This window comes from Triturus cristatus, chromosome 4_1 (genome assembly GCF_964204655.1).
Source record: "Triturus cristatus chromosome 4_1, aTriCri1.1, whole genome shotgun sequence".
NCBI lineage: Eukaryota > Metazoa > Chordata > Amphibia > Caudata > Salamandridae > Triturus > Triturus cristatus.
In genome coordinates this window covers 512203330-512347508 of record NC_140585.1, presented here as the reverse complement: position 1 = coordinate 512347508, position 144179 = coordinate 512203330, and positions in this window count along the sequence as shown.

The window sequence follows — 144179 nt, the reverse complement described above, 5'->3', positions numbered from 1 at the left end:
GTTAGTTTCCGTCGAGCATCTAAAGCACTTGCCATGATGTAATAATAACTTGTTGCATTCGACTAGTGCGTGTAACAGGACGACAAGATTTGTGGCCCCAACACGCTCCTTAGCCCCTCAGTCTGTGCTGTTACGGTGAAAAGCAATGTTCATCCAGAAAGGAAAAGCCGCTGTGATCGCAAGGAGTACGTCGTCCTGCTCCCAGTACGCGCTCCTTACCACACTCCGCGGAGTCAAATCCAGATGGTAACAGTATATTCACCGTTTTGTGCACTTCGTAGCTCTCCCCGTGCCGTCTTGCCTCCTATATTCCTTTGGCAGTTGATCACCAAAGTTTCGCACGGAGTGGGAGCTCGTCGAGGGGGTCAGACCATCTCCATTAATCAAGTAATCCACCAATTCCGGTAAAAAGATAGCGGTCTGTCGCCGGCGGTCCGAGTTTGGAAACTGGATTTCCAAAGTTATTCACTCCAAACAATCTCACGTATCTTTGAGAAATACTCGGACTCCCAAGTTGAATGCAAAGGATTTATTTACAAGTGCAGAACGACGCGTTTCGCCATTACGGCTTGTTCACGCTCGAACTCACAGTAAAACACATCAAATTTAAATTACATAAATTAGAAGATGGACAAGTCACAACAACGTGAAAATTTCATGTTACTCTCGCGGCCATCTTTGAACTTTGGTGATCAACTGCCGAAGGAATATAGGAGGCAAGACGGCACAGCGAGAGCTACGAAGTGCACAAAACGGTGAATATACTGTTACCATCTGGATTTGACTCCGCGGAGTGTGGTAAGGAGCGCGTACTGGGAGCAGGACGACGTACTCCTTGCGATCACAGCGGCTTTTCCTTTCTGGATGAACATTGCTTTTCACCGTAACAGCACAGACTGAGGGGCTAAGGAGCGTGTTGGGGCCACAAATCTTGTCGTCCTGTTACACGCACTAGTCGAATGCAACAAGTTATTATTACATCATGGCAAGTGCTTTAGATGCTCGACGGAAACTAACTGCTGACAAGCTATTTTTTACTCAGACCGGGTCAGGAGACAATATCTCTAACCGTTCTACGAACATTGCAGAAGAAATGAATTTACAAACATTATTGAACACCTTGGAGAAGTTACATAGAAAAGAGTTGGCTAAGTGGTGGGAGGCAGAATCCCTGCAACGGTACATTGATGTCAAACGAGTACCTAGGGGTCTTAGAATTTTTACAATCCCTACCTACGAAGATCCGGATATTGAGATGCTAGAGGAATGGTCTAGTAACTCGACAGACTGCTCCATGACCATGATGCGTATCCTGGTCAAATATGCATTCAAGGATCGCGCCAAATTATTACAGGAAATTGAGAAATTACTATTGGAGATCAGTCAACTTATGCCTAAGGAAGCATTGGAAGCACACATGAATAATTTATCGAAGAAAATGGATAAATTAGAGGAAGAAATCACGGCAAAGAAACAGAGGAAGTTCCTCCGAGACTATAAGGATTACCAATCAGGAAGAACATTGACTTTTCACAAAAAGTACGACCATCTTTTTGAAAAGAAGACAGGAATCATGATAATTCCGTCCGAGAATGCCGGTACTACGGGGGAGATAAGTGAAAGTGATGTTTCTGATGGAAACCTCTCGGATGCATCCACATCTGGCTTGAATCAAGAAATAATGAATGACACCCAAAAAAGAGCAAGTAATTTTTTGTTACAGTTTCAACTACTAAACCAAAACAGGACAGAATACCAACAGGAGAGTGGGGTCCAAAGAGGACGTGGACGCGGAAACAGAGGAAGAACAAGAGGAACCAACAAGCCAAGAAGAGGAGCAAGCAACGTAGACAAAATCCTAGTGGGAATGGAGACAAGGGGAAAAAGACAACAGAAAATATGACGGTTGTGAATTTATCCCAACGTCCTCTTTCAACTGAAGAGATTGAGACCCTCTCCCTTGGACTTACCTTCTGCCCGTCATCCAATATGAATTTTGCGCAAACACGCATTGATTTATTCCTGTTTTCGAGGAAATTGAAACTGAAGAAATGGTTTAATACCAAACCATCATATCAAGACAAAGTAAGTGTTAAGCCGAAAGAAAGTAATTTAACTTTGACGGACATTGAAATGTTACATGCTCTGCACAGTAGTACAGATAATGTTGATACTAGTCAGTCTGTACCTGAATGGGAAATGTGGGGTGAAGAGGTGGATGTTAACCCCGGGAGTAAGTTTAAACCCAAATCCGTGTTCCTCCCAAATGTTCAATGTGAAGCTATTGAAATTTTCGAAAAAGGTGTCTTATATGATTTACAGAAAATGAGACACAAGAAGATATCTTGTGATAGAAAGAATCTTACAGTGAAACAAATTATGGCCATTGATAATTTAAAAGCAGACCAGAACATCGTCATACGCCAATCAGACAAAGGCAGAAATGTGGTCGTTCTAGATAAACAAAAATATCTGTTAGAAGGTCTAAGACAGCTTAGTGACCAGGAGTGCTATGTGAAGACAGATATGGCGGAGGTATCTAACTCTAAAATCATGTATAGAGAAAGACTAGTAGGGTGGAAAGACAAAGGATTGCTTGAACAAGAAGAATTTAACTATCTATACTGTGCACACCCTAGATTACCGATTTTGTATCTGCTTCCAAAGCTACACAAAGACATGCAGAATCCACCGGGACGAACAATAGTATCAACGATAGGGTCATTGTATGAGAATACATCTAGATTCATAGATTACTTTCTTAGGCCCTATGTTGTGGCCTTACCCTCATATCTGAGAGACACCACCCACTTTCTAACCATCATCGATGGCATACATTGGGAAGCTAATTATGTTCTAGTCTCCCTGGACGTAAGCAGCTTATATACCAGCATCCAACATGACTTGGGTCTCCAAAGTGTTTTACACTTCTTCAAGAGTAGATCTATCTCACTCTTACACCATTCTCAAATGATTTTTGAGATGATTGAGATCTGCCTCAAGAACAATTTTTTTATTTTCAATGACATCATATACCGACAGTCACAGGGAACTGCTATGGGAACCTGCTTCGCCCCCAGCTACGCGAACTTGTACATGGGCTGGTGGGAGGAGCAGGTGGTCGCCAACATGTCTGAATTTACCAACGTTGCCCTGTGGCTGAGGTATATTGATGATATTTTTTTCATTTGGTGTGGCAATGAAGAATCAGCAAGAATCTTCATTGATAAACTGAACATTAACACATACAATTTACAGTTTACAGAGAAAATAAGCAAAAATACAATCGACTTTTTGGATGTTCGTGTGGAAGTCAAGAATAACCAACTGACTTCCAAACTATTCCGCAAGGAAACTGCGGGTAACAGCATCCTAAACGCCAATAGTAGTCATCCACGGAATTTAGTGCGCAGCATCCCGTATGGTGAGCTGCTGCGCGCTAAAAGGAACTGTAGCACAGTAGAGGCGTACAGAAGTGAGGAGTTAACTATGTGTGAGAGGTTTAAAGAGAGAGACTATAGTGCTAAAATTGTGAAGGAAGCCAAGTCTAGAGTTGAGATCAAATCCCGCAACGACCTGATTTATCCCAAACCCAAAGAAATCAAAGAAGAAAACATCAGATTCATTACCACCTTTTCAGAACAAGCTCAGGAGGTACGAAAAATATTCAAAAAACACTGGCATGTGTTACTTACCGATGAGCATCTCAATAATGCTCTCGGTAAGAATCCCCAAATTACATTCAGAAAAGGGCGCTCCCTGAAGGATGAACTGAGCCACAACTACATCTCAGAGATGGGTCTAAACATCAATTCTGGCAATGGGGGGTATAGGTGTTGTCGAAGATGTAAAGCCTGTAGATACAGCACAGATTGTGATAAGCTGCAAGTACCCAATTCGAAAAGAGAATTTACCATAAGAAAACAACTTACTTGTAATACCACATACTGTGTGTATGTTCTTATCTGCCCCTGTGCAAAATGGTACATAGGCAGTACCAAACACACAGCAAAGAAAAGGGTGCTTGAGCATCTACGGGCCATTAAGAATAACAACAGGACATACCCCATTGCTAGACATTTCTTTGATCAACATCTCCAAGATGAAACTAAGGCTCGAATGGTGGTGATTGACTCAGTTGACTTGGGACTAAGAGGGGGTAATAGAGAACTATCCCTGAGAAAATTAGAATCCCGATACATAGTGGACTTTGAAAGCATGGTCCCTAAAGGGTTAAATATGAGCGAGGAACTTGCAGTACACCTGCAATGAACATGTAAATATAGCTTTTCAGCAGTGTTGTTTAACCCCTTCGATGCTCATGACGGAACGGTTCCGTCATGAGCATCGGTTGGGCTGTGCTCATGACGGAACCGTTCCGTCATGAGGACAGCCCCCGGGGGAAGCGCTGGCGCTCCCCCCCTTGTGCAGCGATCTTGCCCCCCTTTACGGGGGTGGCAGCGGAAGAGCTTCCGCTGCCACCCCCGAGCCCCCCCGAGCCCCCCCACGCTTTCTGATGACGTCAGCGCGCACAGCGCGCGCCGGCGTCATCAGGAAGCGTTGGACGCGCTGGAATCCATTTCTTCCAGCGCGTCCAAGGGGGAAGAGGTAGGTTTTCTTGTCCGGTGGGGGCCGCGGCGGTGAAATTTGTAGTATTGAGGCATCGGGGGAGAGGAAAGAGTATTTCCTCTCCCCGATGTCTCAACACAGGGCATTCCTGCTCCACGATCGCGCACAGCGTCGCGATCGTGGAGTAGGGATGCCCCACTAGACACCAGGGATTTGTTTTTTCGAATTTGGGAAGCGACCCCTTAGGCAAGGGTCGCTTCCTTGGGGGAAAAATTTGTCGAAGTCTTTTCTGCCCCCCCTGGGGGCAGATCGGTCCGCTTTCTGCGCGTTTCTGCCCCCAGGGGGGGGCAGAAAAGCCCACTAGACACCAGGGATGTTGTTTATGCTATGTAGGAAGCGACCCCTTAGGCAAGGGTCGCTTCCTTGGGGGCAACATGTTTGGAAGTCTTTTCTGCCCCCCCTGGGGGCAGATCGGTCCGCTTTCTGCGCGTTTCTGCCCCCAGGGGGGGCAGAAAAGCCCACTAGACACCAGGGATGTCGTTTATGCTATGTAGGAAGCGACCCCTTAGGCAAGGGTCGCTTCCTTGGGGGGCCCAATAATTTGAAGACTTTTCTGCCCCCCCTGGGGGCAGATCGGTCTTCTTTCTGCCCGTTTCTGCCCCCAGGGGGGGCAGAAAAGCCCACTAGACACCAGGGATGTCTTTTATGTTATGTAGGAAGTGACCCCTTGGGCAAGGGTCACTTCCTAGGGTGGTAAAATAATTAGAAGACTTTTCTGCCCCCCCTGGGGGCAGATCGGTCGTCTTTCTGCCCGTTTCTGCCCCCAGGGGGGGCAGAAAAGCCCACTAGACACCAGGGATGTCTTTTTCTTTATGTAGGAAGCGACCCCTTGGGCAAGGGTCGCTTCCTTTGCGGCCTAATTATTTAGAATACTTTTCTGCCCCCCCTGGGGGCAGATTGGTCGTCTTTCTGTCCGTTTCTGCTCCTAGGGGGGGGGCAGAAAAGCCCACTAGACACCAGGGATATAAATATTATTGTAGGAAGCGACCCCTTGGGCAAGGGTCGCTTCCTTGGGCCCCTAAATTTTTTGAAGACTTTTCTGCCCCCTCTGGGGGCAGATCGGTTTTATTTGTTTGCCGTTTCTGCTCCCATTGGGGGCAGAAAAGCCCACTAGACACCAGGGAATTAGTTCAATTAGAAATAGAAGTGACCCCTCGCTTCCAGGGTGCAATTTGTTATATGTATTTGGCTCACCCACCCCGGGACTGAGTAGCCTTTTTTTTCCTGCTGTTTTCTGCCCCACCTGGCACACAAACCGATTGACCATTTGGGTAGTGACATGGCATGTTATAATGTTTATTGTTATATTTTTTGTGATTTCCAATTGTAATGTTTTTTTTGTTTACTTTTTTGTTCTAGGTGAAGGCTTTTCTTCTGTTCACGTTGACGTTGTGGTACTGGTGGTTCTGCTGTTTGTGTAGTTTGGTAAGAGACTGTTTTTTTGTACAATGCAAATGTGTTTGATTTCTCTGCCTGTTTTTTTTTGCAAATGGTGTAATAATAGCAGTATGTTTGGTTTTTGAGTGTCAAAAACTTTTTGCATTGGTGCTCGATGTGTATTTTGTTGTCTTGTGAGTAATTTGTTTTTTTTTCTTCTTTCTAGTTTGATATCGTTGGTCTTTGCTGTGTCACTGCAGAGTTTGTTTCTGGTGAGTGCAGCTGTCTCTTGTAATTGGATTGTATAGTTTTTGAGTACATTGATCTTTGTGATAAAAGGTACACATTTTTTTTACTTACTTGGTTTGCACATTGTTGGTTGTTGTTGACTTGTTTGTGCAGTCTTCTATCTTAGTAAGTATAATGGCTAGCCGCAGGATGACTGCTCAGCAGGTTGTTGGTTTGCTGTTTGAGTCTTCCTCTGATATTGGGTCAGAGACTGACTCTGCTTCTGAGGGAGAGGAGGCAGGGGACGATTCTGGCAGTGAGTTTTCTCTCCGTATGGGGTCATCGGATGATGAAGATACTCTTAGTGCGGATGAAGTGCCTGTGTTAGAGGAGGAGACTGATGTGCCGATAGTGCGGCAAGAGGCATCTGGGCTGCAGGCTGGGACTGCAAGGCTTCCCGTTGGTGTAGTGCGGCAAGAGGCATCTGGGCTGCAGGCTGGGCCTGCAAGCCTTTCCGTTGGTGTAGTGCGGCAAGAGACATCTGGGCTGCAGGCTGGGGCTGCAAGGCTTCCCGTTGGTGTAGTGCGGCAAGAGGCATCTGGGCTGCAGGCTGGGGCTGCAAGCCTTTCCGTTGGTGTAGTGCGGCAAGAGACATCTGGGCTGCAGGCTGGGGCTGCAAGTCTTCCCGTTGAAAGTGATGACCTCTGGGTTGCCCCTGGCATGGTGCAGCCGGAATTTCCAGAGTTTACTGGTGTTCCAGGGTCTAGAGTGAATACTGAGAACTTTTTGCCTGTAAATTTTTTTCAGTTGTTTATGGACGATGTGTTTTTGGCAGAGATTGTTGAGCAGACTAATTTGTATGCCGAACAGTTTTTGAGGGACAACAGTGCCAGTCTTAAGCCACACTCTAGAGCTACCCGGTGGACTCCCACAAATGTTGAAGAGATGAAGAAGTTCTTGGGTTTAACTTTTTTGATGGGCTTGCTAAGGAAGCCATCATTGGCTTCATATTGGTCTAGCAGTCCCTTGATGGCAACGTCTATTTTTCCGGCAGTCATGACTCGTGACAGGTATTTGCTTCTGCTTCGGATGATGCACTTTGTTGATAATGGTTTAGCGTTGCCACGAGATCACCCTGATTGTGACCGTCTTTTTAAGATTAGGCCTGTCCTTGATCACTTTGTTGATAGATTTTCTGAGATTTATGCCCCTGGTAGAGAAATTGCAGTGGATGAGTCTTTGGTGTTGTTCAAGGGCCGCTTAGTTTTTAGGCAATACATTCCTAGTAAGAGGGCACGCTATGGAATAAAGCTGTATATGCTGTGTGACAGTAGGACTGGATATGTCTCTAATTTCAGGGTGTACACCGGTAAGGAATCTAGGTTTAACCTCCCTGGTTGTCCGTCCACTTTTGGAGTGACTGAGAAAATTGTTTGGGAACTTGGTAGAGGATTTTTTAACAAAGGCCACCATTTATATGTAGATAACTTCTACACTGGTGTGCGGTTGTTCAGGGAATTGGCCAAAGTGGACACTTTTGCTTGTGGCACAATCCGCTGTAACCGTAAAGGTTTTCCAAAAGAACTTGTTTGTCAAAAGCTTGTGCGGGGACAGTGCAGTGCGTTGCGTTGCCAGGAGCTTCTTGCTGTGAAGTTTACAGACAGGAGAGATGTCTACATGCTGACTTCCATCCATGATGAAAGCACTGCACCTGTGACTGTTTGGGGTCAGGTCGCTGAAGTGCGCAAACCTGTGTGCGTTTTAAACTATAATAGGCACATGGGTGGTGTTGACAGAGTAGATCAGAGGTTGGAACCTTACGCTGCTCTTCGTAAGGCTTACATTTGGTACAAGAAGTTGGCTATCCATCTTTTCCACTTGGCAATGTTTAATGCTTTTGTTGTGTTCCAGGATTCTTGCCCTGAGTCAAAGATGACTTTTGCTAAGTTTCAGGAGTCTGTAATAGGCAGCCTTGTTGTAGTGGAACAGGCAAGTGTTCCTAGAGTTGGACTGGTGGAGGATGTTGCTAGATTGAAAGAACGCCACTTTCCAGATCACATTCCTCCCACACCCGCAAAAGATTTTCCCAGTAGGAGATGTAGAGTCTGTTGGCGAAGAGGTTTGCGGAAGGAGAGTCGTATGTACTGCCCCGATTGTCCCTCTCATCCTGCACTGTGTCTCCCTGCTTGTTTCAGAGCGTACCACACGCGAAAAAACTTTTGGGAACATTCATGAGTGGTAAAGTGAACTGGCTGGTCTGTATTCTTTGGAAAATATGATTCTGTTTCAAGGTTGGTGTTAGTGCAATGTATTTAGTTGCTGATTTTCTGTTAGAAGATTTGTATCTATTTGCAATTTGTTTGTGTTTTTATTTTTTTCTAAAAAAATCCAAAATGTGATGGCGGTGTGTGTAGGCTTGTGCTTGGCTGTTGGTGTGTGTGGACTGGCACTTAGTTGGTGGTGTGCGTGGAATGGTGCTTGGCTGACGGTGTGCGTGGACTGGCGGTGTGCATGGACTGGCGGTGTGCGTGGACTGGTGCGTGGCTGGTGGTGTGCGTGGAATGGTGCTTGGCTGGCGGTGTGCGTGGAATGGTGCTTGGCTGGCGGTGTGCGTGGAATGGTGCTTGGCTGGCGGTGTGCGTGGACTGGTACTTGGCTGGCGGTGTGTGTGGACTGGTGGTGTGTGCGGACTGGTGTTTGGCTGGTGGTGTCCGTGGACTGGAGCTTGGCTGGTGGTGTCCGTGGACTGGAGCTTGTCTGGTGGTGTGTGTGGACTGGAGCTTGGCTGGCGGTGTGCGTGGAATGGTGCTTGGCTGGCGGTGTGCGTGGACTGGTACTTGGCTGGCGGTGTGCGTGGACTGGTGGTGTGTGCGGACTGGTGCTTGTCTGGTGGTGTCCGTGGACTGGAGCTTGGCTGGCGGTGTAGGTGGATTGGCGATTGGCTGCCGGTGTGCCTGGACTGGCGATTGGATGGCGGTGTGCCTGGACTGGCGCTTGGCTAGCGGTGTGCGTGGACTGGCGTTTGGCTAGCGGTGTGTGTCGACTGGTGCTTGGCTGGCTGTGTGTGAGTAGTGACTTTCTGCTGGTCACTACACACACTGCTAGCTGAGTGCCACTCCACGCAATCCTTCAGCCTGTGTAGTTGCTGTGTCTGGATTGTGGGCATGTGAAAGTGATGGGCCCTTGAATGGCGCTGTGTGCTGGTGTGAGTTTTGTTATGTGATGGGCCCGCGGCTGGCGGTGTGAATGGTTTTGTATGTCTCACACGTATGAAAGGTGTATGAATGGCCTGTAAAGAGGTTGGTTCCTTGTCGTGGCTTTACAGCTCACGAGCTGTGAGTCAATGGTTCAGTTTCTTGCCCTTTCAATTATTACCAGTGCATTTCATGTTTTGTGAAATCACTTGGTAATACAATTTTATCTACTGAACCATCACTCACCCTCGTGCCAAATCCAACCAGTATGTGTGTGTGCTTGCGGGTTAGATGGCTGTGCAGTAATATTTGTCTTTCTGAAGCAGGGTGTACCTTGTCCCTTTTTGGTGATTTTTGTACTGTGTTGCTTTTGTACCTGGTGGTGCGAATGGTCTTGTTTGTATCACGTATGAAAGGTGTGTGAATGGCCTGTAAAGTGGTTGGTGCCTTGACGTGGCTTTACAGCTCACGAGCTGCAAGTCATTGGTTTGGTTTTTTGTGAATTTAATTATTGACAGTGCATTTCATTTTTGTGAAATCTCTTGTTAATAAAATTTAATACACTGAACCATGACTCGCCCTCGTGCCAAATCCAACCAGTATGTGTGTGTGTTTGAGGAATAGATGGTTGTGCAGGAATCTTTGTCTTTAGTTTCTCTGCCAAGGTACACTTTCCATGTAAGAATAACCCACCAACTGTAGATATTGTCGAAAACCCGTGGGAGTTCATGGTGATGTCTCTCTAGTGATTTGAAAAATATTTTTTATCCCCATTGTCCTGTAAACCTCAAACTGTCTGCCACATTTTCTTTGCAGTATTATTCCTAAATTCTCACGCTGTAGTAACAATAGTTAATCTGGTTTTGCAAGGGGGGTTACTTTGGTTTTTTGCCCAGGGCTCGGCGGCCATCTAGGGAAACCTTTCAAACCCACGCATTTCTGAAAACTAGACACCCGGCGGCTTCCAGGGAGGTATGGCTTGCGTGGATCCCCCAACGTTTCCTTACCCAGAATCCCCTGCAAACCTAAATTTTTGCCCAAAAAATCACTTTTTTCACACATTTTGGGGTGGGAAAGTAGTGGCATCACCGGGCTCACACAAATTTACCACCACCCAGCGTTCCCCCAGGTCTCCCGGTAAAAATGGTGCCTCACTTGTGTGGGAGGCCCAAGTACCCGCGGCAGGCAAGGGCCTAAAACGCAGTGAGGCGACATCAAGATGGCCTATCGCCAAACCACCTGGTTTTTCAAGGGGGGTCTCTTTGGTTTTTGGCCTGGTGCGCGGCGGCCATCTAGGGAAACTTACTAAACCCAGGCATTTCTGAAAACTAGACACCCGGCGGCTTCCAGGGAGGTATGGCTTGCGTGGATCCCCCAACGTTTCCTTACCCAGAATCCCCTGCAAACCTCATTTTTTGCTAAAAAAATCACTTTTTTCACACATTTTGGGGTCGGAAAGTAGTGGCTTCACCGGGCTCACACAAATTTACCACCACCCAGCGTTCCCCCAGGTCTCCCGGTAAAAATGGTGCCTCACTTGTGTGGGAGGCCCAAGTACCCGCGGCAGGCAAGGGCCCCAAACGTAGTGAGGCGACATCAAAATGGCCTATCGCCAAACCACCTGGTTTTGCAAGGGGGGTCACTTTGGTTTTTGGCCCGGTGCGCGGCGGCCATCTAGGGAAACCTACCAAACCCAGGCATTTTTGAAAACTAGACACCTGGCGGCTTCCAGGGAGGTATGGCTTGCGTGGATCCCCCAACGTTTCCTTACCCAGAATCCCCTGCAAACCTCATTTTTTGCTCAAAAAATCACTTTTTTCACACATTTTGGGGTGGGAAAGTAGTGGCATCAACGTGCTCACACAAATTTACCACCACCCAGCGTTCCCCCAGGTCTCCCGGTAAAAATGGTGCCTCACTTGTGTGGGAGGCCCAAGTACCCGCGGCAGGCAAGGGCCCCAAACGTAGTGAGGCGACATCAAAATGGCCTATCGCCAAACCACCTGGTTTTGCAAGGGGGGTCACTTTGGTTTTTGGCCCGGTGCGCGGCGGCCATCTAGGGAAACCTACCAAACCCAGGCATTTCTGAAAACTAGACACCCGGCGGCTTCCAGAGAGGTATGGCTTGCGTGGATCCCCCAACGTTTCCTTACCCAGAATCCCCTGCAAACCTCATTTTTTGCTCAAAAAATCACTTTTTTCACACATTTTGGGGTGGAAAAGTAGTGGCATCACCAGGCTCACACAAATTTACCACCACCCAGCGTTCCCCCAGGTCTCCCGGTAAAAATGGTGCCTCACTTGTGTGGGAGGCCCAAGTACCCGCGGCAGGCAAGGGCCCCAAACGTAGTGAGGCGACATCAAAATGGCCTATCGCCAAACCACCTGGTTTTGCAAGGGGGGTCACTTTGGTTTTTGGCCCGGTGCGCGGCGGCCATCTAGGGAAACCTACCAAACCCAGGCATTTTTGAAAACTAGACACCCGGCGGCTTCCAGGGAGGTATGGCTTGCGTGGATCCCCCAACGTTTCCTTACCCAGAATCCCCTGCAAACCTCATTTTTTGCTCAAAAAATCACTTTTTTCACACATTTTGGGGTGGGAAAGTAGTGGCATCACCGGGCTCACACAAATTTAGCACCACCCAGCGTTCCCCCAGGTCTCCCGGTAAAAATGGTGCCTCACTTGTGTGGGAGGCCCAAAAGTGATTTTTTGAGCAAAAAATGAGGTTTGCAGGGGATTCTGGGTAAGGAAACGTTGGGGGATCCACGCAAGCCATACCTCCCTGGAAGCCGCCGGGTGTCTAGTTTTCAAAAATGCCTGGGTTTGGTAGGTTTCCCTAGATGGCCGCCGCGCACCAGGCCAAAAACCAAAGTGACCCCCCTTGCAAAACCAGGTGGTTTGGCGATAGGCCATTTTGATGTCGCCTCACTACGTTTGGGGCCCTTGCCTGCCGCGGGTACTTGGGCCTCCCACACAAGTGAGGCACCATTTTTACCGGGAGACCTGGGGGAACGCTGGGTGGTGGTAAATTTGTGTGAGCCCGGTGATGCCACTACTTTCCCACCCCAAAATGTGTGAAAAAAGTGATTTTTTGAGCAAAAAATGAGGTTTGCAGGGGATTCTGGGTAACGAAACGTTGGGGGATCCACGCAAGCCATACCTCCCTGGAAGCCGCTGGGTGTCTAGTTTTCAAAAATGCCTGGGTTTGGTAGGTTTCCCTAGATGGCCGCCGCGCACCGGGCCAAAAACCAAAGTGACCCCCCTTGCAAAACCAGGTGGTTTGGCGATAGGCCATTTTGATGTCGCCTCACTACGTTTGGGGCCCTTGCCTGCCGCGGGTACTTGGGCCTCCCACACAAGTGAGGCACCATTTTTACCGGGAGACCTGGGGGAACGCTGGGTGGTGGTAAATTTGTGTGAGCCCGGTGAAGCCACTACTTTCCCACCCCAAAATGTGTGAAAAAAGTGATTTTTTGAGCAAAAAATGAGGTTTGCAGGGGATTCTGGGTAAGGAAACGTTGGGGGATCCACGCAAGCCATACCTCCCTGGAAGCCGCCGGGTGTCTAGTTTTCAAAAATGCCTGGGTTTGGTAGGTTTCCCTAGATGGCCGCCGCGCACCGGGCCAAAAACCAAAGTGACCCCCCTTGCAAAACCAGGTGGTTTGGCGATAGGCCATTTTGATGTCGCCTCACTAGGTTTGGGGCCCTTGCCTGCCGCGGGTACTTGGGCCTCCCACACAAGTGAGGCACCATTTTTACCGGGAGACCTGGGGGAACGCTGGGTGGTGGTAAATTTGTGTGAGCCCGGTGATGCCACTACTTTCCCACCCCAAAATGTGTGAAAAAAGGGATTTTTTGAGCAAAAAATGAGGTTTGCAGGGGATTCTGGGTAAGGAAACGTTGGGGGATCCACGCAAGCCATACCTCCCTGGAAGCCGCCGGGTGTCTAGTTTTCAAAAATGCCTGGGTTTGGTAGGTTTCCCTAGATGGCTGCCGCGCACCGGGCCAAAAACCAAAGTGACCCCCCTTGCAAAACCAGGTGGTTTGGCGATAGGCCATTTTGATGTCGCCTCACTACGTTTGGGGCCCTTGCCTGCCGCGGGTACTTGGGCCTCCCACACAAGTGAGGCACCATTTTTACCGGGAGACCTGGGGGAATGCTGGGTGGTGGTAAATTTGTGTGAGCCCGGTGATGCCACTACTTTCCCACCCCAAAATGTGTGAAAAAAGTGATTTTTTGAGCAAAAAATGAGGTTTGCAGGGGATTCTGGGTAAGGAAACGTTGGGGGATCCACGCAAGCCATACCTCCCTGGAAGCCGCCGGGTGTCTAGTTTTCAAAAATGCCTGGGTTTGGTAGGTTTCCCTAGATGGCCGCCGCGCACCGGGCCAAAAACCAAAGTGACCCCCCTTGCAAAACCAGGTGGTTTGGCGATAGGCCATTTTGATGTCGCCTCACTACGTTTGGGGCCCTTGCCTGCCGCGGGTACTTGGGCCTCCCACACAAGTGAGGCACCATTTTTACCGGGAGACCTGGGGGAACGCTGGGTGGTGGTAAATTTGTGTGAGCCCGGTGATGCCACTACTTTCCCACCCCAAAATGTGTGAAAAAAGTGATTTTTTGAGCAAAAAATGAGGTTTGCAGGGGATTCTGGGTAAGGAAACGTTGGGGGATCCACGCAAGCCATACCTCCCTGGAAGCCGCCGGGTGTCTAGTTTTAAAAAATGCCTGGGTTTGGTAGGTTTCCCTAGATGGCCGCCGCGCACCGGGCCAAAAACCAAAGTGACCCCCCTTGCAAAACCAGGTGGTTTGGCGATAGGCCATTTTGATGTCGCCTCACTACGTTTGGGGCCCTTGCCTGCCGCGGGTACTTGGGCCTCCCACACAAGTGAGGCACCATTTTTACCGGGAGACCTGGGGGAATGCTGGGTGGTGGTAAATTTGTGTGAGCCCGGTGATGCCACTACTTTCCCACCCCAAAATGTGTGAAAAAAGTGATTTTTTGAGCAAACATTGAGGTTTGCAGGGGATTCTGGGTAAGGAAACGTTGGGGGATCCACGCAAGCCATACCTCCCTGGAAGCCGCCGGGTGTCTAGTTTTCAGAAATGCGTGGGTTTGCTAGGTTTCCCTAGGTGCCGGCAGGGCTAGGGTTCAAAATCTACAGCTAGTCACTTTGCCAAAAAAAGGGTCATTTTTCGCTACAAAATCACGTTGGGTTTTGCGCCGTTTCCTGTCGCGGGCACTAGGCCGACCCGCACAAGTGAGGTACCATTTTTCTCGTAGGACTTTGGGGAACGCGGGGTGCGTGGAAATTTGTGGATCCACGCAGATTCCAGAACTTTCCATCACAGAAATGTGGGGAAAATGTGGTTTTTTTGTCAATTTTTTACGTTTGCAAGGGATTCTGGGTAACAGACCATGGTGAGAGGCAGTCAAGTCACCCCATCCTGGATTCCCCTGGGTGTCTAGTTTTCAAAAATGTATAGGTTTGCTAGGTTTCCCTAGGTGCCGGCAGGGCTAGGGTACAAAATCTACAGCTAGTCACTTTGCCAAAAAAAGGGTCATTTTTCACTGCAAAACCACGTTGTGTTTTGCGCCGTTTCCTGTCGCGGGCACTAGGCCAACCCGCACAAGTGAGGTACCATTTTTCTCGTAGGACTTTGGGGAACGCGGGGTGGGTGGAAATTTGTGGATCCACGCAGATTCCAGAACTTTCCATCACAGAAATGTGGGGAAAATGTGTTTTTTTTGTCAATTTTTTACGTTTGCAAGGGATTCTGGGTAACAGACCATGGTGGGAGGCAGTCAAGCCACCCCATCCTGGATTCCCCTGGGTGTCTAGTTTTGAAAAATGTATAGGTTTGCTAGGTTTCCCTAGGTGCCTGCAGGGCTAGGGTACAAAATCTACAGCTAGTCACTTTGCCAAAAAAAGGGTCAATTTTCACTGCAAAACCACGTTGCGTTTTGCGCCGTTTCCTGTCGCGGGCACTAGGCCGACCCGCACAAGTGAGGTACCATTTTTCTCGTAGGACTTTGGGGAACGCGGGGTGGGTGGAAATTTGTGGATCCACGCAGATTCCAGAACTTTCCATCACAGAAATGTGGGGAAAATGTGTTTTTTTTGTCAATTTTTTACGTTTGCAAGGGATTCTGGGTAACAGACCATGGTGGGAGGCAGTCAAGTCACCCCATCCTGGATTCCCCTGGGTGTCTAGTTTTCAAAACAGTATAGGTTTGCTAGGTTTCCCTAGGTGCCGGCAGGGCTAGGGTACAAAATCTACAGCTAGTCACTTTGCCAAAAAAAGGGTCATTTTTCACTGCAAAACCACGTTGCGTTTTGCGCCGTTTCCTGTCGCGGGCACTAGGCCGACCCGCACAAGTGAGGTACCATTTTTCTCGTAGGACTTTGGGGAACGCGGGGTGGGTGGAAGTTTGTGGATCCACGCAGATTCCAGAACTTTCCATCACAGAAATGTGGGGAAAATGTGTTTTTTTTGTCAATTTTATACGTTTGCAAGGGATTCTGGGTAACAGACCATGGTGGGAGGCAGTCAAGCCACCCCATCCTGGATTCCCCTGGGTGTCTAGTTTTCAAAAATGTATAGGTTTGCTAGGTTTCCCTAGGTGCCGGCAGGGCTAGGGTTCAAAATCTACAGCTAGTCACTTTGCCAAAAAAAGGGTCATTTTGCACTGCAAAACCACGTTGCGTTTTGCACCGTTTCCTGTGGCGGGCACTATGCCGACCCGCACAAGTGAGGTACCATTTTTCTCGTAGGACTTTGGGGAACGCGGGGTGGGTGGAAATTTGTGGATCGACGCAGATTCCAGAACTTTCCATCACAGAAATGTGGTGAAAATGTGTTTTTTTTGTCAATTTTTTACGTTTGCAAGGGATTCTGGGTAACAGACCATGGTGGGAGGCAGTCAAGTCACCCCATCCTGGATTCCCCTGGGTGTCTAGTTTTCAAAAATGTATAGGTTTGCTAGGTTTCCCTAGGTGCCGGCAGGGCTAGGGTACAAAATCTACAGCTAGTCACTTTGCCAAAAAAAGGGTAATTTTTCACTGCAAAACCACGTTGCGTTTTGTGCCATTTCCTGTCGCGGGCACTAGGCCGACCCGCACAAGTGAGGTACCATTTTTCTCGTAGGACTTTGGGGAACGCGGGGTGGGTGGAAATTTGTGGATCCACACAGATTCCAGAACTTTCCATCACAGAAATGTGGGGAAAATGTGTTTTTTTTGTCAATTTTTTACGTTTGCAAGGGATTCTGGGTAACAGACGATGGTGGGAGGCAGTCAAGTCACCCCATCCTGGATTCCCCTGGGTGTCTAGTTTTGAAAAATGTATAGGTTTGCTAGGTTTCCCTAGGTGCCGGCAGGGCTAGGGTACAAAATCTACAGCTAGTCACTTTGCCAAAAAAAGGGTCATTTTTCACTGCAAAACCACGTTGCGTTTTGCGCCGTTTCCTGTCGCGGGCACTAGGCCGACCCGCACAAGTGAAGTACCATTTTTCTCGTAGGACTTTGGGGAACGCGAGGTGGGTGGAAATTTGTGGATCCACGCAGATTCCAGAACTTTCCATCACAGAAATGTGGGGAAAATGTGTTTTTTTTGTCAATTTTTTACGTTTGCAAGGGATTCTGGGTAACAGACCATGGTGGGAGGCAGTCAAGCCACCCCATCCTGGATTCCCCTGGGTGTCTAGTTTTGAAAAATGTATAGGTTTGCTAGGTTTCCCTAGGTGCCTGCAGGGCTAGGGTACAAAATCTACAGCTAGTCACTTTGCCAAAAAAAGGGTCAATTTTCACTGCAAAACCACGTTGTGTTTTGCGCCGTTTCCTGTCGCGGGCACTAGGCCGACCCGCACAAGTGAGGTACCATTTTTCTCGTAGGACTTTGGGGAACGCGGGGTGGGTGGAAATTTGTGGATCCACGCAGATTCCAGAACTTTCCATCACAGAAATGTGGGGAAAATGTGTTTTTTTTGTCAATTTTTTACGTTTGCAAGGGATTCTGGGTAACAGACCATGGTGGGAGGCAGTCAAGTCACCCCATCCTGGATTCCCCTGGGTGTCTAGTTTTCAAAACAGTATAGGTTTGCTAGGTTTCCCTAGGTGCCGGCAGGGCTAGGGTTCAAAATCTACAGCTAGTCACTTTGCCAAAAAAAGGGTCATTTTGCACTGCAAAACCACGTTGCGTTTTGCACCGTTTCCTGTCGCGGGCACTATGCCGACCCGCACAAGTGAGGTACCATTTTTCTCGTAGGACTTTGGGGAACGCGAGGTGGGTGGAAATTTGTGGATCCACGCAGATTCCAGAACTTTCCATCACAGAAATGTGGGGAAAATGTGTTTTTTTTGTCAATTTTTTACGTTTGCAAGGGATTCTGGGTAACAGACCATGGTGGGAGGCAGTCAAGCCACCCCATCCTGGATTCCCATGGGTGTCTAGTTTTCAAAAATGTATAGGTTTGCTAGGTTTCCCTAGGTGCCGGCAGGGCTAGGGTTCAAAATCTACAGCTAGTCACTTTGCCAAAAAAAGGGTCATTTTGCACTGCAAAACCACGTTGCGTTTTGCACCGTTTCCTGTCGCGGGCACTATGCCGACCCGCACAAGTGAGGTACCATTTTTCTCGTAGGACTTTGGGGAACGCGGGGTGGGTGGAAATTTGTGGATCCACGTAGATTCCAGAACTTTCCATCACAGAAATGTGGGGAAAATGTGTTTTTTTGTCAATTTTTTACGTTTGCAAGGGATTCTGGGTAACAGACCATGGTGGGAGGCAGTCAAGTCACCCCATCCTGGATTCCCCTGGGTGTCTAGTTTTCAAAAATGTATAGGTTTGCTAGTTTTCCCTAGGTGCTTGCAGGGCTAGGGTTCAAAATCTACAGCTAGTCACTTTGCCAAAAAAAGGGTCATTTTTCACTGCAAAACCACGTTGCGTTTTGCGCCGTTTCCTGTCGCGGGCACTAGGCCGACCCGCACAAGTGAGGTACCATTTTTCTCGTAGGACTTTGGGGAACGCGGGGTGGGTGGAAATTTGTGGATCCACGCAGATTCCAGAACTTTCCATCACAGAAATGTGGGGAAAATGTGTTTTTTTTGTCAATTTTTTACGTTTGCAAGGGATTCTGGGTAACAGACCATGGTGGGAGGCAGTCAAGCCACCCCATCCTGGATTCCCCTGGGTGTCTAGTTTTCAAAAATGTATAGGTTTGCTAGCTTTCCCTAGGTGCCGGCAGGGCTAGGGTTCAAAATCTACAGCTAGTCACTTTGCCTAAAAAAGGGTCATTTTGCACTGCAAAACCACGTTGCATTTTGCACCGTTTCCTGTCGCGGGCACTATGCCGACCCGCACAAGTGAGGTACCATTTTTCTCGTAGGACTTTGGGGAACGCGGGGTGGGTGGAAATTTGTGAATCCACGCAGATTCCAGAACTTTCCATCACAGAAATGTGGGGAAAATGTGTTTTTTTTGTCAATTTTTTACGTTTGCAAGGGATTCTGGGTAACAGACCATGGTGGGAGGCAGTCAAGTCACCCCATCCTGGATTCCCCTGGGTGTCTAGTTTTCAAAAATGTATAGGTTTGCTAGTTTTCCCTAGGTGCTCACAGGGCTAGGGTTCAAAATCTACAGCTAGTCACTTTGCCAAAAAAAGGGTCATTTTTCACTGCAAAACCACGTTGCGTTTTGCGCCGTTTCCTGTTGCGGGCACTAGGCCGACCCGCACAAGTGAGGTACCATTTTTCTCGTAGGACTTTGGGGAACGCGGGGTGGGTGGAAATTTGTGGATCCACGCAGATTCCAGAACTTTCCATCACAGAAATGTGGGGAAAATGTGTTTTTTTTGTCAATTTTTTACGTTTGCAAGGGATTCTGGGTAACATACCATGGTGGGAGGCAGTCAAGCCACCCCATCCTGGATTCCCCTGGGTGTCTAGTTTTCAAAAATGTATAGGTTTGCTAGGTTTCCCTAGGTGCCGGCAGGGCTAGGGTTCAAAATCTACAGCTAGTCACTTTGCCAAAAAAAGGGTCATTTTGCACTGCAAAACCACGTTGCGTTTTGCACCGTTTCCTGTCGCGGGCACTATGCCGACCCGCACAAGTGAGGTACCATTTTTCTCGTAGGACTTTGGGGAACGCGGGGTGGGTGGAAATTTGTGGATCCACGCAGATTCCAGAACTTTCCATCACAGAAATGTGGGGAAAATGTGTTTTTTTTGTCAATTTTTTACGTTTGCAAGGGATTCTGGGTAACAGACCATGGTGGGAGGCAGTCAAGTCACCCCATCCTGGATTCCCCTGGGTGTCTAGTTTTCAAAAATGTATAGGTTTGCTAGTTTTCCCTAGGTGCTTTCAGGGCTAGGGTTCAAAATCTACAGCTAGTCACTTTGCCAAAAAAAGGGTCATTTTTCACTGCAAAACCACGTTGCGTTTTGCGCCGTTTCCTGTCGCAGGCACTAGGCCGACCCGCACAAGTGAGGTACCATTTTTCTCGTAGGACTTTGGGGAACGCGGGGTGGGTGGAAATTTGTGGATCCACGCAGATTCCAGAACTTTCCATCACAGAAATGTGGGGAAAATGTGTTTTTTTTGTCAATTTTTTACGTTTGCAAGGGATTCTGGGTAACAGACCATGGTAGGAGGCAGTCAAGTCACCCCATCCTGGATTCCCCTGGGTGTCTAGTTTTCAAAAATGTATAGGTTTGCTAGGTTTCCCTAGGTGCCGGCAGGGCTAGGGTTCAAAAACTACAGCTAGACTCTTTGCAAAAAAAGTGTAAATTTTCAGTGTGAAAATGTGGTGTGTTCACCTTAGGTTTTGAGCCACTTCCTGTCGTGGGCACTATGCCTACCCACACAAGTGAGGTACCATTTTTATCGGGAGACTTAGGGTAGTTCAAATTTGTAAAGCAACTGTTATTACCTATTGATTTTTGATGCATTTCTCCCTTCCAAATGAAAGACATTGTGTAAAAAAAAAGTCATTTTGAAAAATGACCAATAATTGTCATGCAAATATGAGTATTCCCAATTTCGAAAATGTGTAAATATGCACTGTTTCTGAACTCTGTAATTTGTTCCCATTTCAGAAATACATAGGTGACTTTCATACCGATTTTTCCATGTATACATTTTCCCACAATAATTGCTATATACCCGGACCAAAAAAAAAAAACATTACAAAATGCTGCTCATTTTTCTACTCTGGGTTCGTTGGGCTCTAGGTGAACCTACAAGTCCTATATGTCCCCACAACCAGGAAGGTCTACCGGATGTAACGGTACATTGCTTTCAAAGAGATGTCATAATTCGAAGAAGTTACAGGTAAAAACGTTGACTCAAAAGGCTGCTTTTTTCAACAAATTTTTAATTTTTCCTATATTTGCCTGTAAGTTTCTACAAAGAAACCTTGATGGATCTACACAAATGACCCCTTGCTGAATTCAGAATTTTGTCTACTTTTCAAAAATGTATAGCTTTCCAGGATCCATTATTGTTTTTGTACCCATTTCTACCGTTAACTGGAAGGAGGTTGAAAGCACAAAAAATAGCAAAAATAGGGTATGTCCCAGAAAAATGCCAAAACTGTGTAAAAAATGTTGGTTTCTGTCATTCCCTAAAAGCTGGAGAAATTGTGATTTCAGCCCCACAAACCCTTTTTTGATACCATTTGCAGAGAAAAACCCAGAAGCTTTCATTTGCAGCCCGTTTTTCACATTTTTCACAAAAAAAAAAAAATTGCTGTATTTTGACTAATTTCTGGGAACCCTCTAGGAGAATCCACAAACCCTGGGTACCTTTAGAATCTCCAAGATGTTGGAAGAAAAGGACGCAAATTTGGCGTGGATACCTAATGTGGTCAAAAAGTTACAGGGGCCTAAGCGCGCACTACCTCAAATAGCCCAAAAAAGGCTTAGCACAGGAGGGGAAAAGGCCTAGCAGCGAAGGGGTTAAGTAGTTTCATATTTTAAAATTTGTATTTATTCCAGATGGAGTCACAACTTGTACAACAAGAATATTATCTATGAAGGAAGATGTTACTGATCATTGAAGCAACGTTACACTGCTACTATTAAACCTGGTGTTAGCAAATGTGTTTTGACTAGTTGTCGACAACAACGCCTTGATTTATCGCAATAACCAATGGGACTTTGGGGCTATTTTAGCCGACTTATTTGTACACACAAGGTTATTTATTGGCCTTTATACCTATGCAGAATATGTTTACCGATACGGTCTAGAATTCAAATATTTATGGTACGACTCATGATGTGTTGCAACATACCTTTTATCTTAGGATCTGTGATGGATTAATGCCCACTTGGGCTACATTGAAGTCGGTAACTTTATTGAATTTTGTATAAACACGATACGACTCACGATGTGTTGCAACATACCTTCTATTTCAGGATATGTGTTGGATTAATGCCCACTTGGGCTACATTAAAGTCGGTAACTTTATTGAATTTCACACAAACACTATTCGACATGAGGTTTTGCAGTTTTTACATATATGACAATGTATATTGCATATTCTGCTTTACTACAACAATATATGTATACATTCTATATGGTATTACAGTGTGTAATATATGACGACTTAATTTTGAGTCAATACCTCATTTGTTGTTGAGATCGATACACCGTTCAAAGATGGCCGCGAGAGTAACATGAAATTTTCACGTTGTTGTGACTTGTCCATCTTCTAATTTATGTAATTTAAATTTGATGTGTTTTACTGTGAGTTCGAGCGTGAACAAGCCGTAATGGCGAAACGCGTCGTTCTGCACTTGTAAATAAATCCTTTGCATTCAACTTGGGAGTCCGAGTATTTCTCAAAGATACGTGAGATTGTTTGGAGTGAATATATACATATATATATATATTTCTTTTTTAACATATTTATGTTTTTTAATTGTTTACTATGTTTTTGAAAATATTTTATTATGTTGAAGTGTATTAGTTTGTTTCCAATGTTGCTCTGACTGGAGTGGGAATAGTAAATTTTGCACTTTGCAATCCAACACTTTTCCTACTATTGCACCTAGTAGAGTAGGAATAGTAAATATTACCCCTCCACAATTTAAGAATTACCCTACTGTTACGCTCAATGGAGTGGGAATAGTACATTTTACCACTGTGTTATGTAACAGTTTTCCTACATTTGCGATGTGTGAAGTGGGAGTAGTAGATTTTATCCCTCCTCAGTCCAACAATTTGCTTACTTTTGTATAAATTATAGTGGGAATAATATATGTATAAATGAAAAATGTTATAGTTTATTTTATATTGTTACAATTTAAATTATTATGTTTTGTTAATTTAAAATTATATTATTTATAATCATTGTTTTTAATTTGTTAAATATTTGTAGTAAGTGTAATTTTTTATGTTGTTTACTTTTTTATTTGTAATTAAAATAGCTTGTTTTATACATTATTTATATTATTGAGTATATATATATATACATACACACACATATATATTTATATATATAGTTCTATATATATATATATATATACATAGATAGATCGATAGATATAGATATATATATCATATTATTAAAATAATTATGACATTATCATAGAAATTAAAATTATCAGTCTAATAATACTTTTTAAACTAGATATATGTAAATATATATAGATATATAAATATATATTTTTCTTATTTGTGATTTTATCCTTTGTTCCGGCTTTCTGTTGAACCTGCAATGCACAAATTTGGTATTGTGAAAATGTAAATTTAATTTAATTTACTCTCAGCAGCAAGGAACATATAAGTTTACTCAAAGTCTGTCTTCCAACTCTGGGAATAGATTTCTTTTCTATTTTCTATGTTCATTGCATTTCGTTGTCATGACGATTTTTCTAAAGACACAGAGCATATAATGGTTGCTATTGGTGTTACCTGTGATATTGACAAAGGCGGCTTGCCCGTCGAAACGCGTCAAGGTCTCTTGGTGAAATAAACTTCTCCTTGCTTTATCCTCACGGAGTCTACGCCTGTTTTGAAATTTTGTAGCAGGATTGGTTGCATAAATATATATGTGTATAACTTTTTAAATTTAGTATAATTGTTACATTTGTTTAAATACATATTAAGGGGCCGATTCCAATCCTTGGAAAAGGCTGTACCAATCGTTGTACGGAGCGTTTTCCCCGTACGACTCGTACCCGGTAAACTTTCTGTACAACCTAGGAATCGTACAGAAAGCCTATTTCCGTACGTTTCGTACAAAAGCCCGTACGGGTAAAAAAAAACTACGATTCTGATCCGGAACAGCTTGTACGCGACGTCCGGACGTATTCAGGCAGCGGTTTCCGGCCAAGCATGTACGATTCGTACCTACGTCACTCCGTGCATCTATTTTTTTACGGGACCCAAACACAGCCGGAAAAGCAGAGTCCGAGGCGAACCTCTACGCAACGGAGCCCCGGTACGCGACGTACATGCCATGAACCCCGTCGTACGTGTCATCCCGGTCCTCTTGGCCTACGACCTGGTGCACCGCACCCGACGCACACGCCGCAGAAGGTGAGAACAACACCCAGGGACCAGGGTGGGGGTGAGGGGCAGGAAACATACCCCATACTCAAAGCCAAACCTATAATATGGAGGCCATACATTACCACCAGAGTCTGGTCACTTGGGGGGCGTGTCCAGCAACCCCTGCGTACCGCAACAACGGAAGTGGACGTGTATGGTGCACGTACCCCTACGGCACAGTCCAACAGTGATACGGACCGTACACACGCAATGAATGTGTGGGTACGGTGCGTACCACACGTACCCCTATAGCACAGTCCAACAGTGATACGGACCGTACACACGCAATGAATGCGTGGGTACGGTGCGTACCACACGTACCCCTACGGCACAGTCCAACAGTGATATGGACCGTACACACGAAATGAATGCGTGGGTACGGTGCGTACCACACGTACCCCTACGGCACAGTCCAACAGTGATACGGACAGTACACACGCAATGAATGCGTGGGTACGGTGTGTTTCACACGTACCCCGTTACGGCACCAGTACATTTTGGATACGAGGCGTACACACGCCAGGAATGTGGGCTTAGAGGACTGGCCCAGCATGTTACCTTCCGATTGGTGTGTGTGTAGGTCCAGGTCAGCAGTGTTATGCTCCAAGGGGGTGCGTGGGTGGGTGCAGAGGACTCCCAGCATTGTCCAGACATATGAGGGGTGGGTGCATAGGACTCCCAGTAGTGCCCCGACATATGAGGGGTGGGTGCATATGACTCCCAGCAGTGGACAGAGACATGGGGGTGGGTGCATATGACTCCCAGCAGTGGACAGAGATATGAGGGGTGGGTGCATATGACTCCCAGCAGTGGACAGAGATATGGGGGTGGGTGCAGAGGACTCCCAGCAGTGGACTGAGATATGAGGGGTGGGTGCATATGACTACCAGCAGTGGACTGAGATATGGGGGTGGGTGCAGAGGACTCCCAGCAGTGCCCAGACATATGAGGGGTGGGTGCATATGACTCCCAGCAGTGGACAGAGATATGAGGGGTGGGTGCATATGACTCCCAGCAGTGGACAGAGATATGGGGGTGGGTGCAGAGGACTCCCAGCAGTGCCCCGACATAAGAGGGGTGGGTGCATATGACTCCCAGCAGTGGACAGAGACATGAGGGGTGGGTGCATATGACTCCCAGCAGTGGACAGATATATGAGGGCTGGGTGCATATGACTCCCAGCAGTGGACAGAGATATGGGGTGGGTGCAGAGGACTCCCAGCAGTGGACTGAGATATGAGGGGTGGGTGCATATGACTACCAGCAGTGGACTGAGATATGAGGGGTGGGTGCAGAGGACTCCCAGCAGTGGAAAGAGACATGAGGGGTGGGTGCATATGACTCCCAGCAGTGGACAGAGATATGAGGGGTGGGTGCATATGACTCCCAACAGTGGACAGAGATATGGGGGTGGGTGCAGAGGACTCCCAGCAGTGGACAGAGACATGAGGGCTGGGTGCATATGACTCCCAGCAGTTGACAGAGATATGAGGGGTGGGTGCATATGACTCCCAGCAGTGGACAGAGATATGGGTGTGGGTGCAGAGGACTCCCAGCGGTGGACAGAGATATGCGGGGTGGGTTCATATGACTCCCAGCAGTGGACTGAGATATGGGGGTGGGTGCAGAGGACTCCCAGCAGTGCCCAGACATATGAGGGGTGGGTGCAGAGGACTCCCAGCAGTGGACAGAGATATGAGGGGTGGGTGCAGAGGACTCCCAGCAGTGGACAGAGATATGAGGGGTGGATGCATATGACTCCCAGCAGTGGACAGAGATATGAGGGGTGGGTGCAGAGGACTCCCAGCAGTGGACAGAGACATGAGGGGTGGGTGCATATGACTCCCAGCAGTGGACAGAGATATGAGGGGTGGGTGCATATGACTACCAGCAGTGGACAGAGATATGGGGGTGGGTGCAGAGGACTCCCAGCAGTGGACAGAGATATGAGGGGTGGGTGCATATGACTACCAGCAGTGGACTGAGATATGGGGGTGGGTGCAGAGGACTCCCAGCAGTGCCCAGCCATATGAGGGGTGGGTGCATATGACTCCCAGCAGTGGACAGAGATATGGGGGTGGGTGCAGAGAACTCCCAGCAGTGCCCCGACATATGAGGGGTGGGTGCATATGACTCCCAGCAGTGGACAGAGATATGGGGGTGGGTGCATATGACTCCCAGCAGTGGACTGAGATATGGGGGTGGGTGCAGAGGACTCCCAGCAGTGCCCAGACATATAAGGGGTGGGTGCAGAGGACTCCCAGCAGTGGACAGAGATATGAGGGGTGGGTGCAGAGGACTCCCAGCAGTGGACAGAGATATGAGGGGTGGATGCATATGACTCCCAGCAGTGGACAGAGATATGAGGGGTGGGTGCAGAGGACTCCCAGCAGTGGACAGAGACATGAGGGGTGGGTGCATATGACTCCCAGCAGTGGACAGAGATATGAGGGGTGGGTGCATATGACTACCAGCAGTGGACAGAGATATGGGGGTGGGTGCAGAGGACTCCCAGCAGTGGACAGAGATATGAGGGGTGGGTGCATATGACTACCAGCAGTGGACTGAGATATGGGGGTGGGTGCAGAGGACTCCCAGCAGTGCCCAGCCATATGAGGGGTGGGTGCATATGACTCCCAGCAGTGGACAGAGATATGGGGGTGGGTGCAGAGGACTCCCAGCAGTGCCCCGACATATGAGGGGTGGGTGCATATGACTCCCAGCAGTGGACAGAGACATGAGGGGTGGGTGCATATGACTCCCAGCAGTGGACAGAGATATGGGGTGGGTGCAGAGGACTCCCAGCAGTGGACTGAGATATGAGGGGTGGGTGCATATGACTACCAGCAGTGGACTGAGATATGAGGGGTGGGTGCAGAGGACTCCCAGCAGTGGAAAGAGACATGAGGGGTGGGTGCATATGACTCCCAGCAGTGGACAGAGATATGAGGGGTGGGTGCATATGACTCCCAGCAGTGGACAGAGATATGGGGGTGGGTGCAGAGGACTCCCAGCAGTGGACTGAGATATGAGGGGTGGGTGCATATGACTACCAGCTGTGGACTGAGATATGGGGGTGGGTGCAGACTAGAGGACTCCCAGCATTGCCCAGACATATGGGGGGTGGGTGCATATGACTCCCAGCAGTGGACAGAGATATGACGGGTGGGTGCAGATGACTCCCAGCAGTGTACAGAGATATGAGGGGTGGGTGCATATGACTACCAGCAGTGGACTGAGATATGGGGGGTGTACATCATTATCAGATGACCACACCTACATGGTGGTATGGACGCATCCCTAACTTTTGATTATGATTTTAGTGCTATTACAATACATCACTGACAGCAGTGTCCCCCTCCCAGGAGGATGGATGTCTTTCACACACTGCATGACACACCACATGTGGGTGTGAGGACATATAACTCATGCATACCCACCCTTGACAGATGCAGCACAATACACACCCTGAATTCATGCCACAAGACTGTATAGTCATGTAACTGCATACAAAACTATGATAGCCAAAGGGAACACACACTGTCACGCACATCCCAGGAGTGATAGGAATGTTCATGTGCTGGTCCAGCCACCAAGATGTTGTCTCTCATGGAAGGAATAGGGTTCAATTCCACCAGAGACAATGCCCACATTTGTGAGTCAGGTGCCCAAATACCCTGCATAACAAGTACCATTTGTGTGGTAGGCCGTGATTACACACATGCATAGTGCTGAAAAGGGCCAATTTGTCCCTGAAGGCATTCCTAAATACCTAAAACACAAGTACAGTGACTAGCAAGGATGGCACAGGTGATTCAGCAGGAGACATCAGTGAGCAGGCAGGGCCATTGTAGAAGGGATCCCTCACCAACAAAGGAAATGTTGACAAGGTCAGCACAACAATAGTGCAACTGTTTGCAGGGAAGATGTGAGGTGCCACAGAGGAAGGAACACTCCTTGGGACAATGTCTCAAAAACAAATGAACACACACTACCAATGATTCATTGCTGAGACACTGTGATGGCACACAGATCCCATGGTCCACCTCATGACCATTATACAAAAACATTTCTCAGAACCCTAACACATTACCAGAACACCAACTCCAGGAGCCTCATCACCAACATCAAGTACCTGAAATGCAATAGTGTTGAAAGCTAAAGAAAATGCTTTATTCAGCACCAAAAAGAAATTATTTAAAGATCGACTATGTACAAAGGCCAATGGCCAGTCCATATTTTCAAGTCCAAGGGTGGACGTAGGGGACCGCGGTGGAGGTGAGCATGGCACAGCACACTTCTGCTAGGGCCGCCATCTTAACCCCTGCACCTGAAGATACCCCAGGGCCAACGGAGGGTGTGGTGGCCGTGGGATGGGGTGCAGCGCTCTTGGGGGAGGGGGTGGACATGGTGGGGGACTCAACTCCTGTGCCCGGGGACACCCACGCCCGCTTGTGGGGTGGTGGCTCAGTTGGGGCGAGGCCCCAGTCACCCATATAGATGTCCTTGGGTGAGAGTTTGGCAGGGGAGCTAAGGGGAGTGGTCTTGGAGGAACAGGGTTGTGAGGACTGCGGACTGCGACTGTGGCTGTGTATCTGTCATCTGCCCCCAGACCCTGTGGGTGTGCCTACATCCACCTGAGTGTGCGTGCCAGGAGGTGTGCGCTGCGCCTTACTTGGGGGTGTGCTGGATGGGTCTGTTGGGGTGCGTGCCCGTGAGTGTCTGGGTGTGCGTTGGGCAGGCATGGGAGAGGGCAGTGTGGATAGGTCCGGGGTGGGGGGGGACGGAGCGCTGCAGGAAAGAAACTGCTGCCGTCAGGGAAGAGTCCATGGACAGCAGAATCCTGCGTTGCTCAGACATCGTTGATGACATGCCCTCCACGAACGACACCGACTGTGTGAGCAGTTTAGTGTGGCCGTGGAGGACAGTCAGCACCGATGCCTGACCAACCTGCAACTGCCACTGTATGTCCACAGACTCTTCACTGAGGGCAGCAGGGGTGACAGGGGCAGGGGGTGCGGTGCCTGGGACGAAGGAGACATGGTGGGACTCTGCACGGACAGAAGGGATGGGAGCAACTGGGAGGGCGGAGATGGCAATGGAGGAGGCGGGTACAGATGGTGGGATGCTGCCAGTTGTTGTTGCAGCCTCCGCCTCCTCAAGGATGTCAGCCTCGGACCCGTCGGCATCGTAGATGCTCTCGCCTCCAGACAGGTCCTCCGACTGACTCCCCTCGCCCTCCGTGCCACTGGCTCCTTATGCCTCCACAGCACTGGTGGCACTGTCGCTGGGTCCCTCCTCCTGGTCCATGCAGGTGTCTCCCTCGCTTGCGGATGATGATGCTGTTGGCAAGGAGAAGAAACCAAAATGCATCAGTCACCTGTATACACCTGACACATGAGCACAAGAACAATTGGTCACAGTGCATATCAGGCAATGCATCATGAGTAACAGCTAGATTACTCCGCACATATGTAAGCCCTGTACTGCCCAGTTGGTAGCCCCACTATGCCACTTGGACACCAGGAAAAAAAATACACAAAAAGGCCACAAATTGAATGAGAAATACACTGAGAAGCGAGTGTCTGTGAACCGGTGAGCACAGCAATACAATGAAGTCATGCCACCTCTTGTTTACCCTGAAAGAAACAGTAGTGGTGCACCCAAGGTAAACTAACACACCTCAATACTCAAGGTGTCACCACACTCAGAGACCTGTAAGTACTTTGGAACACAAAATGAAAAAAATTGCTATCTTGGGACTCACAATACTTTACACAATCAACATGTTTTGAATGTGCCAATTGGCCATTTCGTGAAAAGAACACTCATGTGCCTGTATGCAATATGTCACACAAGGCAGTGCACACAAAAGTACATTTACACTGTCATTGAAGAGGCTGGCACCTTTTCTAAGAAGCCACTGTTAGAAACAAATGGTGTTGCAGAAAGTACATATACATGGGCCCACGGAGGTCTTGATGTCTTGAGACTCGTTATTTTGTATCACCAACAACAAAGGAGTCTCACAAAATCAAGACCACTGTGGGAACATGTATATGGAGAATCTGCAACCCCATGTAATTCTAACAGTGGCTTCTTTGAAATGGTGCCAGCGTGTTCCCTGAACGTGGAAATGCCGTTTTGTGTGCACTTCCTTGGGAGACGTTTTTCATGCAGGCACATCAGTGTCCTTAACACAAATCTTCAAATTTACACATTTAAAACATGAACCAAGGTACCAAGGTACAATTTTTTGGTAGTAACAACTTGAATTATGTCAGTTGTCACATGTCCATCCGTCACCTGATTACACAGTTGGCTACACATATGACCTACTGCCTGTCATCTGGAGTGGCACACATGTCCACACCCAGGACAATACATAAGTTAATGGTCCTGAAATTGGGTTGAAAAAAAGCATAACTGTACTGTAGGGACACCCTCATGGCCAGCCAGAATGTACAGACAGATGTCAGCACACAAAGTCCAAACTGCGTTGCCTCTCAACCACACATGGGTGCCAAGAATGTATGAGCAGGATTCATGTTTTAAAAAAACGGACACAGGCTGCAAAGCACGAACATCAGGCACTGGCCAGCATCACAGGGGCACTGCACGGTGATTCTCTGTACAGCCAAGTCTCACACACAATTCAGACCTGGCAATGAAAAATCAGGGTTGCACATGTATGCCACTCCCGCACCCCCCCCCCCATACCTGAGTCAAAGTGATTGATACAGATCAAGAATTGATACCTCTTATTCAGGGTTACAATAACTGTGCAGGAAAAATTGCTTCATTTACACAACATCACCTCATGGGGCTGCCAACACATATTTGTGACAAACAACCATCAACAGATTGTTGTGAATAGCCACACAGGCACTGCCCAGTGTGAGTATGCACAAGCTAAATGGTGTATCCCTGTCCAGTGGACACATGTAGCACACATTTGAAAAATACAAACTAGGCCAGGGAACAATGGAACAGAGGCAGACCTATGCTGAACCCACAGAGAATGTGCACAGTGTTGGATGCCACACATGATTAGGAGGTCAGGGTGTCTCAGGGGACTGTAGTGGGCACACTGCTCCGTGGTCCTGGAATGAGCTGACTGTACCATGTTCAACCGTCATGGCACTATGCATATCTCCCACTTATGCACATCATGTTTGTGGCCACAACATTGGTCATGCATGCTGCAAGGGTATTCATTTGAAAGCTCACACTCCTATGTTAAGAATCATCATCAGTGACAACAAATATGGACCCCCAACATAGTGAACAGGTCATGGCACAGGCAAGGTACCAAAACAAGTCACAGACCACCCTCCCACATGATGCAGAAAGCAATGTGCACTTAGATTTGATAGCACCCTAGATGACCATGTGTAAATGTGATTACACACAGACCAGGGGACACATATCAAGGAGGGGAAGGGATGAAAAAGAGCACCAGGTGACATTGGGGAAGCGAAAATGCACTGCACATATAAACTCTGGGAGTGTATCCAGGCTACAGAGCACTTCAAAAAGCTGGCGACACATGACACGACAAACAGCCATGTACCTACCCCCTCCTTGCTGCAGTCTCACCTGTAACTGCCTATCGAGCTCAGGGAATACCTCTGCCAGGACACGTCTCATGTGGGGGTCATGCGTCGGCGGCCGCCGTGGGGGCGTGGAAGCTCGAGCGATCCGCCGGGTCCAGCACCGGATGTCCTGCCACCTCTTGCGGATCTGTGGCAGCTGCTGACTACACTCCCCCTCAGATCTCACGGCCCTGACGATGTCTTTCCAGATCACCCCCTTCTCGTAGGCAGTTACCTGTCAGGATGACAAAGTGACACAACATCAATACACCTGCTCCATGTCCCAGAGACACACATTTGAACATCTTTGAAATGTTGAACAGGGCATAGGATGCAGACAGGAATTACATCATACTCAATAAGAAATTGGCCTGTGTGCAAGCCCCAATGCACTACATGGCATTAAAAGTCAACAGGTTGGCATGAGGGGTGCGACACACTCACTGATCATGCCACACACTGTGCAGAACATGCAACAGCAGGCTGATGGCCAGCACGTGCCAAGCAGTCACATGTACCACTCCACTGACGCACCCTCAGCATACTAGACAGACACACCCAAGCACAGATCACTCGCCTGTCATTGACAACAGTGGATACAACCCTCACTCTGCACATGTGCCACTTGCCAGTGGGGTGTCACAGGTGTCATGCTAGCTCTGCAAGTCGGACACACAGCACAGCTTAATTGTCACATCAGATGGGTAGATCTGTTGCCACCTCCATGCAGCTGTGGTGCAACACTTCACATAGACACTCACACACATGACAAGGAACATTCACACACATCAATGTCCATGAGGTCGTACACATCATTTGGACACTCTCACCACAGGTCCACTCAACTCATACACATCTGTGGGTACAGTCACCTGTCACACCAGGGGGACAACTGAATCACCTCAAGACAATAGGAAAAAAAGCCACCAAGGATTTGCCAGGCTTAATGTGTCATGCACTATGCAGTAAAAGTCACAGTAAGCACAATGCAAGTGAGGAGTGCACACAGGAACTACATCATGCTCTGCATGAGAGACATCAGCATGTCCCCCCCGCTGGGACCCACTCTAAACAACATTGCATGTCTGTCCCACCTGGACACAATATTCACAGTCACACAACAGGTGCATAGGCAAAGGTAGTGGAGTCAGTACTCACCTGCTCCCCTGGTCTCCCATACAGCTTGGTGTACTGTGGGAGGAGGACGTCCCGCAAGGCCTGATTCTCCTCCTGGGTGAATGGCTGGGCCCTCTCCACAGTACGTGACATGGTCCAGAGAAAGCAGAGACAGCAGCAATGTGGTCGACTGTAAAGTTGTGCAGGCAAGTGCCCTCCCATGGCTTCTGGCTGCCTTATATCTGTCTTGCTGAGGGGCATTCATTTTGAGGAGTACATAGTGATTGGTCAGACTCATTAGCATCGTACGTTTACTCCAATCCCTTTAAACCTACACCAATGACTTTAAACATACACCAATGACAGCATTCGCATCGTTCAAATTTGAACATCATGTCAAGTCAACAACCACTTTGCAACATTGGGGCATATTTATAATAACTGACGCATCCCTGCATATCAGCAGGAATGCGCCAGTTATTTTGCGCCCCAGCTCCACCATCATGGATGCGCCGCATTTATAATGGAGCAAAAACGGCACAGATGCGTCACGCATTTGTGCCGTAAAAGTGGCGCATTGCTGGAGTTGCGTCGCAAGTGCGACGCAGCTCCAGCAAGGCTCTGGGGTGCCCTATCTGCACAATGCTGCGTCAATCCTTACGCCTGCTTCAAGCAGGCGCAGGGTTTTGACGCAGCATGGGCTCAAAAGTGACTGAGTGAAATCTTGTAGATTTCACTAAGGCACGTTTAGGAGGCGTTCCTGCGCCGGAACGCCCCCACCTGCCCTGGAACGCCTACATGTGGCGCAGGGCTTTACAACGTGATGCATCTCCCAGATGCATCACGTTGTAAATACCCCGCACCATGGCGCAGGATTTGCGCCGCTGCTGCGTCACAAAAGTGACGCAACGGCGGCGTAAATGAGGCGCAAATCAAACATAAATCTGCCCCATTGTATTTTGTGGCCAACTGACTGTTCCAGGACACCTGATCAACACTTTTCAACTGAAAACTCTGTCTCCATGAGAACCAGCATGCATTTAGGGCCTAATACTTGTCCCATATGTGTCCCCTATGTAATTTTGAAATCCACACACAGGTACGGTCCGTTTCACACGTACCCCTACGGCACCAGTACAATGGTGAAACGAAGCGTACACATGCAATGATTGCGGGTGTACAGTGCGTTTCACACTTACCCCTACGGCACCAGTTGTAGAGTGCGTTTGACACGTATGTGTACTCCTAGTGTGTACACGTACGTGTACTACCTTAGTACACGTACGGGTACGCACTAGGAGTACAGTGCGTACACGTACGTGTACTCCTAGTGCGTAAACGTACGTGTACTACCTTAGCACACGTACGGGTACGCACTAGTAGTACCCATATGTGTACTACTAGTAGTACCCGTACGGGTACGCATTTCACACGCTTACAATGGTAATACAGGCGTACACATGCCAGGAATGGAGGGCTAGGAGTCACACAAGGATGTCCATCAAGTACTTGTCATTGCATACTGTCATGTGCAGGCCCTAGGTGTGGCAGCCAGTGATATTGAACAGCTCATCTCATCTAGTTGCACAATTGATGTGTGATGACCTGTGGGCACTATGTGACACACATCACCTTGACACTTGCCACATGTGTGTCTGTAGTCCAACTGTGTCATGCACAGCAGCAGTGGGATGGCACAGTCATCAACACCCGCACCTGTCTCCTGATGCCAGGGACAGGACACTCTATCAACTGACATGTCACGATCAACGTGCCCCTTTGTGACTATGTCAGGTGTGTGTCATGTGTTCCCATGAGCTTGATGTCAGTGTCACGTCAACTGCATCTGCTGTTGGTGCATCCAACAGGGGTCTGTGTGGAGATGGCCATGGAACACATCTATGCACACCATGTCACATGTGGATTCCCACGGCTGTAGGGTCTGTGTGCATCGGACATCATATTTTCCCAGTCATACATGTGTGCATTGTCTCAATGGCTGTGTCTTTGTGTTGTCACATGTACCCCTTCATCACACTGTGTTTGATATGTACATTTGACATTCCATGTGACCTGTGCTTGAGCCTTGCAGTCAGCTGTCTGGATGAGATGACATCCTTCCAATGCAGCTATGTGGTTGTGTGTCACTCCGGCTCATTTCAGGGCATGTCATGTATACTTGACAAACAACAGGTGTATCTTGCTTTTTGTAGGAGTGCCAGCAAGCTGGCATATGTGTCCTGTATGTATTGCACACACCCGACTCCATAGTTACCTGATGTGTATTAGCAGAGTAGCATGTGCTATGTTCATTGACATTGATATTGGCAGACTCTCTATCTTCATTCTTACAAACAAACTCTTGCAGGGCACAGCCTGTCCCAAGAACAATGCCAGACTTGGGTGGTATGAGGGAACGTGCCTGCATCCGCCGTTACAGATTCACTCGCAAGTTGATTGTGGACTTGACAGACAAGCTGGCACCACACCTCCAACCGCGACACAGGTATCCTACTGCGCTGACCCCCAAGATGAAGGTGATGGCAGCCCTATATTTTTTTGCCACAGGTACGTTTCAATTCACCATAGCTGATGTGGTTGGGATGTCACAGACAATGTTCAGCCGTGTCTTGCGTGATGTTTTAGCAGCCATGTTGGAGCACCTTGATGAATTCATCAAATTTCCTACTCCTGAGGAGTTGACAGAGGCCAAGGGTGATTTCTATGCCCTGGGAGGGTTGCCCCATGTAATTGGGTCCATTGCTGGGACACATGTGGCTATGGTACCACCACCGGCACAGGAACAAGCCTATCGCAATAGAAAACATTACCACTCGATAAATGCCCTTGTGGTGTGTCTTGCTAACAGGCTGATTTCCCATGTCTGTGCACGTTTTCCAGGATCAGCACACAATGCCTACATCATGAGGCAGGGTGCCACAAATGATGCTGCGGCTGCACAACGAACGAGCATGTCTTGTTGGTGGGTATACTCTGTTTGTCCTGTGTGTTGCGGTATCTTTGGCTCTTACGGCATCTCCTGACCCACTTATTTACATTATATTTCCATGTAGGGGACTCTGGATATCCCAACATGCCATGGCTAATGAAACCTCTCCGCAACCCAAGAACAGCTGCAGATCACCGGTACAACAATGCAAACGGGCAGACCAGGCGAGTGATTGAGAGGACGTTTGGACTCCTGAAGAGCCGATTCCGGTGCCTGGACAAGACAGGAGAGTCCCACCCTTATGCCTGCCAAATTTTCATCGTATGCTGCATGCTGCACAACATGGCCGTTGAGAAGGCAGTGCCACTCATCCTTGATCCTTATGAGCAGGAACATCCACCCGTGGAGGATCCAGGGCTTGGGTGGCTTCGTCACGAGGCAAGTGATGAGGAGGGGGATGATGATATCCGGAGTCAGCTCATACGCAACTTCTTCTCATAATGGTGAGTCACTGGGTAGGAGTGTGCAAGCTTGTAGCATTGAGTGGCATGTGTTGCAATGTGTGTGTCCAGCTGACTGAATGCAAAGTGACTTTGATGTGTGTTCTGATGTGTCACTCGAGTGATGATGTCATGCCATACAGTTTTGCGTAGAGACATTCTTCGAAATTTACATGTCTACAACATTGTTCATGTTTCGTAACTGACCATGTGTGCGGCGAGAATTGTTTTAGGTGACTTCTTGTGTGTCTGTCATTCCCAGGTTTTTGTGCCTGTTGTCTGCTCGTGTCATCGTTGTCCTCCTGCTATTCCTCATGAGGATTGCAACGTGTGCTGAATCAGCGTTCCATGCACGGACATGTGGAAATGACAGTTTGGGTAAGGATTGCAGCAAGGCTTTTTGGTGTTGGTACAGGTTGGGAATGTGTGGGCCTGTTTCTGTGCATGTTGTGGTAACATGCATGCATGTCTTCTCACCATGGAGCATATAACATGTAGCATCACTCCCATGACATGATAGTCACCCTTCTTGACAGTCATCTGTAGTGGAGTGTGGCGTCTGATGAAGGCATCAATGTGTGTAAACCTTGCCTCTGAAACATTGCGGATGCTACGGTTGGACATAGTGTGGGAAGTAACTAAGCCTGGGCAAAGCACTACGCTACGCTCGCGTAGTTTGCGAAGTTCACGCTACTTCGCACTACGCGAATTGCACGTAGCACAGTGCGAACACGCGTAGCGTAGTGTTGCGTAGTGCTGCGGTCATTTTTTGCTTGCTCGCGGTCCTCTACATCATGTTGGCGACCCCGAGCAAGCAAAATGACATCCCGGCGAGACTTTTTCCTTGTTCGCGATCAGCAACATCAAGTTGGCGATCGCGAGCATGGAAAATAAACCTCCCGGCGAGATTCCCAACGTGAGGAGGTCAGGAATCAGGATTCTCATTGCGAGTGGTCGCGTATGCTCGCGACCGCTCGCGATGAGAAACTACCAGTTCACGTTGAGAAAGCTGCCGCTCGAGTAAAAATCTACCCGAGCAGCAGAAAACTACAGCTCGCGCTGTGCAAGATGCCATTTTCAATTATTGCACAGTGCCGGTTGCTTGTCCGCACTGTACAATCATTGAAAACGACATCTGGCACAGTGCGAACAAGGTACTACGCAGTTCGCGAAGTGCTACGCATAGCTCGCGTAGTGCGAACTGCACTTTGCGTAGCTTCGTCAAGTGCTACTTCGCGAACTACGCCCAGGGTTAGACGTAACACCAACAGGCTCTATGGGGAATTGCAGCCTCTCCGTGTGCAGCAGAATGTGTTTGGCTCATCCCCTTAACTTGTGTGCCAGTTCATTTGGATTTACATCATCCGTGTTGTGAAGGGGGGGTCCAGTGTATGTCCCACATGTTCTGTCAACTGACCTGTGAGTCTGTTCATATGGAAGCATTTCCCTTTGTGTGTGTATGTGGAATAAAGGTGTTCAGCACAATCCAAAGTGCCTCATCTCTGTCACTGCATATCTCTTGCCACTTTGCATGCGTCATCTATGGCATAATTGGCAAAGAATGAGCATATGTGTGTATGTGTACCTCGGCAACATGCATGCAGTTCTTCATGTCTAATAATATCTATTGTGCATGGAGTACCTGGTTGTGTATGTATTTGTACAGCTTGCTCCTCACAACAGGACGTGAACGCATGCTGATGGTGTTTCTCCTGTGCACAGCTCCGCTTTTTGTTGCCTGATCCTGTGGCCATCATTTTTGGTGATTGTTCATACATTTTCACGGAGTGACCCATGAGTAACCTGACACTCCTTCCTTTACATACACCTGTAGCACTGTGCCTTTCTGACCTCCTTGTCTTTGTGGGCTACTTTTGGACTAATTTCTCACTCCTTCCACCTGCTGCTGCCTCACCTGCGGCACCGCCCCACCGAGTGCCCTGATTCTGCAACCCACACGCCTACAAAATGCTCAGCCCTTCCCCCTCCACCCATTCTAAATGCAGCCATCAGCTTTTATGTGCCACTTTTGCGACAATGCCGTGCCAAAGGCAGGACCGTCTGCGCCTGCAACGTGCACAGTGCACGACCCTCTAGTCTTTGCATGACCCATTACACACAACAGGCTCATGCTGCAGCCAAACTCCAAGCAATGTCCTCCAGATAATCATCCGGCTGCTATCAGGCAACCCCTAAGCGCACACATGACACCTTCGCATGCTGAATGTGCAACTCCAACTGCCTACACAGAGCTGCCCAGCCTACCAGACCCTGTCCGAACAACCAGGTCATGTGCCTCCTACTCCACACCCGCTCCGTCCACCAGCATGCCATTGGACTCTGTTACCTCCTCAACACAACAGCCCCTCACATCACCTTCATGACAGTAACCTGGACAAAAGCATCCTCAGCCCACGACTTCTTAATTGCCATCTCAGACGGATCCAAGATCACCCGCAGGGACGGCAACAACAATCCCGGAGGATGAATTGCAATTTATTCACAAGTACACCCTCAGAGTCACTAATCCGGTTTGGCAGCAAATCCCTGGCAACCCTCAGAGTAACACTCATCTAGAGATCTTCAGACCTACATCCACAATTCCAATAAGCCATCAACACGTACATCTGCACGCACGCCCTCACATCCACAGGCTACATGTGGCAGGGGGCCAGTAACTTCTTGATGGAGGAGAACCACACCACCATCCATCATTGGTCCATCAACATTTGAATCCACGTCTCCGACAAGCAACACACTGCCCCACACCCAACTACCGATACCCCAAAGATGCTTGATGTAAGTCACCACAGACAAGCTGTGTGGGACACTCGAAACAACACCACCGCAACACCCTGCAACCACACCCACTGGATCAGCAACGGATCCAACAATCTTGCCACATTGACGGACTGTCCTGTGAAGCACAACAACAGTTAAGGCACCTGGGACAAGACCTACTGGACTCCTACAGACCTAGCCGGACTCTTGTGCAAACCTTGCAACACAAAGAGCCATCATTTACCTTACAGCCCTGGAAAACACCACACACAGCCATCACCATATCATCAGCAAGGACAAGTGGAGATCCTTCAGATAGTGCCGAGACACCTAGACACACGACATCAAGGAGCTCATCAGCATTGTGGGTGAACTGACAGCAGATCTCCATCCAAGACACCCCACCCTTGCAAGGCAGATCACATCCCTTGCAACTTTGTACCACTGCAAGCTCATGGCCATACACGGCATCCTTGACACACAGAGGCAGACAGCACTATGATCCGCAGGGCAAACACCCCTCAGGTTCTGGACTCCCGTCAGCAGCAAGTACACAACCTGGGTCATGTGCACCATCCACTCTGGCTCTCCATCAGGCCCCTTCCCACACAACATCTCAACCACATCATTCCCCATCCTTGAAGCCCACGTCCAGCGCGTCATGAATGTCTCCTTTGAGTTTGCCACATTCCATGGGTGTTGGAGGCATGCAGAGACACAGGGCCTTCTTAAACAACAGACGGCAGTAACGCAGGATCTCCTGGAACATCACTCTGCTTCCCTACACAGCAAATGTCATCACGAAGACACTCAACAAGCAAATGACAAATTTCCTCCACGCAAACTGCAACAGGCAACCGGCACCAGACCATCTTCCACAGTAATCACCACTGCAACCGTCATCATTGCCACCACCGATGACAACTTTGCCCTGCTCAACAATGGTGAGGCCACCCCCCTTGACCTCTCAACGGCATTCTACACCATGTGCTACCAAACTGTCAGCTCACACATCTCCAACACTGGTATCCAGAGGAGGTCCCAGGATTAAATCAGGAAGTAGCTCACCAGCAAGGACCAGGGAGTCTGCCTCCACCCTGCAGCATGTAGTACAGTGGGGTCATCTGGCCCATGCCCCAGTGTTCTTCTTTCAGCATGACAATCTTCAATGTCTCCATGACCCCCCTCTCCACCATCACATGCGCACATGACCTCATCATCATCTCGTATGTCATTGCCACCCAGCTGCTCCTCACCCTCACCAAAGACCCATCCATTGCCAGATCCAACCTTCAAGAAGGCATGAGATCCGTTGACGAATGGCTGAACATCAGCCACCTGAGGCTGGACTTGGACAGGACTGAGGTGATCATCTGAGGATTGTCCCCTTACGGATGGGTCAACTCCTTGTGTCCCACCAGCCTGGGCACCGCAACAGCACCCAGTGGCCACGCACGCAAGCTGGTGTTCATCATGGACCCATCGCTCACAATTACCATGCAACTCAACACCATCTGTACCTCATGCTGCAACACCCTCCACATGCTGCAAATGATCCACAGATAGATCCACTCCAAGGCAAGACAGACCGTCCCCCAGGTCCACGACACCAGCCGGCTCAACTACAGCACCGGCCTCTACGGAGAACAACAGCAAAACTGCAGGAGAAGTTGTCCACATTCAGGGTGCATTCGCACACCTCATCTTCAACATCCCCCACCCCAGCCACATCACCGTCCACCTGTGATAGCTACAATGGCTTACTGTCTGCTGCTGGATCACCTTCAGACTCCTCACCCACACTCAAGAGGCAGTCCACAACCCCAGACCCAAAACCGACCTTGGACGTCTGTCATACAACACCCAGTTGGCCCAACTCCGTGCAGCCCACCTTGCCCTGGCCACCATTCATCACATCCACATAAAAAATGCATGCAGGAGATAGTTCTCCCACCTCGCCAAACAGACCTGGGACTCCCTCCCCGGGCACATCAACATGACACATGACCTCTACACCTTCATAATACTCTTCCGAATTGGTCTGCCTAAGCAATATTGCAAGCCCCCCCTCAGCAGCTTGAGGCCATCACGGGTGAGTATTGGGCTCCATGTCTGTATTTGGTGATACATTGTGACTCATGTGTGTCCTCGAGCGGACTCAGATCCAAGTGTATGGATGGTTGGAGTTAGTTCCACACTCAGGCATACTTTGACATATCCCCACACGTATGTTGTGTACTCATGCTAAATGACTGCAACCTAAAATTTAAAGTATTAATGTTTTAATTATAGCTGTGGGGCGTGATTTATGCACATAAAAAGGTGCAATGCAGGGACCATAGAATCCAAAGTTCACAGGGGGAGATGGGATCCTTGGCATTTGAAGTCACCAGAGTCCAGACCACAGTGTTTGGCATCATTGGTCAGACTGTGAGCAGCAGGTCCATGTGGCAGATGATGTCAGTCAATGAGATGATGCTGTCGCACATGAAGGCCAGGTGCCATGCCGCGTGACCTTGGAGATGTGGATGGGCCGCTGCCTCTCATGGTCTTTTCCATGGAAGACCCACCTTCCTCGCGGGACCCTCAGATGCAGGCCTTGACAATGCTTGGGATGCTCCGTCGGACGAATCCTCCTCCTCCTCCCTCCCTGTGGCTGGTGGTGGTCTGTGCCTGGTGGCACAGGGAGGGTGGCCCATGTTGTCGGCGATCCGACGGAGTGAATGGCTTATGTCCCTTTGCACTGCCAGGAGCTCAACCAGTCTTCCCACCATCCGTCCTTGGTGATGTTGTTGACTGGCGTGTTGCTCGGCCTGCTGGTTCTTGATCTCTGTGAGGGTCACCACTACCTGGCTGAACTCCCTGGTGTCACGCCGGTATGCCTCCATGATGTTGTGTATGTGTGACATACCGGTCCCTTCAGCTGGCTGGTCAGGTTCTCGCCTCCGCCTGCCTCCACTCCCACCACCCCTGCCCACACGAGCCTGGCCTGCCGTTGTGGGCACATCGGGTCTACAGGACCCCTGAGGAATGGCAGTGGCGGTGTTGTCTGCCTCCTCCTGGGTGCCCGCCGCACCTTGTCCCTCCTGGTCAGACTGGCTCTGTTGATCACTGCGGGCAGGGCTCCTCGGTGTCTCCTGGGATGTGGCAGGAATGGGGGTGGTGGTTGGCACAGATGTTCCTGAACCAGGTGCTGCAGGGGCTTGGACACCAGAGGGTCCAGGTCGGTCGGGGTCATCCGCAGAGTGTTGAGAGGCGTCGATGCCGGTGGGATCAGGTTCCTCCCGAGCCTGGGACTGTGATTCTTCACCCCCATTGTTGGGGGGAGATTCATCACGTTGCCCTGTGTGTGAGAGACAGACAATGTTAATGCTGTTCCATGAAACCTGCATGTTTCACACACATTCAAGTTGGCACTGTTCCTCCATGTAGTTGTATGTGCCTAGCATTCTCCTCAATGTTCACTTGTGGATGGGTATGTTGCGGGGAACACATTGATATGTTCTCCTCAGTCCTTGAAATGTAGATTTTTAGCTTGGATGCTTCTTCGGCTGTGTATTGTTCTTGTTGTGTTACATGTGCAATGTGACAGTGGGTAAATCCATTGCCTGTCCCGGGGGTGTCTGCTTGTGTAAAGGGTGTGTGTGACAGGGCCTGCTGGTGGGTGTAGTGTGATTTGGCCCTGGGTCTCCCAGGTGATGTAGCTATCCCCCCATGGAGCATGCTGCCATGACAGTGAGTGTGAGTTCCTGTCCTAGATATCTGACCTTGTTGTCTTGGTGTTTGTGTTTGCACTGGTCACAGGAGGGCCTTGTGCTGCCTACACCAGGGCTGAGTGTGAGCTATCTTGTCAGTACTTTCCCAATCCCTCTGCATTGCGTATGGTGCATGGGTATGTAGCTTTGCCATATGGGATGAGGGCAATTGTGTCTGATTTGGAGTTCACCAATGCGTTTTGTGCCACCTACCCTCCCAGCATACCGGACATCCATTCTTGGTTTGGTGCTTCGTGTAGCATGGGACATAGCATGGCGTTGCTTCCTCACTGGGGCATACACATGTTATTGGTATTAGCGTTGTTTTTGACTGTGGTTCTTCCCGGTAAGGGCTTGGGGGTAGTTGCATGCATTTGGTGTAGTTGGGGTGTGGATGCCATTACCCCCATGTTACGTAAGTTGTTTGTGTACTCACCAGGCTCTGGAAGTCCTTGTAGTCCATGTACTCCCACCGGCGGAAGCATGCCCATCACCTTCTCCTCCCAGGGATGGTAATGTACTGGTCTGCGGGGCACACCACCTCCAGTGATGTTGCTCTGGGTGTAGTCGTCATTCATTTTTCTCTTGACCGCCCTACGCAGATCGTACCACCTGGCTTGGCATTCGGTCCAGGTCCTTCTGATGGGTGCAACAGCATTCACCCTATCGACGATCCTCTGCCACAGGCGTGATTTTTCGGCTATGCTGGTCTGTCTGACCAATGTTCCAAACAGCTGTGGCTCGACTTTGATGACTTTATTGACAAGGATCTCCAGCTCCTCCCTTGTGAACTTTGGATTCTTGTCTGTGGGCATGGTGTGGGGTGAGGGTGTGGATGGTTGTGGGTGTGTGGGTGTGAATGTGACGGTGTGGGTCTGAATGTGAAGAGGGGGTATGTGTGAAGGAGGTTGTGTGGAGCTGTATATGTTAAGGTGGATGGGTGCAGTTGTTGGTGTGTGCTCTCTAGCTGCAGTGAGTCTGTTGCAAAGGCTCATGGTTTGTGTGTGTGGGCCCTTTTTATTGGTCCATTTGTGGGTGGGGCTCAGTTTGAATTTTTGGTGGGTGTGTTATATGGGGTGGTTGTGAGTTTGCCCCTCTGTTTGCCTGTTTGGATGTGTCCAGGTCAGTCCTTTCCATTTTTTGTGCAGTGTAGACGTGTTTTGTCTTTTGTGGTGTTGTGTGAGTTGAATAGACCCTCCTTGTGCTGTTTTACAGTGTCCGTGGTTCAGTACGGTATAGGGGTACGAGTCATACAGGCACACACCCCCATGCGTTGTGGATGTACGGTGCATACACGGACATTGCTATGTACGGTGCGTACACCACCATTGCTTATGTACGGTGCATACACTGCCATTGCTTATGCATGTTGCGTACACTGCCATTGCGTATGTACGGTGAGGGTGCGTACACTGCCATTGCATATGTATGGTGCGTACACCGCCATTGCTTATGTACGGTGCGTACACCGCCATTGCTTATGTACGGTGCGTACACCGCCATTGCGTATGTACGGTGCGGGTGCGTACACTGCCATTGCTTATGTTTGGTGCGTACACCGCCATTGCTTATGTATGGTGCGTACACCGCCATTGCGTTTGTACGGTGCGGGTGCGTACACCGCCATTGCTTATGTACGGTGCGTGCACAGACATTGCGTATGTACGGTGTGTCCACCGCCATTGCTTATGTACGGTGCGTACACCGCCATTGCTTATGTAGGGTGCATACACCGACATTGCTTATGTACGGTGTGTACACCGACATTGCTTATGTACGGTGCGTACACCGACATTGTATATGTACAAATCATTCCCTGTGTACAGGACGTTTTGCGTACGAATCGTAAATCAGACAGCCGTTCCGGATCGTACTTGTACGGTCGGACTGTATTTTTAGGCTTCGTACAGAAAAGTGTCCGGGTCCGTCTCGTACAATTTTTCCCGATACGATTCGTACGGATCGGGCCGATCCGTATGTATTTTTCCCGTACGAATCGTACTTCATGGGTCGGACGTGACTTGTACGATTCGTACGGAAAAAATTACGGATTCGAATCGTACCGAAAAAAAAAATACAGGATCGGAATCGGCCCCTAAATATATTTTAGTTTTATAAAATGAAAGTTATTTAATATATGTAATATTTACAATTTAAAATTATGTATGTTACAAAAATGATAATTTATACATCGATATTAGTGACAACGATATTTGTTTTTCAATATTTTTGTACTTACCATTATCAGAATAGTATGACAATATGTTTGACTTCGATAGTTATGTCCCGATATTTTTGTAGCACAGTATTTTAGGATGCAATATTTTGTCAGTGAACTCATTCACAGGCATCAACGAATGACCCAGGCTACCGTGAATTGCGGATGGGTCGGCTGCACTCCTACTGTCAAGGAGGATATTTGTAGTCAGAAGACATGCTGATTTGCTGCTTTTTGTGTTAGTGTAGTTTCATGGTGAGAGGCACCTTTTTCTAATGAGCATGCCTGTTCTGGGACATTGCTATTTTTGGATCCAAGCAAGTAACCGTGGAGGGGTCATCCACTGCAGCCAAGACTTGGCTGAACTGACTGCACACTGGTGCTTTTCTATGCAAAGTTGCAAAGTTAGTTCACTGAAAATCTCTTTTGTAACTGATTCTTCTTTCTTTCCTATCTATGCCTCTTGAACTCTCTCGCCCATCTCTTTACTCTCAATTCCTGTTCTCTTCTGCCTTTTCTCTCTCCCTTTAATTGTAGCCCTCTCCCCTCTCCAGTTGTAACCTCTATCCTCACCTACATACAACAGCAAAACTATCTACATGCATGAGCTGCTTCGAAACAAAAACAATGAGGGGGTCAGTCCGGGTTTCAGAATAATACTGCAACCTCCCAGATAGATTGTGCTGAGATTCTTGACTATTTATTTGCAGTTTGTTGGGCAGTGAGCGGGCCACCGACAGATCATTTTACTAATGCAATTTCTTAGAACACATTGTTTTTACCCAGACATATTTAAATACTGTGTTTTCATTGCATTTTCGGTGACAAGTTCTATCATATTCATACCGCGGAACCACTCCATGTTGCCACAGCAGTCCGTAGTTGTTGCACGGGGTACCTAGACGCATTCTAATTACTTCCAGGTGCTACCCTGATGTACAAGTTTTTCTTTTTATGTAAATTTCAAAATTAATTATGTTCAGCCTATGTTCGACTGCTCTGATGTTGGCAGATCTATAATTTGCACAAACATACACACGTAACACACAGCCACAGGCATCCTTTAAAAGTAATAACACACATATTTGAGGACAGGCACACATGACACATCTGCAACCTCAGAAACATATGACAAAAAAAATTCACATTGACAACGCCAAAAGCTCTCCCATTGTTGAGACCATTTGGCTTTGCCATTGCTTGTTTTTCTTTCCCATCAGCTGACACAAGTTCTAATATGCAGATTACCGTGAGACTACAATGCCTCTAGCCAGAAGCTGCATAAATGAACTTCATTTTTTTATTAATTGTGGTTCTCTTGAAATGCATCAGCAACATGTATTAAATTTTTTATGGGAATATAATCTGGATGCTCTGTTTTTAAAAGAGAAATGGCTTCATGATGGATCACTACCTGATGTGATCGCTAATATCCCTCCTAACTTTTCTAATGCTAGAAGAGATAGACTGGATAGGATAGGTGAGGGGACTGCTATTGTTTTCAACAATGTATATAAATGCAAAATGTAAGAACATCCATTTCCTGCTTGTAATGCTTTGCTCTTCTCTCTCTCCCTTACACACAAATTTACTTTATCTGGGGCTCTCATTTATGGGCCTCCAGGTTATGCTTGGAACTGGTGTGCTATGATCCTAGACCAACTTGCTCCTGAAATTTTCTGAAATTTTCCAATGTTATGCTGCTTTGTGACCTGAATATCTACTTGGAAGACACCAAGGGGCATATGTATCAAACGAATTTGTGTTCGCAAACGCTGCGAATCGCAAAAAAACAGCGTTTGCGAATACAAAATCGCAAAATGAGATGTATGAGGCATTTCAGCAGCGCATTCTTAAGAAATCGCTAATTTAGCAATTTCTTAAGTTTGCGTAAGCATTTAAGAAATCGCAAATTGCGATTTCTTAAATGCTATGTAACACGTACCCAAGTTGTGCGAATTCTCCTTAAGAAATCGCAAATTACCACCAACTTCAAGTTGGTGGTAATTTGCGATTTCTGTGAAAAATGCACTTTTTGGCATATGTCAAAGTGCCATGTGGCGCACATACATGCCCTTAGGGCATGTATGTGCGCCATATGCGCACACATGCTGATTTTAGGGGTGCATCAGGGTGTCATCATGACACCCTTGCACCTTTGAAAATATTCTCATTTTGCGATTAGCAAATAGCGAATCGCAAATTGAGAAAGACTTCCCATTCATTGCTATGGGCCTCCTGGCCCATAGGAATGAATGGGAAGGTATTCCTTAATTGCGATTTCGCAATTTGCTGATCGCAATTAAGGAATTTTAAGAATTCGCAAAATTTGTGCGAATTTTTAGATACATCCCATTTTGCAATTCTCAAATAGCGATTCTCAAAAAATCGCTATTTGAGAATCGCAAATGGAGATGTTGATACATATGCCCCCAAGTGTAGTCAGGGAACTACTCTTATTGAAGACTTGGGTGTCTTGAATATGGCCCTTTGTAACTCTGCTTCACCTTTTGGATCTGATATTTTCCAACATAGAGGACTTGTCCATTACATCTCTCATACCATTACTCTGGTTTGACCATGTAGCGGTTCCATTTACTATCAGGATCCCGACTATTTCTTTGTTAAGGCCATACAAACCGACTACTAAGGTGCCGATTCCGATCCGTTAAAAAATATTTCCGTACGACTCGAATCCGTATTTTTTTCCGTACAAATAGTACAAGTCACGTCCAACCCGTGAAGGGAAAAAGTACGTACGAATCGGCCCACTCCGTACGAATTGTAGCGGGAAAAGTTGTACGAGACGTACCCGGACACTTTTCCGTACGATTCGTAAAATGACAGTCCGAGCGTACAAGTACGATCCGGACCGGCTATCCGATTTACGAATTGTACGGAAAACGGCCCGTACACGGGGAATGACTCTACCCGCTACGAAGCAAAGTTTGTACGACTCGTAGCCCGGGAAAAGTTGTTCCCGGGGTACGAGTCGTACAGGCCCCCCACCACCCCCGTATGTACGCACCATACCCCCACCACCCGTATGTACGCATCGTACCCCCACCCCCCGTATGTACGCACCATACCCCCACCACCACCCTTATGTACGCACCGTACACCCACCACCTGTATGTACGCCCCGTACACCCACCACCCGTATGTACGCACCGTACCCCCACCCCCCGTATGTATGCACCGTACCCCCACCACCCATATGTACGCACCGTACCCCCACCCCCGTATGTATGCACCGTACCCCCACCACCCCTATGTACGCACCATACCCCCACCCCCTGTATGTATGCACCATACCCCCACCACCCCTATGTACACACCATACCCCCACCCCCGTATGTACGCACCGTACCCCCACCACCACCCGTATGTACGCACTGTACCCCCACCACCCATATGTACGCACTGTGCGTACATACGGGGGGTGGGGGGGCCTGTACGACTCGTACCCCTGGGGAATCAGCTTTTACGGCTGTTTTTGGCTCCCGTAAAAAAAGAGCCGTACAGAGTGCCGTGGGAACGGATCGTACTTGTTGGGCCATAAAACGCTGCTTACATACATACGGACGGCACGTACAGGCTGTTCCGGATCTGATTCGTACGGTTTTTTTACCCATACGGTCTTTTGTACGATTCGTACGGAAATAGGCTTTCCGTACGAATCGTACTTCCTAGGTTGTACGGACAGTTTACCGGGTACTAGTTGTATGGAGAAAACGCTCTGTACGACGATTCGTAGGGCATTTTTACCGGATTGGAATTGGCACCTAAGTCTAGGAATTGATCTAAACTTCATGTTCTAGCCTTGAATTTGCATCTTCTGAGCACCAAACCTGCTTTAGAGCAAAGAGCTGATTCTGATCAGAAGCTGATAGATAGCTGGATTTTTAATTCTACCGGCCTCATCTATTCACTTAGCTAGATCCTTCCTGTCAGCAAGGTGGTTCAATGAAATGCTTTGACTGAAGAAAAAATGTAAGAGCTTGGAAAGACTCTGGAGGAGGTCTTATGATGAAAAATCAAAATAAGTATAGAACAGCAAAAGAAATATCATGGACTCTGTAGAACAGCAGGAGCACTTTTTTATTCAGACAAAGGGCCCCATTACGATGCAGGCTGAAACAGATCTGACCATCGGTCGGAGCCCTTCAGACCACATCGTAATCGGCTGGTCAGATTCCTTTCCACCCTACCCATTTTGATAGGGTCGGCAGAAGGGAATCTGAATTGGATTTCCGAATGGCCTTCGATAGGCTCAGAGAGCCTGTTCGCCATTTGGAAAGCCTTCACTAATCCCCCTGCCGCTCTTACTGGCCGAGGGATTACGATGGCAGATTTCCATCCACAGCCTTTCTCTGCCGGCCTTTCTGACACAGAAAGGCCATGGGAATCTGTCGGTGGGGACTCCCAGTAGGACCCCTATGGATGCAAGGCCGTCAGATGGCAGACTGGGGGCACCTATGGTCCCCCCTGTTGATCCCTGCACCCGGTGGTAGGCACCATGAGGTGCCTGCCACCGGGTGCAGGGATGAAATGCACCTCTGCTCTTTACAATGATAGCATGCATTCAATTTGCAATGCATGCTCCCATTGTAAAGTATAGGATTGCAACCAAACAGGGTTCGGTTGCATCCTACTTGCTGGGCTGGAACCGATGACAGGAGGTTGTTCGATTCCGGTTCCCAAATGATGTCGGACAGACTCCGGTCCTTCCGACATCGTAATCGGCCCCAAAATTGTTAATGCTCAAAACTGTCCTAAGACACTCATCAATGTGGTCAAAGAACTCTCATACCCTGGCAAAACATATCTTGCACCATCGCTTTCTCAGATGCAATGCGTGGAGCTTGCCTTTTTTTCTTCAAAATGTGGCAGATATCCTTCTTCATTCCTCCAAGGACATCAAAGGTGGAGTACAATCTATGGACACACTTTTAATTACACCCAACAAGTGCATGACAGCTTGATTGGGCCAGATCTCACCCCTAGTATGAAATCATGGCCCACTTTTTCAACCATCTTGCGGTCAATTAAATATGGTTCTCCGCTGGATCCCTTACCTCCTTCCAAGCTTTGCCTTTTGGATCTGAAATGATTACAGGTGGTAATGAATCTCTTTAACTCCTCTCTGCGGGTTGGCTGTGTATCTCAGAGCTGGAAGCATGCTATGGTGCTTCAGCTCTTAAAAAACCCAATCTTAAACTAATTGTTCGAATTTACTACTAATTGCTTTGTAGACTAGTTTCTCTGAAATTTTGTAGAAACATGTGAATTCAAATCTTACAATGTATGTGGAAGCCCATAATCTTCTACATAATTTACAGTCGGCTTTGCGGGCTGGGCACAGTACTGAATCCATCCTCCTAGGAGTCACAGATCATCTTAGATGGCTCCTCGATGAGGGGGAACTACTACACTTATTTTATTGGATCTTAGTTTGGCCTTTGATACTGTGGCCCACCCCATCTTACTCAAAAGATTGACATCATTGGATCTCAAAAGAACAGCGCTTTGGCCTGGTTAACATCCTTCTTAAAGGATCGGTTGTTTTAAGTTTTTGCGGCCAAAGTCAAATCTAAGACATGGGCTTTAACTTCCAGAGTCCCTCAGGGCTCCATGCTAAGTCCAATGTTATTAAATATCTATGTCGCCCATTGGCAGACATAATGGAGAGTTGTAGTTTGACTCTATTCTCTTATGCAGATGACACCCAAATGATTTTATCTTTGTCATCTGGACAGGATCATGGACCGTCCATTCTTAACCTGTACTTGAGTAGAATTGCCACTGCGAGGAACAGCTTCTCTCTCAAGCTTAATGGGGATAAGACGGAGGTCATGGTTCTGGGTATGAATCCCCAACTCTGGGGCACTCAACACTGGCCAGATTCCCAAGGTACAGTTTCTGAACTGTTCCCAAGGTTAGGAATTTGGGCTTTATTTTGGACGTGAATCTCTCCATGAAGCCTCAGGTCATCAAGGTTACCACCACTTGTTTCACTGTGTTCAAGTGGGTGAAAAAATTCATCTGGATCATTCCCCAATCAGTCCAGAGGATAGTGATCCAAGCTCTAGTATTATATAGACTGGACTATGGTAACATCTTGTACTTGGGAATAGATCAGGCATCCATTTGCCCTCTACAGAACTAAAGAACTCAGAGGCTAGACTTCTCTTTCTGCTCCCAAAGCACGCTGCAGTTTCACACCTTTTCCACAAGCCTCATTGGCTTACAGTTTCCAAGGGTATTCAATTCTAGGCTCTGTACTACATATTCAAGGCCAGAGCCAGGATTGGTCCATGCTACATTCAGGATCTGGTGGTCCCTTACCATTTCACATGTATGTTGAGATCTTTGAACCAGGCCTTATGCCTTGTGTCTTGGTTTAGCTTGGCCCATACGGAAGGGCACTCTTTTGTATTTTTGGGCCCAAATCTCTGCATCTCCCTTCCAGAGCCCCCTGAGAAATTGCACTTCTCTATTCACATTCCATGAAGGTCTGAATACCTGGCTGTTTTAAGCAGTTAATCTGTATTTCTTTTATGTTGCTCAGCGCCAGAAAACCCTTTTTGGGTGGCTGCACGCTTTATAAGATTATCTGATATTAATAATTATCAGGTATTAATAGCCCAAAGCTGAGGTCAAAGATCCAAAAAATGCTTTTGCCTAGATGCAGTTGCATTGGAAACGTCTTGTAAGAGATAAAACAGTGTTACCGGACCATTGAAGAGATCTTTGCAGTTTTGCACCTTTGATTAAATCCATCAGGTCTATGAGGGAAATCGCCGCTGGCACCTCACACAATAGCCTGGCGCCGTTCCCTACTCAATTGGGCTAGGGCAGAGGGGGTGGCACTGTGTAGGGAGGATCTGCTGGGCATCCGTGAGTTCCCTCTGGCGGCCCACTGGGATACTATGGTGTCGAACCTACAGGGCATGGTCACTACTACAGGGGAGCCTCAGGATGATAATCGGGACTGATGCTCAACACCTGCATTTCACAGCGCAGAGATATGGAATGGGCCCCAATTGCTCAGACACAGGACCCCAATTCATGCAGCTATTACTGAGCTCTGTCAAGACTTCCCCCTTTCCAAAGCATGCAGTGACAGGTCTAAGGCGACTACCCTACCCTTCCTTTGGTTGTGTTGCCTTCATTTTGTTGCACCCCACATCCACACTTCCGATCTGCAATACACCATCTTTGAAAGGCATAATGACTGTTCTATTATAAGATTTCTTAGAATTGCCTTACCCATTGTAGTGGCATTATTCCACATAATTTATTTGCTATCAGTGACCTGATTGATAGCTTGCTTGGTATTACGTGGGGTAGTACCCCATACAGCTGTGCCTTGATGTTGTTAAATCTGGTGCCAATGCACTGTTCATGTTGTATGTTTTTGTAACAGAAAAAACGCTAATAAAAATATTTAAACAAAAAAATGAATCAGGTCTATATATTGAAGAAACAACATAATGATGTCCTGAGGTCTAACTCTTGAAGAAGGTGATATCCATGGGCCCAATTGATGTGCTTAAAGGCTGCATAAAAGTTAGATGGACAATAGTTGGTAGAATAGACTGTAAGAAGGCAATCATATCGGAGCCCTCTGCTCCCTATGGAATACCATACAGTGTTAGTCTAAGTTGTTTCTCCTGTTTCTATTTTCCAAATCCTCAGGAACCCTCTTCAGCAACTCAACAACTTTTTGGAACTGTGAAGCATTATGCCCAGTGTCTTCCACGTCACTAAGGCGTTGCTCCATAGTAGAGATCCTTTGATCTTGGTCTTTTAACTGAACTTAGACAGCTATATTTTTTATCAATGGGGCCAGGGCCCTAAGAGGAAGATACAATTTCCTGACCATATGAAAGAGGGAGATCTTTGCCTTTCATCTTGTCTGCTTTAAATTTGACTAGGGACTGAAAATGTATGCCCTTGCATATAGTTGACTCCAGTCGAATCTGGTCTTTCTTATTTCTGCCCATATAACAATATGGTAAATAGATAGAGCTAAACAAGAAATGGCATAGTATAAGGCTTTTAACAATTCAGAGTTAAAAAGGAAAAGTCTTATAGGTCAATGGCCCCCTTTGTGAAGAATATGTAGAGAACTATCACAGCAGCATACATCCAAATACAATGAAATGTCTAGAAAATTACATTTAGGAAGAAAAATAGAACACAAAGCTGGTAAATATTATACCTTGAGGTGGATGAACAAAGCTGATAGTCTATTACAGGATACAAAATGGTGGCCGTAAGCTCCTGCCAATATTCATTCACGAAACAATGCCATTTAGAAAAACCAAATAAATTATGTAATCCAGGTTCTGCCGATGTGAAGGAAGACAAAATGGTAGCCGGAGCAGCCTGCGAACCACGGCATTAAAGTTAATGAATGGTTCCTAAAGGAAAATGGTGGCCGTATTCTCCTCCCAATATTCACAATAGAATGCCAATTGAAAAACCCAAGCAAATTATGTAATCCAGGTTCAAAGTGTAAACAAGTTTTAACGAATGCATCAAGTATACTCTGGCACACTTAAAACAGTTAACTCTGAAGAAATTCTGCCGAAGTGAAGTAAGACAAAATGGCGGCCAGAGCAGTCCGTTAACCATGGAATTTAAGGTAATGAATGTTTTCTAAAGGAAACAAGTGTTTATGGCCCCAATTCTGCTCTCCATACTGCCTAGGTGGTGAAGTCACCTGAGTGCTGCCAAGGTAGCTGTTTTCCATGCTGTGTAAATAGTCCCGGGAGCCAGAGGTGCGACTGAGCTTCACACGGGAGCGGACATCCTCTTCAGCGCCAAGAGCATGCCAACCTATTCAACCAATTTCTAAAACATATTACCTTTAAGAACTTAAATATAAGTATTAGACCAGTTATACAAATAATAATGGTAGGGGCTTGTATTTTATGCATTATTCCCCCACCTATATTGCCAAACAATTCATAAACCCTTGTAATTCCATTTCCAATTACACTGAACCATGTACCTAGAGTCTCCTACACACCAATGTCTCAATAAATCTTTAACTCATGCACAATATTAGTATTATTATTACATATATATTAATTTACTTTGTAACAATAAATGTTACATTAGGTGGAGAGTCCTTAAAAGTCTATGTCAGTGGGGGTGTGGCCAGGAGCATCAAGATGGCGGTCACACTTTAGAAGTGCTCGGACCCCTCCGTCATCCGCTCCTTAATCCGTCACCATCGTAGAGTCCTTACCCTGAAACCTGACTGCCTGGCTGTCCTAGACCCCGGAGCCCTTCCTGGAGGCAGTGTTGAAGGCAACTGGGCACCACATGCACTCCTTGCTGAGGGAGTCCTGCCTCGCAGTGATCCCAAGATGGCGGTCCTGTCACGGGGGTCTCCTGGTTCGTCTTAAAGCCTTGAGCTCTAGGGCTGCTCACAGTGTGGTGCAGAGAGGGAAGGACCCCGGGGGGGCTGCTGGCGCCACCCCGGCTGCAGTCTGCGGTGCCGACCCCCCTTGGCCCTTCTCGCTGCACATCTTGAGGCGGGCCCTGCGGGGCTGGTGTGCTGGGGCACGCAATCGGCCATCGATCGGGTGGCAGAGTGGTGGTGAGGTGCTTCTTCCCCGGCGCTCCTCTGGTGCTCCAACCTGGTGGAGTCCAAGCAAGTTCCTAGCTGGCTGCTGGGCCTGAACTCTGGGTCTGCGGCTGGCGACTCGGGAGGCCGGACGCATGCACTGCCTGGTGCCGCAGTGTTTGCGGTGTGCTCTGCTGTCAGTCGTATTGCTGTGAGAGGGGTGTATGCGTCTTCTTCCCCCCTGCAACATCACATAGGGGCCTGACCGGTGCTGCAGAGGCCCCACATCGGATGTAAGCCCCCCTCCCAGGAGGGGGTTGAGCACCGGGACTGACTATGAGGCCTTGTGAAGGACTGCTGCATTGCCATGCCAGTGGGCTCTGGAAGTGAGGAGTGAGGGTGTCCGCTGACTCCGGCCTGCTGCCGTGTTTGGCCTTGACCTTGGATGTTGTGGGTTCGGCCGTCGATTCGGGCAGCGGGGGTCCGTAGTCTTGCAAACAAAACCCCCATTGCGTCCTGAGGCCCTGGATGCGCGAGGTTCCCTGTGCCCCTCTGACTGGTGGCAGAGGTTCAGGACCGGTAGATGCAGTGTGCAGCAGCCTTGGAACATGTGCTCCCCTCCCCGGTGCACCAGTGGTGTGCGGAGGGCACTTCGGCTGCTGGCTCGAGCAGCGGGGACGTACTGGGAGACCGCTTCCCTTCTGGCAGGCTGCTGTGGACCCGGAGGCCGGGGGTGGACGGAGCCCTGCCGGTAGAATTTCAGCCACCACATTGGGTGGCGTAGCATAAGGAGTCTTTTAGTTTTTCCTCCCTACCCCCCGACTGGCCCACTCTCTGCGCATCCTGGGGCTGTGACCTGTTCCCTCACTTGAACCGGTCCTCGTGCCCGATCCCGACGTTGATCCCGTTCCACCTGTGAGGCCCCACACGCCCGAATTCTCACCCGGGGCATGGGTGGGCCTGCTGGGGGAGAGCATCGCCCGTCGGTTGGGTGGCGGAGCACGGGGGGGCCTGGGCCCTCCCTGCTTCCTCCTCCTCCTCCGTTCTTTCTTCTTCCCGCTCGATCACCAGAGAAATGCTTAGACCTCCCACCTTGCTGGGCAGCAGCCATGGGAAGAGATAAACCATCAAAAACCCCCGCCACCCAGACTAAAATAGACCGGTTCACTACCATGGACTCTGGGACGACTGGGGGGACTGCAGAGAGAGACGCCCCCTCTGCTGCGGACCTGTCCACTATCCTTTAGGCTATCCATGCCTCGCAATCTTCGGTGGTGGGCAAGATTGCTGAAGTCCTACTCGACGTGACCCTTATCCGGCAAGATCTTAGCAATGCCACGGCCCAGATGAAAGAAACCGAATCCCATATATCCACCATGAAGGATGAGGTCCAGCAACTTAAAGCTCAAGTCGCTCATCTCCAGTCTCACACCCAGGAGCTTCACCGGCAGGCTGAGGATGCTGAAAACTGGTCCTGACGCAACAACCTTCGCTTGGTGGGATTCCTAGAGGGCGCGGAGCAAGGCCGGGTGGAAGACTTTGTGGAGTGCTGGTTGCACTCATGGATGCCAGAGGGTTCCCTCTCCCCATGGTTTGCGATCGAGCGAATGCACCGCTGACTTGCGCCCAAACAGCCACCGGGAGCACCTCACAGACCGATCATAATGCGGATCCTTAACTTTAAGGACCGAGACTCTGTACTGGTAGGAGCCCGTCAGCAGCAATACCTTAAATATGACGGCCAAACGATCATGATCTTCCCCGACTATACTCATGAGGTCCAGGGCCAACGACGCTCATTTGGGGAAGTCAAGCAGAAGATGCCCCCGGTCGTGCGGCGATCTGGTTCCTCGACCACTCAGACCCTGGGAGCACCTCACCTCGGCCATCACTGTTGGACCTGCCTGACACGGATCTCTCTCATAGCCCGACACTTCTCACTGGTCCTGCTTGAGCCCACCTTTACCTTCCGGCTGCAGCATGCTCCACGACCGAATGCGGCACTTCAGCCTACCACTTCTTCAATTTTCTGATGGACACAGCCACGCACATCCTACTATGAGGAGGGGTCCTCCACGATTCCCCATTCCCAAGCGTTCTAGTTTGGTTCTTTCTTAGTTCTCTACTGTTAGGGTACTCCTGAGGCGGAAGCCAGGAGGTATTTCTTTTAATCTTGCTTATTTTTTAAATTGACTTGCTAACTGATTCTGTTGTCCCATTCACCCTCTCTCCCAGTTACACTTACTTTACCAGCTCCGCCGCCACTACCAGTGTCCGGATCCATACTCGTGTGGAGGACTTGGTTGCTGGTAGTGGGCTGACATCTTGGGTGGGGGCAGTGGTTAGCGCTCTAGGCGCGCTAAAGGCAAGCCTGCCTGCGCCCGTCCGCGGCCGGCTGGGGCCCAGGGCCCTCCACTCTGCCCATTTCCTTTCCTATTCACCTAGCGATCTAGGCGCTCTCCGCGCTGACTGGCCCATCACCCTCCGCTTGAAAAATAAGCTTTCCTCATGTGGGATACTTTTTTCCTGGCATATCCTCCCTGACCTCCCTTGTCCTCTGTTTAGAGAGCGTTCCTCTTCCTCTCTCGCAGTAACCTCTAACTCCTCCTCTCTGTTAACCAAATCTGGCTTGAAGTGTCATTACATCAACACTCGCTCACTACCCAAACATCTACTAGAAATCTTCAATCTTCTTGACTCTTACCAACCCGACATTTTTTTCTCTCTGAAACTTGGCTCACTGCTGACTCCCTCCCTGACATCTTAGCCGCTATTCCTACAGGGTACTACATACTTCAGGCCAACAGACTCTCTGGGAAGCCTGGTGGGGGTGTGGCTGCCATCATTCATCAAAATTTATGATTCACCACACTAACGGTCTCTAACATCCCCTAGGTTGAGAGTCTTCTTCTCAAGCTTGAGTCCCCTTCTTCCTCTCTTATCTGTGCCCTCTTTTATCGGCCTCGTCAATCCATGCCTTCTTTTCCTCCGCTGGTCTGGGATCTGATATCCCAATTAGTTATTAACAACGCAAAACTAATTATAATAGTTGACTTTAACTATTGGCCCTCTGATCCCAAAGAATGCCCTAACTCCCGGGAATTCACGGAGCTTCTCTCTGGTTTCAACTGCACCCAGCATGTTCATACCGCCACTCATTCTAAGGGCCATATTTTGGACCAGATCTGGACGACCAATCTGACCATTTCCTCCCTTTCCATATTTCCATGTCCCTGGTCCGATCACTATAGTATCCAATTCTCCCTGGATTTGCCTCTCGCTGCCAAACCTTTGACATTGGGTGGGCTCCAGGCCAGAAACTGGAACCGAGCGAACAAAGATGAGTTTCGCTCCGTACTTTCTACTTCCATCCCCGCAGAAGCTGACTGCCTTAACAACCAATCAGATGCCATTAAACACTGGCTCATCTCTGCTAGCAATACTGTTGCTCCCTACAAACTCTCTACCCTCAGACGACCTCACGACGCTCAGCGCTGGTTCTCCAATGATTTAAAACTAATGAAACTTTCCCTTAGACAAGCGGAACGTAGTTGGAGACTAAACTACTCCCACGAAAAAAATGCCATATTCATGGGACTTCTACACGATTACAAAAAATCCATAATCGCGGCCAAATCCACGTATTTTTCTTCAAAAATCACGAATTCCAAAACCAAAGATATTTTTGCCATCGTGAATGAATTGTCTCTACCTGATAGAGTAACAGTCAAACCCCTTCCTACTCAACAGTTATGTGATGCCCTCAATGAGCATTTTGTGCAGAAAATCGCCTCCATCAAACGCAGCATCCCTCCGCCAACTACTTCTTTAGTCTCGTGGACCTTGCCCAAGAACATGCAAGTGCTGGATCAGATACCTCTGATCTCAAAAGAGGATTTTCTTACACTCATAAAAAAGGTCGGCTCTGGTTCTCCTACGGATCCCTGTCCCCCCCCTTTTCTCCAAGAAGCATTTTCCTCCTGTCCCGACCACCCTCTTACTCTCCTTAATAAATCTTTAAAATTAGGCTTAGTTCCGGACTCCTTTAAAGTTGCAGAGGTAGTTCCCATTTTAAAAAAGCCCAATGCTGACCCCTCTAACCTCACTAACTATCGTCCTATCTCCCTTCTTCCCTACCTCAGTAAGGTCCTTGAAGCCCATGTTACGCATTGCCTCAGCTCCTTCATTGAACTTTCGTCCTTTCTTGATACCCAACAGGCTGGCTTTAGACCTGCCCACTCCACCGAGCTGGTCTTACTCGCAGCCATGAATGAACTCAGAAAGGGGGCCGATAACAACTCTCCTCAGGCCCTTGTCCTCTTGGATCTTTCTGCCACGTTTGACACGGTCGATCATAAACTCTTGATCGACCGTGTCAGGGAGGCTGGTATTCATGGCACTGCTTTAAAATGGATCTCTTCTTTTCTCGATAACCGGTCGCAGGCGGTCCGTCTGGACACTTTCTCTGCTAGAAGGACTATCGTGCCCTGCGGTGTACCTCAGGGGTCCTCTCTTTCCCCTCTTTTATTCAACCTGTACATGTACCCTCTGATCCACTCCCTCCGTAGTTTTGAGGTCACCTGCTTTAACTATGTGGATGACCTCCAATTAGTCTTTAAAATTGACTCTTCTCCTACTTCTATGGCTAGTTTTCAGGCTACCTTATGTTTTATCAGCGATTGGATGAACGCCAGCCAACTCAAACTCAACCCTGATAAGACCGAGTTGGTTTTGAGTGGCCCCTCCAACCCGTGGAATAACAACTTCTGGCCTCCAACATTAGGTAACCCCCCCTCTACCTATTGAATCCGTGAAAAGCCTCGGCGTAATAGTCAGTAATGATCTGACTAGGAAATCCCAAATCAGCGCTGTGACATCCTCCTGCTTTTTCCATCTACGCAGAATCCGCAAGATTTCAAGATTTCTAACCACCGAGGCTCTCACTGTGGTTCTCATGGCTTTAGTCATCTCACGTATTGACTACGCCAACTCACTATATGCTGGTATCCCAGCGTCTCCAAATGGTCCAGAATCAGGCCGCCCATCTAATTTTTCAGCAACCACGCAATCAACATGTTCGTCCCCTGTGGAAAAGCCTTCATTGGCTCCCAGTGGCCAAGCGCTGTATTTTCAAATTGGGCTGCCCCATTTTCAAAGCCCTAGCCGGTCTTGGCCCGGCTTTCATCTCCTCTTCGGTCCTTCGTTACACTCCTTACCGTGTTCTTCGCTCTTCCCACTCTAACTTTCTTGTCGTTCCTCCTTACAAGCGGAAAAAACACGGTGGTCTAAGCTTCTCATTTCTTGCTCCCCAGATATGGAATTCCTTTCCTTTGGAGCTCAGACTTGAAACTTCTCTTCCTTGCTTCAGAACTCTTCTCAAGACTCTTCTTTTCACTCAGGCCTACCCATAACACCTGGTCTAGTACATTGTTGTCCCCTTTCCTATAGCGCCATGAAACCGTTCGGTGTACGCGCGCTTTATAAAACTTTTTAACATAACATAACATAACATAGGGTGACAGATGCTGAAGTATAGGGAGGGGGAAGGGGGTTGGGTTGGGGGGACGGTTGTCCCGATTTGAATTGGTTGTTTCATTTGTTTATTGTACCAGCATTCCTTTTCAGTTGCGAAATGAGCACGCAGGGTCTGACACCTCGCGTGAATGCACCACTTCGCCCACACCTGCCACTCACGCTGGATGTCCGACCCCTCGTCCACTTTCCCCATGTCTGACAACTATGCCAGGACAGGGTTGCTTCACATAATGTCCTGGAATGTTAATGGCCTGCTGGATAAGGTCAAGCGCACAGCGTTCCTGCGATATGTCCAGTGTCACACTGTAGACCTACTGTTGCTCCCAGAGACCCACGTGGTAGGCAATCACTGCCCTTTCACGGCACAATATGGTTATGGCGGAGTCTGGCACTCCGGCTTTACTCGGGGATCAAGAGGGGTGGCTGTCTTGGTGTGCCGTGCCCTTCCATTCATGGTGCGTAAAGCAGCCCATGACCCTAAGGGCTGCTTTGTCATCTTAGAGGGGAACCTTGGGGACCAACCCCTGAACCTGCTCACTGTACACTCCCCCCCTTCCCTGCTGACTCCACACTTCAGTGACTCACCACACTGGTTGCTGCCCTGCTCCCAGGAATGACCATCATCGGGGGAGATTTCAGTGTAGTGATGGATCCCGACCTTGACACTGCTATGGCCCCTTCCGCCTCCAGAATTTCTCAATCTAACCTCCTGTTGAATTGGGCTGTTACTCTAGGTCTCACAGATGCTTGGAGACTCCGGCACCCGACAACTCGAATGTACACCCACACATCGGCTTCCCATCACACGCCTGCCTGCCTAGATTATGTTTTCCTGCCGGCCTTGGACTGTCGAGCAATTCAGGCTATCACCATCCTTCCCAGGGGTTTATCGGACCACTCCCCCGTGGCAATACAGATGGGCAACCTCCCTTCATCTTTGCGCCGATCTGGCGGTTAAACACCTGGTTCCTCCAGGACAAGGAATTCAGGGACCAAGTGGGAGACAAGCTTCGTCATTACTTCACCACTAATCAGGGATCGGTTTCCTCTCCTGGCACCCTATGGGAGGCCTGTAAGGCCACCATTCGGGGCTTTGCCAAAGGGCAACTCAAACGTAAGAGTGTGACACAGGGTTCCCGCCTCACGCTCCTGGATGCCCTAATTAAGGCTCAATCCCCAGGGGAGAGAACTGAAGTCCAGGATAGGAGACTAGCGTTTCTGAGGGACGAGATTAAGCAGACCTCCCTGGAGGCCGCCAAGCTGCTGTGGAGGTCCTCAGTAGTACCAGTAGCACAAGTGTATGGGTGGGGGGATAAAAATGGGAAGCTCCTTCATCGTCTGGCCACCTACCCTATGGCCAACCGTATCATCCCTGAGGTGATCGACTCAGATGGAGTGCTCCAGAGGACCCCCGTGGCGGTGGCCCTATGCTTTGCCACATATTACGCTACTCTTTACTCTGTGCAGCCTCCCAATCTCTCACTCCCGGAACTCCTCCAGCGCGAACGTCGCCCCCTTCCTCGACTCAGTGATTCTGAGGCGGAGGCGCTGGACCTTCCTGTCACCCCAGAGGAGATTAATGACGCCATATCAGTGGTGATAGTGGTGATTCCTAAGTCCCAGCCTCCCTCAAAGCATTGCTCTGACTGCCGTCCCATCTCCCTCATTAATTCAGAGCTCAAAATATTCGGCTCTGCCCTAGCCAACCGCATACGACCGTACCTGGCCAAGCTGGTCCATCCCAACCAGTGCGGATTTATGCCCTCTCGGGAACCAGACACTGCCTTAGGCGTCTTCACCTCGCTCTAGCGAATCGACAACAGCTGACGCCTTATCTATCTCTTCTTCTCGTGGATTTCGAGAAAGCATTCGATTCGGTGGATTGGCGATACCTTCGGCGACAGTCCTTCAAATACCTGGGGATCTGGGATGCCCTCCTCCCCGACCTCGCTTGGTCACTCAATGTAACCCCACTAGTGAAACGGGTTTGTGCTGAACTCGTCAAATGGCAAACGCTGCCACTGAACCCTATGGGCAGAATAGCTCTATTTCAAATGATGATTCTGTCCAGATTCCTTTACATGCTTCAGAATACGCACCTCTCCTTCTCACGATCATGGTCCCAGGAGATGGATAGCTTGGCCACCAAGTTTTTGTGGGGAGGTCGGAGGCCGAGGTTGGCCCTCAGCCAATGCTGAATTCCACCCTTTGATAGTGGCCTGGGGATGACACATTTATACCTCTAATATTTGGCGACTCGGCTCCTCACCGTAATCGATTGGTTTTATGGTGGCTGGTCGGACCCGGTATGCCACTTGGAGCTACACACCCTGGGTTTGTCTAACATTCAGGGGATGCTGTACGGGAACACCATTTCGCAAACTTTGCCTGAGGTCACGCGTGGGGTGCTTTTGGCCTGGCGGGCCTCTCTGCGTCACACACACTGGTCGGGTAAAATGACGCATTATACCCCATTGTGGTGCAGTACATGTCTCCGGGAGGTCGCCAACCTCTCTGGTTTTAGAGCATGGGATCTCATTGAAATTTCACAACTGGGGGATGTCTGAGGTGGGAACCACATACGCACCTTTCAAGATTTGCAGACCCGGTACTCTCTCCAGGCTTCCCAGTTTTACCGTTACCTGCAGTTACGCCATGTCCTCCATTCTCATATCTCAGAGGACATCTCCCTGCACGAATATGGTCCGCCTGAAGCCCAGGTCATGACGGGTAACCTGGGGAAGGGTGGGATCTCTCTATTATCTATCGTTCCCTTACAAATAACACCCCCAACACACTATCCCAACTCAGGGACAGATGGGAGGGTTGGCTTGAGTCCCTGGATGATGCCGATTGAAGGGACGCTTTGATGGCTCTCAAAACAGTCACAGCCTCAGCAAGGCTTCACATAGTTCAAGTATACTATCTTTACGCTGCCTACCTCACATCCCTGCGTCTCCATCACGCTGGGCTCAGACCTGATGCATCCTGTCCCCGCTGCAACCACTCACAGGCTGACTTTCATCAAGATGGTATGGCTTTGCCCTGAAATCACGCGCTATTGGGAGTCAATAACAGGGGAGCTCACTGAGGTCCTGGGCTGGGAGGTTCCCCTTAGCCCAATTAATGTGCTCCTGGGTATCACCGAAGGGATGGATGGTTCCAGAGCTGAATAGCTTTCTAAACACGGCTATGATGGTGGCCAAAAGAGACATTGCGGCCAACTGGCGGAACTCGGTTGCTCCCACCATGGCGCGTTGGCACAGAGGGGTGGTTTGGTGCGATGCACAGGAATGGTCCCTGTATGAGGCCAGAGACTGCCCCTAGAAGTTTTGTGGAATGTGGGGCAAATAGCTTGGGGTGATAGAGGACTGATAATTTCTAATGAGCAACCAAGTACTGGGATGGGTGCGATGTTATCTTCTCTCTGCCTGTCAGTCAATGTATGCTGGTGTAAAATTCTCTTGTCCTTGCTTTTCACTGATAATTGTAGGAATAGCTTGTTTTGTTTCCTTTTGTTGACCTTCATAAAATCAATAAAATTGATTATCAAAAAAAAAAGTCTATGTCAGTCTGACATACACATTATACACATTTTGAATTTATTGCAATACCCTGTTTACAAAATTCTTTGAATATAACCATACATCTTCCATGGATTGATTCTTGTGTGTCAAAACACATCATGTATGGCCTCTAGAGATTGTAACTTGCCATTTGCGAATTTTAGAGAGTCGCAATCTCTAATGTACAACAGTGTCTGCGACACTGTTTGCGATTCCCAAATGGGTCCCAAAGGACCTGCTTTGTTAATATTCACGAGGCTGGTCACATTTTGAGACCCATTGTGAATGGCTGCCACTCAAAGTATTGGTGTGCTGCTGGGTCAGAAGACCACCATGTCTGTGACTGCTTTTTAAATAAAGCAGTTTTTTTTAATGCAGCCGATTTTCTTTAAAGGAAAACGGGATGCATTTCAAAATTAAAATTGAATGTTTCAGTTTCATTTTGAGCAGGTCTTACACCTCCCTGCGACTTGCCATTAGGAAGTGAAGCCCTTTCACGACGCTTCCTAAGAGTAACTTGCAAAACCTAATTTGTGAGTCAGTAACTGATTATCAACTGCCAAATAGGTTTTGTACATACTACAAACCTTTTTAGCAGTTGCAAACAGCCCGATTTCCTGTTTGTGACCACTGAAAATGGTCGTACTTCTGGCCCCTAATTCTTTAATCATTACCATGCATCTTCCATGAACCAATTCACATCATACAATGCTGATTCCATCAAGAAATCAAACTATGCATCAAAAAATAATTTAAAGAATAAATTCATAAACTTAATTCAAGATCTAAATTCAATTGATCCAGATGCATCAATGCATGCAGCCAAAGTAATGCAGTCATCATGAAGGAGTATTTTCCAAGTCAATAATATTTAATCCGAGAACAAAACTGACAACATATGTTTTGTGGCATCACTGTTAGCTTCTACTTCAGGGCTACGTCTTCTTTTGTTATGGAGTGTCCTATCATTGGTATTAACCACTCCTTTGTGTCGTGAATGGACTGGGTCACCTCCTCGTATTTGTTGTGCTGATATCAAGAATTATGACCCCTATTATTAATTAGACCGTCAAAAACACTCTATTCTCCGATTGAAAGTAGTAAAATGAATGAGGGTGAGGATCAATTGTAAGAAAGCATAGCCATTAATATAATAAACCCGTGCATTTGAACCTGGTTGAAGAAGGATGACTATATATGTAATGGCTCATTATCCTCCAGTGCATATACATGTAATCATCCTTCTTCAACCAGTTTCAAAAACCCTGGTTTACTAAATTGAAGAGGACAATCAGTTTGTAATATGTAATTTGAGTCCAGTCAATTTATTGGGCAGGGTTTTTTTTCTCTAAGCTCAACTATATAATATAGTGTACATTAAATTGTGTCAAGCTTTAGACATACAATGCAGACTTTAAACTGAGCACACAAAAGTGAACTACAGGATTATTCCTGCTTTTAAAAGATTAAAACTTAGGCCCTGAGTTTAAGGACTCCGTGAAGGAGGAAGTCTGGGATTTTCCTGGTAACAGTATTGGGCTGATAAAAGATATGGATAACAAATAAAATGTGGAGCATCTCTGAAAGCCCCAGTACAATTGCTCAGCAGACATTGTGACTGGAATTACCCTTGTAATTGAATCCATGATAGAGCATGGCATCTTAAAGGAGATACCAGGGAGTCCCTCCAATTCACCTATCATGGGTTTGCCAAAACTAAATAAGAAGCGGAGAATAGTATAGTACCCACGAAAAGTCAATAATATTGTTTTCCCGTGGTACCGAATCCTACCATATAACTTTTCCAAATACCTTATGAGGCTGAGTGGTTCACTGTACTTGATTTGTGTCAAGACTTCTTCTCTATTCCTCTTGATGAGAAAAGTCAAAATAAAGTTTTGGAATGATGCCGAATCCCACAGGGAGATACAGAATGCACCTTGATTTTCCATTTGATATTGAAACGGAATCTGGAGACCTTGCAGTAACCGTTGGCTTGCACGTAGAAGGCGCCAGGATGTTGACCTGTCTCACAGCATGCAAAAGCTGTAATATACCCTTAGCACTAGAAGAGGGCCCCACTTCTGTATTGTGCATGTTACAGGTGGGGCTGTTACAGCCCGGCCTCACAAAGACACAATACAAATCTGACATGCTGCACTATCGTCACACAGAGCAGCATACTTGATAGTGGAACTTTAGGGCTTTTAAATCATATGCTGTTTTATCCATTCAGAAGTCAGAATGGAGGAAAATAGTCGACCTCAGCACCTTCAACCCTATTCTGGCTTCTGATTTGATATAAAACAGTGCATATGGCACTGGTGCTCTTCTACCTAGCTTGTGTAAGGAGACAGAGGAGCAAGAAATCAAAAAGTGTGCATACTCATGTCGAAGAGGAGCAGGTATGTTTTGAGTTTGTATGAGTGTGTCTTTGTGTGTGTACCATGGTGTGTGTGTGTGTATGTCTGTGTGGCTCTTTGTATGCTTGAATGAGTTTAAATATTTAAGTATGTATTTGTTCAATTTGAAAGCCTGTGAGGTGAGAGGTATTAGGCATGGGGTTGGGAAGGACAGTGTACTCTTTGTGTCCTACCTGTTTACAAGTTAAGAAGCTGCTACAGCTTGCAATTGCCAAGCAACCTAGTCCTAGTCCAATATATCAATCCCGTACTGCTGACGTTGACAACTCAAGATGCATGCAGACAAAACACCATTGCCCTGTTGAATCGTTTGTCCTAGAATGGACACAAAGTATCTCCAACCAAACTACAGTACTGTGAGAAGGAAGTTCTGCATTTGGAACATCATATTGAGAATGGGGCTAAAAAGGTATCTCAGGAAAGAATCATTACAATTCTGAGAATGAACCCTCCCACAATTCAAAGAGAAGTCAGGATGTTTCTGGGAATGGCTGGGTACTATTGTCAGTGGATTTCCAACTTTTTCCTAGTGGTAAAGCCTTAACAGAGGCTTACACACAAATACGTCTCATCAGCTAACCTGGGACAACGAATGCATGAGCGCCTTCTTTGAGCTGAGAGAAGGTCTCTGCTGTACCCCAGCTCTAGGAATGCCTGATTACAGCAAATATTTTGTTCCATACTGCAGTGAACAGGGCGGATGCTCTCTATCTGTGTTAACACAGACCCATGGCAATTCTAAAATGCACAATCACATATGTTTTTGCCTCTCTTTACCCTGTAGACACAGTGTTGCCAGTTTCCCTAAAGGCAGTGGCTGCAGTTGGTGTCAGTATTCAGCAATGTGAAGGTATCATGTTGTTATGGTTCCACTTTCTATTGAGATTTTGCTCTCCCGCACTCGAACACAACACAAGACTGTTGGACCTGACATCATTGGTATGGTTTTCCCCAACATTTTGCCTTCCATTCTCCTATTTTTGCTGACTTTGTTTCTGATGGCCTCAGGATTCAGAGCCCTTTACCACTGCTAACCATTGCTAGAGTTCTTGTGCTTTCTCCCTAAAACATGGTAACATTGGCTTCCACCAAATTGCCCCATTTAATTTACTCATAGGTCCCTCCGAAAGACGTACTACATATACCCAGGGTCTGCAAATTACTTTTTACTAGTGGGCCTGCAGCACTTATTGTTTCCCTCACTTAAGTAGCCTTTTAAACATGTCTCAGGCTTGCCATTGCAGCCTTTGTTTGCAGTTTTAAACTACCATTTCAACCTGGACAAATAGTCACCCCAGCCATGGCCTCATCAAAACCGATGCAGCGCAATGTAAACCCAAAACAGTTCTTTGTAGTGTCTCATCGGAACTGACGCAGTGCGATGTAGCCTCAACACAAACCAGCATCACAGCCTGCACAGCTCTTCAGAACCTCTCCTGCATGACACATTCTCAATTCAGACATCGCAGATTCTCATCAGAACTGAATGGGCATGACAAATGCTTGACATAAGCTTGATCCCAGACCTCAGAACCACCGCTCTGAGACGCATGCTTGGTGCAAGCTCGCATCACAGCCTTTGCAGGTCATTGGAACCACTGCTGCATGATGCATTTTCAAAGCAGACCTCGCATTGCTTCCTGGGACTACTGCAGCATTGCACAACACCCTGCAGGAAGGATTTAAGGTACATTTTTCAGCTAGTCTAACTTCATCCCTTTATCCGGCCTGTGCTACATTGTGACCAGCCTGAACTTGTGACATGCGAGACCAGATATCCACAGTTGACGCTTTGTGCTTTCAAGCACTATTTCTACCCAAATGTTTAAAATTTCATATCACTGGTTCTACTAGTTCGCTTTTTGTTGTTTTGGTGTTAAATCATTTTTCTGGATTTCTTGTGCTATGTTTTCACTTTATACTGTTTGAAGTTCTGCAAAATACTTTACACATTGTCTCAAGTGAAACTTGACTTCTTTGTGTCAGGCTACCAGAGGGTTGAGCACAGGTTAATATGGGGGTTGCTTGTGTTTAACTTTGACAAGAATTTTGGTTGTTGTTTGAGCAGGGTTCTATCCCCTCAATCAGTAACCCAATTACCTACAATAACCAATAGCAGGTTAACTTGTTGTTAGCAGGTGATACTCGCTGCGGATAACAAAACTTTGCAGTGGTGCACCCGTCTCAACCCTGCCGCAATTTTGCCTATGTATGTGCCTGATGAAGATATTTATTGGTTTGAACATGACTGTCTGGATGTTACAAAGTTGTCTAGCAAACCAAAATCGACATTCGAGACATCCCTCTGGAAGAACCCGATTGTATGTTGTTTGTGGACGGTGCTTGTTTAAGAGACGAACAAGGGTTTATGAAAGTAGCCTGTTCTGTCTGCACCTTCGGAGGTGTAGTAGAAGCCTCCTATTTCTGCAATGTAACCTCCACACAGGTGGCTGAACTGATCACTCTTACTAGAGTCTATTGTGTGTTTAACAATTTGAGAGTCACCATCAACACCGATAGCCAATACAACTATTGGTGTGATCCATAACTTCAGGTAGTTGTGGTCCCAGAGTGGTTTTATGACCTCCTCTGGCTTCCCCAACCTAAATGGAAATTATGCTGTGGACCTGTTAGAGAATTTGCAGTTGCCTGCTGAAATAGCGGTTGCAAAATGTACAGCACACTACAGTGGATGTGATTTGGACAACTGTTATGTGGATGAGATGGCCAGATACAGTGCTATTGGATCTTGCACATTGAATAGAGGTAATTCAGATGATTCTGAAAATGTTGTTATCGCAAACCTTATATTGACAGTTGCTGATATGTGGGAAGAGATCAAACATTTGCAGGAAGAAGTCCTCGTTAGGGGCCGATTCCGATGTCGGATGGACTCAGGTCTATCCGACATCGGTCAGGAGCCGTAACCGACCGACCTGCTGTCGTCGGTTACGGCCCTGCAAGTACGATTGGTCGCACTCGTATACTTCACAATGCAAGCATGAATTCTGAGTGGAATGCATGCTTGTATTGTGAAAAGCAGGGGTGCAGTTCATCCGTGCACCCTGTGGCCAGCACCCCAAGGTGCCTGCCACCGGGTGCCGGGATCCACAGAGGGGCACCATAGGTGCCCCCAGGTCGTCATTAGGCAGCCTTGCACCTATGGGGGCCCTACTGGGGGCCCCCAAAGACAGTTTCCGACTGCCTTTTCGTGCCGGAAAGACCAGCACGAAAAGGCAGTGAAAAACTGCCATCGTACTCCCTCGGTTGTAAAGAGGCAGCCAGGGGAGTACTGAGGGATTTCCGGACGGCGGACGGGCTCTCCGAGCCTGTTGTCAGCCATCCCAAAATCCGAGTCGGATTCCTTTCCGACCGAGCTCATTGGGATGGCTCAGTCGGAAAGGAATCCGGCCGACATGTTCCGATTCGGTCGGAGCCCTTCCGGCCAAAATCGGAATGATTAAAAAAGGTGGGTAAGAGCAGTGTGTGTGAAGAATCGGGATGAGATTTCGGTTTCAACAGATGGGAGAATTATTTTGCCAGAGGCTATTTTGTCCGCAACACTAGGTCTTTTTATGGCACAACCCATAAAGGGAGTGACGCAATAGTGTTTCTGCTTAAAACACAATCGTTTACTCCTCCGTTCTGTATTGATTACAAGAATCTGTGTCACACATTCCAGAGACAGTCAATGCTGAGCCAGACAAGTGAGCAAAGTGACAGTGAGCAGGAACAGCCAGTAGTCAGGAGATCAAAGGGATCACGGGTGCCTATTCAATGGTACTCAGCTCTTGAATGGACATGCTTTGCTGAAAACGAACCTGACTCAAGTGCACATAAGATTGAGGACCAACAGAAACTGCAAAAAAACGTTCATGAATATGTCTAACACAGTGAAGTTTGCTTGATTTTTTTATATTTGGCTGACTTGATTCAGGTACTGGCCCAAAAAACTGAAACTTTGCTGAATCTTATGAAACTCCTTAACATACGAGGTCCAGTAGAAAGGTAGGGTTGTCATTATTAGAAGAAGCTGATGCAGGGTTAGGGTTGACTAATGAAGATAACTCATGTTTGAACTAATTCGCATTTTACTGATTTGCACAAGTAGAAGACAAGTAGAAGACAACAAATAGAATTTGTTTTTGCTTTTAGATTTTTGTGTTTCTTGAAATCGGACTCAAGAAAAACTTGGTGTTCTAGTCATTTTCATGATTGGTCTATTAGTAGGCTTGAACTCTCTTTTTAAGCATGCTTCCATCATAGTTAAGCCTAATCCTACACTCCTAGATAAACAGCGTAGATTTAATATGAAGATTTTAGATTGATACAGTCCGGAAGGAATCTTCGTCGACAATGTGTTTTTCAATCTTCTCCATGAATATTTAAAGGTAATACATGTGCATGACTGCTACATATGCCCTTACCTATCTGCAGCTACAGCAGCTGAATGACATACTATCAATTTCCCCATACCTTCTCTATTTCTTGTGTTGTCATTCATAGTCAGAAAAAATGTTTTGAGGTTTTTTTTTTCTAATTTTGACTCACTCTTTGATGAAGTGCCTGTGTGTAGGGATTTGAATGCACATTATAATGCTTAACATATAGAGCAGGCGAAGACAGTGCTTAATTTGTAAAATAATAAGTGCCGGGCCCTGAACAGGAGGCCCCTGCAGCTTGCACCTCCCATTGCCCCTGTCACCACTGCCAAAACTAATATTAACCATCTCTCTCCCCTGCAAATGCGACAGTTCAGATTATTCTGGCCCCGAAAGCTAAAGGAATGGCTGTAGAGGCAGGTATTAATAATTTGTAATGCATATTGTATTCATAAACAGCTGTTGTTCTATTCATTTTTAAATTAGAAGAGCAGCGCCACCATGTGGCAGACTGTCCTTAGTGGGGTGTTGACAATTAAGTGGTGCCAAGCACCGGAAACCAATTAAGTGCCGGTGCTGAGCACCGGAAACCACTTGCTCAAATGAAAATAGCTATGCTGGGTGAAGAGCTATTTTAAGTCTCTCACAAAAGTGAATGTTTCCCGATTTCCTAAGAAAAAAATTGCATGTAAATTGACCAGGCCTGAAAATGATTTTATTGAAGAATTAGAGGACCAAAAGGAAGGATTTGAGATAAAGACAAGGATCGAAAGCCAAGGGTGAGTGGGAGAAGTAAAAAGAAACTTAAGTCTGCTGGGATAAATCCAAAATTGAATTTAGGTTGGCAAACAGAGGGAAAGCCCGATTTTATGAGAATAAAGGAGAGAGATAAAAACATTAAGATGGGAGGTTGAAGTGAATGTGTACAGAGATTTGAACTGCTGATTGATCAGGTATTTCTTGTGGAAAGGATCCTGCTGTTCCTGGAGTTTATTATATGTGTAAGTTTGCAACTTCCTGCAGATTGGATAGTTAGGTGCTATCTCGCTTCACTGTTTCCTAAGTTTTAGCATGAAGATGAGATAGCCTATAAGGGAGTGCTTAGTGCTTCATGGAAGAGACAGATGTAGTCACCAGTAGGTAATGACATCTTTGATGATGTGATTCCTTCTAGAGGAGTAGGTTTAAATGACCTGAAGATTAGAATACTCTCAATGTTGGTGTATCATCTTGACACCAATGCTACGGGAGTACTTACTGGTTTAATTATATTGCTTTCTTTTTGGGTGAGTTTTATATAGCGCAAACTAGACCCGAGTGTACCAGAGCACTTTACATGAGAACCAGTTGAGTTACTGATGGACAAATTCGTTTTTTTTTGTTAGGCACGGGGAGTTTAAGTGATGCAGAATCACAGGAAGTTGAGCCTCTCTGCCGAGACTCGAACCCAGTTCCCCAGCTTCAAGGTCGCCCGTTCTAGCCGTAGGCCACACCCTATTCGGAATGCTTGTGGCCATTAGACCAATGGTTTTGCTGAATAGGCTTGCTTTGGATTTCTTACTCACAACAGAGGTCAGAGTCTGTCACATGTTGCGCGTCCAATCGTGCAAAAGTGGTGATATTAACATTGCTAATATTTCAGATGTTTCTAAAGATTTGAAGGAGCTGGAAGTAACAGTTGCCTTATAAGCAATAAGGAAAGGACTTTCCATAGTAGGTAGTTGGCTTAGTGGCATTAGCAGTGGACTATTAGGGGCTATGTTTACCCCATATTGATTATTACTCTCTAAGCTCTATGCTTCCTTACTTTAATATGGGGGGTTAGAATAATGACTGGAAGGAGTGTATTATAGTGTAGGGAGGAAAACCGGTGACAAAGGCAAATGGGAGACCGTGAAGTAGCATTCCACTATGCGATATCTCAAAGGTTGTTCAGCTGAAACTGCCATTTTATTATAGTGGGGAGCCATAACGAGATGGGCCAATAAAACGATTTTGTGAAATGTTCAATCCTGATTGGCTCTCCCTCCATGGAATATGTAGGTAGTGCTGCAAACCGTGTGTTTTAATTGTGTCCCTTTCCATTATCTTTAGATTAGATGCTCTCCTTTTGTACTTGTTTAAAGAGTTAGCCTCTTCAGCAAATCCATTCTCATTTACCGGACTGAATCTTTATTTTATTCTGTCCTTTAGAGGGTTTGATTGATGAAGCCTCCTGCCTGACTTCTTTCACAAAATTACTATTTCCTCTAGTTTTCTATAATAGGGTATTTTTCCTTCATGTAAAACTGAATAAATTTGACTTTTAGCATTTAGTTTTGTAATTGCAAATTTGAATCAATTGGAATTATAAAACAGATCCATTCATATACTCAATATTTACTCTCATAACCTTACATTAGTTGAGTTCATAACTTTTCAAATCTACTACTCATTGTTATCATTATGCGTTCTAATGTATTTAGCTGTCATTGATGATTTGTTGATTTGTTGTTTTTCATATATTCATCATCAACCACAAAATGATAACTACATTCACTCTTCCGGTCATTTCTAACATGTCTCGAATTTCAGATGGCTCACGCATCATACAAATGACTCCGTACTTCTCTTGCTCCATTCTAACTTTAAGAGCCAGATGTACAACCGTTTTTAGTGGTCTGTGGCGTGCACAGACCCTATTTTGAAAGTTGGTAACCTATTACCGACTTGAAAAATATGGTTTGCATATTGCTATTAGGAAGGAGGGTGCCATGGGCGTTCGTTCCTAATAGAGAGTCGCACAGGTATGTACGTTTGTTTTGCGACTGCAAAACAATCGCAGTTACCACCTACTTCAAGTAGGTGGTATGCCAGTTGCAAATGGGGAGGGGTCCCCTGGTGACCTCTTACCTTTTGTGTAGAGCAGTGAAAATATGTTTTTGTTTAAATTTCTTTTATTGGTTTTATCCACAAGGAACAAATGAGCCATTGTGCTCCACAATCATCGGGTTGCAACCCGGCTTGTCACTATCGTATATTTCAGGGATGATTAACAACAAACGGTAAAACAAAAACCCCCCTCCTCCTCCTCAAAGAAACAGCTGACGTGGTAAAAGAGAAGTGTTTTGGTCGAGTAGGCAGACCCGAAAATGGACTAAGTAGCAGATGTGGCAGGAGTAGGCGTTGGTGAGGGGTCCGTCAGTCTTAACAGTCTCAGAAATTTGGGACAAGTGAGCTCTGTAAATTCGGATGTCAAGAGTACCAAAAGGGGGGCCCAAAGCTCGTGAAATGAAGCCCCGGGATTAGTTAGAGAGAGGGAAATCTTTTCCATCCCCAGAATGGACCATAGTTTGTGAAGCCAGCCTAGTTGTGTAGGAACCGTGGTGGAACCCCAATGTGTCAGGACATTCTGAATTGCCGCACCTAGGGTTAGGGGCATTTGTTTGCCTCTTCTAGAATGAAGTGGGAAGGTGATGGCATTGGGAAGACCAAGGAGGATGTACGCTGGAAATCTCGGGCTCTGTGTGTCGAAGTGGGAGTCGATCTCATCTAGGATTTTTGACCAATATGCCCCCAGGATAGGACAATCCCAAAGTAAGTGGGTGAGGGTGCCCGGCATGCCGCAAGCTCTCCAGCACAACGGGCTACGTGAGAAGTTACCCCTGTGGAGTCGTTTCGATAGATGTAACATTGCGGGCCCTGCAGCAGGCTCGGTGGTAGAGATCCTGCCATTCTTTCGGTGAGAGTTCCCTACCTAGCTCCCCTTCCCATCGCAATTGGCCAGGGGAATTCCTGGTATCTGAAGAGTATACAGATCTGATGTCAAACGTGCGTCACTATGTCTTGTAATTAACCATTTCTCGAATGGTGTAAGCAGTCTCTCCGCCCCCTCCCTCACCTCCCCCTGCAGTACCCAATGTCATATCTGTAGATACCGGTAATGCTCCATTTCGGGAAGCCCATGGTCTGTACAGAAGTCTCCGAAAGGGCGTGGACCGGAAAGGTCAAAGAAATGTCCTGTGGAGCGGGTGCCCTCTGTCGTCCAGTGGTGGAATTCCCCATAGTCTAGGCCTGGTGAAAAATCTGGGTTCTGTACAATGGGCGTAATGGGAGATGGGAAAGTCGTGAGCCCCCTAGTGGTTGCAGTTCTGTCCCAGGCGAGCATGATGGGCCGAGTTACCTCTGATAAGTACAAGTTGCAAGCCTGTCCTTTACGGGAGAGAAAGGGAACCCCCATAGTGATTGGGCTGCAAGAGATCTGTCCATAAATAGCCAGTGTTTCTCAGATTAGGGGCGTGACCAGTCCACTAGTGCTCTCATCTGAGCTGCCCGCCAATAAGCCAACAGATCAGGAACCCCTTGTCTTCCATCTGCCGGGTCCCTTTAAGTGAGGATGCGATGCATCCAAGCTCTTTGGTCCCACCAGATAAAGCTCTATATGTCCCTTTGCAAGACACGTAGAACTCCAGCGGGGGGCATCAGCAGGAGGGTGTGGAAGAGATAGAGGATTTGAGGCAGTAGTACCATCTTCACTGCTGCTATCCATCCCACCCACGAGAGGGAGTGGGGTCTCCATCTTCGGAGGGAGTCCCGCACTTGTTTCAAGAGTGTCGAGTAGTTCACCTGTCTAGTGATCTAGAAGGTGGGGGCCACCCATAGCCCTAGGTAGGTAATTGCGTCATGTACCCATTGGATCTGAAAATTTCGCTAATTGTTGGGTCGTCACGGACTCGTTGAGCTAGGGGTTCCATATAAAGGGCAAAGTAGAGCGGCGAAAGCGAGCACCCTTGTCTGGTTCCCCTGCGTATAGAGAAGGCTGCAGACGCTACACCATTCACCTGTACCGTAGCTGTGGTGTTTGCATAGCTCTGAAAGATCCAATCAATAAAGCAATCCGGTAGGCCAAAATGGACTAGTGTCACCTGGAGATATGGCCAGTGGACCCTGTCGAATGCTTTTTCAGCATCGACTGAAAGGATCATATGTTCCACCGGAAAGTGTTCCGAACGGTCTAGCAAATGGAGGAGTTGTTTGGTATTATCAGAGCACTGTCGCCCAGGAACAGAGCCCGATTGATCTGGATCTATCAGACCGGGGAGATGGTGGGAGAGTCTAGCCGCTAAGATACCAGTGAAAATCTTCAGGTCCACATTGAGGAGGGATATAGGGCGGTAGGAGCCGCAGAGGTGAGTATCTTTCCCTGGCTTGGGAATCACGGTTACTAAGGCCTCTAACATGGAGGAAGGGAAGGAGGAGGCCGCTGACAACCCGACGGAGTTACAAACGCGTGTTAGGAGTGGGGCTAACGTCCCACAAAACTTCTTATAAAAACCAGAGGTGAACCCATTAGGGCCCGGTGATTTATTGTGCTTTAGGCGGGCAATCGCCGAGATAACCTCTTCCAAATGTTTGGGGGCCTCCAGATCAGCTGCCTGGAATGGCAACAGTTTGGTTGTAGCTACACGGTGAAGGTATCGAGTCGATTCAGTCTCAGGCAGTACTTGAGCCGTGTATAACATTTTGTAGAAACGTCTGAAGACTTCCACAATCGCCGTGTCCTCACTACACTCCCCCCCAGGATCCTGTACCATTGCCACTCTATGAGCTTGTCGTTGCACTCGGAGGCGATTTGCGAGGAGTCGCCCACAGCGATCACCTCCTATATAAAAGGCATGTTTGAGACGTAGAGCCGCATATTCTGCTCGGTCAACATCCAACCCCGCAAGCTGTGCCCGAGCCACCTTTAGTAGTTTCCAGACCCTAGGCGCACCCGTTCGTTGGTGAATACACTCCAACTCAGTAACCTCACCCATCAGGCACTCTCGTTTCTCCCGTCTGTCCCTATTGTTGGCCGACGCAATGCTAATGAAGACCCCTCTGATAACCGCCTTCATTGCTTCCCGTAGAGTTGTCAAGGATATGTCCGGTGTGTCATTGGAGGCTAAGTAATCTGCTATGCTCTTCTCAATCTAGTTTACCACCGAGGGGCGCTGGAGCATAGTCTCCCGAAGGCGCCAGAAACGGCAAGTAGTGTGCCTCGGGGGCAAGGTCAGAGATAACCGCAGCACGGAGTGGTCTGACAGGGGACAGGGGAGAATCTCCACTTTGTGGGCTCGCTGTGTTAGGGGGTCAGAGGTAAAGACATAGTCAATTCTGTTATAAGTTTTGTGGGGATGTGAATAAAACATGTAGGCCCTGGTGTTAGGATGTCTAAGTCTCCATATGTCGTGAGCCCAGCTTCCGCCAGTGATCGCTTACCTGCATTTGACAGAGACCATGTCTGGCCCCATCTTTGTCCAGAGCGATCCATGTCGCCATCTAGTATCATATTGAAGTCCCCTCCTAGCAAAACTGTCTGGTCTGGCAAACCTGTGATTTCCTGAATTACTGTCTTCAAAAAACCCTCCTGCCCACTATTGGGGACATATACTGAGGCTATCGAAAACGTGTGTGTGTTTAGGATGAAGGTGTATGCCAAAAACCTCCATTTAATTTCTGCCTGTTTGCTACCAACATGCCCTGGGAACTTAGAAGAGACCAAGATGGCAACCCCAGCAGTTTTGGAAGTGGCTGACGAGAACATCTGGTATGGGAATGCCTTTGATCTTAGTCACTGATTATCAGCAAGGAGCAGGTGTGTTTCCTGAAGCAGGCATATGTGGGCGTCTGATCGCTCCAGGTATGACAGAAGGGCTTGTCGCTTAGTGTGGTTATTTAGTCCCTTCACATTCAGGGACACAACATGGATGTCAGGGATCATTGAGGTGGGAACTCAAACCTGCTATAGCAACAACACCGGTCCTTTGGGGATGGGAGGCATGATGAGGTGTGTAATACGACCCCGCGTGAAAATCGGAGGAGGAGGAGGCAACCCAATAGCGAGAAAAGAAACGGAAAAAAAGGGCCCCAACAAACAAACATAAAGCAGGAAACCTTCATATGAATAGTTCACAAATGTCCCAGGCAGTCCGCCTGTGGTGGGATGCGGGATGGATAGCAGGAGCCTCTGTAGCCCCCTCCCGGACCCGGCCATATCAGCTAGTGCAGCCTTACATGAAAGGAAAAGAGAGAGACAGCACCACAAAAATGCATAGATCAGTCTGAGGGGTTGGAGTCGTCCGACAGGGTCCAAAGAACTGCCGAGCGTTCTTTGGCGACTGCTTCTGTGTCTGGACAGGAGTTCAGTGGCGAACTACTAACTCTCTGCCGGCGATTGCGGTCTTCTCGTCGGTTGGAGGCAGTGGGCTTTATCGGGCTACTGTGATCAGCCCCCGGAAGGCGCAGGTGAGACGTCGCTTCTTCCAGAGAGCATACCTGGCGAAGTCTGCCCTCCCACTTGAAAATGATTCTGAATCGATGCCCCAAAGAATAAGAGATGTCTTTGGAGCGGAGAAATGCGGTGATGGGGTGAAAGTCACGATGTTTCTGGAGAGTGGAGGCTGCTAAGTCCTGGAAGAGAAGGGGCCTGCAGGAGCGGAATTCAATAGGGTGATTGGACCATGCCTCCCTTAGAAAGCATTCCTTAAGCTTAAAATTGTGGACGCATGTCAGGATATCAGGTGGTGGAGCCGCTGGTGATCTCACTCGGTGGGACCGGTCAAGCCAGATCTCCTGGTCTGGGGTATTGCCCAGGATATGGTGGAATAGGTCCGCGACGAAGGCTTCAATGTCCTGCTCTCCTGCTCCCTGAGGAACCGCCCAGATCCAGATATCATTTCGGCGCGAATGACTCTCTGGGTCCTCAGTGTGGGACTGAAGGTCTAGCTGTTGTTCTAACAGCCTGAGCACCTCCTGTTGAAGCTGGGACACCTCTTCGTCTCTGGCTGCTGTCTGGTTCTCTAGGTCATCCACTCACTCCCCCACCAAGTCGATATCCTTGCAGATCTCACGGATTTCGGCAGTGAGGTCCTTCCTCATTGCATGGAACTCCCTGGTAAGGTCCGTGAAAAGAGACTCCAGGACACTACGGGTGACAGGTCCGTCGAGCTCTACCGGTTCTCTCCGCTCAGCGGCTCCTCCAGTGTGTGGCATAGTCTCCATTCCGCTAGTCCCTGCTTTGAGTAGTTAGTCTTTAACCGATCTATCTTTTCGGCCTCTGGCAGCTGCCATGTCTGGGGTTCTGCGCTCCCGGACCGCAGATGAGGGGTCCCGCACAGAGGCAGCACGTGCTGCTCAGATCGGTGTGACAGTGCTCCAGTCCAAATCCACAAGGGGGTGGTCCCTGCACTTGACTGTGGCACAGGGAGAATTGTGAAAATATGTTTTAAGGACCAGTGGCTGCTCTTACAAAATGAAACATAAATGCTTCAATTTTCTCTTATAAATGCATCCCATTTTCCTTTAAGGAAAATGTGTTGCATTTAAAAATAAAACTGCTTTATTTAAAAGCAATCACAGACATAGTGGTCTATCCCTGTGAGAGCTGGCCATTACCAATGGGTCGCACATTGCGACCTGCCTCCTGAATTATAATGAGGCATGTCCCTTGCGAACCATTTGGAATTTGCAAACAGTATCTCGGACACTATTGCACATTCCATTTTGCCAGTCACAAATCGTGAGTCGCAAAAAATCGCAATTTGTGACTCCCAAACTGGAATAGTCGTACATCTGGCCCTGAGTGATGTATCTTTTAATTTCGGGACCCCTCTACAGCTTCTTCCTGCAACTCAGTCTCTTTGCTTCACCCAAATTTTCACTAACTTTCACTTTTCTCTTATTAAATTACCTAATAAAATTAGCTTCTAGTCATTTTATTGTTAGCTTTTATGTTAATTTGTTTAATTGGTTCAATATGCCTAAGAAAAGAAACTAACGCCCCAATTTTAAGCAAATGCTTCAAGGGAAGATCAATATTTGCACCATTTATCTCCAAGAAGTCTTAATCATGAAGAATCGGCAGGATGATGCCACATGACAAATCATAAAAAAGTGAAAGTTCCTTATTGATTCCACTCTCTGAAGCAGAATTAGTGAAGTATGTACATACACAATAGTTTGATACATTCCTCATGAAAATACACCTATTTACCTAATCTTTTATCGCCAGTGTTTCTGCTCTCCCCTTCATGGGATTGTCTTCTACCCAATTGACACATTTAATTTACTTTTAAGGCCCTGGAAAAAAGATACCACCAGTACTTCGGGCCTGTAAATTAAACATAGCACTGATTATGCCAAGCTCTTATGTACAAATCTCAATCCTGACATTGCAGTCTGCATGTGCAGCATTAAACTGTAATTCCGACCTGGAAAGATAAACTTTTTCGCCCGGCTCAAACCTCCCTTTTTAATGCATACACATCGTTCACCTCATTCACTAAGATCTGCGTTTAATCCATTGTTCTTTTGCTCACCATGCCACCCCAGTTTGGACCCAGCCAAATGCAAATCAATCTTGACCCTGCTATTCATGGCGACAGTCCTGACAAGCCAGTTCCTCCCTGGACCGGAAACAAGCACTGTGGAACTGGTTTTGAGCATCACCCCTCATAAGCAAGGCTAGCTTGAATCTAGTGGTGCAGTGAGCACGGGACTCATGTCTGGGCACTTAGGGCAACAAAGGGAAGGTAGGTGTTGGCAGAATAGGCCACTGAGTTAACGCGGGGAAGGAGCTGCACCACCACACATGCACCTCACAAAGGCCTTGTCTGGGCTTTTTCACACAGGTATTCGGCACTAGTCTTTTGCGCCCCCAGACAATCTGGGGCCAAGGCAGGGAGGCAGCAAATACCAAGAAACTCTGTGGAGTGGAGTTGAATCCTCTAGTAGCTTCTCCCACTTCAAAGTGGGCACCAGGAATAAATATTATACCTCAGACACCAACTCTTAAGTACACCTATGGACCTGTGGACTCTGCCAGGAAGAAGAACTGCTGTGCTACTGAAAGGACTGCCACTCAGTTGGACTGCTGCTCTGAAGGACTGCTGTCCCACTGTGCTGACTTGCTGCTGACCTTTTGTCTGGGTGAGAAGGTCTGAACATGCATCTTTAAACCCAGGACCCCAGACTGACTCTAACGGCTCAGGGACACAATAGGCTTCTGGCAAACTTGAACCCAGCACCTAGACTTTGTCATCTGTGAGCCAGAGGCATGGGTAACCAGCCTCTGAAGCTCCTGCAGTACAAGTGGATGAGGCACAAGGGAAGGTAGCCTCAGAGACCACAAGGGAGAATATTGCCTCTCTAAGTGACCTTCTTCAGCTTGCTGGATAGCACGTTGAAGGTGGATCCACCAGGGAAGACTTCTGCATGGGACAGAGAGAGTGCCCAACCCTAGAGGGACTGAGGTGACAGGCTGAAGCCCAAGATGCTGGTGACACCTCTAGAGATCATCTAATTCACTGAGAGAACAACCCCCTTAACATTGAGGCTAAGGGGTCTGTGCATGGGACAGCATATGTTCTGGTGGTCCTGCAATGTTACCATGCCTTTCTACTGGGTTTAGCGCACATGATACCCTGGGCAGGAAATCTGGGACAGGACAAAATCTTTGATTGTCTTGTCACCTTCTCTATTGGACCTGGATGAGGACAGCCTCATAAGCTTTCTTTTAAAGCCAGCGGGAAGATAGGGAAGAAACACAAGGCTCCCCTGACTCCCATGCCTATTGTTGATACCCCATTTGAGAGGGTGGACATCAACATTGTTGTGACCTTGGACACCAAAACTGCCTTAAGCAACAGGTTTATGCTGGTTTTGTTGGACCTGGTGGACCATGCCACACGGTACCCAGAGGCCATTCCACTGAGGACCATAACTTCCCTTGAAGTGGCAAGGGCCCTGATGAGGAATTTTACGATAGTGGTTTTCCCCAAGGAGGCAGTATCTGACAGGTACACTAATTTCATATTGGAGTACATGAAGTCCATGTGGAAGGAATGTGGGGTAGCCTATAAGTTCACCTCACCTTACCATCCCCAGTCTAATGGGTTTTTTGAGAGGTTCAACAAGACCCTCAAGGGCATGATTATGGGCGTACAGGAGCCCATGAGGCAGGAGTGGGATATTCTCTTGCCTTGCCTTGCCTTGCCTTGCCTTGCCTTGCCTACTCTATGCATACAAAGAGGTACCAAAGAAAGGAGTAGGGTTCAGCATTTTGAACTCCTCTATGATCACCCTGTAAGTGGACCTCTCAGTTTGGTGAAGAAAGGGTAGGAGAAAGATCCCAAGAACCCCCCTCGGGATGTGGTTAGCTACATGCTAGCCCTCCTTAACCAAATGCAGACTTTCTGAATGAAGGTGTCCAAGAACTTAGAAGCTAACCAGGAGGTGATAAAGCAACAGTATGGCCAGAAGACCACTTGGGTCGAGATTTAGGCTGGCTAGAATATGTGGGTGGTGAAACCGACTGAGCCTAGGGCCATTCAAGATTGTTGGACAGGGCCCTATGAGTTGACTGTGAGAGAGTTGGAGGACACCTACTTTGTGGACCTTGCCTAAAGCCCCACCATGAGCGGTCTGAGGCCACCATGTTGGTAACAAATGATGGAGCAGAGGAGGAGAGTGAACCTCTCCCTGATCTCCTGTCATCCAAGGAAAAAGATGAGGCAGTGAGGGTGTTAACCTTTCCCCTTATCCTGACCCCAGAGCAACAGAGGGACTGTAACCAGCTATTGCAACAGTTTACCTCTCTGTTCTCCCTCACTCCTGGGCTTATACACTTTGGTGCATACGATATTGACACTGGTGACTATAGACTGTCACACAAGATGAGGGTCAGCATTACGGGGGAGGCCTCCAAGATGCTGGATTTGGGAGTGATTGAGCACTTCAGTAGCCCTTGGTCCAGCCCAGAGGAGCTTGTTCCAAAGGCTGCCCTACCGGGCACCACACTAGAACTCCAGTTCTGTGTGGACTAAAGGGGGCTTAATTCAGTCACAAAGACTGATGCTCACTGCATAACTCCAAACTGATGATCTCATTGATCGGTTGGGGGCTGCCCAGTTCCTGAGTGCTTTTTACTTGATCAAGGGTACTTCTAGGTTGTTCCAACAGAGGGGGCGAATGAGAGGTCAGAATTTTGTACACCAGAGATCCACTTCCTAATTAAGGTAATGCACTTTGGCCTATAAATGTCCCTGCCACCTTCCAGAGCCTAGTGAATGAAATGTTGCTCGAATAGAGGCCTTCAGGGCAGTTTACCTGGATGACACAGCTGTCTTCATTAGCAGCTGGGAGGGTTACCTGTTCCATGTCCCGGAAGTGCTCCAGGCTCTGCAACAGGTAGGCCTGACAATCAAGGCGAATAAATGCTAGGTAGGGCAGGGGTCAGTGGTATGATCACCTGGTGGGATGGGGTAGGGTGAAACCCATCCAGGCCAATATAGAAACCCTCATGGCCTGGGAGCATCCCAAATGACAGAAGTGAGGGCCTTCTTGGGCCTCACTGGTTACTGCAGGAGGTTTGTCAAGGGGTATGGCACCATTGTTGCCCCCTTGACTGAGCTGACTTCGAAGGAACAGCCACTGAAGGTGATATGTACAGAAGCCTGTCGGAAAGCCTTTGACTCCCTCAAACAGACCATGGTTACAGCACTTGTACTCAAGGTCCCTGACTTTTCCATATAATTTATTGCTCAAACTGATGCCTTAGGGCATGGTATAGTGTTAGTATTGTCACAGTTAAATGAGGACGGCCTAGACAAACTTGTAGCCTTCATTAGTAGGAGATTACTTTCCAGGGACAGAGGTGGAGTGTTATTGAGAGAAAAGTCTTTGATGTGATCTGGGTGCTAAAAAGATAAGACCACACCTGTTTGGAACTAGACAGACTAGATGTTGAGGTGGTCTATCTCCCTACAGGGAATGGACTTTAAGGTGGACCACCTTCCTGGGTTGTACCACACCAATGCTGATGGTCTGTTCATACTTTTACACCTTAGTAATGAGAACTCCCAGGAGGTTGTGTAGTTCTCCCCACTTTCAGCTTGGGTACACATGTTAGACTTGTCAGCCTTAGGGTAGTCTTCCCCCAAACATGTTTCCTTCACCCCTCCTATTTTTGCTGATCTCATTGTTGCTGGCCTTGTGCTGTCATCTTAAAACTTGGTAGAATAAGCTTCTACCCACCAGCCATATTTAATTCACTTGTAAGTCCCCAGTAGAGTGGTATCACCTGTACCCAAAGCCTGTAAATTAATTGCCATTGGTGAGACTGCAGCACTGATTGTGCCACCCACTTAAGAGGACCTTCTAAACATGTCTCAAGCCTCCCATTGCAGCTTGTGTGTGCAGTTTTAAACTGCCATTTTAGTCTGGCAATATAAACCTCTTGCCTGGCTCAAACCTACTTTTTTAATACATATGAGTCACCCCTAGGTTAGGCTCTATACAGCCCAGAAGGCAGGATGCAGTATATTTATTTTATTTTTAAATTTTGCATGTCATGGTAGTAAAAAACTCCTACATTAGTTTTTCACTGCTGTAGGCATACCTCTCTCATAGGATAACATTAGAGTTGCCTTATTACATTAACAAACCAATAAATTACAATTGGGAGCAGGTAGACAGGTCAAATTTGTTGTCTAATTATTTTTAATTAAATGCCATCTTTAATGGTAAAGTCGCATTCATAATCAAAATTCTGAAAATGCCAAATTCAGAAAGATGGATTTTAGTGTCTGCTGCCTGTATGCGGGTCACATGACTATGTGTAGTTGGCAGTTGGTCTTTGTGTATTGTTCTAGATGGTTAAACAAAGGGCAGCTAGGTGATGGCAGGATGGGCCACTCTGAGTAAACTAGGGGGAGGAGCTGCCACCTACCACACTTGCACATCACAAAGGCCCTGCCTGAGCACTCTCACAGAGGTAATGGACACTAGTTTATTGTGACCCCAGACAATCTGGGGCTAGGGCAGGAGAGGGGGGCAGGATATTCCAAGCAGCACTAGAGGTTGATATCCTCTGGACGCCTCTCCTATTTCAAAGAAGGCACCAGGTATAAATTTTCGACCTCAGACACCAACACTTCTGGCCCTATTGACAGGAAGATGGACAGGTGTGATGCTAAAAGAAGTGCCACTCTGTTGGACTGCTGCTCTGAAGGACTGCTGACCTAGTGCCTGAGCGGGAAGAACTGGACCTACATCTTCAAACTCAGGAGCCTGGAGTGACTTCAAGAGAGAGTTGGCTGATATTTTATTTTATTCAGAAGCCTCGGGGACATAACAGGCTTCTAACAAATTTGAACCTAGCACTTGTATCTGCCAAATGTGAGTCCTACCCAAGGGGTATCATCCTGGTCCTGGACTCCTGGAAGTGGGCCTGAAGCTACTCTGACAGCCAATTTGTGGACCAAGCATAACCAATGCATCTCCTCTCCTGTGCGGCACAACTTCGAGCAGGACTGAAGCATTGCCTCTGCTATGTGGACTTTCCTGGTGCCAAGACTTCTCATTGTCCTTGCAGCCGCTATCAAAACGTCTGCAATGTGATGCACAGACAAGCCTTTTGTGAATGGCAGCCTCAACGACAATACAGGACCTCACATCGCAGCCTCGGAGCTCCTCTGAACTGACTCTGCATTACACATCTCTGACCAGGGCCTCGTATCTCCTCAGCTGCACAGTACATCCTCGAAGCGGGATTCCGCAACTCTTAGCAACCAGGATTTAAGGTATTCTTGTCCATCTGGCCTAACTGGGTCCATACAGCCAGTCCATGCTCCATCATGGCTGGCCTGAACATATGACCTTGTCCAGGTCTTACACCACCATATTTCCACAGTTGGCACTTTGTGCTTTTTGCTGCTCTTCTCACTTAAATCTTTAAATTTCAAATCTCTGGTTCTACTTATTGAATTTTTTTCATTTGGTCTTAAATCATTTATCAAAATGTACTTGATTTTTCTGAATTAATGTGGGCTTTTACTTGTGTTGTGGTTCAATTAATTACTTTTTGAAGTGCTGCATAATTACTGTACACATTGCATCTAAGTTAAGCCTGACTGCTTTGTGCCAAGATACAAGAGGGTTGAACACAATATAATGTCGAAGGCTGCTGAGAGGTCTAGCAGGTTGAGGGCAGCCATGTGGCCCTGGTCGAGGATGGTGCAGCAGTCGTCCATGGCGGCTAGGAGGGCGGTCTTGGTGCTGTGGTTGCTGCGGAACCTGGATTGGGAGGAATCGAGGATTGAGTTGGCTTCTGTGAAGTTAGTGAGCTGGATGTTGATGATATTCTTGGTGACATTAGCTGCAAAGGGGAGTAGAGTTATGGGTCGGTAGTTTTTAAGGTCCGTCTGGTCTGCAGTAGGCTTCTTGAGGAGGGGCTTAACATCTGCATATTTCCAGTCATTGGGGAAAGTGCTGTTTTAAAGGGAGCAGTTGATGGTATGTCGTAGTTTGGGTGCTATGGTAGAGGTGGCTCTGTGGAAGATGTGTGATGGGCAAGGGTCAGTGAGAGTTCCTAAGTGTATACTTCTCATGGTTTTGGCGGTGTCTTCTGTGGTGACAGGGGTCCAGAAGGTGATAGTAGGCTGGGTTGCATTGTCGGTTGGAGGAGTAGGGTCGGTGTCTAAGTTCTGCTCCTCGAAGTTGCTGTAGAGAGTTCTGATCTTGAGAAGGAAGTAGGAGCTGAGTTTGTTGCAGAGGTCCAGGGAGGGAGGGACATCAGAGGATTCGCTAGGGGGTTTGGTGACTTCTTTTATGATGCTGAAGAGTTCCTTAGGGTTGCTGGAGTTGGTGAGTATTCTGTTCTGGATGAAATTCTTCTTGGTTCTGATGGGTTGGTGGTGTTCTGTCATGGCGGTCTTGTAGGATGAGCGTGCTTGTGGAGTTTTGCTGTTCCTCCAGGCTTTCTCGAGTCATCAGCACGTGTTCATGGACTCTCGGAGGTCAGTGGTGTACCAGGGGGCTTTCATGGTGCATTGTCTGTTCAAGAGGGGGGCGAGAGTGTCCACAAAGTTGATCCATCTGTGGAGTGCGTTGGCCGCAGAGTTGGCGTCAGTTGTGGTGGGGGAAGAGCACAGTTGGGGGCATAGTTGAGGTACTTGGTAACTTGCTCCAGTTCCTGCACTGGGGCGCGGTTTGGGCCTGTGTGCAGTGGGTTTCAAGAAGGAGAAGTGGGCACATTGGTGGTCCATACAGGTGGGTTGTGTGGTGTGGCTGAAGTGGATGTTGTGTCCTCCAGAGTAGATGGGGTCGAGGGTATGTCCTGCCTTGTGGGTGGTGGTGGTGACAAGCTGTCTCAGTCCAATTTTGGGAAGATTGTCCAGGAGGGTGGGGGAGTTGGGTCGCTGGAGTTGTCGAAGTGAAAGTTCAGGTCTCCGAAGAATATGTAGTCCATGGATGCAAGGGCATGGGGCGCTATGAGATCTGCAATGGTAGTGGTGAATGTAGCACATGGTCCGGGAGGCCTGTATGCGAGGGTGCCACATAGAGTCATTTTGGGGTTGATCTGGATCTGGAAATGCAGGTATTCCATTGGGAACATAGAGTCATTGGTACTGGATGCGGTGAGTAGGAGGGAGTTTTTGTGTATGAAGGCAAGTCTGCCTCCAGGGTGGTTGGGGGGCTCCTTCCTCTGGATCTTGTATCTGTCAGGGACGGCGGTTGCGATGTCGGGTGCAGAGCTGGCATTGGTCCAGGTTTCTGGGAGGAAGGCAAGGTCAGGCGAGAGGGTGCTGAGGATGTTCCAGATTTCTACTGCATGTTTATGCAGGGAGCGAACATTGAGGAGGATGCACCTCAGGGGTTTGGGTGCCCAGGCGTCCGGTGGGTTGGTGGTAGCGGTGGGCATCTGGAGGTGGGTGAAGGTGCGGCAGCAGTGTCGGCAGAACTGGCCTAGGCTGGTGTTTGGTATTGACAGCTGGCAGTAGTTGTTTCTTCCAGGGTTAAGTGCGTGGAGGGTTGCTGAGTCGTAGCACTGGCTGGTCAGAGGACCAGGGTTCCTGGCGCTGGTTGCAGGCGGGTCACAGACAGGCGCAGAGGGGCTTGACTTTGACATGCCTGCTGTGCACGTCCCCGCAGCGGCTGCCATTATGTAGGGAGTAGGGGGAGGCAGGAGCAGCAGGGAGGCGGGAGCAGGAGGGGCAGCGGGGGCAGTAGCAGTGGGAAGCAGGAAAAGAGGAAAGGGGAAAGGTGCAAGAGTGGCGAGAAAAGGAAAAATAAAGGCAAAATAAAAAGAATGAAAGGCAATAGAAAGGCAAGATGCCAGAAGGCAAAAGGAAAAAGGCAGAAAGGAGAGAGCGGCTAAAGGCATAACAAATGAATGAAGGTAGTAGAAGGCAAGATGCCAGAAGGCAAGAAAGGAAAAGGTAGATAAGGAGAGAGCGGTGAAGAGTGGAGCAGGGAGGCAGGCTAAGGAAGGAGAGTCCAGGGGACTCGAACTGTGCTTGGCTGCATGCTGGGAGAGCAGACCCAAGGGGGTTTTGAATCACTTCGGGGCAGGTTATCAACCATTGGTAACTCCCTCTTGATCAGTGCTCCTATCTCTGTGCACAAGAGGAGAAAAAACACTAAAATTGATTATTTCCCATTCACAACTAGATCTTTAAGGACTCAAACACTATAGTGTGGAACTCACACTTCTGATTAACAGACAATTACCATAATATCAATAACACCTCTGTGCACAAGAGGAGAAAAAACACTCAAATTTATTATTTCCCATTCACAACTAGATCTTTAAGGACTCAAACACTATAGTGTGGAACTCACACTTCTGATTAACAGACAATTACCATAATATCAATAACATCTCAAGCTCTTGGATTTCTTTGAATCCACTAACATTTTCCACACAAACCTAAGACATAAAAATTCTCACCAAATAACATAAAAACCATGACTTCATTAGATTTCAAAGAACATAATGCAGAAATATCACATAACTTAAACAATGCAACACAATCAAAAACTACCTTTGAAGCTGCTGCGCATATGCACCAATGAATATCAATAATATGTCTCAAAAACAAAATACAAATCCACAACAGCCAAAACTTGCAACAGACTGTATTTGAACCTAAAGCGCTAGAAATTTCCCACACACAATATTCCATAGGACCACAATACCAATAAGGGTATTCGAAACTAAAAGTACCACAATACTCCACCAGTTTACATTACATTTGAACACAGCATAATACAACAGATTCCACTGCACAGATTGCAAATCTCCCTATTGCAACTCATTTTCTTCACCTGAAAGCAACCTCAGAAACACTTTTAATGCCCACATCAATAGAAACATGAATTAATTATATCTCATGAATTTTAATACAGCCTTGGAGCCCGATGTAGCGGGCTCTACCAGCCATTAATGGCCCACTCCAGGGTTAAAGGTCCCAGCCGAAGGCGAGGGCCTTAAACAATTTTAGCAGGCCTTTAATGGACAGTAGAGCCCGCTACGGAGGGATCTAAGGCTATATTAAAATGCACAAGATATATTTAATTCATCTTTCTATTGTTGTGGATCAAATTTGAGTATTAAAAGTGTTCCTGAGGCTGCTTTTAGAATATTCCACCCTTAGAGGGCAGAATGTTCTAATTTGTAAAACAAGGCCTCATGGTGTCCGAGGAGATTACATTCCTGTCGGCTCTGTGAGGTCTTTGTTAAACATTGGATAATTGATGCTTCGGGCTTCTACCAGCTGTTAAAAGCCTGGAGCATTCAAATGTTTTCAATGGAGCTCTAAACATTCCAATACTCTAATATTAACTCTATCTTTATTTTCTGTCCCTATTCTCTTCTCCCTTAGTATTCTCCTCCAAAACTGTTGCTACTATTTTGGCTCCTGAAAACTGTTGACACTAAATTAATATTCTATGTTATCACTTTCATGGTTGGGGGCCAAGTGTAGGTCTCAAATAATGATGATCCTGGAATATAGATAAAGTCAATATAAACTTACAGAAGACAGGATTCAAAGTCAAAACTATAAAGGTGTATTTAAAATGTGGAATCATTACAGAAGGCAATCATAGATAGCCATTTCAAATATAAATGTCAAATTTCAAAAGGCAAGTAAATTGGAATTAGCATAGAATAATAGTGATATATTCTAGGTATAGAAGAACCAATACATAGGAAGAATCAAGTATAGCCTAGCACAAAGCAAAACAATACAGCTATAGTCTAACTATAGTCTAAGTATAGAGTCAGACTGGGATAAGGAATGCTCAATATGGATGCCGGGGAAAATATTGTTTTTCAAACAGAGGAATCACACTGCTAGCATGGTGTGAAGCAAACGACACACCGAAATATTCATGTAGTACACTAGAGAAACAAAAGTACATTTAAAATTACATGCACATTCTCCGCTAACCAGAGGAAGTCGCCTTGTAAAAATACAGCTGAGACCCAGGAACACTAGAAATACAAAGAAGAATACATTTCAAAGATACAAATAAAACCAGACCGTAAAACTCTTTGAATTAAGAGTATTATACAAAATACTGACGGACACATTTTAACGTGAGCTGCACTGAGAGAGAAAAATGGGAAAACATACAAATTGCAATGCACAATAACGGCAAGTGGTATTGACGCCTAGTCATGTCAATTTAAAAAGGTTTTTTATTTCAAATCCAGCTCAAATATATTATTTGTAACCCATTTCATTTTTATTAATTCTAAATTCACTTCTACAAAACATGTTGTGGATAAATATTTGAAGGTTGGGTCTTGTTGCCCCTCCTCCCACATGCCCTTTGTGGTTAGTCTGTAGTCACATTTGCCTCTTATATGTTCCTTTTCAGGATGCATGGATCATGTCCTTGGGACCTGTACTAGATGCCACAATATATTTATATTGTGGCCAGCCAATCAGGATTGACTAATTCCCTTTAAACTGGCCAATAAGAGCATATCTAAACAACGTTACAAATTTCACTAACCTTTTTTGATAGTTAATGTTGCCATACCCACCTTGAACAATTTTTTTAATGTAGCGGATAGCAAAATTTCGTAAGGGAATTAAAATGGCAAACCAATATTATGAAACACCCGCTTTTTCTTAGACACTCCTAGATGGATCTGCCTAAAACTTTCCCTGAAGGAGCCAAAGGGGAGGAACTGTTTTAAAAAAAAGTTTTGTCTAGATTTGTTAAATGGTACAAAAGTTATTAAGAAAGCAACAAATGCCTTTCCTATTGAAAGTCTCACCTAACTTAAAAAACCCTGGTGCTATAGCCATCAGAGTTTTAAATATGTGTATATGCACCAAAGTACCCTTTCTTCATATTATGAGGCATATTGAAAGTCACCAATGAGTTCCTTGGGCATATAGACTAGAGATCATTCGTAAGTTAATGTAACTCCAAGGTGACTTGCAATAGTCATTAATATACTACATATAATACTCTATATAATACATGGTCCCTCCATCCTCTTTCTCACAAAGACATGAAGAATAAAACTAAAATCTGTAGTGTGAAATTACATATATATATATTTAGGCAGTGAAGCAGGACTTTGCACCAACCCACGAGGGTAAAACTTTTATCTTTTGCTGTGTGTTAAACGGACTCACATGAGGTTACAACTCCCGTACTATGAGTACCAGAGGGCTTTGAAAAAGGCCACGCCCACTGAGGCGGGCTCGTTGAAGTTATTAATGCGAGGAGAACCAGTTTGCCATTTCAGCATCATCGGCCATTGAAGAAGGGAACAGTGGTTCCCGAAACGCGTCTGGTGCCATGAGGGTGCCTTTTCCTCGCTGCTGCTTGCTGGCAAGTTGTGTGCAATAAAAAGAAAGAGACACTTACCTGCCAGTTGACTTCGTTTCTTTTGGGCAACCTTTTTGATTGGATATATTTATATATATATATATTATCTACTAGCGGTCGCCAGTAGATAGTTATAGTTACAACCTAGTTTCCATAGGAAATCTCAAAATTCTATTTTGAATAACTTTGGCGCCGGTTGACGAATCCTCGCGAAATTTTCAAAACTAATGGGGCGCTCCGCTCAGCTCCTACCCTGAAAGTCTCGGGGTGATTCGTCAAGCGGGGGCCGAGAAAAAAGGGGGGTCCCAAAATGCGTTTTCCCCATGTTATTTTCCATAGGACCTTTAGACACAGCTACAGCCCGAACGGCTGAACAGAATTACGTGAAATTTGGCAGCGAGGTAGCCATAAGGTCAAGGAAGTGCCTTTTGCAGGTCTGGTGTAAATCTGTTCAGTATTTCCTGAGAAAATAGCATTTAAAAGCATATCAATATCGAATACGCGCGCACCGTGCGCGCACTGAGCAAGCCCTGTGCGCGCACCCTGCCGTGCGCGAGCGCAATTCTGATTGGTTGTTAGATGTCGGTAAACATTCGAATCGGTCGAAACCAGGAAGTGTCGGCCGCCATTTTGTCTCTCGCAGTCTGAGGGGGTGAAAAAAAAAAGGTGGAGAACGTGAAAAGGGGGCAGACTGGACAGTTACTGACCCCCTAGCCTTGGTCAGGGGGTCACAGAAGGACCCCCAAGGGAGGAAAAAACAATCTTTTTTATATTTGAAAAATCTCGAGGTGCGCGCACCCTGCGCGCACGGCACGAACTGCGTACCGAGCGCCCACAGCGCGCGCACGGTGTGCGAAGCGCACCGTGCGCGCAGGGTGCGCGCACCTCGTGATTTAAAAAAAATAATAATAATTCACGGTGTGCGCACGGTGAAAAACCTGAAAAAAAAAATAATGAATAAATACATAACTTAGCATTTAATAAACCGTACAAATTCACTGAAAAAACCATAGGTTTCACACACGTTATAGTTACGAATTAGCATTTAAAAAACCTTGCAAATTCACTTAAAAAACCATAGGTTTCACACATGTTATAGTTAGCTGGACATTTCACTAGTAAAAAACCAATGAAATTCCCCCGTTATAGTTACTGCAGGCAACTATAACTCACGCGACCGCAATCCTCTGCTGATGACGTCAGATATTACATCACTGATGACATATGTGTCTTTATGAAAAATAAATATTTGTAATATATGTATAGCTAAAGATTAATGGAAGAAGCCATGGGTAAATAAGTGTCTAAATACAGTGATGTAATATCTGACGTCATCAGCAGAGGATTGCGGTCGCGTGAGTTATAGTTATAGTTGCCTGCAGTAACTATAACGGGGGAATTTCATTGTTTTTTTACGAGTGAAATGTCCAGCTAACTATAACATGTGTGAAACCTATGGTTTTTTAAGTGAATATATATATATATAGCACACAACAAAGTTCTCCGGATGCTATACCACACGCACCAGGTGCTCTCCTACACGATGGTGAGTTGCGTCACATTTCTATCAACCATCCACACTCGTGCAGAAGATCACTGAGGCATGTCATAGGTAAATAAATGATAAAGGGTTTAATGGGCAACAGCTCGAAGACTGACAGACTCATTTTGGCAACAACGCCCTCTTCAATGACAACAAAGAAGGTGTTGTTGCCGAAACGTGTCTGTCAGTCTTTGAGCTGTTGCCCATTAAACCTTTTATCATGTATTTACCTATGGAGTGCCCCCGTGATCTTCCGCATGAGCGTTGATGGTTGAAAGATGTAAATATATATATATTGACTTAAAAAACCATAGGTTTCAGACACGTTATAGTTAGGAATTAGCATTTAAAAAACCTTACAAATTACCTTAAAAAACCATAGGTTTCACACATGTTATAGTTAGCTGGACATTTCACTCGTAAAAAACCAATGAAATTCCCCCGTTATAGTTAGTTCAGATAACTATAACTCGCGCGCCCGCAATCCACTGCTGATGACATCACATATTACATCACTCATGACATGGTCAGTGGCATCACTCATGACATCATCCTTGTGATAGAGTGGCGGTCGCGCGAGTTATAGTTATCTGAACTAACTATAACGGGGGAATTTCATTGGTTTTTTACGAGTGAAATGTCCAGCTAACTATAACATGTGTGAGACCTATGGTTTTTTAAGTGAATTTGTAAGGTTTTTTAAATGCTAATTCCTAACTATAACGTGTGTGAAAACTATGGTTTTTAAAGTGAATTTGTACGTTTTTTTAAATGCTAAGTTATGTATGTATTATTATATTTTTTATATATTTATTTTACAATAAACTACCTATGTATATAGTTATAGATTGACTGTATCCTCTAATATGGAATGGCTCATTTAAAAAGTTTTTTTTTTTTTAAATGTTTTCCACCGTGACAAAGGCTAGGGGGCCAGAAACTCTCTACCCTGCCCCCTTTTCACGTTCGCCACCCTCCTTTTTCCCTGTCGCATACAAAACAAACAAAATGGTGGCCGACACTTCCTGATTTCGACCGATTCGAACGTTGACTGACATGGAACCACCAATCAGAATTACGCTCGCGCACGTTAGGGTGCGCACACGGTGCGCGCACGGTGCGCGCACGGTGCACGCTTATAGATATATATGTACTTTTAACTGCAATTTTCTCAGGAAATACTGAACAGATTGACTCCATATATGCAAAAGGCACATGCCTGACCTGGGGACTACCTCTCTGCCAAATTTCAAGTAATTCTGTTCAGCCGTTCGGGTTGTACCTTCGACTAAAGGTCCTATGGGAAAATGCATGGGGAAAACGCGTTTTGGGACCCCCTTTTTTCTCTGCCCCGCTTGACGAATCACCCCGAGACTTTCAGGGTAGGAGCTGAGCGGAGCGCCCCATTAGTTTTGAGAATTTCGCGAGGATTTGTCAACCGGTGCCAAAGTTATTCAAAATAGAATTTTGAGATTTCCTATGGAAACACGGTCCTAACTATAACTATCTACTGGCGACCGCCAGTAGATAATATATATATATATATATATATTTATTTTTTTTTCACTGAAAAAACCATAGGTTTCAGGTCTCATATAGTTAGGGATGGGCATTTAAAAAACCTTAGAAATTCACTGAAAAAAGAATAGGTTTTAGGGGTTTTATAGTTAGCTGGACATTTCACTCGCACAAAACCATCGCAATTCCTGTGATATAGTTAGTTGAACTAACTACATATTGCGCAACCGCAATCCACTGCTGATGATGTCACATATTACATCATTCATGACATGGTCTGTGACATCACTGAGCCGGCCCTGGGGGGTGGCGGTCCCCAGGGCCTATATAAGACTCCAGGAGGGGGCCATGCGGCCCCCCTCCCACATTGTGATGTTGCCCCGGGGGGTGGCGTTCCCTGGGGCTGGGGGGGCCTGAGAGCCCCCCACACCAAATGATTTGAAGCCCCAGAGGGTGGCGGTCGCCGGGGATGGGGGGCCTGAGAGCCCCCCACCCATTTTAAGGATGCCACGGGGGTGGCGGTCTCTGGGGCTGCGGGGGGGCCATGAGCCCCCGCCAATATTATGTTAGAGCCCCAGGGGTGGCAGTCCCCGGGGCAGTGTGGGGGGATTGGGACCCCCCACACTACATTTTTATTATGCCCCTGGGATTTGGCCCCCGGGGGCAAATTAGCATATGTAGCGCAGATTTTTTTTTCTATCGGCAGGATGCGTGCATCCAGCATCCACCCTCCCACTTTAAAAAAAAATATATATTTTTTTGGGCCTTTGGGGTCCTTGTGGGACCCCCTGAGCAGGCCTAGGGGGTCAGGCTGTTTCTACCCTGCCCCCTTTTTGCGTTTTGTGACCTTTTTTGGGGAGTTTCTTGTGCCTTGGTTCTACCGAGGCACAAGATGGCTGTCAACACTTCCTGATTCAGAGTGTTGGCAGCCAATTAAACTTCAGCTCGTGATCGGAAGGGTGCGCGGATCCTCCGAGGCCATAAATATATATACTTTTAACTGCAATTTTCTCAGGAGCTACTGAACAGATTTACACCATTTAAGCAAAAGGCATGAGTCTGAACTGAGGACTACCTCTTTGCCAACTTTGGTGTAATTCCGTACAGCAGTTCGGGCTGTAGCTGCGGCTAAAGGTCCTATGGGAAAATGCATGGGGAAAATGCGTTTTGGGACCCCCCTTTTTTCTCGGCCCCCGCTTGACGAATCACCGTGAAACTTACAGGATAGGAGCAGATCGGAGCTGGCCAAAAGTTTGGAAAATTTTGCAAAAATTCGTCAATCGGCGCCAAAGTTATTCGAAATAGAATGTTGCGGATTTCCTATGAAAAATAGGTCATAACTATATATACCTACTGGCGAATGCAGTAGGTAATATATATATATGCAGTAAATGAACGGATAATACTGTTTGAAAAGGACATCATTGAAAGAAAGCAGAGGAAGTTTGAAAGGGATGAGAGGGTCTATAGGTCCGGGAGAATCCTGACATTCACCAAGAAGTTTGATAAATTGCGCACTAACCCCACCAAAGACCAGGCATTGGGAGCCGCGGATAAGGGAAGATGGGAATCTGGCACAAGTCTGAGCTCTGATGTGGGATCCATAGATAGTACCAGCTCCTTCCCACCAGAAATTACGTCTTTTTCCGAGGTACTGCACCTCATGCAGGAGGCAAAGGAACACTCAATAGGAGGTAGGACAAGGTTTCAAGGGAGGGGAGGAAGAACACAAACAAAAGAAGGAAGGTCGGCGGAAGAAAGAACAACAACACTGGCATGGGAACCAAGGGCCAGAACCAGAGAGGAAAGTAATGGATGGACAAGAACTTACGGTAATGAACCTTTCTAACAGACTCTTAACTCCAATAGAAGAACAGGTCCTTAAACTAAGATTAACTTTTTTCCAGACTTTCCCCTTGATTATTCTCAAACACGCATTGATATGTATTGTTTTGTACGCAAACATAAATTGTTTAAGATTCACCAACTCAGGGAACATAATCCAAATAAAACAGCAACAACAATACCCCCCTTCCCCCTCTATCGATGATACTGAGATTTTAAGAACAGTCATCAGTCTTAATGATGAACAGACTGTTTATAATATACAAACAGTAGATTTATCGGATCAGAGCATTACTGACACTGACACAGGAATTTCAAGGGCAGTCACTAGTCTGAATGACGAGCATGATAATCATGACACACAGACAATAGCAACATCTGACCCTAACATCGTTGACACCGTGTCAACCCTATGGCCAGATCTAGCCAGACCCGTTGTTACACCTTTTAGAGGTAAATCTAAATATAGACCACAGACCCCTAAAGATAATATTGACGTCTTCCATGAAATGGTCAATCATGACATTTTACATCTTCTAAAAAAAACTGTCACTGACTCTAATCTCAGTAGAACAGAAAGAGAGACGATAAGGGGTCTGCAGAACAACGACAGTATTGTCAAAAAGCCGTCCGATAAAGGCGGCAATATTGTCCTGTGGGATAAAAAGAACTATATCCAGAAAGCTATGAGACAGCTCAACAATGTGACATGCTACATTAAAGTAGACAAGTCGTATCTCAGTAAATTGCAGGATAGATTTTTTAACCTCCTTAAAGAGTGGGCAGATGAGAATCTTTTAAATTAGGATGAACAGAAATTTCTGAAAAATGAGACACCTACTAAACCGACTTTTTACCTCTTTCCCAAAGTGCACAAAGACCCCATGCAACTGCCAGGTAGACCAATAGTTTCTTCCAAAAACTGTCTGCTCGAGAATGTTTCCATGTATGTGGACCATTTTCTATCAGACTATGTAAAGGACTTGACATCATATATCAGGGATACGAAAGACTTTCTACAAAAGACAGAAAATATGCACTGGTGCAGAAACTTTTGGCTTGTGTGTCTTGACGTGGAAAGCCTGTATACTAGCATCAGACACAGAGATGGACTTAAAGCATGTGAGCACTTTCTTAGTTCTAAGAGTATACACCTGTTAACACATACTAGGATGTTACTGCAAATGATCGAGATGTGTCTTGTGGAAAATGTATTTACATTCAATGGGGTACTTTACAAACAAGTACAAGGTACTTCGATCGGCACCTGCTTCGCTCGTAGCTATGCCAATCTTCTGGTTGGCTGGTGGGAGAAGCAGGTGCTCCGGAGTGAATCGATGGAACATTGGACCAATAAGGTCGGTATCTGGCTCAGATTCATTGACGATATTTTCTTTGTATGGGAAGGTGGAGAACAAGAATTGTTTATGTTCCTGAGAGAACTTAATGAAAATACTCTGAACTTGAAGTTTATGATGCAGCACAGCCAAGAAACTGTAGACTTCTTAGACATCAGACTCACTGTGAAGGGTAACAAACTTGAGACGGATCTCTTCAGAAAGAGTACCGCCGTTAACTCATTGCTACATTCAGCAAGTTGCCATCATCCCAATTTTAGGTGGAGCATTCCCTTTGGTGAGTTCCTCCGGGTTAAGAGAAACTGTAGCACAGAGGAAGCATATGAAAGGAACAAAAAGGAGATGTCAGAGAGATTTCGAGCCAGAGGATACCCTTACAAAATGCTCAAAATGGGTGAGAAAAGAGCAGATGAAATAAAAAGAAGTGAGGCACTCTACAAAGCACCTAAGAATAACCAGTCAGAGACAAATCCACCCATTAGACTTATCACGACGTTTAACTCCCAATCTAATCTATTCAGTCAAATAATCAAAAGGAAATGGGACATCTTGACACAAGACAGGGTCCTTAAAGAAAAACTAGGCCCATACCCTGCCATAACATACTGAAAAGGTCCATCCATTAAAGATATGGTTGTCAAGAGCCACATGAGTAATCTGAAACTAACATGGTTAGATAAAGTGGGAGGATTCTATCGCTGCGGTAAATGTAGGGCTTGTAGCCATAGTGAAAATGTCAAAGAGGTCATCCTAGAGAGAACCAAGAGGAAATGGTATATCCGCAAAAACATACAGTGCAGCACAGACATTGTAGTCTATGTTATCACTTGCCCATGTGCCAAGTGGTACATAGGCTCAACTACCTTTCCAGTCAAGAAAAGAATATTGGAGCACTGGCATGCCATTACCAATAAGGACTTCAGTTACAGCTAGACACTCCCATAATGTACATAATGGAGACTGGACGAAGGCAAAATTCTTTGCCCTTGACACCATCCCCAAAAACCCCAGAGGGGGGAATAAAATCCAAGCTTTGCGCAGAACAGAATTCAGATTCATTCTGCAGGCTGGTGGTGTAGTTCCGTTTGGGATGAACAATGATGAAGAGATGCATGTACATCTTTAGAATGATTAATTAAGTAAAATGTAGCCTCCTTCTTGTACCTTTTAGAAACTCCGGTTCTCTTCATAGAAGTTTAGATTTCATTCGACATGTGTTTTTGTATTTTAAATGTATTAGTTGTGTCTAAATTGTTTATTTACTTCATCCCCATAATATCTGTATCCTTTCACGCTGATATGACGCATGTGATAGATATAAAATGTTAGAGAGATGTACACTGTATTCTAATTTAATCTTCGATGACCTTGAATCCAGAGACTGTTGTAGATTTGTTTTCCTGTCTTAGAACCTTAGAAATGTAATATTGATGTAAGATTATGAGTTATGTACCATCACTTTTAACAAATCTTTGTCCCTTTTTCCTTTCCCCATAGACTGACCATGTGAAGCCCACGATCACCACTGCTACCGTTAAGAGATACGAGCACGGAGTCTTAGGTGTTTGTTATTACAATCACGTTCTCCTTCTTTGCATTTTTGGTCCTGGGTCATATTCCTTTTTCAATACATTTATGACTATTTTCTTTCGATCTACCTATGGGGATATATATAGTGATGGACATTTATTTTCATTTCTTATTTGCATTTTGATGCTTTACTACAAGTGTTTGAGATGATTGAAATCTGTAAGCGGTTTGGGTACTATACCTTTAATGATTTGTTCCTTATTGAAACAACAGATGACTGAGATTATATACAATGAGTACGTTACTCTTTATTAGTTTAAACTCAATTAAATAATGTGATCACCGTCGCCCTGATTTAGGTCTTGATAGAAGTAGAATAAGGGACGTTAACAATTGACATCTTTCTAGTTGCATACACTGATTAATGTACAATTGGTATGAATACATATTCTTTAATAGTTTGTTCCACACACAATGCACCACATCATTAGAATTATTTAGTTTTACTTATTTGTGCGCGAACTTATAGAAATGCTTTATACATCATTCACGTTATTGGGGGATGACGTTAAATCCTAAGTCTTTTGTTTATTGCTATGAAATGTCTTTAAAAATGCTGAACTTTGAACCTATGGTCATGTGACCAAGAGCTGGATAGCATCTTGTTTGCCCTGTAAATAAACTACAATTTACCGAATTGGATTCATGTGGCTCGTGCTTTCGAGGGAGTTGTGCTTAAAAAAACCATAGGTTTCACACATGTTATAGTTAGCTGGACATTTCACTCGTAAAAAACCAATGAAATTCCCCTGTTATAGTTAGTGCAGGCAACTATAACTCACGCGACCGCAATCCTCTGCTGATGACGTCAGATATTACATCACTGTATTTAGACAATTATTTACTCATGTCTTCTTCCATTATTCTTTAGCTATACATATATTACAAATATTTATTTTTCAGAAAGACACATATGTCATCAGTGATGTAATATCTGACGTCATCAGCAGAGGATTGCGGTCGCGTGAGTTATAGTTGCCTGCAGTAACTATAACGGGGGAATTTCATTGGTTTTTTACGAGTGAAATGTCCAGCTAACTATAACATGTGTGAAACCTATGGTTTTTTACGTGAATTTGCAAGGTTTTTTAAATGCTAATTCCTAACTATAACGTGTGTGAAACCTATGGTTATTTAAGTGAATTTGTACGGTTTTTTAAATGCTAAGTTATGTATTTATAATTTTTTTTTTTTTTAGGGTTTACACCGTGCGCGCACCGTGCGCGCTCTGTGGGCACTCACTGTCCGGCGCGCGCACCGTGCGCGCACCCCGTGAAATTTTTTAAAAAAATAAAAATGTTTTTTCACCCTAGGGGGTCCTTCTGTGACCCCCTGACAAAGGCTAGGGGGTCAGGAACTGTCCACCCTTCCCCCTTTTCACATTCTCCACCTTTGTTTTTCACCCCCTCAGACTGCGAGAGACAAAATGGCGGCCGACACTTCCTGGTTTCAACCGATTCGAATGTTTAGCGACATCTAACAACCAATCAGAATTGAGCTCGCGCACGGCAGGTTGCGCGCACAGTGCGCGCACGGTGCGCGCGTATAGATATTGATATGGTTTTAATTGCTATTTTCTCAGGAAATACTGAACAGATTTACACCAGGCACTTCCTTGACCTTATGGCTACCTCTCTGCCAAATTTCACGTAATTCTGTTCAGCCGTTCGGGCTGTAGCTGCGACTAAAGGTCCTATGGAAAAATGCTTGGGGAAAACGTGTTTTGGGACCCCCCCTTTTTCTCGGCCCCCGCTTGACGAATCAGCCTGAGACTTTCAGGGTAGGAGCTGAGCGGAGCGCCCCATTAGTTTTGAAAATTTCACGAGGATTCGTCAACCGGCGCCAAAGTTATTCAAAATAGAATTTTCAGATTTCCTATGGAAACTCGGTCCTAACTATAACTATCTACTGGTGACCGCCAGTAGATAATGTATATGTATATATATATATATATATATATATTACCTACTGGCGGTTGTCAGTAGGTAGTTATAGTTAGGACCTATTATCCATAGGAAATTTGTAACATTCTTTTCCCAATAACTTTGGCGCCGGATGACAAATCTTCACGAAATTTTCAAAACTGGTGAGGCGCTCCGGTCAGCTCCTGGGGGTGATTCGTCAAGCGGGGGCCGAGAAAAAAGGTGAGTCCCAGAACGTGTTTTCTCCATGTTATTTCCCATAGGAAATTTTCGAATAGGCTACAGCCCGAACTGCTGAATGGAATTACACCAAATTTTGCAAAAAGGGTGGATTCATATTTAACCTGACTAGATGGTTGAGATTAGAAGTGATATTTATCCCGGGGTAGGTCGCGTTTTCAACAATCCTTTTATCAGCACAGCTAATCACTGAAGAGATTACATAATTTACATCTAACAATTTTTGGCAGGAGCAATCTAATAAAAATGATATTCTTTCCTAAATTTTTATATTTTTTCAGAAGTATCTGTTTAAATTTTGATCACCATATCTTTACAGAACTGGATCGTATCTTCTCTCGTTTTATCTGGGGGTATAGCAGATCGCGTAGAGCCATGAAGTTTATTAACTTACCCAAAGACAGAGGTGGACTTGCCCTACCCAACTCTAAAGCTTACTGGTGGGCTAGTACACTGAACTATAGTAGATTGCTCTTAAATCCAAATCTCACATTAAATCCAGCAGGAAGGGTTCCAACCCCACAAGAACTTACTCTTGGGGCAGCAACGGGAGACCATCTTTGGCGCTTGATCTATGACTGTCATTTTAAAAAAGTCCGGTTTAAAACCCTTAAAGGAATTTATAACGTCTGGGGTAATGTCCGCAAACTACTGGGGATTGGTAGATTTTCATGCTACACGACTATCCATTGCAATCAAAATCTCCCCGCAATCTTTTCAGATTCATGCATGAAACGCTGGGTTACGTTAGGAATCACAAAACTTGGTGTATTTTTCAATCAAACCGGGTTTAATACATTTGAATCTCTAAAGAAAAAATTTGCACTAGAACATCGTGATTTTTACAAGTATTTGCAAGTAAGACACTTTATACTGAAAAAAGGGGGTGGTAACAGAGCCTTTCAGAAAATACAGATTATAGATATGATTAGGAAAGATAATACAATTAAAATTGGTGAAATCTACAATAATTTAATCACTAACTTTCCTGATGACCTTGATAAACACTTTCAGATATGGCAGGACATATTAGAAATTTCCGAAAATTCTGTTCAAAATGCATTCAATCTATCGCAATCAATTTTATTATCAACCAAACTACAAGCACAATTTTACAAGACCTTTTTTCAGTTATACTACACTCCTAAAAACAAGCAAAATGGAGCAATGGCAAGGGGACGAGATGTCCAAGATGCGCACTTCCCGAAGTGGATTTAACGCATATGTTTGCTACTTGCAAGGAACTCTATACCATTAGACGGGATATTTCTATCTTTCTTTCTAAAATCCTCAAAACCGATATTGTAATAACAACAGCAGAAATTGTTTTGGGGGTAGAAGGGGATTCTCGACCAATTCAAATAAGGGGATTAATATTTATTGCAATGGCAATTTTTAGAATTTGTTTAGCGTCGGCCTGGTTGGATTTATATCCACCTTCATTTCAACAATGGCGATCACGCTTACTTGCAACTTATAGCTTTGAAACAGCCATATATAGGCGTAAAGGCTTGAATAAGAAAAAGAAAGGCCTAGCTATCTGGGATTCACTCAGAGTATGGATAGAAGATATTGAATAACCAAACATCCTGCTAAAATGTCAAAATCTACAAGTGGCTTTGTTATCATTTTTAAAAAAAAATGTATATATACAAATCAATTGTAATGCCTGTAAACTGGTGGGTGGTGGTGGTGGTGTTGGGGGGGGGGGGGGGGGGGGTGTTGGGTAATGTAAAATATGTCAAAAACTTAATAAAGATTTGTTTAAAAAAAAAAAAAAAAAATTTGCAAAAAGGTAGCCCTTGGCTCAGAAAGGGACCTTTTTTTTCAAATGGTGTCAATCCGTTCAGTAGTTCCTGAGAAAATCAAAAAATAGAGGTCAAAAAATCAATTTCCCATAGGAAAGTTTAGACACAGTTATAGCAAAAACTGCTGAACGGAATTGCACCAAATTTTGCAAAAAGGTACTGCTTGGCTCAGAAAGCATCCTTTTTAAAAATGGTGTAAATCCGTAACATAGTTTTTGAGAAATTAAGAAATAAATATAGTGATATCTATGGCCGCAGTGGATCCGCGCACCCTCCCGATCACGAGCTACATTGTAATTGGCTGTCAACACTCCAAACCAGGAAGTGTTGGCAGCCACCTTACAAAGGCAAAAAGCAAGAAAGGGGGCAGGGTAGAAACACCCTGACCCCATAGGCCTGCTCAGGGGGTCCCACAAGCACCCCCAGGGCCCAAAAAAGCATTTTTTTTTTAAATCAGAAGAATACGCGCTGGGTGCGCGGATCCAGCCGCGAAAATTTAAAAGACGAAGCGCGGAATCCCGTGCTTTGCTATTAATTAGCCCCTGGGCCAAGTCCCGGGGGCATGTGCAAAAATAGTTGTGGGAGCCCAGGGGGACCCTCGCAGCCTCAGGGACTGCCACCCCCCAGGGCTTTCTATAAATATTTGCGGGGAGGATACAGCCCTCCATGCAGCCCCGGGGACCACCACCCCCAGGACTTTTAAAAAAAAATAATAGACCTGTGTGGGGGGCTCAAGCCTCTCCACACGCCCTGGGGACCGCCACCTCCCCAGGGCACTAAGATTTAAATGCGGGGGTCTGTAATGGATCCCCGGGGTATTGCAATTGTTGGGAGGGGGCCGCAGGGCCCCCCTCCTGGAGCCTTTAATGGCCCTGGGGACCACCACCTCCCAGGGCCAGCTCCTGCAGTGTCCCGGGGTGCCCACCCCCGGGGCACTGCTGTTTGCAATGACAGGGCGGGAACCTCGCGGCTCCCGCCCAGTCATTGCAAACTGTTTTGCTTCATTGAAGCGAGAGCAGGGAAACCTGCTCTCGCTTCAACGAAGCAAAGCAGATTGCTTTTCCTCATGGGGAGCTGCATGTTAGCAGCTTCCCATGTGGAAAAGCAATGCCGGCTCCCATAGGACGCGGGGAGCCGGCAGGGACCGTGGGGGCATTGGGGCATCCCCCATGGTCCCCAACGTATCAGATAGGCCACGGGGTATGGGGTCCCCAGGGCGAATAGAAATTAACGGTAGGAACCGGTTTTTTTTACGGAAAAATAAGGAGTCACGTACCTAGCGCGGCGCTCAGCGCAGCCCCCTAGTGTGCATACAAGGGTATGCAACTCCTAGCGCGAAAAGCTATACCGGCTCCCTAATGTCACGGGGAGCCGTCGGGACCGTGGGGGCATTGAGGCTGCCACCACAGTCCCCAACGTATCAGATAGGCCCCGGGGGTGGGGTCCCTGGGGCAAATAGAAATTAATGGTAGGAGCCATTTTTTTAACGGAAAAATAAGGAGTCGCGTACCTAGCGTGGCGCTCAGCGCCACGCTAGTGTGCACGTGTGGGGTACGTGACTCCTAGCGCAAAAAGCTATGCCGGCTCCTGAAGGTCACGGGGAGCCGACGGGACCGTGGGGGCATTGAGGCTGCCACCACGGTCCCCAACATAGCAGATAGGCCCCGGGGGATGGGGTCCCCGGGGTGAATATAAATTAATTGTAGGATCTGTTTTTTTTTTTACAGAATAATAAGGAGTCGCGTATCTAGCACGGCTCTCAGCGCGGCCCCCTAGAGTGCACGCGAGAGGTTGCGCGACTCCAATTCGCGCTGGGTGCGCGACTCCAAACAAAAATATTAAGGGGCATATTATCAAGAAACGGCATTAAAATTATCGCCGCTTTAGCGGTAGAAAACTGCAACTAAAGCGGCGATAATGTGCTTGATAATATGCCCGTGGGAATTCCCAAAGAAGCCCATGTTCTGGTGTCAACATGGGCTTCTATTGGAATTTCTCTGCGGCATATTATCATGCCCATTATCGCTGCTTTAGCAGCAGTTTTCTGCAGCTAAAGCGGCGATAATTTTGACACTGTGCTTGATAATACGCCCCTAAATTGTTTTTTAATAAAAACCTAGGTTATATGTTAGGATATTGGGTGGCTCTAAAAAGAGCCCTTGTGTTTATTGGGAGATTTTTGTAGCTACATGTAAGTGCCAATGCAGAGTCTTAAGTGTTTGAGAAGGACTCTGTTTCCCTTATCTGTGAAATGTACACCATCAGTCCTGTAGATGCCAACCATATTAAAACGCAGATTGTTGTTGTATATGGACCCCATACTATGGTCTCTGAGATAAGCAGAAACAGTTTTATTGACATTTTTTCTAGCTTTCTCAATCTGTGGACAAAATTGATTGGACCTGTTCCATTTCTGTCTTTGGCATATGTTAGAGTACACAAAGGCAGTTTTGGAGAAAAGCAACATCAATTCTGCAACGGTGTCCTTCATTAGCATTTCCAGAGCTAACCCAGTCAATGTGCCTAGATCATTGCCACCACAGTGCACAATCATGAGGTCAGGTGGTTGGAGATGCAAAAAGGATTTAACCAATGGCATCAATTGGTGCCACTTTAATCCTCTCTGTCCAATCCATTTAATGTCTATATTTTGAAAAGCTAGGTCTTTGTCAATACCTCTGCTTTTAGCAAACCTTTTGCACAAGAAAATATAGCTGTGTCCAATAATTCACACAGAAAGCATCTTGAAGGGATTTCTGTAGGTAATCAGAAAATGTCTGCAGCTGAGGTAGGCAGGTGGAAGAATAAAATCTATCTACAATGGTGGACAAGATGCTGTTTTTAAGAAAGTAGAGATTTGATTGGCTGTTTAACAACACTCTACATTCAAAAATAGGGTGCATTTTACTGTGTTTAGAAAGCATGTTTCTTATTGGTTATGAACAAATGTTGGAAAAGTACAGCAGAAAGGATAAGGGCAAGCATTGCAAAGCCAACCACACCTGCTGTTGTCATTTGTAACATTGTGTGGTAAACTTGTGACCTGGCAGCTAAGTTGAATGTTGCATGATCTGTGCTATGGAAACTGACTTTAAGGACAAGGGGTGATGGCGTCAGTTGAAAAGCATTATTCTCTATGACCAATGGAAATTCGTTTTTCAATTTGAAAAACACTGGGAAGCAATGCTATTTGTTGTTTATGTCTATATGTATGGAAAAATAGAGGGACATTTTGCCAATACTGGTTCACCCTTGCAGAGTGTGTTGATCTACATTCTCTGTGTGAAAAAGATAATCCTGAGTGAGTGTGTGAGATTTTTCATTCAACAGATTTATTTAAAGGTGAGTTACATATTTTTGAGGTTAATTTAAAAAAGACTTGACATTTTTATGAAACTGTGTTGTTTGAAATATATTATAAAATGCACAGATGTATATTAGGATTATTTTTATTGTACTTGAAGTTTGCTTAAAAACAGTATGTACAGTAATATATTTATTTAAGTGTGTTGGAACATATAGTTGATTGAAGGCTCTTATTTACTATTAATTGGTTAAATAGGTACTAAGAAGGTGTATTTTCTAAAATATTCATATATGGTGTAGTGTATTAGGCATGATTATTTCTTCTCTGTAAAAAGGTATAGTTTAATAATATTTCATTATTATAGATAGTGTGGTAAAATGAGGTACAATTGTGCTGTTTGCAAGATGATCATGTAAGGTGTTAATAATTATGAATCTGTTATTAGTTGGTACAGTTTGTGCAGTTTTAAAAATACTTATATTTTATTACTGTTCTTCATTAAGTCTGTTGAGAGGTACAGTTTGATGAAGTTGCATATTTGTAGATTTAAAGGACAATATGTAGCTGCAAAGAAAGTCAGTACATTTTATTCTTTCTGGTATGTAGTAGTTAGTATGTCATGAGTCAGGTATTTGTTTACATTATATTTATATTTGTATGAATTAATGAGAGGTATCTGATATATTAGGGGACTGGAAAGGTGGTGAAAATGTGATTTTATAAGTGTATGAGAAGTGATTTTGTGGTTCTATAATGTGTAATTTCGTAGTTAGTATATAAGTAAATGTGCACAATCTATGCGGTGCCGTAACCCCCTGCACACTACTGATTCACTCCTGCAAAAATCCATACAGTAGCCATGCAGATAGGCAATCACACTGTCATTCCCTGTCCAATCCTCCTATCATCCTGACAGCACCATGTCTGTATCAACTCTCTGTGCTGAAACACAAGCACTTAAAAACTCACCCTTCTGTCAACTACCACCACTCTTACTATCAGGTCACTGTGCATACACCTATAGAATGCTTCAGGCATTATGACACATAGTGTACAGTGAAATATGCGCAATGTATGCAGGCCTGTAACCCCCAGTAGACTACTGATTCACCCTTGCAATAAGCCAGGTAGTATTCATGCAGTGCTCCAATCAGCCTATCAGACTCTGTCCACTCCTGCAATTATCCTGACAGAAGCATGTCCTTATCTAATCGCTGTGCCAACACACAAGCACTTATAAACTCTCCCTGCTGTCAACTACCACCACTTTAACTATCCTCTCCATATTCAGGCACTTGTAGAACGACTCGGGCATTAAGACAAGCAGTGGTACAGTGAAATGTACACAATCTCTGCAGGCCTCTAACCCCCAGAAGACTACTGATTCACCCTTGAAATAAGCCAGATAGTATTCATGCTGTGCCCCAATCAGACTGTCACTCTCTGCCCACTCCTGCAGTCATCCTGACAGAAGCATCTCCTTATCTAATTTCTGTGCCAACACACACACACTTAAAAACTCGCCCTTCTGTCAACTACCAGCACTCTCACTATCTAGTCACTGTGCATATACCTATAGAATGCCTCAGGCATTAAGACACATACTGCTACAGTGAAATGTGCGCAATGTATGCAGGCCTGTAACCCCCAGCAGACTACTGATTCACCCTTGCAATAAGCCAGGTAGTATTCATGTGGTGCTCCAATCAGCCTATCAGTCTCTGACCACTCCTGCAATTATCCTGACAGACGCATGTCCTTATCTAATTGCTGTGCCAACACACAAGCATTTAAAAACTCACCCTCCTATCAACTACCAGCACTCTCACTATCTAGTCACTGTCTATATACCTGTAGAATGCCTCATGCATTAAGACACATAGTGCTACAGTGAAATATGTGCACTGTAGGCTCTTAGCCACCTGCAGAATATTGATTCGCTCTCTCAATAAGCCAGGTAGTATTCATGCTGTGCCCCAATCAGACTGTCACTCTCTGTCCACTCCTGCAGTCATCCTGACAGAAGCATCTCCTTATCTAATTTCTGTGCCAACACACACACACTTAAAAACTCACCCTTCTGTCAACTACCATCACTCTCACTATCTAGTCACTGTGCATATATCTATAGAATGCCTCAGGCATTAAGACACATACTGCTACAGTGAAATGTGTGCAATGTATGCAGGCCGGTAACCCCCAGCAGACTACTGATTCACCCTTGAAATAAGCCAGGTAGTATTCATGTGGTGTCCCAATCAGCCTATCAGTCTCTGACCACTCCTGCAATTATCCTGACAGAAACATCTCCTTATCTAATTTCTGTGCCAACACACAAACACTTAAAAACTCACTCTCCTGCCAACTACCACCACTCTTACTATCTAGTCACTGTGCATACAGCTATAGAATGCTTCAGGCATTAAGACACATAGTGTACAGTGAAATATGCGCATTGTATGCAGGCCTCCAACCCCCTGCAGACTACTGATTCACCCTTGGAATAAGCCAGGTAGTATTCACGCAGTGCCCCAATCAGACTGTCACTCTCTGTCCACTCCTGCAATCATCCTGACACAAGCATGTCCTTATCTAATTTCTGTGCCAACACACAAGCACTTAAAAATTAACCCTCCTGTCAACTACCAGCACTCTCACTATCTAGTTACTGTCCATACACCTGTAGAATGCCTTAGGCATTAAGACACATACTGCTACAGTGAAATGTGCACAATGTATGCAGAGCTGTAACCCCCAGCAGACTACTGATTCAGCCTTGCAATAAGCCAGGTAGTATTCATGCAGTGCCCCAATCAGCCTATCAGTCTCTGTCCACTCCTACAATTATACTGACAGAAGCATGTCCTTATCTAATCTCTGTGCCAACACACACACACTTAAAAACTCACCCTCCTGTCAACTACCAGCACTCTCACTGTTTAGTCACTATCCATACACCTGTAGAATGTCTCAGGCAATAAGACACATAGTGCTATAGTGAAATGTGTTCAATGTATGCAGGCCCCTAACCCCCAGCAGAGTACTTATTCACCCTTGGAATAAGCCATGTAGTATTCAAGTAGTGCCCCAATCAGACTGTCAGTCTCTCTCCACTCCTGCAATCATACTGACAGAACCATGTCCTTATCTAATCTCTGTGCCAACACACAAGCACTTATAAACTTTCTCTGCAGTCAACTACCAGCAGTGTAAGTATGCAGTCACTATACATGCACTTGTAGAATGACTCAGGTATTTAGACACGCAGTGCTACAATCAAATGTGCGCAATCTATGTGGGCCTCTAACCCCCAGCAGAATACTGATTTACCCTAGCTATAAGCAGGTAGGATTCATTTGGTGCCCCAATCAGACTGTCACTCTCTGTCCACTCCTGCAATCATACTGTCAGAAGGATGTCCTTATCTAATCTCTGTGCCAACACACAAGCACTTATAAAGTCTCTCTGCAGTGAAGTGCCAGCAGTGTAAGCATCCAGTCACTATCCATGCACTTGTACAGCGATTCAAGTATTAAGAAAAGCAGTGCTACAGTCTAATGTGCACAATGTATAGAGGCCTGTAACCTCCAGCACAGTACTGATTCATACTTGCAATAAGACAGGTAGTATTCATGCAGTGCCACAATGAAACTATCACTCTCTGTCCACTCCTGCAATCATCCTGACAGAACCATATCTTTCTCTAATCTCTGTGCCAACACACAAGCACATATAAACGTACCCTACTGTTAACTACCAGCACTCTAACTATACAGTCTAGGTATCCTCATGTCTATTCCATATACTTCTCCATCACTTATCAACCACTATACAAATCCTTTTACTCTGCCAATACCAGCAGAATCTTCTTATCCTATCACTCCGCCAATACCTCAGTGCTCATAAATTCACCATGTATTCTACTTGCAGCACTGTAATCATTCCAATTACTAGTAATGTATTTATAGAGTGGCTTAGTTACTATTACAAGTACACCTAATTTTTTCGTATTTCAATGCATGCTGTATTGCACAGCACACATTGAAGGACAAAAATGCCTATAGTGATTATTTTTGTGCAGGAAGGTCTCCCCACGACACAGACATCATTGCACTTTATCTAATCTTTGTGCCAAAACACTAGCACTTATAAACTCACCCTCCTGTCAACTACCAGCACTCTCACTATCGAGTCACAGTCCATACACCTGTACAATGCCTCAGGCATTAAGACACGCAGTGCTACAGTTAAATGTACAAAATATATGCAGTCCCCTAATCCCATGCAGACTACTTATTCCAGGTAGTACCCATGCAGATCAGCAATCACAGTGTCACTGTCTGTCCACTCCTGCAATCATCCTGACAAAACCATGACCTTATCTAATCTCTGTGCCAAAACACAAGCACTTTTAGCTTTTCCTCTCCTTGTAAATACGGCCCCTTCACAAGCAAGCACTTTGTGTTGAAGGGGCGTTCCATGGGTGTTGCTGTGTATGTTCCCACACAACTCCCATGGAACAAGACACATCTCAAGATTTACAAAAAATCGTAAATATGGAGATGTGTGTGACTGCTGCACTACCCTAGACGTGGCGTTGCAAGTCGCAACGAGGAGAAATGTTTTCATTTCTCCTCATTTTTTCCTCCTTCAATGCTTGCTGCATTCCACAGCACGCATTGAAGGAGGAAAATGCCTTGAGTGATTGTTTTTGTACAGGAAGGTGTCCCTTCCTGCACATAAACAATCTCCCCATGACGCAGGCATCTTCGCACCATGGTGCAAGGGTGCCTGCGCCAGCGCACAGCTACAGTTTGTGCGCTAATGCAGAGGGAAGCACAGAGATGCAACATATTCATGGAAATATGTTGCATCCCTGTGCTTCGGAAGTGCCACAGCGCGGTGCAGCCAAAGGGCTTGTGGTGCCACGCTGCAGCACTTCCTCATAGATCTGCCCCTATAAATTAACCATACACTACTAATGCATTCTGTCAGTCAATCATGCTGTACGCAGTTCTTTTTTTTAACCAGATAACGTAGTTTTGATAAGAACTTTTTTTTTCCTTCTTTTATTTGTTTTATATTTTTGTGTATTTTTTCAACGTTTTTGTATTTTTATGGGTGTTTTTCTAAAAACTGAACAAGAAAACGAAAAAAATAAACAGGTAACTTTTGGAATCAAAGAAAATAATAGCGTTGGTGGTTGCGTTGAGCAGCACAAATAGCATCCACCAACTGCTCTCCGTAGCAAACTACTTTTTTGCACATGATGCAGCGCAGCTCTAAAAAGGCAAATTCAGACCTTACAATGAGATGTTGATGCTCCTGAAGTAGTTGCTCCAGCTGCTGGTGGATTTAATGCAGCTTTCCTCATCTCCTCCCGAGCAAGCTTCAGAGGATGGATTGTCCGGAGGTGTTTGTACATGCTGGCAGTGCCGCATGAATACTTTTTTAACTACCTCTTGAGAGCACTCTTTCACAAATTTTACATGTCACCTTTGTGGCATTTACTTTTTTCTGGTCTCTGTTTTCTTGGAGCCTCCTTCAAAATTTCTTCATTTGAAGATTCTTCCACTTCCTGGTGTTCTCCAGATGCCATTTTTCTTCAGAGTTGAAAGAAAAACACCCCAAAAAACCAAAGAGGTTGAAGTTGGAGAAGAGATGCTTCACTGCTTCACTGAAGGTGGTCTAAGAAGAATGATTAAAATGGGTGGGGTCCTTCAATAGTTACAGTGGGAAATGTTATAAACCAATCAAATCTTTTTTTTGGAGGTCACATGGGATCCGCACACCGTGTGCATACGAAGCACGCACCCGACGCGACTTCACGAAAATATATTTAAAAGTGAAAGAACTTTATTACAAGTAGAAATGTATTATTTTTTGAATACCTTAGATAATCTCTAGCTCTAATATGTATATTAAAGAAACATACATATAATTTTAGAACATAAACAATTTGCGGCAGTCACGTAGGTCTCGCCACCGCACAAACTTCGCGTACTGTAATGTGCATGTGTCACGAATGCGTGGGAGCGGGACTCGCGGACCAGTCGCATACCAGGCGCACACACCACGTAACATTGTACGTGTATAACGTAACTGCAAACACACACCCGTCGCACACCGTACGCGGATCCACCATGACTTTTCCAAAATGGCACCTGGTACGTGTACCCGCCGTGCTGGGTACGCTTTCGGTGCGCGACTTAAAAACAAAATTATTTATAAAAAGAAACGAATAAAAATATACTGAAATAAAAAAATAAACCAAAATATTTATACTATGTTTTACTTTTTTTTTTTTTTTTTAAATTGCACATTTCAGAAAAGTATATAATATTGTTTAATAAATAATATATTTAAAAAAACAGTTAAAAAACTCCAGAAATTCAGTACAAAAAACATATGTGTAATTAGTATTACACTTAAAAATTAGCATTTAAAAAACTTTTGAAATTCATTGAAAAACCATAGGTTTCAGACACATTATAGTTAGGAATTCGCATTTAAAAAACCTTAGAAATTCACTGTAAAAACCATAGGTTTCAGACACGTTATAGTTTGTCATTTGAGATGTCATCAGTGATGTCATAAGTGATGTCACTGACCATGTCATGAATTATGTAATATGTGACAACATCAGCAGTGCATTGCGGGCGTGCAAGTTATAGTTAGCAGAACTAACTATAACGGAGGAATTTCTATGGTTTTGTACGAGTGAAATGTCCAGCTAACTATAACTTTCCCTAAAACCTATGGTTTTTCAGTGAATTTTTAAGGTTTTTTAAATGCTAATCTATCTATCTATCTATCTATCTATCTATCTATCTATCTATCTATCTATCTATCTATCTATCTATCTATCTATCTATCTATCTATCTATCTATCTATCTATCTATCTATCTATCTATCTATCTATCTATCTATCTATATATATATAACCCACTGGCAGTCCCCGGTGGGTAGGTATAGTTAGGACCTGGTTTCCATAGGAAAAGCATTTTTTTCTTTTGCCAATATCTTTGGAGCCGATTGACAAATCCTTGCAAATTTTTCACTAGATACCTCCAGTAAGGCCCAGGTAGTGGGATTGCTGAAAGGTGAATACAGGCCACACCCCCTTTCTCCACCACACAGCAAACGCGCCTCCTGGCACACTACGGGATGGGGGATGAAGTCCACTTTACTCCTGAGGATCTTTGGGGGCCAATAAGCCCTCCTGGTACCTCCTGTAAGTCCTACACAGCAGAATTCCTGAGCACTGGTCAGCGGCCCAGCCCCCTTTGTGCACCACTCTGCAAACACGACTACTACGTTATAGTTAGAAATTAGTATCTAAAAAACCTTAGAAATTCAATAAAAAATGCATAAATTGCAGGGATGTTATAGATAGTAATTAGCTTTCCAAAAACCTTTGAAATTCACTGAAAAAAACATAGATTTCAGGGACAGTATAGTTAGAAATTAGCATTTAAAAACCCTTTGAAATTCACAGACAAAAAACAGAGGTTTCAGGGACGGTATAGTTAATCAGGGCAATTACTAACATCGACACGCACTACCCTATTGCACGACATTTGCAGGAGAAACATCAGTCTAAAAACTCATTTCTTCAATACTTTGCGATCGAACAGGTAAACCTAGGTAGCAGAGGAGGCAATAGAGAGTTAGCACTAAGAAAAAAAGAGTCCAAATGGATATTAGAATTAGAAACTATATTCCCCGGAGACCACAACCTCGATGAGGAATTAGCAACACATCTGCATGAAGAATGAGTATTACTTCCATTTTTATCTTCTGTAATATACCTCTTATGGATAACTTGATCCGAACAGCAAAGTTTAAAAACCTGTTTAAAGAGGTGTATGGAATTGATTTTAATGTTCTCTTATTTTGTTTATTTCACAGGAGGAAAGGAAGGGAACCATCACCTTTTAAATCACGTCACAGGCTCCCTACCCTTTTCCTCGTCAAAATCGTCATCAGCACCGGTTACAAGATAAGAGATTCTTCTAAATTGCGCTTATTTTCATTATGGGATTGAATAATGTAATTATTCCGATTCTTTTTGCTTTTTTCATTTTTTTCACTTTCTTTATTAGAAGCACAGGACAAGTAGCGACTCATTAGACTTACTACCACTTGGTTTTGAAATCTTGCCTTATCCTGCTTTGTTACATATTCTGCTGGCTCAACTTACCAACACGGGCACTTGTCCGCTTTAACTCACGGTTGGTCTTAATTCAGGTACTCCGCCCCATAACAAATCTGCTTAAATGATAGCAGATGTGGTAAGTCAGGCCTTATTATAGCAGACACGAGCAATGTTTAGTTGCCATCTACAATTTATATAGAGGCATTGTCGCAATGGGAATCTTTTGTCAGCAAATGTTTTGCAGTATACGGCAGCAGGCATGTAACGAATCTTGGCACTAGTCCATGTAATGTATTGCACATCTAAAATAAACCAGGGATTATGGCATGTTAATACGACCTAATTTTTGTAAACCAAATCAAGGGAGCAATACTGTTAGAACAAATCAGTAATGAGACATGTATAGGGAATGTATACATAGGAAACATTTAATATTTTCGGTATATTTTCATGCGTTAACTGCAATCGTTGAAGGATATAGGCACTAGTCCACGAAAGGCATTGCACATTTAGAATTAATCAGAGGAGTGTGGCATTTAAACACGACCGAACAAAACCAATGATGTAAAACCGATATAACATATCATCAATACAATATGTATAGAGAATATATGCATAAAGAAATGTTTAAATCATATGTTTACCTCTATGTTACAAAATGGCCGCCATGTTAACTGCGATAGTTAAAGGATGTATACCGTGAGTCCTACTTTTGTGTTTATTATATTCTGTGTATTAAGGCACGTTGGTTTGTAGCAGCTCTATCGTGTGATCAAGACACCAGGAGTGTCGAAACGCGTAGCGGTTGAAAATAAAACATATGGTTTGAATATTTGGATCCCTGAGAGTGCGTGATTACTTATCCTTGGAGGTATATATATATATATCTTTTAAAAAACCATAGGTTTCACACATGTTATAGTTAGGTGGACATTTCACTCGTAAAAAACCAATGAAATTCCCCCGTTATAGTTAGTTCAGATAACTAAAACACGGGCGCCCGCTATCCACTGCTCATGACGTCACATATTTCATCACTCATGACATGGTCAGTGGCATCACTCATGACATCACTGAGGACATCATCCTTGTGATAGAGTGGCGGTTGCGCGAGTTATAGTTATCTGAACTAACTATAACGGGGGAATTTCATTGTTTTTTTACGAGTGAAATGTCCACCTAACTATAACATGTGTGAAACCTATGGTTTTTTAAGTGAATTTGCAAGGTTTTCTAAATGTTAATTCCTAACTATAACGTGTGTGAAACCTATGGTATTTTAAGTGAATTTGTACGGTTTTTTAAATGCTAAGTTATGTATTATTTATTTTTAAGGTTTTTCACCGTGCGATTTAAAAAAAAAAAATAATGTTTTTTCACCCTTCGGGGTCCTTTGGGGACCCCCTGACAAAGGCTAGGGGGTCAGGAACTCTCTACCCTGCCCCCTTTTCACGTTCGCCACCTCTCTTTTTCACTCTCGCACCCAAAACAAACAAAATGGCAGCCGACACTTACTGATTTCGACCGATTCGAACGTTGACTGACATGTAACCACCAATCAGAATTACGCTCACGCACGTTAGGGTGCGCGCACGGTGCACGCACGGTGCGCACACGGTGCGCGCCTATAGATATTTATGTACTTTTAACTGCAATTTTCTCAGGAAATACTGAACAGATTGACTCCATACAAGTAATTCTGTTCAGCCGTTCGGGCTGTACCTTCGACTAAATGTCCTATGGGAAAATGCATGGGAAAAATGCGTTTTGAGACCCCCCTTTTTTCTCGGCCCCGGCTTGACGAATCACCCCGAGACTTTCAGGGTAGGAGCTGAGCAGAGCGCCCCATTAGTTTTGAAAATTTCGCGAGGATTCCTCAACCGGCGCCAAAGTTATTCAAAATAGAATTTTGAGATTTCCAATGGAAACACGGTCCTAACTATAACTATCTACTGCCGACCGCCAGTAGATAAGATATATATAGATATATATATATATATATATATATATATATATATATATATATATATATATATATATATATATATCCATGCTCGTGCTTGGTTGGTCGTTTGTTTGAAAAGCACATGGTGCTTTCAGTGCTTTCAGCAGGGAGTGATCGGAGGTGCATTTTTCCACTACCAGCCCTGAAGAGAGGATTGCCTCGAAACGCGTCGGTGTACGTAGTGGGAACTGTGTAAGCAGTAGAGAGACGTTTTCCTTTCCGCTTAATAAAGGTGATGCTTGGAACACCTTGGTGCTTGTCGAGTGCTTTTCAAACAAACGACCAACGAAGCACGAGCATGGATTTATTGGCGGCGGTCGTGCCGTCGAAGAGCACCACCCCGAGAACCTGGGGGCCCCAGGGGCTAACATCTGCTGGCCTCTAATTGGGGACTAACACCAAGGAATTGAGGACTACGTTAATCTGCCGGGGCTCATTTGGGGGCTCCGTTCAGCAGGAAGTTGCACTCTTATTCAAAGCCGACACTACATTGCCCAGAATACTTTGCTCATCGCACAGGTGACAACCGACCACATGGTATATCACATGGTGCTTTCAGCAGGGAGTGATCGGAGGTGCATTTTTCCACTACCAGCCCTGAAGAGAGGATTGCCTCGAAACGCGTCGGTGTACGTAGTGGGAACTGTGTAAGCAGTAGAGAGACGTTTTCCTTTCCGCTTAATAAAGGTGATGCTTGGAACACCTTGGTGCTTGTCGAGTGCTTTTCAAACAAACGACCAACCAAGCACGAGCATGGATTTATTGGCGGCGGTCGTGCCGTCGAAGAGCACCACCCCGAGAACCTGGGGGCCCCAGGGGCTAACATCTGCTGGCCTCTAATTGGGGACTAACACCAAGGAATTGAGGACTACGTTAATCTGCCGGGGCTCATTTGGGGGCTCCGTTCAGCAGGAAGTTGCACTCTTATTCAAAGCCGACACTACATTGCCCAGAATACTTTGCTCATCGCACAGGTGACAACCGACCACATGGTATATCACATGGTGCTTTCAGCAGGGAGTGATCGGAGGTGCATTTTTCCACTACCAGCCCTGAAGAGAGGATTGCCTCGAAACGCGTCGGCATACGTAGTGGGAACTGTGTAAGCAGTAGAGAGACGTTTTCCTTTCCGCTTAATAAAGGTGATGCTTGGAACACCTTGGTGCTTGTCGAGTGCTTTTCAAACAAACGACCAACCAAGCACGAGCATGGATTTATTGGCGGCGGTCGTGCCGTCGAAGAGCACCACCCCGAGAACCTGGGGGCCCCAGGGGCTAACATCTGCTGGCCTCTAATTGGGGACTAACACCAAGGAATTGAGGACTACGTTAATCTGCCGGGGCTCATTTGGGGGCTCCGTTCAGCAGGAAGTTGCACTCTTATTCAAAGCCGACACTACATTGCCCAGAATACTTTGCTCATCGCACAGGTGACAACCGACCACATGGTATATCACATGGTGCTTTCAGCAGGGAGTGATCGGAGGTGCATTTTTCCACTACCAGCCCTGAAGAGAGGATTGCCTCGAAACGCGTCGGCGTACGTAGTGGGAACTGTGTAAGCAGTAGAGAGACGTTTTCCTTTCCGCTTAATAAAGGTGATGCTTGGAACACCTTGGTGCTTGTCGAGTGCTTTTCAAACAAACGACCAACCAAGCACGAGCATGGATATTACCTACTGGCGGTCGCCAGTAGGTAGTTATAGTTAGGACCACGTTTCCATAGGAAAACCTCAACATTCTATTTTGAATAACTTTGGCGCCGGTCGACGAATCCTCGCGAATTTCTCAAAATAGGTGGGGCGCTACGGTCCGCTCCTACCCTGAAAGTCTCGGGGGGAACCGTCAAGCGGGGGCTGAGATAAAAGGGGGGTCCCAAAACGCGTTTTTCCCATGCATTTTTCCATAGGACCTTTAGAACGACCTACAGCCCGAACGGCTGAACAGAATTACTAGAAATTTGGCAGAGAGGTAGTCCGTAGGTCAAGGAAGTGCCTTTTGTAGGTTTGGTGTAAATCAGTTCAGTAGATTTTGAGAAAATAGCCTTTAAATCAATATATATATCTGAGCCAGCTTACGGTACGCTTACCGTACGCTTACGGTAAGCGTACGGTGGCGTGCGCGAGCGCGATTCTGATTGGCTCTTAGATCTTAGTAAACATTCGAATCGGCCGAAACCAGGAAGCGGCGGCCGCCATTTTGTGTATTTCACTCTGAAAAAAAAGAGTGAAAACAAGGAAAGGGGGCAATGAGGAGAGTTACAGACCCCCTAACAATTGTAAGGGGGTCAAAGAAGGACAGAAAAGTACAAAAAAAACATTTATTGATTTTAAAAAAAATCACGGGGTACGCGTACGGTAAGCTCACGGTAAGCGTACGGTAAAAAAAATAAAAATAAATAAATGAAAATTAGATTTAAGAGTTTAGAAATTAGGGAGCTCTAAAAAGAGCTGTTGTGTTTATGGAGTCATTTTTTTAGTGGTACCTACAAGTAAGTACCGATGCAGAGTCTAAGGTTCAAGAGGAAGACTCTGTTCCCTTCATCATTGAAGTGCACACCATCTCCTCTATAAATGTCTTGCATGTCGTAACGCAAGTTGTTGTGGTAAATGGCACCCATACCATAGTCACGGAGGAAAGCAGAAACAGATTTGTTGACGTGCTTTCTTGCTTTGTCAATCTGTGGACAGAAATGATTGGACCAGTTCCATTTTTGCCTTTGGCATATGTTGGAAAACACAAAGGCAGTTTTAGGGAAAAGTGTAAACAGTTGTGCAAAGGTGTCCTTCATAAGCATTTCCAGACCTACCCCAGTCAAAGTGCCTAGGTCATTGCCACCACAGTGCACTATTATGAGGTCAGGGTGTTGGATTTGAATGAAGGATTTCACCAATGGCATCAATTGGTGCCACTTTAACCCTCTCTGACCAATCCATTTAATGTCTACATTTGGCAAAGCAAGGTCTCTCACCATATCTGTTTTCTCTGCAAACTTTTCACTCCAGAAGACATAGCTGTGCCCTACAATCCACACTGTGAACATCTTCAAAGGAGAACTGGATGCACTCAGGAGGTGTCTTTCAGTAGAATGGCAATATGAAAAGAAAGACAGTTTGGAAATGGAGGCATACATATTTTTTACAAAACAAAAAGAACTGATTGGCTGTTTCATACCATTCTAGAAAAAAAACTAGGCTGTATGTGAAAATTAATAGAAGCATGTTTTGTATTGGTACAAAAAAATGTGTAACCAAAGAACAGTACTATGGATTTGCAGTTAGGATTGAAAAGTCAAGCACTCTTGCTCTGTGGAATTGAAACATTGTGTGTCGAACTTCTGACCTAACTGCACACAGCAGTGTTCCATGAGCTGTTGCTATGGTAGCAGGCAGAAGTCAAGTTGGGGGAAGGGTACTAGGCAGAAGTCAAGTTGGGGGCAGGGTACTTTTGGAAAAGGGTTGGTTTTCAACCAATAGAAATGTGTCATTACATTTGAAAAAAAGGGGGAAGCACTGAGATTTGAAACTTACATGTATATGTGTGGAAAAATAGAGGGAAATTTTGCCATTATCTGGTTCTGCTGAGAGGAGAGAGGTGTACAGAACAGAGATCCTGGCTCTGATAATCTGCTGTTTGAGTGACACATTTCTTTCACAACTAACTAATTTTAAAGGTGAGTTTACAGTTTGAGAGGGGATGTATGTGGTAACTTAAGAAATGAATAATAGAAATGGGAATTGTTTTTGTTGTAGTTACACATGGTGGATTCATAATGTGTCAGTCTGTAAAAGAGATTTTCACTTGGCCCGAAAAAAAAAGAGCAGTAAGTGTGCTTTCAAATTGGCAAAGAAATTTCGTTTTGGCACTAATGTGAAAACATGACTCTGTGTCCATAGAAGAATTATAGGCAGAAATTTATTGCGTCTTGCTCTGGTGATTTCACAGTTGCAGTAGATGGAAAAGAGGAGCGAATTTTTGGGGGAAGAAGCAGAGGCTTAGCACACACCCATGTGCTTGCCATGTATAGTCATGCACAGTAATTAGAAGCGAGTGGGGTTTTCAGGTTTAAGTCTGTAATGCAAATACATTCAGCATCACTAAGGCTGGTTGCCCCTGCTGGAGTGTAGGCAGTCACAGAGAATACACACGGTGGTGGTCTGAAAAAAAAACAGCTTGGACATGTGCATTTAAATAAATTTAAAAAAAAGGTTTCAGAATGTGTCGGTCTGTAAAAGTGATTTCAAAGTGTAAAAAGAGATTTTCACTTGGCCCAAAAAAAAAAGAGCAGTAAGTGTGCTTTCAAATTGGCAAAGAAATTTCGTTTTGGCACTAATGTGAAAACATGACTCTGTGTCCATAGAAGAATTATAGGCAGAAATTTATTGCGTCTTGCTCTGGTGATTTCACAGTTGCAGTAGATGGAAAAGAGGAGCGAATTTTTGGGGGAAGAAGCAGAGGCTTAGCACACACCCATGTGCTTGCCATGTATAGTCATGCACAGTAATTAGAAGCGAGTGGGGTTTTCAGGTTTAAGTCTGTAATGCAAATACATTCAGCATCACTAAGGCTGGTTGCCCCTGCTGGAGTGTAGGCAGTCACAGAGAATACACACGGTGGTGGTCTGAAAAAAAAACAGCTTGGACATGTGCATTTAAATAAATTTAAAAAAAAGGTTTCAGAATGTGTCAGTCTGTAAAAGTGATTTCAAAGTGTAAAAAGAGATTTTCACTTGGCCCCAAAAAAAAAGAGCAGTAAGTGTGCTTTCAAATTGGCAATGAAATTTCGTTTTGGCACTAATGTGAAAACATGACTCTGTGTCCATAGAAGAATTATAGGCAGAAATTTATTGCGTCTTGCTCTGGTGATTTCACAGTTGCAGTAGATGGAAAAGAGGAGCGAATTTTTGGGGGAAGAAGCAGAGGCTTAGCACACACCCATGTGCTTGCCATGTATAGTCATGCACAGTAATTAGAAGCGAGTGGGGTTTTCAGGTTTAAGTCTGTAATGCAAATACATTCAGCATCACTAAGGCTGGTTGCCCCTGCTGGAGTGTAGGCAGTCACAGAGAATACACACGGTGGTGGTCTGAAAAAAAAACAGCTTGGACATGTGCATTTAAATAAATTTAAAAAAAAGGTTTCAGAATGTGTCAGTCTGTAAAAGTGATTTCAAAGTGTAAAAAGAGATTTTCACTTGGCCCGAAAAAAAAAGAGCAGTAAGTGTGCTTTCAAATTGGCAAAGAAATTTCGTTTTGGCACTAATGTGAAAACATGACTCTGTGTCCATAGAAGAATTATAGGCAGAAATGTATTGCGTCTTGCTCTGGTGATTTCACAGTTGCAGTAGATGGAAAAGAGGAGCGAATTTTTGGGGGAAGAAGCAGAGGCTTAGCACACACCCATGTGCTTGCCATGTATAGTCATGCACAGTAATTAGAAGCGAGTGGGGTTTTCAGGTTTAAGTCTGTAATGCAAATACATTCAGCATCACTAAGGCTGGTTGCCCCTGCTGGAGTGTAGGCAGTCACAGAGAATACACACGGTGGTGGTCTGAAAAAAAAACAGCTTGGACATGTGCATTTAAATAAATTTAAAAAAAAGGTTTCAGAATGTGTCAGTCTGTAAAAGTGATTTCAAAGTGTAAAAAGAGATTTTCACTTGGCCCAAAAAAAAAAGAGCAGTAAGTGTGCTTTCAAATTGGCAAAGAAATTTCGTTTTGGCACTAATGTGAAAACATGACTCTGTGTGCATAGAAGAATTATAGGCAGAAATTTATTGCGTCTTGCTCTGGTGATTTCACAGTTGCAGTAGATGGAAAAGAGGAGCGAATTTTTGGGGGAAGAAGCAGAGGCTTAGCACACACCCATGTGCTTGCCATGTATAGTCATGCACAGTAATTAGAAGCGAGTGGGGTTTTCAGGTTTAAGTCTGTAATGCAAATACATTCAGCATCACTAAGGCTGGTTGCCCCTGCTGGAGTGTAGGCAGTCACAGAGAATACACACGGTGGTGGTCTGAAAAAAAAACAGCTTGGACATGTGCATTTAAATAAATTTAAAAAAAAGGTTTCAGAATGTGTCAGTCTGTAAAAGTGATTTCAAAGTGTAAAAAGAGATTTTCACTTGGCCCAAAAAAAAAAGAGCAGTAAGTGTGCTTTCAAATTGGCAATGAAATTTCGTTTTGGCACTAATGTGAAAACATGACTCTGTGTCCATAGAAGAATTATAGGCAGAAATTTATTGCGTCTTGCTCTGGTGATTTCACAGTTGCAGTAGATGGAAAAGAGGAGCGAATTTTTGGGGGAAGAAGCAGAGGGTTAGCACACACCCATGTGCTTGCCATGTATAGTCATGCACAGTAATTAGAAGCGAGTGGGGTTTTCAGGTTTAAGTCTGTAATGCAAATACATTCAGCATCACTAAGGCTGGTTGCCCCTGCTGGAGTGTAGGCAGTCACAGAGAATACACACGGTGGTGGTCTGAAAAAAAAACAGCTTGGACATGTGCATTTAAATAAATTTAAAAAAAAGGTTTCAGAATGTGTCAGTCTGTAAAAGTGATTTCAAAGTGTAAAAGGAGATTTTCACTTGGCCCGAAAAAAAAAGAGCAGTAAGTGTGCTTTCAAATTGGCAATGAAATTTCATTTTTGGCACTAATGTGAAAACATGACTCTGTGTGCATAGAAGAATTATAGGCAGAAATTTATTGCGTCTTGCTCTGGTGATTTCACAGTTGCAGTAGATGGAAAAGAGGAGCGAATTTTTGGGGGAAGAAGCAGAGGCTTAGCACACACCCATGTGCTTGCCATGTATAGTCATGCACAGTAATTAGAAGCGAGTGGGGTTTTCAGGTTTAAGTCTGTAATGCAAATACATTCAGCATCACTAAGGCTGGTTGCCCCTGCTGGAGTGTAGGCAGTCACAGAGAATACACACGGTGGTGGTCTGAAAAAAAAACAGCTTGGACATGTGCATTTAAATAAATTTAAAAAAAAGGTTTCAGAATGTGTCAGTCTGTAAAAGTGATTTCAAAGTGTAAAAAGAGATTTTCACTTGGCCCGAAAAAAAAAGAGCAGTAAGTGTGCTTTCAAATTGGCAAAGAAATTTCGTTTTGGCACTAATGTGAAAACATGACTCTGTGTGCATAGAAGAATTATAGGCAGAAATTTATTGCGTCTTGCTCTGGTGATTTCACAGTTGCAGTAGATGGAAAAGAGGAGCGAATTTTTGGGGGAAGAAGCAGAGGCTTAGCACACACCCATGTGCTTGCCATGTATAGTCATGCACAGTAATTAGAAGCGAGTGGGGTTTTCAGGTTTAAGTCTGTAATGCAAATACATTCTGCATCACTAAGGCTGGTTGCCCCTGCTGGAGTGTAGGCAGTCACAGAGAATACACACGGTGGTGGTCTGAAAAAAAAACAGCTTGGACATGTGCATTTAAATAAATTTAAAAAAAAGGTTTCAGAATGTGTCAGTCTGTAAAAGTGATTTCAAAGTGTAAAAAGAGATTTTCACTTGGCCCGAAAAAAAAAGAGCAGTAAGTGTGCTTTCAAATTGGCAAAGAAATTTTGTTTTGGCACTAATGTGAAAACATGACTCTGTGTGCATAGAAGAATTATAGGCAGAAATTTATTGCGTCTTGCTCTGGTGATTTCACAGTTGCAGTAGATGGAAAAGAGGAGCGAATTTTTGGGGGAAGAAGCAGAGGCTTAGCACACACCCATGTGCTTGCCATGTATAGTCATGCACAGTAATTAGAAGCGAGTGGGGTTTTCAGGTTTAAGTCTGTAATGCAAATACATTCAGCATCACTAAGGCTGGTTGCCCCTGCTGGAGTGTAGGCAGTCACAGAGAATACACACGGTGGTGGTCTGAAAAAAAAACAGCTTGGACATGTGCATTTAAATAAATTTAAAAAAAAGGTTTCAGAATGTGTCAGTCTGTAAAAGTGATTTCAAAGTGTAAAAAGAGATTTTCACTTGGCCCGAAAAAAAAAGAGCAGTAAGTGTGCTTTCAAATTGGCAAAGAAATTTCGTTTTGGCACTAATGTGAAAACATGACTCTGTGTGCATAGAAGAATTATAGGCAGAAATTTATTGCGTTTTGCTCTGGTGATTTCACAGTTGCAGTAGATGGAAAAGAGGAGTGAATTTTTGGGGGAAGAAGCAGAGGCTTAGCACACACCCATGTGCTTGCCATGTATAGTCATGCACAGTAATTAGAAGCGAGTGGGGTTTTCAGGTTTAAGTCTGTAATGCAAATACATTCAGCATCACTAAGGCTGGTTGCCCCTGCTGGAGTGTAGGCAGTCACAGAGAATACACACGGTGGTGGTCTGAAAAAAAACCAGCTTGGACATGTGCATTTAAATAAATTTAAAAAAAAGGTTTCAGAATGTGTCAGTCTGTAAAAGTGATTTCAAAGTGTAAAAAGAGATTATCACTTGGCCCGAAAAAAAAAGAGCAGTAAGTGTGCTTTCAAATTGGCAAAGAAATTTCGTTTTGGCACTAATGTGAAAACATGACTCTGTGTCCATAGAAGAATTATAGGCAGAAATGTATTGCGTTTTGCTCTGGTGATTTCACAGTTGCAGTAGATGGAAAAGAGGAGCGAATTTTTGGGGGAAGAAGCAGAGGCTTAGCACACACCCATGTGCTTGCCATGTATAGTCATGCACAGTAATTAGAAGCGAGTGGGGTTTTCAGGTTTAAGTCTGTAATGCAAATATATTCAGCATCACTAAGGCTGGTTGCCCCTGCTGGAGTGTAGGCAGTCACAGAGAATACACACGGTGGTGGAATGAAAAAAAAAAACAGGTTGGCCATGTGCATTTAAATAAATTTAAAAAAAAGGTTTCAGAATGTGTCAGTCTGTAAAAGTGATTTCAAAGTGTAAAAAGAGATTTTCACTTGGCCCGAAAAAAAAAGTGCAGTAAGTGTGCTTTCAAATTGGCAAAGAAATTTCGTTTTGGCACTAATGTGATAACATGACTCTGTGTGCATAGAAGAATTATAGGCAGAAATTTATTGCGTCTTCCTCTGGTGATTTCACAGTTGCAGTAGATGGAAAAGAGGAGCGAATTTTTGGGGGAAAAAGCAGAGGCTTAGCACACACCCATGTGCTTGCCATGTATAGTCATGCACAGTAATTAGAAGCGAGTGGGGTTTTCAGGTTTAAGTCTGTAATGCAAATATATTCAGCATCACTAAGGCTGGTTGCCCCTGCTGGAGTGTAGGCAGTCACAGAGAATGCACACGGTGGTGATCTGAAAAAAAAAAAAAGCTTGGACATGTGCATTTAAATAAATTTTAAAAAAAGAGCAGTTTGTGTGCATTCAAAATGGCAAAGAAATTTCGTTTTGTGACTGTTGTGAAAAGAAATGTAGTAATATATTTAAATACAATAAAGGATTTTTTTTTTTAGTTTTTTTCAGGTACTGCTGAAGAACAGTGAACAAAATTTAAGATGCCTACAAAATCTCGAGTTCAAAAAACGCTAAAAAAAAAACTATATTTGAGGACAACTGGAGGACCAAAGTTAGTAGAAGATGCTGATGTTGGGAAAAAGAAAAAATCTTCTGGTAAGCAAAAAAAACATTTCCTAAACAAAATATTGAAAACAAACAAAAATGTACAAAATGTCTGTTCTCGGAAAAATGTAACAAAACCTACAGAACAGCAAAAAATTGAGGATTTAGTTAATGCAAATATACCTTCTGCAATTGAAAAGTTTAACATAAACAGAAAAACAGCATTTAAAGAGATACGTAGAAAAATGTTTCAGAGAAGAGTTATGTCCAATTTGATAAAGGATATAAAGAAATATAAGCAAAACGCTAAATATTATAAGAGAAAAAAAGAAATTGAAGCCATTGCAGCAAAAGCATTAGAATTAAAAAGGAAACTATTCATATTAATTTTGAATAGGATGCGTACATTAGATAAAATGGTTAATGTACTGAAATCACAAAGCAAAAGCAAAAGAGTAGTGAACAGAACAAACTTTTGTAAAGTGTTTTTAGGAAAGTGGATGCATAGTTCAAGTAGTGAACCTTTTTTTAATGAAGAAAGCTATTTTCAAAGTAATAGTTTGCTGCATGCAGTTGACACCAGAGGTCGTTCATACGAAGTAAAAAATGGTTGCATAATGGAGAAGGAGATAATGGTTCCAAGAGATGAGGTACAAGTGATGGCAGATGAGGCAATGGGGAGACGTCCTAAAGCCCCAGTGTACACTTGGAATTGTAGTAGTATTTGCACTGTGCGTCAGGAATCTATTGACAGATTTCGAGAGTTTCTAAGAGAATATAGTAAAAAAAGTGTAAAACAAAAGATTAAGGTGCTTCAAAGTCTGGATCCATGCAGAGTGAGAGAGAATACTGGTTTGCAGGGTCATTCTCTTGCTTGTCTATCTAGAAAAGTGTGCAATAGTGTTTTCCATCATTTTAGGATGCTGGCTGTTCATCATACTGAAATGAGAAAGTTTGTGAGACGGTTGTATTTTGCCAAAAGTCCAGCAATAAAGTTAAATGAATTGAATAGGGCTCTGTTCCGAGGAACGGTATCAGATGTAGAGAAGGTTGTTGATGAAATTCAGTTTTGTTACTTTGGTCCTGAAGAAAACAGTGCAGAGAAGGACACAGTAAATGAGGCAGAAGTGGAAGAGAATGTAGAACCCTCTGTAAGTAACACATTTAATGATCACATAACAAAATTTGCAATAGTCTCTAATGAAAGACCAAATGTTACTTGTATTTGTTGCCGCAGAACTCATTATAGAAAACAAACTAGGAATGTTGATCTCTACAGAAAGAGTGAAAATGAAGATAATTATAAGTGGATGGATTTTGCCACATATATATTTCTTGAAAATTGTTTTGAATTGGGTGAAGATCAGCGTATTTGTAAATACTGCTACAACAAGTTAGAGGAAAATAGAATGCCGACCAGAGCTGTACATAATAATTTAGAATTGGATGCTATTCCTGCTGAACTTTCTGAATTAAATACATATGAGTCTATACTCATTCAATGTGTTCATCCGTTCCAGACCATAGTACGTATGGAGCCCAAAACTGGTAAATTACCTCCTTCAGATTTACTGAGAGGTTTAAAAGGTAGAGTGGTGTATTTGCCCTTGGATTTGAAAAAAAATATGGAAACTATTGATGCAGATACTTTGGAAACTGAACCATTAATTATTCTGGTTAATGGTGTCCCTACAAAGAATAAGAAGATTTGGCAGGAGCTGGTAGATGTGCGGAAAGTACAAAGAGCAAATTTGTATTTGAAAAAAAATAACAAATGGTATGAATCAATTTATATACAAGAAGAAGAAGAAGAAGAAGAAGATTTACAAGGAGACACAGAAACACCAACTGGACAAATTGAAAAAGTGGACAAGTCAAAGGAAGAAGAAATTTATGAACATTTTAGCATACATCCTCTCCATTCGAAAGAAGTTATGGGAGACAATATTGATCTCTTTCAGATGAAGAAAGCAAAAGGAAATCCCGTGAGTGTATGGGAGGAGAGCTTGGAAGCTCGATGTTTTCCCCAGCTGTTTCCTACAGGAAAAGGAGGACGATACGATGAACGTCCAGAACAGATTCCAGCTTCTGAGTATCGGACTACAAGACTATATGCTGAAGATCCCAGATTTCGACAAAGTATCCCTTATTTGTTCCATCTTTTATTTGAAAGCGACTTGTCTGCACTGTCTTATGCAGTAAATCACATTTTAAAAAGTGGAGTACATTTACAAAATGTGTCTGCTAAGGATTTTATGGAGAAAGTGCAGCACCGAGATGATCATTTGGAAACACAACTGATCAATCTGATGGCTTGTCAGCGTGGGACAAATGAATATTGGTACCGACGCCATGGTGAACTAAAATGCATGTTACGCAACTTAGGAACACCAACATGGTTCCTTACCCTAAGCTGCGCCGAGTACGCTTGGGATGATTTACTGGATTTTCTACGAGAGGCCAATTCAAACATTGAAAACATCGAATACAAGACAGCAGGAGAACTGTGCTCATTGGATCCGGTTAATGTTTGCAGATATTTCAATCATAGATTTGAGGCTATGATGTCCTTCATCTGCAATAAAAAAAATCCACCCCTTGGAGAAGTAGTGGATTTCTTTTGGAGAAAAGAGTACCAGGCAAGAGGTGCTCCTCATATTCATATGCTGCTGTGGATCAAGGATGCCCCAAAGTTTGGAACAGATACTGATGAAGCAGTGTTATCTTACATTGAAGAATATGCAACATGTGCTATACCTAAAAGCACAGAAGAGAACAAGTTAAAGGAGCAAGTTCTACGTTTCCAAAGTCATCGGTGTGGAAAATACTGTCGACGGAAATACAGGAGCAAAGAAAAATACTACACTAAATGTCGATTTGGATTTCCTAGACCTGTTCTTACAAATGGAAGAGTCAACAGTTTTATGTCAGCTGTGAGACATACTATCACAAGAAAATCACCTAAGAATACCTACAACCTTAAAAGAAAAGAAGAATCAAAAAATATAAATGACTACAACCCAGTCATTTTATCCATGTGGAACGCTAACATGGATATACAGTATGTTGCTGACAATTCCATTGCTGTTGCTCGATATGTAACGTCTTACATTACGAAATCAGAAAAAACAGAATTGAAGGAAATGTGGGAAGAGATTTCTCACGAGAAGACTGTCAGTAAGAAGCTGTACAGTTTCAGTTTGAAGATGTTATCGCATCGAGAAATTGGATCCTACGAATGTTCAGATAGGTTATCTTCTGCAAGTCTCTACTCGAAGTCAAGAAGAATAATTTGGGCAAGTTTAGGCCTTGCAGCAATGAGAAATCGGGTACTGAAATCTGTTGGAGAAATTGAATATTTGGCTGAGAATGACCCAGAAAGTACAGACATATTGAAAACAAACATGTTGGACACATATTATCCCAAGAGAAGTCATCATCTGGAGAACATGTGTCTCTATGAAGTGCTGCAGAACTACATTTATTCACGGAAAGCTGCAGAAGACATCAACAGTGGAAAATATAAAGTTGTTGGTGAAGAAGGATGTTTGGTGAAGCAAACCAAAGGAAGTTTGATAAATCACCGGAAGCTGAGTTGCGACACTACCGACAAGAAAGAATTTTACTACTTGGCTCTTTTACAGTTGTTTAAACCATGGCGTACAGAGGATGAACTACTGGGAGAATTCCAGAGCTATGAAGATTCTTTTAATGCTTGCAAAGACAGCATACAATGCAGTACATTCTCAACTTATCTGCAAATGTTAAATGAAGAAATTGAACAGGAAACTACAATTGCAGCAGAAATAGCTAGAGACAGTTCTCAGGACAGCCAAAGTTCAGGAACATACAGTCAAGATCCCCTAGGACAACCAATCGTTGAAAATGAAGCATCAATAGCCATGAATGAAGTGGAAACGGCTATGAATCAAGCTCAAGAAGAATTTATAGACTTAGAAAATTTGGAAAGACAACTGAATCAAGAGCAGCAACAAATTTATGAAGAGATCAAAAACAAAATTGATCACGGATTTCTACATATCAAAAAAGAGTGCTCATGCACATCATTTCATCCAATCAGGATGTATGTAAGCGGACAAGCTGGCACTGGAAAAAGTTTCCTAATTAAAGTCATCAGAAGCTACCTAAAGCAAAAAACGGATTCTACTTTGTCTTGTGTGGTTACTGCTCCAAATGGGTTAGCAGCATATAACATAAAAGGAATCACCTTACATCGTTTGCTAATGTTACCAGTGGAGCATGAGAACAAAATACAATTCAACAAGCTAACTGGAGAAGCATCCTTAGAAGTGTCAAGAGTATTGAAGAAGATGCAAGTTCTCATTATTGATGAGGTGAGCATGGTATCAAACTTAATGCTTGCCTTTGTGCATTTAAGAATGCAGCAAATTTTGAAGACAGACTATGACGTGTTATTTGGTGGAAAACACGTCATAGTTTTTGGGGATCTTTTGCAACTTACTCCAGTTAAAGGACAACCAGTGTTTAATACTGTGACACATGAAGACACAAAGAAGTCATTGGGAAGCATTGGAAATACAAATATTTGGTCCTTCTTTGAGTACAAGGAACTTACAACTAATATGAGGCAAGCAAACGATGAAGAATATGGAAGTATTCTGAAAGATATCAGGATTGGACTCCTCACAGATGTTGGGAAAAAAGCATTACAGAGTCGGCTGCTACATAATTTATTTCCAAAGGAAGAAATAGTTGCAGAGAAAATATACAAGAATATTGCAGAAAACAAAAGTGTCATCTGCTTAATGCCAACTCTACGTGAATGCTCAATATTTAATGAGGAGCTTTTGAAATTGGAAAAGGAAGACATCAGGAAATTGGAAGCAGTGGACAAAATTGAGGATGGAAGAATTACAGTCACAGTAACAGGCAAACTGAAAAATAAATTGGACTCACTAGAGAAGAACATCTCCAAAACAGCAGGATTAGAAAAAAATCTTTATGTTTGCATGAACTGTAGAGTGTTTTTAAGGAGAAATTTGGATGTTGAGAAAGGCTTAGTGAATGGAGCGATGGGAAGAGTTGTGGGTTTTATTAATTATCAGAAAAAAGAAGGAATTGAATGTTTACAGATAAAATTTGATCAGATAGAGGAAGTTAAAGACATTTGTCGTTGTTCAGTTCGTTTCATGCTTGTGAAAGACTTATATGTACGTAGGAAGCAGTTTCCGTTTTCACTAGCATATGCTGTAACTATCCACAAGTCTCAAGGATTGACTGTAGATTGTGCATTTGTGAACATTGGTTCAACTGTGTTCAAAGAAGGTATGGCATATGTAGCTTTGTCACGAGTCAAAACATTATCAGGTTTATTCATGATAGACTTTGATGACTCAAAAGTTAGTGCTGATACAAACTGTGTAAAGGAGTATAATAGATTAAGAAGAAGCTATGCTCCTCATTTAGGTCAGTATCCTGTGTTGGAGAAACGTGTAGTTTCTCGTAAAAGGAGAAATTAGAATATCTGTAATGAAGATGTAGAGAAGAGGAAAAAAAAGAGGAGTGATGTAATTGCAAGCAAAAAGAATAAGGAAAATGAAGAACAGGTTGTAGGATGTCATTTTGAAAATAGCTCTGGTGTCAACTGCTACGCTAATGTAGTGCTGAATGTTGCATTTTATCTGGAAAGTTTGCAAGAGCAGATAATAGTAAATCAGGGAAAAAGATTCTGTTCAGAGCTCAGTCTCCTTTTTGAAAAGCTGAGTAAAGATAAAACTCAAATAGAAAGTGCTACTGAAATTAGAAAACTTTTAGATGTATGTTCAGGACGAACACAGTTTTCTCAAAATGAACAGCAAGATGCACACAAATTTTTGATGTATTTTCTTCAGGTAGTGGAAGAAGAAGGAGTTCCCATTGACATTTTTTTTGGTCTCTCTTATAAATGGGAACATAGTTGTGATAATTGTTATAATATATGTGGCTCTATTGTTGATAATGAAAGGTTTATTTATTTGACATTGCCAGAGAGTAAAACAGTCACTTTTGCAAAATTAGTTAAAGATGCTAATCATAGCATGAAATGTGGTGAGTGTAATTCTGACATGTTTTCAACATTAATTTTAAGGGAATACGGACAGTATGTAATTTTAATGATGCAACGATGTAGAGCTGATGGATCAAAATTGGATACTTTAATAAAGAAGTTTACAGGACAGCAATTATCAATTTCAGGAAAAACTTTTGTAACTGTTGCAATAATTTTCCATGATGGACCTACTGTTACTTCTGGACATTACACAGTTTATCTAAAATGTGAAAAAGGCTGGACACTGTGTAATGATTCCCAATTGATTTTCAAACAACGTTTGCCTTTTGATTTAGCAAATTCCTATCTAATCTTCCTGAAACCTAAATTTTAGAGAGATTTGGCAAGATCTGGACAAAATAATTTTACCATTTTACTGGATTACCATTGCAATTTTGTAGAAAAAAGATTTTTAAAATTATCATTTGGCCTAAAGGAAAGATAACCAATTGTAATGTGGACTTTTTTAAATTTTATTGCAATTTTCAAAAACCAATAATTTAGAGATAATCGGTAACTTCTGCACATTTTAAATTATGGAATGCTATTGGACTGCCATTGGAAATTTTTTCAAAAATGATTTAAAAAATTACTATTTGGCCATGTGGAAAAGTAAGCAATTCTATTGTAGACTAAATAAATTATTCAAAAAATTTTCGTGAACCAAAATGTTACAGAGAATTGGTGAGATCTGGACAGATTAAACTTTAGAATTTTAATGGTTTTCCCTTGGAAATTTATTCCAGGAAAAAAAAAAAAATACTATTTGGCCTAAAGGAAATAAAATCAGATGTATTTTGGAGTTATTTGAGATATAATATTGTGATTATACTTCTGAAACAAACATATCAGACGGTATTTTAAAGAAAAAAGTATTGTTTTTAGATGATATTTTTTTAGAATAATATGCATTTCTGTAATGATAAGTTTAAGTGAGAAGACATTCTGGGCTTTTTTAATACAATCTTTGTGATTGTTAATTTTTTTTGCCCGCTGTAAAATGATGAATGCAATTGCTTTCACAATTAATAGTGAAATGCAATATATTCTGAAAACAGCAAAAATAAGGCAAAAATATTTTTTTGTAAAAAATGTAAATATGTGTATTGTATTATAAAATGGATAAAAAATATTAATACTTTTTTCTTTATTTTCAGATCGATATAGAAAATTTTCGGAAACTACAACCATTTTAAAAACTATTTTTTAAAAAAACAAATGAATAAATATTTTTTTTAGTGAGTATGGTAAGTTAAAAATAAAAATTGTAGTCTCTCAAGGACTTTGTAATGAGATAAATGATTTTTAGTGTTTTTTTTAAAAAAATAAAAAAAAGGTACGCTTACCGTACGCGTACGGTAAAAAAAAAAAAAAAAAGTTTTTAAAAAAAAAGAAAAAAAAAGATGAAAGATAAGGTTGGCTCTTAAAAGAACCGTTGTGTTCATGCAGGGACAGAGGAAAGAAAGATTGGGAATATTAGACGGTACGACAAGTGTGCTGATCTATTTTACTGTTCACCAGGGAAACACTGGTCTCCCTATAAGTAATTAGATCGTGACAAGTGGCGCACCGTACTTCAACCCTCGCAAACCGAGGGTTAATTTCCAGAGGGCCAGCAAAAGGAGATTCTCCCCCCACAGATGAAGGGCTCACCTGACCTGCAGAAGAAGGAGTCTGCCCTGCAGATGATGGTCCAGGCTGAGCTGCTGTGGATGTACTGGCTCGTCTTTCTGAAGAGTTACCTCCAAAAAGATGACCATGTGTCCTTCTGTGTACTTCCTGGAGGTGTCTCTTCATGGTGTGATTCCCAAAGGAATACTTCCTGTTAGGATTACCTCTAGAAAGTACACGCTTACACAGCTTGCAAGTAACTAAGGGTGCATTCACCTTTTGCTGGCCTTCTGGAAAAGTAAAATACTCCCAAACGTAAGAAGGCTTTACTTTCCTCGCTCTCTGCCTCAAGACAGTGCTGCTGGTGCTAGCCTCACTCTCAGAAGAGCTCTGCTGTTCTGCCATCGTATCCCAAAGACAAACCAGCTCCTTCTCCCAAGGGATCACAAGCAGAAATGAGGGGAATGGGTGTGGTGTAGGAGAGTTCTAGAACTGAAAGTAGTTTCAACCAATCAAAAGTTGTGTTTCAAGATCACATGACCTACCGTACGCTTACGGTACGCTTACGGTACGCTTACGGCAAAAAGTACGCGTGCGCGTAAAAAAGACACGCGCTTGCGCGCATGCGCATAACAGTCATTTCCCGGCACTTCCGCGTAACGTGCGCGTGTTGCGTAAGCGCGCACGCGTCCCACGCGCAGTACGCGCGGCTACGCAAAGTACGTAACTATGCGCAAGCAGCGTAGATAGATTACGGACGTTGCGTAAACCGTACGCTTACCGTGAGCTTACGGTACGCGTACTATAAAAAAAAAATAAAAAAAAAAAAAAAATCTGGAAATACATTTTACATGTTTATTTTAAAAAATATATATAAAAAAAATATTTAAGGATTTTAAAAATTTAAGGATAGTCTTTATAAAAGATAAGAAAATTAAATTAAAAATATGTTTGAAAAAAATGAAGAATAAAAGAAAAAAATAGCATTTAAAAAACCTTGCAAATTCACTGAAAAAACCATGGGTTTCACACACGTTATAGTTAGGAATTAGCATTTAAAAAACCTTGAAAATTCACTGAAAAAACCATGGGTTTCACACTCGTTATAGTTAGGAATTAGCATTTAAAAAACCTTAGAAATTCACTGAAAAAACCATAGGTTTCACACACGTTATAGTTAGGAATTAGCATTTAAAAAACCTTAGAAATTCAGTGAAAAAACCATAGGTTTCACACATGTTATAGTTAGCTGGACATTTTACTCGTAAAAAACCAATGAAATTGCCCCGTTATAGTTAGTTCAGCTAACTATAACTCGCGCGCCCGCAATGCACTGCTGATGACGTCACATATTACATCACTCATGACATGGTCAGTGACATCACTCATGACATCACTGATGACATCTCAAATGACATCACTGATGACATCACTGATGACATCATCCTTGTGATAGAGTGGCAGACCTCCTCTCACCTTAATATAAGCTTTGATACACACATTCAAAAATAGAGACTAAAAATTTCAAAACAATGGACATACCAATACCAGTTACAACAACCTCTTCAGTAATTCTAAGATCCACATACACATCCACTCATTCACCAACAGTCCTATACAGTCACTCATACATGTACTCACTCATCATATGTACTCATACATCTATACATCCTGTTACACAATGCCACTCATCCATAGAGTTACTCACACACATAGTCACTCATGCTAATAAAGAATAAAACATACATTTACTTGCATATACAGTAATACACACACCACCATACTTACTTCTACGGAAACTTACACATACTTAGTCTTTTAAACAATCACTTATAGAAACACATACTTATTCATACAGGAACTCTTTCAATCTCTCCATCTCACATATACTCACATATATACACCAATAGTCACATATACTAGTTAAAAACATATGTAGTTACTCCTGAAGACACTATTGAGACAGTCATTCACTCAATAACACACCCATACACACACTCATCCACACATACAGTCCTGCACACATGCTGTCTTCAACACATACAAACAGTGAGTCACTCATTCATACACCTATGCACTACGTAATACCCCCCACAGTACCATACAGACACTCAGACTGATACTCAAAAAAACAACTAATAACCTATATAGACACCCATGTAGCTACTCACCAACCCATGCAGCCACTTATACACAAAGTGAGAGATACACTTAATCAGTCAGTAACACAATCAATTTTTCAAAAACAAATCATCCATTTAGACACTTATATACCCATTTATTCTTCCATCGACCTTGAGATACACATATATAAAACATATTTAATTTTCAGAAAAACACACATTCACTGGATGATGTCATCAGTGATGTCATCAGTGATGTCATTTGAGATGTCATCAGTGATGTCATGAGTGATGTCACTGACCATGTCATGAGTGATGTAATATGTGACGTCATCAGCAGTGCATTGCGGGCGCGCGAGTTATAGTTAGCTGAACTAACTATAACGGGGCAATTTCATTGGTTTTTTACGAGTAAAATGTCCAGCTAACTATAACATGTGTGAAACCTATGGTTTTTTCACTGAATATATATATATATATATATAGTTATAGTTAGGACCCCTTTTCCATAGGAAATCCGCAACATTCTATTTTGAATAACTTTGGCGCCGGTCGATGAATCCTCGCGAATTTCTCAAAATAGGTGGGGCGCTACGCTCCGCTCCTACCCTGAAAGTCTCGGGGGGATTCGTCAAGCGGGGGCTGAGATAAAAGGGGGGTCCCAAAACGCGTTTTTCCCATGCATTTTTCCATAGGACCTTTAGACAGAGCTACAGCCCGAACGGCTGAACAGAATTACTAGAAATTTGGCAGAGAGGTAGTCCCTATGTCAAGGAAGTGCCTTTTGTAGGTTTGGTGTAAATCTGTTCAGTAGATTCTGAGAAAATAGCCTTTAAATCAATATATATATCTGAGCCCGCTTACGGTACGCTTACCGTACGCTTACCGTACACGTACGGTGGCGTGCGCGAGCGCGATTCTGATTGGCTCTTAGATCTTAGTAAACATTCGAATCGGCCGAAACCAGGAAGCGGCGTCCGCCATTTTGTCTCTCGCACTGAGTGTTATTTATCAAACATGATGCCCAAGAACATGTTACGGGGCTGTTTTGACAACTCCCTCCCACATAGTCATGTTGAGGGAGTCCCCAAACATCCCCCAAGAGCAAAAACGGTTTTATTTTTTTTTCGGCAATTTCGCCGAGTACGCTTACCGTATGCTTACCGTAAGCGTACGGTAAAATATAGAAATAAAAAAAACACTATCCACACTTACCCCACCCCCTGTGCTTTTGGTGGCCGTAGGCCACCAATTGTACAGGGCTTATTACATCAGTAAAAAAACTATATTTTGGCAACATGAAATTATAAAATCGAAATAAAAAAAACACTATCCACATTGACCCCACCCCCTGTGCTTTTGGTGGCTGAAGGCCACCAAATGTACAGGGCTTATTAAAGTTGATAAAAACCGTGCACGAAACGCACTGCGTTAAGTGGGCGCGCACGCCTCGAATGGGGTAAAGTAACTTAGCATTTAAAAAAACGTACAAATTCACTGAAAAAACCATAGGTTTCACACACGTTATAGTTAGGAATTAGCATTTAAAAAACCTTGCAAATTCACTGAAAAAACCATAGGTTTCACACATGTTATAGTTAGCGGAAATTTTACTGATAAAAAACCAATGAAATTGCCCCGTTATAGTTAGTGCTGGCAACTATAACTCACGCGACCGCAATCTTCTGCTGATGACATATGTGTCTTTATAAAAAAAAATATTTGTAATATATGTATAGCTAAAAATGTATGGAAGAAGACATGGGCAAATAAGTGTCTAAATACAGTATTAGCATCAGCAGAGGATTGCGGTCGCGTGAGTTATAGTTGCCAGCACTAACTATAACGGGGCAATTTCATTGGTTTTTTATCAGTAAAATTTCCGCTAACTATAACATGTGTGAAACCTATGGTTTTTTCCAGTGAATATATATATATATATATATATATATATGAAAAGAAAAGGTTGCCCTTGCAGTGAGAACGCTTCAAAAGGGTGAGTAATCCTCTCTTTATTGAGGTCAGAGAAACGGAACAGCACTTGACTTCGTTTCAGAAATCATCACAGCCTGACCGGTTTCGGACTCCCCGTCCTTGTTCACAGGCAGAATCAAGAAACAGAAACCTTGCAGCACACCTGCTTTAGGGGTCTTAGGCAAGTGCATCATGGTATCAGCAGTTTTCTGCAAAGTCCGTAACTTTTTGAAGCGTTCTCACTGCAAGGGCAACCTTTTCTTTTCATATTAGCGGCCGGCCCCGGTCGCGAGAACGCTCTGCCGCGATCAACAGCGGATCTGGTGCGCCTAAATCAAGGCGCGGTCGGAATGGGTGAGCCCAGATTGAGGTTATAGTATGGTGAATGGGGCAGCATGGAACTTTGATTCAACCCACTGGGGTATGTTATAATTCAAAGGATGTTTTAAGTTACGGACTTTGCAGAAAACTGCTGATACCATGATGCACTTGCCTAAGCCCACGTGGGGCGGGATTGTTGGAGATTTAAAGCAGGTGTGCTGCAAGGTTTCTGTTTCTTGATTCTGCCTGTGAACAAGGGCGGGGAGTCCGAAACCGGTCAGGCTGTGATGATTTCTGAAACGAAGTCAAGTGCTGTTCCGTTTCTCTGACCTCAATAAAGAGAGGATTACTCACCTTTTTGAAGCATTCTCACTGCAAGGGCAACCTTTTCTTTTCATATATACATATATACATATATATATATATATATATATATATATATATATAAAATATATATATATATATATATATATATATATATATATATATATATATATATATATCATGTGATCAAGGCTGCATGTCTGGCGGCCGAAACGCGTCATTTGGACCTTTTTTGATGTGTGAATAAAGTGTTGCATACCTACTTTCGGAGTCTGTGGCCTGGTGTTGCGCCATTGCAGCCGCTTATGCTCTGGAATTTCAGAATCTATCAAAAGCAAAATGGCATGGGGGTAAAAACATTTCATTAACAGAAATGGCTGCTATAGATAATCTGAAGAATGACCGTTCCATTGTCATAAAGAAAGCTGACAAAGGGGGAAATGTAATATCCCGAGAGTTTTATATCAGAGAGGGAATGCACCAGCTGTTGGACCGAGACAAATACGAAGTGAGCAACAAAAAAGATTATGAGAAATCTGTGACAGCTTACCATTCACAATTAATGGATTGGAAAGATAGGGGGCTATTAGAGATTGAGGAATTCAATTATCTGACATGTCGATATCCCAAATTGTCAGCCCTTTACCTCCTTCCAAAAATCCACAAAGATAAACAAAATCCTCCAGGGAGACCAATTGTGTCTTCCAGGGGGAGTTTTTTGGAAAACACATCCAAATATGTGGATTTTTTTCTCCAGCCCCTTGTACAGAATTTGCCCTCCTATATAAAAGATACCGGGGATTTCCTGAGAAGAATACAGACGATTTACGGGAAAGAAGAGTATGGACTTCTCTGTATGGATGTGACAAGCCTGTATACATGTATTCCCCATGATTTGGGACTACAGACTTGTTGGTATTTCCTAAGAGAGAGATCAATATCCTTTTTGCTGCATACGGAAATGCTGATTACAATGATGTCTTGCTGTTTGACCCAAAACTATTTTATTTTTGACACCAACATCTTCAGGCAAACCCTCGGACCTTCGATGGGGACCTGCTTTGCTCCTTGCTTTGCAGGTCTCTACCTAGGATATTGGGAAGAGGTAGTGGTCAGAATGTTAGAGATGTTCAATGATGAGGTGATGACATGTGTCAGATATATTGATGATATCTTTGTGGTCTGGAATGGCAATGAGGATGAAGCCAATGAGTTCATTGATATTCTTAACATCAACAATTTCATTCTCAAATTTACAAGTCACTTTTCTAGAGAAACAATTTATTTTCTTGATTTGAAACTCTCAGTTGTGGGAGGTAAATTAGAAAGTAGCCTGTTCCGAAAAGAAACAGAAGGAAACAGCCTGCTACATGCACGGAGGTGTCATCCAAGCACCTTGATTCAGAGTATCCCACTAGGAGAATTTTTGCGTGCTAAACAAAATTGTAGTACTGAGGCAGGTTTTGAGTCAGAAGAAGCAGTTAAGATCAAAAGATTTTTAAAGAGAGGCTACAAAAGATCAACTATTAAACAAGCAAGTCAAGAAGTTAGAAATAGATCCAGGTCCAGCTTACTAAAAGAGAAAGAAAATTATAGGACAGTCGACAATGCCCATCAAAAGATTAGGTTTATCACGACGTACAACAGAGAAGCTTACAAAATGAGAAGGACATTGTGAATCAAGTGGAAACATATCCACAGATAACATTTCGCAAAGCAAAATCCCTGAAAGACACTTTATTCAAAACCATTGAAACTCCGATCACTAAGAAAACAGAGATTAGAGGGTATTTTAAATGCCAAAAATGTAAAACATGCAAAAATAGCAAAAATTGCAAAGAATGCAAACTGTCACCAACTTGTAAACCTTTTACCATCAGAAAACATCTCTCATGCAATACTGAATACGCAGTTTACGCATTGAAGTGCCCGTGCAATATGGCATACATTGGGAGCACACTGCACAAAGTAGTAATCTTCCTTAACTTTTGGTTTAGAAGTGCCATTTTTTGAGTCTCATAATTGGATAATATTTTGAATTGTGTTTCATGATGAGAACAACATTAGACGAGTTTGAAAATAGCCCACTGAGGCTTTATTGTTAGTATTTTTGATCATGTATCAGAATAGATTATTGTTCTGTCCCTTATTGGGATAGATTAAGCACGAGCTTAACAGAACTCGTTTTGTCTGTAAAAAGGTTATTAATAATGTTCAACAATAATTGTTGATAGCCCACTAGTGCGAAAAAGAAATCAATTCATTATTTAAAAGTAGCGTGTTCTAAAAAGCAGTTAAAATCGGTATGCCAGTCGTACCTACTGACCGCACGTCAGAGATTGTAGTGCATAGGATAAGTTATGCCTAAAGACAATAAAGTTTTGGAATTTTGAATTTTTTAAAGTTTGGATAGTGAACTTAATCTATCTATTTTTCCTTTCCACATGGCAGAAAGCGAGTGCAGTTTATAAATGTCACAAACACTGTGACATTGTAATTTTTAAAGAGCCTGAACAATGCTAGAACCACCGGAGTGATTGAAACTCGGAAGTCTTTTCACTTTGTCCATAGATCACTTGTTTTGTTTATTTAAATCCAACTAAACACTGACACTGCCTCTCGTGATTAAGGGGTTCCTCCCCGAAACGCGTTGAGTGTGTCAGAGCCTGTGTTGAATAAATCGACCTTCTGCAACAAATTGGCATCTACAGTTTGCTGTCCTTTCAAGGAGAAATCAGTGTTGGATATATATGAATATATATACATATATATATACACACACACACACATATATATACATATATATATATATATATATATATTCCAACAATCGTTTTTCACACAGGACCCGGTCCAATTTGCGATGGCGGGCCAGGGCAGCTAACGCCTAAAAATCCACAAACGCGTCATCCCAAATTTCAATGAACTACACACCACGGCCCAACTTCTTAAAGCATGATTATTTATTTTGGCAATGCACATAACAAGCCCCAACCCGAGAGGTTGGCCGCCCCTGTCACCGGATCTCATTTGGAATTTTATTTTAAAGGGGATTTCCATCGGCTGCAGTTTGAGAATGTATGGAGTGTTACACGGAAGGGCCCAGTGAGGCCCGCCTGGCATCACGGAAAAACTCTGAAGGTAGCCAGGGTTTGCAGGGAACTTTCCTTGCACACCATGATGAAGGCATTTCAAATGGATGGCAGCATAGACAGAAACTGACAACTGTTAGAACTGGGGGTCTCTAGTTGGCAATGGTATACAACTTTGTCCAAATAGGGACCCTTGATTCTAAGTCAGGATAAGGGGATTACACTCCTAGATAACCTCTGCTCACCCCCTTGGTAGCTTGGCACGAGCAGACAGGCTTATCTCAGAGGCAGTGTGTTAAGCATTTGTGAACACATACAGTAATACAGTGAAAACACTTCAGATGTACACCACACAGATTTTAGAAAAATAAGTATGCTTTATATAGACGTAACATAAGACCACAAATGACAAAAATCCACAATATTGTACTTAAGATTGACTTAAAGATGGTAAAATAGACAAAAGGCTTGCAGAGGGAGATGGGTTGGTTCCGTGCTCCAGGGGAGATGATGCGTCGTGCCTCAATGCTTGCGCAGAGTACATATTTCAATACTGCACACTACTGTGAAAGCCTTACTCATTTTCTGAATGCATAAGCAATGACTGGCTTCTAATTAGGGGTGGGCGGAATTTGCGAAAGTGACTTTTTTAAAAACTGCATCTTATCCACTATTTTAGATACCTCTTATTCTACCAACTGCCTACTTCAGCTACAGACATCTTTTCAGTGCATCCAGACTTCCCTTCTGGATGCTTAGAGTGTGGATTGTGGGACACAGCTATGTTTTCTGGTGCAAAAGGTATGCTGAACACAGAGGTATTGACAAAGATCTGGCTTTGTGGTCATTAAATGGATTGAAAAAAGAGGATTAAAGTGGCACCAATTGATGCCTTGGGTTAAAACCTTTTTACATCTCCAACCCCCTGACCTCATGATTGGGCACTGTGGTGGCAATGACCTAGGCACATTGACTGGGGTAGGTCTGGAAATGCTAATGAAGGACACCTTTGCAGAATTGATGTTGCTTTTCCCCCAAACTGCCTTTGTGTACTCTAACATATGCCAAAGACAGAAATGGAACTGGTCCAATCAATTTTGTCCTCAGATTGAGAAAGCTAGAAAAAATGTCAATAAAGCTGTTTCTGTTACCTCAGAGACCATAGTATGGGCTCCATATACAACAACAATCTGCATTTCAATATGGATGGCATCTACAGGAGTGATGGTGTATATTTCGCAGATAAAGGAAACCAAGTCCTTCTCAACAATCTAAGGCTCTGCATCGGCACTTACATGTAGCTACAAAAATCTCCCAATAAACACAAGGGCTCTTTTGAATTTAGTTTTTGAAAAAATATATATATTTTTTTCTTGCTTGGAGTCGCGCACCAAGCGTGACTTAAAGCCGCACACCCATCGTGTTCACACTAGGAGGCCGCGCTGAGAGCCACGCAACCTTCATGTTCACACAGGGGGCCACACTGAGAGCCACGCACCCATCGTGTTCACACAGGGGGCCATGCTGAGAGCCCCTCACCCATCGCATTCACACAGGGGACCGCGCTGAGAGTCGCGCACCCATCGCCTTCACACTTGGAGGCTGCGCTGAGAGTCATGCACCCTTCGTGTTCACACAGGGGGCAGCGCTGAGAGCCGCGCACTCATCGTGTTCACACAGGGGGCCGCACTGAGAGCTGTGCACCCTCCGTGTTCACACTGGGGGCCGCGCTGAGTGCTGCGCTAGGGTCACGACTCCAATTTTTTAAAAAAAGTTAACTTTCACTAATTCACATTCGCCTCGGGGACCCCATCCACCGAGGCATGTCTACATGTTCTTATCCATTAGAGACCGCGGGAGGACCCCAATTTCCCCACGGTCCCGCCGGCTCCGCGTGTCCTGAGGGAGCCGGAATTGCTTATCCACACAAGGAGCTGCTAACATGCAGCTTCCCATATGGAAAAGCAATATGTTTAGAATTTTGGAAGAGAGAGCAGGTTTCCTCGCTCTCACTTCAACAATCCAAAGCAAGTTTGCTATGGTAGGCAGTGCTCCCACCCTAACATAGCAAAAAGCAGTGTCCCGGGGGTGGGCACCCCCGGACACTGCAGGTGCCGGCCCTGGGAGGTGGCGGTCCCCAGGGCCACCATGGGCTCCAGTTAGGGGGGTCACACGGTCCCCCTCCCAATATGATTAAAATCCCGGCGCTGTAGCAATCCTCAGGGCTACTGGTGCCCCCGCGGGCCCCCACTAATATATTTTTGCGAGGCCCCCGGGACCTAGCCCACCCGAGGGCCTCAATTAAATGAAGCGCGTGACCACGCGCTTATTTATTTTAAAAAATGTTGGCGGGATTTGTGGCCCTGGCGCGTCTTTGTGGGACCCCCTAAGCAGGCCTATGGGGGTAAGGTGTTTGTACCTTGCCCTCTTTTCTTATTTATCCAGCTTAATTCTGTTTTCTTGTGACTCAGTTCTACCGAGTCACAAGATGGCTGCCAACACTTCCTGGTTTGGAGCGTTGGCAGCCAATTAAAATGATGTTCATGCTCGGGAGGGTTCGCGGATCCACCGCGCCTCTAGATATCAATATTTGTTTTATTCAATTTCTCAGCCCCCACTTCACAAATGACTCCCAAACGTTTAGCATAGGAGCTGACCTGGATAGACTTTTTTGGGGAGAATTTCGCAAAAATTTGTCAAACGATGCCAAAGTTATTAGCAAATCAAAAAATGCTTTTCCTATGGAAACTAGGTTCTAACTATAACTACCTACTGTCGACCGCCAGTAGGTAACGTATATAT